The 136,010-nt window shown below is 44.8% G+C and overlaps 1 protein-coding gene across 3 annotated transcripts; it reads left to right on the top strand.

The window, feature by feature from the left end:
* Window positions 1-54,548: 54,548 nt before the first annotated feature.
* Window positions 54,549-113,670, top strand: LOC132809107 (uncharacterized). 3 transcript variants are annotated; one of them, XM_060822513.1, is made up of 16 exons: window positions 54,549-54,654; window positions 65,795-65,844; window positions 71,663-71,807; window positions 73,288-73,364; window positions 73,450-73,626; window positions 80,951-81,095; window positions 83,185-83,261; window positions 83,350-83,511; window positions 89,581-89,676; window positions 93,251-93,352; window positions 94,691-94,786; window positions 97,811-97,912; window positions 101,775-101,870; window positions 109,849-109,917; window positions 111,158-111,261; window positions 111,666-113,670. In XM_060822513.1, the coding sequence occupies exons 2-16, from the start codon at window positions 65,811-65,813 to the stop codon at window positions 111,741-111,743; spliced, it is 1,560 nt and encodes a 519-aa protein (XP_060678496.1). In that variant the 5' UTR covers window positions 54,549-54,654; window positions 65,795-65,810; the 3' UTR covers window positions 111,744-113,670. The 3 variants fall into 3 exon arrangements, with proteins under 3 accessions (XP_060678496.1, XP_060678499.1, XP_060678497.1); XM_060822516.1 differs by lacking the exon at window positions 83,350-83,511; XM_060822514.1 differs by lacking the exon at window positions 97,811-97,912.
* The last annotated feature ends 22,340 nt before the right edge of the window (window positions 113,671-136,010 follow it).

Here is a 136,010-nt window from a genome sequence, read left to right as displayed (position 1 = left end):
CCCCCTCTCTCTCCCCCCCTCTCCCCCCCACCTTTTCCCGGTGAGCAGCTGCAGCTTCCTCAGCAGTTCCCTCTCCCTCCCGGACTCGGAGCTGCCTTCCCCGAGCAGGTCACACCCCGGCTCCGGGCTGGGGTTCAGGCTGGGCCTGGGGCTGGGCCCTGCTCCGGGGGCCGGGGCCGGGGCCGGGGCCGGGGCCACACCCGGGGCTAGCAGCAGCAGGACGGCGGGGAGCAGGAGCGGCCGCAACATGAGGATCCCGGAAGCAGGAAGCGACAGGGACAGGAACCAGAGACACAGACAGGAACCAGAGCGGGGACAGGGGCTGGGGCTGGGACAGGGGCTGGGACTGGGGCTGGGGCTGGGACTGGGACTGGGACAGGGGCTGGGGCTGGGACAGGGGCTGGGACAGGGGCTGGGACTGGGGCTGGGACTGGGACAGGGGCTGGGGCTGGGACAGGGGCTGGGACAGGGGCTGGGACTGGGGCTGGGACTGGGACAGGGGCTGGGGCTGGGACAGGGGCAGGGGCTGGGGCTGGGACTGGGACAGGGGCTGGGGCTGGGGCTGGGACTGGGACAGGGGCTGGGGCTGGGACTGGGACAGGGGCTGGGACTGGGACAGGGGCTGGGGCTGGGGCTGGGGCTGGGACAGGGGCTGGGGCTGGGGCTGGGACAGGGGCTGGGGCTGGGACAGGGGCTGGGGCTGGGGCTGGGACAGGGACAGGGGCAGGGGCTGGGGCTGGGGCTGGGACAGGGGCTGGGGCTGGGACAGGGGCAGGGGCTGGGGCTGGGGCTGGGACAGGGGCAGGGGCTGGGGCTGGGACTGGGACAGGGGCTGGGGCTGGGACTGGGACAGGGGCTGGGGCTGGGGCTGGGACAGGGGCAGGGGCTGGGGCTGGGACTGGGACAGGGGCAGGGGCTGGGGCTGGGACTGGGACAGGGGCTGGGGCTGGGACAGGGGCAGGGGCTGGGGCTGGGGCTGGGACAGGGGCAGGGGCTGGGGCTGGGACTGGGACAGGGGCTGGGGCTGGGACTGGGACAGGGGCTGGGGCTGGGGCTGGGACAGGGGCAGGGGCTGGGGCTGGGACTGGGACAGGGGCAGGGGCTGGGGCTGGGACTGGGACAGGGGCTGGGGCTGGGGCTGGGACAGGGGCAGGGGCTGGGGCTGGGACTGGGACAGGGGCTGGGGCTGGGGCTGGGGCTGGGACAGGGGCTGGGGCTGGGGCTGGGACAGGGGCTGGGGCTGGGACTGGGGCTGGGACAGGGGCTGGGGCTGGGGCTGGGACAGGGGCAGGGGCTGGGGCTGGGACAGGGGCTGGGGCTGGGGCTGGGACAGGGGCAGGGGCTGGGGCTGGGACTGGGACAGGGGCTGGGGCTGGGGCTGGGACTGGGACAGGGGCTGGGGCTGGGACAGGGGCAGGGGCTGGGGCTGGGGCTGGGACAGGGGCTGGGGCTGGGACAGGGGCTGGGACAGGGGCTGGGGCTGGGACAGGGGCTGGGACAGGGGCTGGGACTGGGGCTGGGACTGGGACAGGGGCTGGGGCTGGGACTGGGGCTGGGACAGGGGCTGGGGCTGGGACAGGGGCTGGGGCTGGGACAGGGGCTGGGACAGGGGCTGGGGCTGGGACTGGGGCTGGGACAGGGGCTGGGGCTGGGACAGGGGCTGGGACAGGGGCTGGGACTGGGGCTGGGACTGGGACAGGGGCTGGGGCTGGGACTGGGGCTGGGGCTGGGACAGGGGCTGGGGCTGGGACAGGGGCTGGGGCTGGGACTGGGGCTGGGACAGGGGCTGGGGCTGGGACAGGGGCTGGGGCTGGGACAGGGGCTGGGACAGGGGCTGGGGCTGGGACTGGGGCTGGGACAGGGGCTGGGGCTGGGACAGGGGCTGGGACAGGGGCTGGGACTGGGGCTGGGACTGGGGCTGGGACTGGGACAGGGGCTGGGGCTGGGACAGGGGCAGGGGCTGGGACAGGGACAGGGGCTGGGGCTGGGGCTGGGACTGGGACAGGGGCTGGGGCTGGGACAGGGGCTGGGGCTGGGGCTGGGGCTGGGGCTGGGGCTGGGACTGGGACAGGGGCTGGGGCTGGGACAGGGGCAGGGGCTGGGACAGGGGCTGGGACAGGGGCTGGGACTGGGGCTGGGACTGGGACAGGGGCTGGGGCTGGGACAGGGGCAGGGGCTGGGGCTGGGACTGGGACAGGGGCTGGGGCTGGGGCTGGGACTGGGACAGGGGCTGGGGCTGGGACAGGGGCTGGGGCTGGGACAGGGGCTGGGACAGGGGCTGGGACTGGGGCTGGGACTGGGGCTGGGACTGGGACAGGGGCTGGGGCTGGGACAGGGGCAGGGGCTGGGACAGGGACAGGGGCTGGGGCTGGGGCTGGGACTGGGACAGGGGCTGGGGCTGGGACAGGGGCTGGGGCTGGGGCTGGGGCTGGGGCTGGGGCTGGGACTGGGACAGGGGCTGGGGCTGGGACAGGGGCAGGGGCTGGGGCTGGGGCTGGGGCTGGGGCTGGGACTGGGACAGGGGCTGGGGCTGGGACAGGGGCAGGGGCTGGGGCTGGGACTGGGACAGGGGCTGGGGCTGGGACTGGGACAGGGGCTGGGGCTGGGACTGGGACAGGGGCTGGGGCTGGGACTGGGACAGGGGCAGGGGCTGGGGCTGGGACTGGGACAGGGGCTGGGGCTGGGACTGGGACAGGGGCTGGGGCTGGGACTGGGACAGGGGCTGGGGCTGGGACTGGGACAGGGGCAGGGGCTGGGGCTGGGACAGGGGCAGGGGCTGGGGTTGGGACTGGGACAGGGGCTGGGGCTGGGGCTGGGACTGGGACAGGGGCTGGGGCTGGGACAGGGGCAGGGGCTGGGGCTGGGACTGGGACAGGGGCAGGGGCTGGGGCTGGGGCAGGGGCTGGGGCTGGGGCTGGGGCTGGGGCTGGGGCTGGGACTGGGACAGGGGCTGGGGCTGGGACTGGGGCTGGGGCTGGGACAGGGGCTGGGACAGGGGCTGGGACTGGGGCTGGGACTGGGACAGGGGCTGGGGCTGGGACTGGGGCTGGGACAGGGGCTGGGGCTGGGACAGGGGCTGGGACAGGGGCTGGGACTGGGGCTGGGACTGGGACAGGGGCTGGGGCTGGGACAGGGGCAGGGGCTGGGGCTGGGACTGGGGCTGGGGCTGGGACTGGGACAGGGGCTGGGGCTGGGACTGGGACAGGGGCTGGGGCTGGGGCTGGGACAGGGGCAGGGGCTGGGGCTGGGACTGGGACAGGGGCTGGGGCTGGGACTGGGACAGGGGCTGGGGCTGGGACAGGGGCTGGGACAGGGGCTGGGACAGGGGCAGGGGCTGGGGCTGGGACTGGGACAGGGGCTGGGGCTGGGACAGGGGCAGGGGCTGGGGCTGGGACAGGGGCAGGGGCTGGGGCTGGGACTGGGACAGGGGCTGGGGCTGGGACAGGGGCAGGGGCTGGGGCTGGGGCTGGGGCTGGGACAGGGGCTGGGGCTGGGACAGGGGCTGGGACAGGGGCTGGGACAGGGGCTGGGACTGGGACAGGGGCTGGGACTGGGACAGGGGCTGGGGCTGGGGCTGGGACAGGGGCTGGGGCTGGGACAGGGGCTGGGACAGGGGCTGGGACAGGGGCAGGGGCTGGGACAGGGGCTGGGACTGGGACAGGGGCTGGGGCTGGGACAGGGGCAGGGGCTGGGGCTGGGGCTGGGGCTGGGACAGGGGCTGGGGCTGGGACAGGGGCAGGGGCTGGGGCTGGGGCTGGGGCTGGGACAGGGGCTGGGACTGGGACAGGGGCTGGGGCTGGGGCTGGGACTGGGACAGGGGCTGGGGCTGGGACAGGGGCAGGGGCTGGGGCTGGGACAGGGGCAGGGGCTGGGGCTGGGACTGGGACAGGGGCTGGGGCTGGGACAGGGGCAGGGGCTGGGGCTGGGGCTGGGGCTGGGACAGGGGCTGGGGCTGGGACAGGGGCTGGGACTGGGACAGGGGCTGGGGCTGGGGCTGGGACTGGGACAGGGGCTGGGGCTGGGACTGGGACAGGGGCTGGGGCTGGGGCTGGGGCTGGGACAGGGGCTGGGACAGGGACAGGGACAGGGGCTGGGGCTGGGACAGGGGCACGGGCACAGACACAGACACAGAGAGAGACAGGCTCAGGGACAGGAACCGCAGCAGGAGCAGGGGCTGGGCTCAGTAATTACCGGAACAGGTACAGGATCACAGAGAGAGGGACAGGGAGAGTGTGAATGAGTGTGAGGGGGGAGTGTGTGAGGTAGTGAGTGTGAGGGGAGTGTGTGTGAGGTAGTGAGTGTGACAGCGGGGGGAGTGTGTGTGAGGTAGTGAGTGTGACAGCGGGGGGAGTGTGTGTGAGGTAGTGAGTGTGAGGGGAGTGTGTGTGAGGTAGTGAGTGTGACAGCGGGGGGAGTGTGTGTGAGGTAGTGAGTGTGACAGCGGGGATGTGTGAGGTAGTGAGTGTGACAGCGGGGAGTGTGTGTGAGGTAGTGAGTGTGACGGCGGGGATGTGTGTGTGAGGTAGTGAGTGTGACGGCGGGGATGTGTGTGTGAGATAGTGAGTGTGACGGCGGGGGGAGTGTGTGTGAGGTAGTGAGTGTGACAGCGGGGATGTGTGAGGTAGTGAGTGTGACAGCGGGGAGTGTGTGTGAGGTAGTGAGTGTGACGGCGGGGATGTGTGTGTGAGGTAGTGAGTGTGACGGCGGGGATGTGTGTGTGAGATAGTGAGTGTGACGGCGGGGATGTGTGTGTGAGGTAGTGAGTGTGACGGCGGGGATGTGTGTGTGAGGTAGTGAGTGTGACGGTGGGGGATGTGTGTGTGAGGTAGTGAGTGTGACAGCAGGGGGAGTGTGTGTGAGGTAGTGAGTGTGACGGTGGGGGGAGTGTGTGTGAGGTAGTGAGTGTGACAGCGGGGAGTGTGTGTGAGGTAGTGAGTGTGACGGTGGGGGGAGTGTGTGTGAGGTAGTGAGTGTGACAGCGGGGTGTGTGTGTGAGGTAGTGAGTGTGACAGCGGGGAGTGTGTGTGAGGTAGTGAGTGTGACGGCGGGGATGTGTGTGTGAGGTAGTGAGTGTGACGGTGGGGGGGGTGTGTGTGAGGTAGTGAGTGTGACAGCGGGGAGTGTGTGTGAGGTAGTGAGTGTGACAGCGGGGGGTGTGTGTGAGGTAGTGAGTGTGACAGTGGGGGGAGTGTGTGTGAGGTAGTGAGTGTGACAGTGGGGGGAGTGTGTGTGAGGTAGTGAGTGTGACGGTGGGGGGGGTGTGTGTGAGGTAGTGAGTGTGACAGTGGGGGGAGTGTGTGTGAGGTAGTGAGTGTGACAGTGGGGGGAGTGTGTGTGAGGTAGTGAGTGTGACAGTGGGGGGAGTGTGTGTGAGGTAGTGAGTGTGACGGTGGGGGGGGTGTGTGTGAGGTAGTGAGTGTGACAGCGGGGTGTGTGTGTGAGGTAGTGAGTGTGACAGCGGGGGGTGTGTGTGAGGTAGTGAGTGTGACAGCGGGGTGTGTGTGTGAGGTAGTGAGTGTGACAGCGGGGAGTGTGTGTGAGGTAGTGAGTGTGACGGTGGGGGGAGTGTGTGAGGTAGTGAGTGTGACGGTGGGGGTAGTGTGTGTGAGGTAGTGAGTGTGACAGTGGGGAGTGTGTGTGAGGTAGTGAGTGTGACAGCGGGGAGTGTGTGTGAGGTAGTGAGTGTGACGGCGGGGAGTGTGTGTGAGGTAGTGAGTGTGACGGCGGGGATGTGTGCGTGAGGTAGTGAGTGTGACAGCAGGGGGAGTGTGTGTGAGGTAGTGAGTGTGACGGCAGGGGGAGTGTGTGTGAGGTAGTGAGTGTGACGGTGGGGAGTGTGTGTGAGGTAGTGAGTGTGACAGCGGGGTGTGTGTGTGAGGTAGTGAGTGTGACAGCGGGGAGTGTGTGTGAGGTAGTGAGTGTGACGGTGGGGGGAGTGTGTGAGGTAGTGAGTGTGACGGTGGGGGTAGTGTGTGTGAGGTAGTGAGTGTGACAGTGGGGAGTGTGTGTGAGGTAGTGAGTGTGACAGCGGGGAGTGTGTGTGAGGTAGTGAGTGTGACGGCGGGGAGTGTGTGTGAGGTAGTGAGTGTGACGGCGGGGATGTGTGCGTGAGGTAGTGAGTGTGACGGCAGGGGGAGTGTGTGTGAGGTAGTGAGTGTGACGGCAGGGGGAGTGTGTGTGAGGTAGTGAGTGTGACGGCGGGGAGTGTGTGTGAGGTAGTGAGTGTGACGGCGGGGATGTGTGTGTGAGGTAGTGAGTGTGACGGTGGGGGGAGTGTGTGTGAGGTAGTGAGTGTGACAGCGGGGAGTGTGTGTGAGGTAGTGAGTGTGACGGCGGGGGGAGTGTGTGTGAGGTAGTGAGTGTGACAGCAGGGGGAGTGTGTGTGAGGTAGTGAGTGTGACAGCAGGGGGAGTGTGTGTGAGGTAGTGAGTGTGACGGCAGGGGGAGTGTGTGTGAGGTAGTGAGTGTGACGGCGGGGAGTGTGTGTGAGGTAGTGAGTGTGACGGCGGGGATGTGTGCGTGAGGTAGTGAGTGTGACGGTGGGGGGTGTGTGTGAGGTAGTGAGTGTGACGGCGGGGATGTGTGTGTGAGGTAGTGAGTGTGACGGCGGGGATGTGTGTGTGAGGTAGTGAGTGTGACAGCGGGGTGTGTGTGTGTGAGGTAGTGAGTGTGACGGCGGGGATGTGTGTGTGAGGTAGTGAGTGTGACGGTGGGGGGAGTGTGTGTGAGGTAGTGAGTGTGACAGTGGGGGGTGTGTGTGTGAGGTAGTGAGTGTGACAGTGGGGGGTGTGTGTGAGGTAGTGAGTGTGACAGTGGGGCGAGTGTGTGTGAGGTAGTGAGTGTGACAGCGGGGAGTGTGTGTGAGGTAGTGAGTGTGACAGCGGGGAGTGTGTGTGAGGTAGTGAGTGTGACAGCAGGGGGAGTGTGTGTGAGGTAGTGAGTGTGACAGCGGGGGGAGTGTGTGTGAGGTACTGAGTGTGACAGTGGGGAGTGTGTGTGAGGTAGTGAGTGTGACGGCGGGGATGTGTGTGTGAGGTAGTGAGTGTGACGGTGGGGGATGTGTGTGTGAGGTAGTGAGTGTGACGGCGGGGATGTGTGTGTGAGGTAGTGAGTGTGACAGCAGGGGGAGTGTGTGTGAGGTAGTGAGTGTGACGGTGGTGGGTGTGTGTGTGAGGTAGTGAGTGTGACGGCGGGGATGTGTGTGTGAGGTAGTGAGTGTGACAGTGGGGGGAGTGTGTGTGAGGTAGTGAGTGTGACAGCGGGGGGAGTGTGTGTGAGGTACTGAGTGTGACAGTGGGGAGTGTGTGTGAGGTAGTGAGTGTGACGGCGGGGATGTGTGTGTGAGGTAGTGAGTGTGACGGTGGGGGATGTGTGTGTGAGGTAGTGAGTGTGACGGCGGGGATGTGTGTGTGAGGTAGTGAGTGTGACAGCAGGGGGAGTGTGTGTGAGGTAGTGAGTGTGACGGTGGTGGGTGTGTGTGTGAGGTAGTGAGTGTGACGGCGGGGATGTGTGTGTGAGGTAGTGAGTGTGACAGTGGGGGGAGTGTGTGTGAGGTAGTGAGTGTGACAGCGGGGTGTGTGTGTGAGGTAGTGAGTGTGACAGCGGGGGGTGTGTGTGAGGTAGTGAGTGTGACGGCGGGGGGTGTGTGTGTGAGGTAGTGAGTGTGACAGCAGGGGGAGTGTGTGTGAGGTAGTGAGTGTGACGGTGGGGGGAGTGTGTGTGAGGTAGTGAGTGTGACAGCAGGGGGAGTGTGTGTGAGGTAGTGAGTGTGACGGCGGGGATGTGTGTGTGAGGTAGTGAGTGTGACGGCGGGGATGTGTGTGTGAGGTAGTGAGTGTGACAGTGGGGGGAGTGTGTGTGAGGTAGTGAGTGTGACAGCGGGGGGTGTGTGTGTGAGGTAGTGAGTGTGACAGCAGGGGGAGTGTGTGTGAGGTAGTGAGTGTGACAGCAGGGGGAGTGTGTGTGAGGTAGTGAGTGTGACAGCGGGGATGTGTGTGTGAGGTAGTGAGTGTGACGGTGGGGGGAGTGTGTGTGAGGTAGTGAGTGTGACAGCGGGGATGTGTGAGGTAGTGAGTGTGACAGCGGGGAGTGTGTGTGAGGTAGTGAGTGTGACGGTGGTGGGTGTGTGTGTGAGGTAGTGAGTGTGACGGCGGGGATGTGTGTGTGATGTAGTGAGTGTGACGGTGGGGGGAGTGTGTGTGAGGTAGTGAGTGTGACAGCAGGGGGAGTGTGTGTGAGGTAGTGAGTGTGACAGCGGGGGGAGTGTGTGTGAGGTAGTGAGTGTGACAGTGGGGAGTGTGTGTGAGGTAGTGAGTGTGACGGCGGGGATGTGTGTGTGAGGTAGTGAGTGTGACGGCGGGGATGTGTGTGTGAGGTAGTGAGTGTGACAGCAGGGGGAGTGTGTGTGAGGTAGTGAGTGTGACGGTGGTGGGTGTGTGTGTGAGGTAGTGAGTGTGACGGCGGGGATGTGTGTGTGAGGTAGTGAGTGTGACAGTGGGGGGAGTGTGTGTGAGGTAGTGAGTGTGACAGTGGGGGGAGTGTGTGTGAGGTAGTGAGTGTGACAGCGGGGTGTGTGTGTGAGGTAGTGAGTGTGACAGCGGGGTGTGTGTGTGAGGTAGTGAGTGTGACAGCGGGGTGTGTGTGTGAGGTAGTGAGTGTGACGGTGGGGGGTGTGTGTGTGAGGTAGTGAGTGTGACAGCAGGGGGAGTGTGTGTGAGGTAGTGAGTGTGACGGTGGGGGGAGTGTGTGTGAGGTAGTGAGTGTGACAGCAGGGGGAGTGTGTGTGAGGTAGTGAGTGTGACGGCGGGGATGTGTGTGTGAGGTAGTGAGTGTGACGGCGGGGATGTGTGTGTGAGGTAGTGAATGTGACGGCGGGGATGTGTGTGTGAGGTAGTGAGTGTGACGGTGGGGGGAGTGTGTGTGAGGTAGTGAGTGTGACAGTGGGGGGAGTGTGTGTGAGGTAGTGAGTGTGACAGCAGGGGGAGTGTGTGTGAGGTAGTGAGTGTGACAGCGGGGGGTGTGTGTGTGAGATAGTGAGTGTGACAGCAGGGGGAGTGTGTGTGAGGTAGTGAGTGTGACGGCGGGGATGTGTGTGTGAGGTAGTGAGTGTGACGGCGGGGATGTGTGTGTGAGGTAGTGAATGTGACGGCGGGGATGTGTGTGTGAGGTAGTGAGTGTGACGGTGGGGGGAGTGTGTGTGAGGTAGTGAGTGTGACAGTGGGGGGTGTGTGTGTGAGGTAGTGAGTGTGACAGCAGGGGGAGTGTGTGTGAGGTAGTGAGTGTGACAGCGGGGGGTGTGTGTGTGAGATAGTAAGAATTCCCGCGGTGGAACAGAGAGTGAGACGACAGCAGAATTCACAGATGAGTACGTGTTGGTGCACAACACCAGCTTCCAGCCAGAATCTCAACATGTGAGGGAGAGTAGTTCAGAGAAGGGGAGATCCTACACGGTGAAACTAAGCGTCGCGAGCACTGGTAAGGACCTGCCACAGGATAAGCGGGTGGGAAAGAGGGAAAAGGCCTCAGGTGCTTCCCCTGTGGTCAAGAGGGACATATAGTCACGGTGCCGGTCAGTAAAGAAAGGCGTTGTGGGAAAAGAAGGTAAGCCAGTGGCATTAGCGAAGGTAGCAAAGGAGGAACACAAACATATAACTAGATAAGCAGGAAGTTACAGCACTGCTCTACATGAGGTCCACTGAAGCTGTTAGCTAGGAAGGTGACGAAATGTCTGGAAATGAACCTTCCAGCTCAGTGAGCAAACCTACATCCAGAACCTCAACCTGAGCTACAAATCTTCTCAAAAACTCGCTAACTGGGGAGAAGAACACGAAGTTATCATTTTCAAAGATACGGGATCGGACCAGTTGCACATAGTAAGGGACGGGTGAATATGCACTCTTTCTGATCTGTTACTTGAGAGAGTGTGATAATTGGTGGGATAGAGGGACAGAAATGCCACGTTTCCCTGGGTAAGATCAGATTGCAGTGCCAACTCAAGAGTGGGGAGTGATTGACAGAGTGTCAGTTCCAGGAATCCAGTTTGGTCTTGGGAATGATTGAGCAGGGTCCAAGGTGGGAGAGGCACCCCTTGGTGTGGAGAAGCCCAAGGAAGACCAAGAAACCGAGGAGTTAAAACAGAAATGTCCTGGTATTTTCCCAGACTGTGTGGTACTTCACAGCACCAAGTGAAAAGTAAAGAGGAAGATAAAGGAGTTGAGGATCAGTTAGCAGATACTCTGTTTGAAGTAAATGGTGCAGGAAAAACCTAAACAGGCAGAGGGTCAGACAGAAGTGTTTAGTCCTGAAAGGCTAAGAGACTTGCAACAGCAAGGCAAGATGATTTTATATATATGGATGCGTACTCTGAGGGTTATTATCTGAAAGATAGAATCCTAAGACAGAAATGGAGACCACGGCAGGTTAGTACAGAGGAGAAAAGGGCCGAAGTGCAGCAGATTGTGTTGCTGGTAGCATACAGACAGAGAGGAGATGTTACGTGGAGCACATGAACTACCTGTTGGAGGTCACCTAAGGGTACGAAAGTCTCAGGCTAAGGTACAAAAGCAGTTTTATTGGCCTGGACTGCACGAAGATGTGGTTAACTTTTGCTGAAAGTGTCCTAAATGCCAAATGGAAGGTAAGCCATAGGCTTTGTTGCCAATTCCTGCATTTGAAGAACGTTTCACACAGGTTAGAAGTGATTGTGTAAGTCCCCTTCCAAGAACTAAAAGTGGCAACCACTACTCATTAACCATAATGGATGCGTCCACCAGATTTCCGGAGACAATTCCGTTATGGGGTATCAAGGTTAAAAAAAGCTGGTAGAGGCGTTTGTAGCTTTCCTAACACAGTATGGCCTAAGCAGAGAGTGTCAGTCGGACCAAGGACCACATTTCCCTGCTCGGCTGTTTCAGAAGGTTATGGTTGGTTTAGGTACACAACACTTTAAATCCAGTGCATATTATCCTGAATCCCAGGGAGGTTTGGAAATATGGGAGCAGACCTTGAAGACCACATTGAGAGCAAACTATCAGGATTAGCTGAATGATTGGGATAAAGGTATCCCATTTATATTGATTACCATTCGAGAGGCCCCCAAATGAATCTACTCAGTTCACTCCCTTTGAGTTGATATTCGGTCATGAAGTGAGAGTTAATTAAAGAAAAAGTTGACAGGACCAAAATCAGAGATCTCGCACTCGATGATATATCGGAGGTGAGGGGGAGACGATATCGAGTAGGTGAGTTAGCTAAACAACACCGAAAGAGGGAACAGTATGGAATGAAGCAAGTGGCAGATAAAAGCTCTGAGACTCGGATGATTTCCCGAGGGATGACCAGTTACAGGAGACCCCTTCAAAGCCAGGTTTAGTGGTCCCTATCAAATTGAGAAAAAGTTAATCAGGTGAACAATTTAGTAAAAATGCCAGATGGGAAAAAAAATGGTTTAGGGTATATTATGTGAACATGTTGAAATGGTATTATACTAGAGAGAGAGAGAACTGGAGAAACAGGTGTTAGTTACTGCCCCACAGAGCGAGGAATCAAATCCAGATGATGTGGATTTTGATGTGCCTCAAAGTAGATTAATAAATGAAGATGCCCTTGAGGAGTGGGATAGGTTAGTAAGCTCTCTGTTTCAGGAACATTGAACACAACTGAAAGGTTTGTAACTGCTGTGTAAGGACATATGCAAGAATCAGATGGGGGCAACTTATGCTATTGTACATGAAGTAGACGTAGGGAATACTGCTCCGATAAGACAACACCCCTACTGGCTTCACAGCACCAGGATCTTAGGTTCGATTCCGGTCTGAGGTGACTGTCTGTGTGGAGTTTGCACGTTCTCCCCGCAGCCCAGAGATGTGCGGGTTGGGTGAATTGGCCGTGTTAAATTGCCCATAGCTGTTAGGTGCATTAGCTGGAGGGAAATGGATCTGGGTGGGTTACTCTGCGGAGGGTCGGCACGGACCTGTTGGGCTGAAGGGCCTGTTTCCACACCGTAGGGGACTCTAATCGTAGCCCAACGGGTTTAATTTGACGCACGGGCTTCCGGGGCGCTGCTCCTTCTGGCAACCGCCTGATGAAGGAGCAGCGCCCCCGATAGCTGGTGCGTCGGATTAAACCTGGGGTCGTGTGATTGTCCATCTTTCTATGTCCCTCCAGTTCTGGACTCCCCCTGACTCCAGGGAAAAGACTTTGTCTATTTATCCTATCCATGCCCCCCCTTTCATGATTTTGTAAAACCTCTATAAGGTGACCCCCCCCTGACACTCCAGGGTCAACAGCCCCAGCCTATCCAAGGTGTTTTCTCACTCTCACTGCTAGGGGATGATAAACCCACAAACTCTCTCTCACTCCAGCTCCAGCAGGAGAGAGAGAGAGATACTGCCACTTCCGGGTTTAACCACTGCGCGTGCGCAGTTCCACATTGAACGCGGCGCCGTTCCGGGTTGAACCACTGCGCATGCGCAGTTCCACATTGAAACGCGGCGCCGTTCCGGGTTGAACCACTGCGCATGCGCAGTTCCACATTGAAACGCGGCGCCGTTCCGGGTTGAACCACTGCGCGTGCGCGGTTCTGGCTTTAAACACTGCGCGTTCGCAGTTCCACGTTGAAACCGCGCGGGCGCGGGTTTAAACACTGCGCGTGCGCAGTCCCGGGTTTCCCCATTGCACTGGGGCGTCCAGGTTGAAACTGCGCGTGCGCGGTCCCGGGCTTAAACACTGCGCCTGCGCAGCCCCGCCCACGACGGCTCATTTCGACGGCACGGAAACCCCGACCCCGCCCCGCGCTCCGATTGGTCAAGGAGCCTGTCAAGTCCAGCGCGGCCGACCAATAGGAGGTTCCCTGTCTCTCCCTGATCCCTCCTCCTCCCCCCCACACACACGACGCGGCAACATCCTCCGTTTGAAGCTGCCACCTGCACGTTTACAGTTTGTCCACTCAGACCGAAGCCGTTTTACGACCGTCACTCACCCGGAAGGACTTTGGTGAAATAAATTACCGGTATCGCCGCTGTAACCGAAACCCCAATTAACGGGGGGAGGGGAGAGGAACAGCCAACGGGGGGCGGCGCCTGCGCAGCCCCCAGCCCCGCCCCTCTTCGCACGCGCTGCGTCAGTTCAACGGCATCGGCTCGAGACGCCGCGCGTGCGCAGTCCCCAGCCCCGCCCCCCCTCTCCACCCACGCGCTGCGTCGGTGCAACGGCGGCGGCTCGAGGCGCCGCGCGTGCGCAGTCCCCAGCCCGCCCCCCCATTCCCTCCCACGCGCAGAAGCCGCGGGATCCCTTGATCTCTGTGGCGGGGTGGGCGGTGTGAAGGACGTGGCTCCGGCCCCCTGATTGGACGGCGCCGCCGTCAATCCCCGCGGCACCGGCCAATAGGGGATGGCGGTCCGTATTTCCCCGCTGTCACGTGATGCAGGGGCGTCGCTGTGAAAGCCTGTGCTTTCCCGCCAAAAAAAATACAAACCTGAGTGTTATGTGATTTATTTAATTTAAAACTTTGGTCCCCCCCCCCCCCCCCAGACCAACACCGGCTCCTCCGCAGCATTGCAGAAGGAAAACCCCTCTCACCTTCAACATCAACGAAGGACTATCCCCATGACCATAGATCAAAAACATTTCCAAACTGACCGCCAGGCAACTACAACCATAACACCCCCCAAACCAACGGTCAAACCTCAGGCAACATTTCCAAACTGACCGCCTGGCAACTACAACCATAACACCCCCCCAAACCAACGGTCAAACCTCAGGCAACATTTCCAAACTGACCGCCAGGCAACTACACCCATAACACCCCCCCAAACCAACGGTCAAACCTCAGACAACTACACCCATAACACCCCCCAAACCAACGGTCAAACCTCAGACAACTACACCCATAACACCCCCCAAACCAACGGTCAAACCTCAGGCAACTACACCCATAACACCCCCCCAAACCAACGGTCAAACCTCAGGCAACATTTCCAAACTGACCGCCAGGCAACTACACCCATAACACCCCCCCAAACCAACGGTCAAACCTCAGACAACATTTCCAAACTGACCGCCAGGCAACTACACCCATAACACCCCCCCAAACCAACGGCCAAACCTCAGGCAACATTTCCAAACTGAGCGCCAGACAACTACACCCATAACACCCCCCCAAACCAACGGCCAAACCTCAGGCAACATTTCCAAACTGACCGCCAGGCAACTACACCCATAACACCCCCCCAAACCAACGGTCAAACCTCAGGCAACATTTCCAAACTGACCGCCAGGCAACTACAACCATAACACCCCCCCAAACCAACGGTCAAACCTCAGGCAACATTTCCAAACTGACCGCCAGGCAACTACAACCATAACACCCCCCCAAACCAACGGTCAAACCTCAGGCAACATTTCCAAACTGACCGCCAGGCAACTACAACCATAACACCCCCCAAACCAACGGTCAAACCTCAGGCAACTACAACCATAACACCCCCCCAAACCAACGGTCAAACCTCAGGCAACATTTCCAAACTGACCGCCAGGCAACTACACCCATAACACCCCCCCAAACCAACGGTCAAACCTCAGACAACTACAACCATAACACCCCCCAAACCAACGGTCAAACCTCAGGAAACATTTCCAAACTGACCGCCAGGCAACTACACCCATAACACCCCCCCCAAGCCAACGGTCAAACCTCAGGCAACATTTCCAAACTGACCGCCAGGCAACTGCAACCATAACACCCCCCCCAAACCAACGGTCAAACCTCAGGCAACATTTCCAAACTGACCGCCAGGCAACTGCAACCATAACACCCCCCCAAACCAACGGTCAAATCTCAGGCAACTACAACCATAACACCCCCCCAAACCAACGGTCAAACCTCAGGCAACATTTCCAAACTGACCGCCAGGCAACTACACCCATAACACCCCCCCAAACCAACGGTCAAATCTCAGGCAACATTTCCAAACTGACCGCCAGGCAACTACACCCATAACACCCCCCCAAACCAACGGTCAAACCTCAGGCAACTACAACCATAACACCCCCCCAAACCAACGGTCAAACCTCAGGCAACATTTCCAAACTGACCGCCAGGCAACTACACCCATAACACCCCCCCAAACCAACGGTCAAACCTCAGGCAACTACAACCATAACACCCCCCCAAACCAACGGTCAAACCTCAGGCAACATTTCCAAACTGACCGCCAGGCAACTACAACCATAACACCCCCCCAAACCAACGGCCAAACCTCAGGCAACATTTCCAAACTGACCGCCAGGCAATTACAACCATAACACCCCCCCAAACCAACGGTCAAACCTCAGGCAACATTTCCAAACTGACCGCCAAGCAACTACAACCATAACACCCCCCCAAACCAACGGTCAAACCTCAGGCAACATTTCCAAACTGACCGCCAGGCAACTACAACCATAACACCCCCCCAAACCAACGGTCAAACCTCAGGCAACATTTCCAAACTGACTGCCAGGCAACTACAACCATAACACCCCCCCAAACCAACGGTCAAACCTCAGGCAACATTTCCAAACTGACCGCCAGGCAACTACACCCATAACACCCCCCCAAACCAACGGTCAAACCTCAGGCAACATTTCCAAACTGACCGCCAGGCAACTACAACCATAACACCCCCCCAAACCAACGGTCAAACCTCAGGCAACATTTCCAAACTGACCGCCAGGCAACTACAACCATAACACCCCCCCAAACCAACGGCCAAATCTCAGGCAACATTTCCAAACTGACTGCCAGGCAACTACAACCATAACACCCCCCCAAACCAACGGTCAAACCTCAGGCAACGTTTCCAAACTGACCGCCAGGCAACTACACCCATAACACCCCCCCCAAACCAACGGTCAAACCTCAGGCAACATTTCCAAACTGACCGCCAGGCAACTACACCCATAACACCCCCCAAACCAACGGCCAAACCTCAGGCAACATTTCCAAACTGACCGCCAGGCAACTACAACCTTAACACCCCCCCAAACCAACGGCCAAACCTCAGGCAACATTTCCAAACTGACCGCCAGGCAACTACAACCATAACACCCCCCCAAACCAACGGTCAAACCTCAGGCAACATTTCCAAACTGACCACCAGGCAACTACAACCATAACACCCCCCAAACCAACGGCCAAACCTCAGGCAACATTTCCAAACTGAGCGCCAGACAACTACAACCATAACAGCACACAAACCAACGGTCAAACCTGAGGCAACATTTCCAAACTGACCGCCAGACAACTACAACCATAACACCCCCCCAAACCAATGGTCAAACCTCAGGCAACATTTCCAAAAACATTTCCAAACTGACCACCAGGCAACTACAACCATACCACCCCCCCATACCAACGGTCAAACCTCAGGCAACATTTCCAAACTGACCGCCAGGCAACTGCAACCATAACACCCCCCCAAACGAACGGCCAAACCGCAGGCAACATTTCCAAACTGAGCGCCAGACAACTACAACGATAACAGCACACAAACCAACTGTCAAACCTCAGGCAACGTTTCCAAACTGACCGCCAGGCAACTACACCCATAACACCCCCCCAAACCAACGGTCAAACCTCAGGCAACATTTCCAAACTGACCGCCAGGCAACTACAACCATAACAGTCCCCAAACCAACGGCAAAATCTCAGACAACATTTCCAAAAACATTTCCAAACTGACCGCCGGACAACTACAACCGTAACAGTCCCCAAACCAACGGCCAAATCTCAGGCAACAACTCACTAGGACGAAGGACCCGATACCCAGCATGAGCAAAACCAACGCTGTGTACAAAATCCCACGCTAGGACTGCACAAAACTCTACATCGGACAAACAGGAAGACCGCTAATGGTCCGCATCCATGGACACCAACTAGCCACCAAACGACACGAACATCTATCCTTAGAAGCCACGCACTCAGATGACCAGCAACTTGAGTTCGACTGGGATGACACCGCTATAACAGGACGAGCCAAACAGAGAACGGCCAGGGAATTCCTTAGAGGCATGGCGCACGCCCACGGATTCGATCAACCAGCACATCGACCTGGATCCAATATACCGGCCACTGCAGCGGACAGCTGGGACTGACAACCGGAAGCGGCAGATTCAAACCGCTACAAATGCCGGGGAAAAGATCACAGAAGCGCTTCACAGGAGGCTCTCAAGCACTGAGGATGTCACCTAGGCAGGGGACGAAACGTCTGCAACACAAATTCCCAGCTCGGCGAACAGAACCACAAGAGCAGCCATCATCGCACTGAATTCTGACTGGGTGTGATGGGCTGAATGGCCTATCCCTTTCTTTTCCCTATATTCCTGGGAAGGGCTGGAAAGTTCTGACATTCCTCTGCTTTGTTGATAGGGTTAAGGGGAGATTTAGCAGGTGAGATCAGAATCACATCTAGTGAGTAGACAGGGAGAGAGTGTTCCCATTGATGCATTTAATGATGTGCACGAAGGTATGGTCTGAACTGACGTTAGCAGAAACCGTGTTGAAATGAGGATACTTTGATTAATTCTTAAATTGATTCTTTCGATAATCATCTGAAATCCAGAGGACCGAATGGCCTTCCTTATTATCGATGTTGCTTCTTTGTGAGCATTAATTGATTCTACCTTTATCACCTTCAGATAAAATACCTGCTCAATCTTTTATCCAGTCCAAAGTCAATGTTGGGAACAAGTAAGCCTGTTTGGCACAAGCCTGTCATTCAGATTTCGCTTAATACAATATCCCTTTGCAATGTTTTACTTTGTGTATCCCTTAAACAACGTTGTCTTTTTTCTTAGTGACCAGCTCTTAGTGGGTGGCATGGTGGCACAGTGGTTAGCACTGCTGCCTCACAGCACCTGAGACCTGGGTTCAATTCCCGACTCAGGCGACTGACTGTGTGGAGTTTGCACATTCTCCCCGTGTCTGCGTGGGTTTCCTCCGGGTATTCCGGTTTCCTCCCACAGTCCCAAAGATGTGCGGGTCAGGTGGATTGGCCATGCTAAATTGCCTGTGGTGTTAGGTAAAGGGGTAAATGTAGGGGTATGGGTGGGTTGCGCTTCGGCGGGTCGGTGTGGACTTGTAGGGCCGAAGGGCCTGTTTCCACACTGTAAGTAATCTAATCTAATCTAGTCTAAAGGTCATAGCAGTGTTATCAAACTCCACAAGATCTCAAACGAAAGGCTTTATGGAAGCTTTGGCTACCATAGTAAATGAAAAAAAAAGTATGTTTTCTGACGATCATGAAAATGTTTGACTCAGCAAACCGAGAAACAGCAACAGGGGACTTATTTCCCTGCACAATATTCTATAACGGGGAAAAAGAATAGAATTTATACTTCAGAAAATACACTCAAACGGAAATGGCATTGCTTTTTTTCCAGTGGAGGCGAAGTTAGCTTAAAGAAGAATTTCACCCGACAGTAGTTGCGCTCTATCTCGCTCCCTCACTGGAAACACGACAGATCAAATTTGGTCGAATCCCCTCTCACCTCGGGACATTTCCACCAAAAGTAATGCACCAGCACGTCCACGACGGGAACAAGCACAGCAACTTAAATTGTACTGTGACCTTCTCAGAAATTGTTGAGGTGGGAAGAAACCATGAAATTTTGAAACATGTACTTGGATCTTCATTTCAACTATTGCAAGGTTAATGGCGCAACGCAGGAAATTGGGGGGAGTTTCGGGGTGAGTGTATTTTTGTTGAGATCCTAACTCTTTCAGGAATAAATCACGACATCGTTGCCAAGCGCTTGCCCATACTTTTCATTGTCTATAAACTTCACAGATTCTGCATCTATCTTCACTGCACCAGTCAAGAGCAATATTTCCACTAGTTGTTCCACAGCGTTGAAAAGTGGCAAATGGAATTCAATACAGCTAAACGTGAGGTGGTGCACTTTGGCATGAATAACAGGAAGGCAGAGCACTGGGTCAATGGAAAGATTCTTGGTCGTGTGGATGTGCAGAGGGATCTTGGAGTCCCTGAAAGTTGCCACCCAGGTGGATAGTGCTATACAGGAGGCATACGGTGTGTTAGGTTTCATTGGTAGAGGGATTGAGTTCTGGAGCCTCAATATCATGCTGCAACTATGGAATTCGCTAGTGCGACCACACTTGGAATATTGTGTACAGTTCTGGTCTCCCCATTACAGGAAGGATGTGGAAGCATTGGAAAAGGTGCAGAGGGGATTTACCAGGATGTTGCCTGGTCTGGAGGGAAGGTCTTATGAGGAAAGGCCGAGAGACTTGGGTCTGTTCTCATTGGAAAGAAGGAGGCTAAGAGGGGATTTGGTAGAGACATACAAGACGATCAGAGGATTGGATAGGAGAGTGAAACTCTTTTTCCTAGGATGATGAGGGTTAGCTTGTTGGAGGGGGCATAACTGCAACTTGAGGGGTGATAGATTTAAGACAGATGTCAGAGGCAGGGTCTTTATTCAGAGAGTGGCAAGGGTGTGGAATGTGGTTAACTCAGCCACATTAGGGAGATTTAAACAATCCTTGGATGATTTTGGGATAGTGTTGTGGGATGAGCATAGAATAGTTCACAGGTCGGCGTAACATCGAGAGCTGAAGGGCCTGTTCTGCGCTGTATTGTTCAATGTTCCATGTTGTATAAGTGAAAATGATATTCCCTTGCATGTTTCTGAAACTTATCTGATTAGTTTTGTTTTTCAAAATCCAGTTTTGATTAAGGATATGACCATTGCTTTTGTATTATCACAAGCATGAAACATTTCATTTGCTATGTTGTGGAACACGTTGTGCTTATTGTTCCAAAGCCTGTGGACCGTTCGGAATAGTCGATTCTTTACCGTCCAGACTTCCCATCCACAGACACACACTGAGAGTTTCCTCACTCGCTCGCTCAGACGTAAAACGATAAGGTGTGCCGTAAATTTCCTCATCACCGGGCAGCAGAAGACAGAGTGAGATCAACCGATTTCTCTCACTGAGTGCCCAATACACTGACATCGGCTTTCCCCCTCCAATAACACATGGACGAAGGATGATTCATCTCCTTTCTAACTGATAAGCCAATAGGGATCTGTGTCCCCCCACTCACTAGGAACCTGATGGAGTGACATCTCGCTCTTCCCTTCAAAGCAGCCCGAAATGAAAAAATAATCACTAACGCAACTTTTAACAGGAAAAATTCAAATATCACAGCAAATGTTTCTCCAAGTGTTGAATTTCCAAACAGCTAATCAATTCACTGGAACAATTAATCTGTTCTTCACCGTCTCTTCACCCCTGAAGAATGGGACTGTCGAGATTCAACGAAAAGGGCATTGAATGGAGAAACGTTACAGCAGAACCATCATTGGTGAGCTTATTTTAAGAATGAATTCACACTAGGCTGGTTGCATACGTCTGTGAAGGTGAGTTACAATGCATTAAATGTGCATGCTATTCCTCTTTTGTCCCAGGCACAATTAGATTAGATTCCCTAAAGTACAGAAACAGGCGCTTCATTCCGACAGGTCTGATTCATATACCCATTCGACTGTCTTTCACATTTTGCAATTGCACCAGCCTCCACCACTTCCTCTGGCACCTCATTGCAAATGTGAGGTAATTGGGAAGTCTATTTCTAGAGCGCACTGTACAATGAATGGAAGAGCCTTGGGACAAGTAGATGGGCAGAGAGATCTGGGAGTGCAGGCCCATTGTACCCTGAAGGTTGCTGCACAGGTGGATAGAGTGGTCAAGAAGGCATTGGTATGCTTGCCTTCATTGGACGGGGTATTGAGTATAAGAGCTGGCAAGTCATGTTAAAATTGTACAAGACGTTGGTTCGGCCACATTTGGGGCACTGTGTACAGTTGTGGTCGCCACATTACCGAAAGGATGTGGACAGGGTGTAGGTTTGCTCGCTGAGCTGTAGGTTCGATATCCAGACGTTTCATTACCTGCCTAGGTAACATCATCAGTGGTGACCTCCAAGTCAAGCGAAGCTGTTGTCTCCTGCGTTCTATTTATGTCTTCACAAACTTTGCGAGGATGTGGACACTTTGGAGAGGGTGCAGGGAAGGTTTGCGTGACATAGAAGGTGCTAGCTATGAGGAGAGGTTGAGTAGGTTAGGAGTTTTTTCATTAGAGAAAAACGAGATTAGAGGGGGACCTGATTGAGGTCTGCAAAGTAATGAAGGGCATGGGCAGGGTAAATAGAGATAAACCTTTTCCCCAGGGTGGGGGATTCAATAATGAGAGGTCATGTGTTCAAGGTGAGAGGTGAAAATTTTAAGAGGGATACACATGGTAAGGTCTTTACACACAGAGGGTGGTAGGTGCCTGGAACACAGTGCCAGCAGAGGTAGTGAACGTGGGCAGGGTAGATTCATTTGAGCCGTATGGGCAGATACATGAGTAGGTGGGGAGCAGAGGGATACAGATGCTTAGGAATTGGTCGATAGGTTTAGAGAGTGAATTTGGATTGGCTCAAGGTGGAAGGCCGAAGGGCCTGTTCCTGGGCTGTAAATTTTCTTTGTTCTTTCTACACTGTCTGTGTGAAAAATGTGCACCTTAGATTCCTTTTTAATCTTGCCCCCTCAGCTTAAGCCTATGCCCTCTGGATTTTGACAGTGCCCCTCATCATTTTATAAACCTCTATAATGTCACGCCTCAGCCTCTGACGCTCCAGGGAAAATAGGTCCACATGCACAGCCTCTCCCTACAGCTCAAAACCTCAAAAACTGGCAACACCCTTGTAAATCATTTCTGAATGCTTTCAAGATCCACAGCATTCTTCCTACAGCAAGGAGACTAGAACTGCATGCAATAATGCAAAAATGGCTTAACCAATGTGCTGTATAGCCACAACAACCTCCAAACTCCTCCACCCAAAGTACTGACTGATAAAAGCAAGCATACCGAATGCCTTCTTCACTATCCTATCTACCTGCGACTCCATTGTCTAGGAACTATGACCCTGCACTCCAAGGTTACTTTGTTCAGCAACACTCCCCAGGCCCTCTCTATTGGTGCACTAGTCCTGCCCTGGTCTGCCTTTCCAAAATGTGGCTCCTCAAATTAATCTGAATGAAATTCCACCGGGCACCCCACGGCCCATTGGCCCATCTGATCGAGGTCCGATTCTGGGATTCTGGGGTAGTAGATTAGATTACTTACAGTGTGGAAACAGGCCCTTCGGCCCAACAAGTCCACACCGACCCACCGAAGCGCAACCCACCCATACCCCTACATTTACCCCTTACCTAACACTACGGGCAATTTAGCATGGCCAATTAACCTGACCCGCACATCTTTGGGACTGTGGGAGGAAACCGGAGCACCTGGAGGAAACCCACGCAGACACGGGGAGAACGTGCAAACTCCACACAGTCAGTCGCCTGAGTCGGGAATTGAACCCGGGTCTCAGGCGCTGTGAGACAGCAGTGCTAACCACTGTGCCACCGTGCCACCCACAGTATTCCTCACTGTCCATGACCCCTCCAAGTTTGATGTCGTCTGCAAATTTACTAACCGTACTCCGAAGTTCATAACCAATCATGTATGTAGATGAAGAAAAGCACCAGGTCCAGGACAGGGTCTCAGGCCTCAAGTCTGTAAAGGCAGCCCCCGCCACTGCCCTCTGTCTGCTATCTTCGAGCCCAGTTAGGTACCCAAATATTTAGTTCTTCCTGTATTCCACGTGATCTAAACTTGCTAATCAGTCTCCCATGAGGAACGTTGTGGAATGCCGTACTGCAATTCTCATAAACACGTCCACCCCTCTTTCCCCCATCAATCCTTCTATTTATTTCTTCAAAAACCTCAATCAATTTAGTAAGGTAAGATTCCCCGTGCACAACCCATGTTAGTTTGTTGGAATATTGCACACAATTCTGATCGGAAAGATGTTGTGAAACTTGAAAGGGTTCAGAAAAGATTTGCCAGGATGTCGCCAGGGTCAGAGGGTGAGGCTGAACAGGCTGGGGCTGTTTTCCCTGGAGCGTCGGAGGCTGAGGGGTGACCTTTTAGAAGTTTATAAAATCATGAGGGGCACGGATAGGGTAAATAGACAAAGTCGTTTCCCTGGTTGGGGAGTCCAGAGCTAGAGGGTATAGGTTTAGGGTGAGAGGAGAAACATATAAAAGAGACCTAAGGGGCAACGTTTTCACACAGAGGGTGGTACGTGTATGGAATGAGTTGTCAGAGGAAGTGGTGGAAGCTGGTACAATTGCAACATTTAAAAGCCACCTGGATGGGTATATGAATAGGAAGGGTTTGGAGGGCTATGGCCCGGGTGCTGGCAAGTGAAACTAGATTGGGTTGGGATATCTGGTTGGCATGGATGAGTTGGACTGAAGGGTCTGTTTCAGTGCTGTATGTCTCTATGACTCTATGATTCCATGAACATCCCTAATGTGTGCTTGCCTCTCCAAATACATGCAAGTCCTATGTCTCAGGATTCTGTCCAACAACTCTCTCATTACCAATGTCAGGCTCACCAGTCTATAGTTCCCTAGCTTTTCCTCACCACCTCTGGATAGGTGCACAGGTGGATAGAGTGGTCGAGAAGGCATATGGTATGTTTGCTTTTATCGGACAGGGTATTGAGTAGAAGAGCTGGCAGGTCATGTTAAAATTGTACAAGACATTTAGAATACTGTGTACAGTTCTGGTCGCCACATTACCAAAAGGATGTGGACGCTTTGGAGAGGGTGCGGAGAAAGTTTACGAGGATGTTGCCTGGTATGGAAGGTGCTAGCTATGAAGAGAGGTTGAGTAGATTAGGATTATTTTCATTAGAAAAAGGGAGATTGAGGGGGGACCTGATTGAAGTCTGCAAAATCATGAAGGGTATAGACAGGGTAGATAGTGATAAACTTTTTCCCAGGGTGAAGGATTCAGTAACGAGAGGTCACACTTTCAAGGTGAGAGGTGGAAAGTTTTAGGGGGTTACATGCGGCAAGTACTTTACACAGATGGTGATAGGTGCCTGGGACACATTGCCAGCAGAGGTGGTAGAGGCCGGCGCAGTAGATTCATTTAAGATACGTCTGGACAGATGCATGAGTAGGTGGGGAGCAGAGGGATACAGATGCTTAGGAATTGGGCGACAATAGATTTGGATCAGCTCAGGCTTGGAGGGCCGAAGGGCCTGTTCCTTGTTCTTTGTTCTTTGTAATCTCCTCCCGTTCCAGACATTGCTGATTGAGAGAGAAACATTTCAGGTTGTCAGGTGTATGTTGTTTTTAACGAATAAAGAGGGTCTTTTGAAGAAATAGTTTTAAGCTGAGAAATAACTTTGAGTGTTGGAGCTGACCACAAAAGAATAAAGAGGATGGAGGGGCATTTCGCAATAAGCTCAGAGTTTATAGGTTCGCTTTTTGGACTATCAAGATAGTAAAGGATGATCTCAGAAGTCAGAAGGTTAGATAAGATAACAGAAACTGGACAAAATAACAGGAAAGCTGTAACGAACAAAGAGCAGCCAAATAAGGCAGATGTGAGGAAAAACAAGTGAGGTAATTAATAAGTATGATCAGCTTAGGCTTGGGTGCAGGGAGTTACCAAATGAAGAAATAACGGGTGCAAGTAATAACCAAATAAGGGGATATAACTTCTGATAGGTTTATTGCTTAGTGTAGCGGTGTCGAGAGACCCCTCAGAAAAGTATTTTAAAAACTCTGTATTTTACTGTCGGCTGTGTCTCTCCTAATAGAACCGCCCATCTTTAAAGATGTTTGAGTAAATATACTGTACAATGATTAGATTAGATTACTTACAGTGTGGAAACAGGCCCTTCGGCCCAACATGTCCACACCGACCCGCCGAAGCGCAACCCACCCATACCCCTACATTTTCCCCTTACCGAACGCTACGGACAATTTAGCATGGCCAATTCACCTGACCCGCACATCTTTGGGACTGTGGGAGGAAACCGGAGCACCAGGAGGAAACCCACGCAGACACGGGGAGAACGTGCAAACTCCACACATTCCACACACTGTTTCGGAACTCTTTGACTCCGACTGAAAATGATTGATTAAGTGGGGTTCGTTTCTCACACTGATCTTTATGGTCCCTATTCTCTCCCTGGTTACCCTTTTGCCTTTAATGTATGTGTAGAATTCCTTTGGATTCTCCTTTACCCTATATACTAACGCTCTCAGATGTCCCCTTTTTTGCCCACATGATTTTGCTCTTAACTATATTCCTACTACCTTATAACTTTTCCCAGGATTCACCCGATCTATCCTGTCTGTACCTGACATATGCTTCCTTCGTTTTCTTGACAAAATGCATCAAATTCTCTCGTCATCCAGCACGCCCCACACCTACCAACCTTGTCTTCGCTGTAATAGGGTCATACTTGTCCTTGGAATAAAAAACAGAAGTTGCTGAAAAGCTCAGCAGGTCTGGCAGAATCTATGTCGAGAAATCACAGTGATTTTTCTTTACAGATGCTAGCAGACCTGCTGAGCTTTTCATGCAACTTCTATCTTTGTTTCTGATCTATAGCATTCTCAGTTCCTTCAGCTTTGAGAAGATTTGTAGCTCAGTTTGAGGTTTTGGATGTAGGTTTGCTCGCTGAACTGGAAGGTTCATTTCCAGACGTTTCATCACCATACTAGGCAACAGCTTCAGTGGACCTCATGCAAAGCAATGCTGAAAATTCCTGCTTTCTATTTATATGTTTTGGGTTCCTTTGGTTGGTGATGTAATTTCCTGTGGAGATGTAATTTCCTGTGGTGATGTTATTTCCTGTGGTGAAGTCACTTTCTGTTCCTTTTCTCAGGGAGTGGTAGATGGGGTCTAACTCGATGTGTTCATTGATAGAGTTCCAGGTGGAATGCCATGCTTCTAGGAATTCTCGTGCATGTCTTTGTTTGGCTTGTCCTAGGATGGATGTGTTGTCCCAGTCGAAGTGGTGTCCTTCCTCATCCGTATGTAAGGATACTAGTGAGAGAGGGTCATGTCTTTTTGTGGCTAGTTGATGTTCATGTATCCTGGTGGCTAGTTTTCTGCCTGTTTGTCCAATGTGGTGTTTGTTACAGTTCTTGCATGGTATTTTGTAAATGATATTAGTTTTGCTCATTGTCTATATAGGATCTTTCAAGTTCATGAGCTGCTGTTTTAGTGTGTTGGTGGGTTTGTGGGCTACATGATGCCAAGGGGTCTGAGTAGGCTGGCTGAAATTTCTGAGATGTCTTTGATGTAGGGGAGAGTGGCTCGGGTTTCTGGACGTGTTTTGTCTGCTTTCTTGGGTTTGTGGCTGAGAAATTGGCGGACTGTGTTCATTGGGTATCCATTCTGTTTAAATACACTGCATAGGTGATTTACCTCTGTCTCTACGTAGTTGCTCTGTGCTGCAGTGTGTGTTGGCTCATTGAAATAATGTTCTAATACAGCTTCGTTTGTGGGTGCTGGGATGATTGCTTCTGTAGTTCAGTATTTCTTCCATATTTGTTGCTTTTCCGTAGATGCTTGTTGGAAGTTCCCCATTGGCTGTTCACTCTACTGTGACATCTAGGAATGGCAGTTTGTTGTTGTTATCCTCCTCTTTAGTGAAAGTTATGCCAGTACGGGTATTATTGTTAGCCTTGAAGGTTTCCTCTAATTTGTTTCGTTTAGTGATGTCAAAGGTGTCATCCACGTGGTGGACCCAGAGTTTGGGTTGGATGGATGGCAGAGCTGTTTGCTCAAGTCTCTGCATTACTGTTTCTGCTGTGAACCCTGATATCGGAGATCCCATGGCTGTTCCATTGGTTTGTCTGTAGGTTTTGTTGTTGAAGGTAAAGTGGGTGGTAAGGCATAGGTCCACTAGCTTGATGATATCCTCCTTATTGATGAAGTTAGTGGTATTTGGTGTATGTGCCTTTGGGTCTTCTCATACTGTAGTCAGTGTTTTCTTGGTCAGGTTAATGTTGATTGAAGTAAACAGGGCTGTCACATCAAAGGAGACCATTATTTGATTCTCTTCTGTCTTAGTGTCTTTGATGGTCTTCAGGAATTCTTGGGTGGAGTGAATGGAGTTACGTGAGTCTTCTACAAAGTGTTATAGTCTTTTGTGTATCTCCTTGGCCAGTCTGTAAGTTGGTGTTCCAGGTAGCGAGACTGAGGGGGGCTCCTGGTTTGTGAATTTGGGGTAAGTCCTTTCAGTATTTATACTGGCTATGCATTCCTGTTAGCTCATTTTTGAAGGCTTCCCATCTTCAAGTCGCTCCTTTACCTGGGAACATTTGCCCACAATTAACATTTGAAATATTTTGCCTAATGGTGTCAAAATTGTCCTTACACCAGTTCAGAACTTTACCTTTCACTTTTCCATCACTATTTTAGAAAGAATAGAATTATGGTGGCTGGCCCCAAACTGCTCCCGCAGTGCCACCTCAGTCACATGCGCTGCCTTATTTCCCAAGAGTAGGTCAAGTTTTGCACCTTCTCTCGTAGGTACATCCACAGACTGAATCGGAACATTTTCTTATCTACATTTAAAAAGCTCCTCTCCATCCAAGCCCTGAACCCCGCGGCAGTCTCAGTCTATCCTTGCAACGTTAAACCACCCTATCATAAAAATCTGCCTGTTCTTACAGATAACTCTGATCTCTTTGAAAGTTTGTTTGTCGGTTTTCTGCTGAGGGGTCTAGAGTACAATCCCAATAATATAACCATCCCTTTCTTATTTCTCAGTTCCACCCAAATAACTTCCCTGGACGTACTTCCAGGAATATCTCCCCGTAGTACAGCTGCAATATTATCCCGAATCGAAAATACTATACCCACTACTCTCTTGCACCCCTGCCTGTCCCTTGCATAGTATCTATAACCTGGAATATTAAGCTGCCAGTCCTGTCCATCCCTGAGCTACGCCTATGTAACTGCTATGATACCCCAGTCCCATGTTCCAATCCATGCCTTGAGTTCATCTGACTTACTTGTTAAGCCTCTTGCATTGAAAGAAAGTGCAAGTTATTTCATCAGTCCTTTATCGATCTACTGCCTGTCCTCACTGATTGACTTGCTCATTTTCCAAATTACGCCAGTTCCAGACTTCTTTCCTCACCATCTCTCTGCACATTCACTCCCCACTCCCCACCCACAAACCTCCCAAACCAGAAGAGATTCTACTGGCCTGAAAATGTGAATCCTTATCCCTGCACCAGATCCTCAGCCATGCATTCGCCTGCCTTATTCCCCTATTCACTCCGACTAGTCCGTGACTCCGGCTGTGATCCAAGTATTACTACCCTTGAGCACCTTGTTTTAAACTTCTGCCGAACTGCTTACATTCGCTCCTCAGAGTTTCATCGTTGACACACCCTGTGTCGTGACGTAGGCAAGGGTTAATCCCTTCAGCAAAATCAGTGTCAACATGATGGAAAAGCAAGGAAGCAGTCATAAGAGCAAAGCCAGGGCATACACAAACTCTGCTGAGCACACAAAGGGGGCCCTCCCAAGGTAATTCACAAGCACAAGGGGAAGTGAATGTTCAGGTAAACATTCGCAACGGTCTCTGGCGCTGCCTCACAGTGCCAGAGACCCGGGTTCAATTCCCGCCTCAGGCGACTGACTGTGTGGAGTTTGCACATTCTCCCCGTGTCTGCGTGGGTTTCCTCCGGGTGCTCCGGTTTCCTCCCACAGTCCAAACACCTGCAGGTCAGGGTGAATTGGAAATTATCCCATAGCGCCCAGGGATGTGTAGGTTAGTGTGGGTTGGCCATGGGGAAATTGTCCCATAGTGCTCAGGGATGTGTGGGTTGGCCATGGGAAAATTGTCCCATAATGCCCAGGGATGTGTAGGTTAGGGTGGGTTGGCCGTGGGGACAGTGTCCCATAGTGCCCAGGGATGTGTAGGTTAGGGTGGGTTGACCATGGGGAAATTGTCCCATAGTGCCCAGGGATGTGTAGGTTAGGGTGGGTTGGACGTGGGAGCATTGTCCCATAGTGCCCAGGGATGTGTAGGTTAGGGTAGGCTGGCTGTGGGGACAGTGCCCCATAGTGCCCAGGGATGTGTAGGTTAGGGTGGGTTGACCATGGGGAAATTGTCCCATAGTGCTCAGGGATATGTAGGTTAGGGTGGGTTGGCCATGGGAATTTGTCCCAAATATACCCAGGTAACGTGTTCCAGGCACCTACCACCCTCTGTGTGAAGCACTTACACCTTTCACGTCTCGTCTTGAAGGCGTGACCTCTCGTTATTGAATCCCTCACTAAACGTTTATCTCCATCTACCCTGTCTATACCTTCCATGATTCTGTTTACCTCAATGGGGTCCCCCCTCAGTCTCCACTCCTCTGCTCTGTCAGAGGGGTGCCCTGGTCATAACCCCTCTAGATCATCTTCATGGTCAGCCTGTAATTGCAATCCAGTAAACTTTGTCCCAATCACCACGCTGAACTTCATGTTATTCCACATGATCCATTCCAGACACTTGCCAGCAGTCATGGTCTTATACCCCCTTTAGTCCATTGTTTCACCGAAGGCGTCCTGCTGGGGCTCTCAAATCTCCCTGGTGAAGACCAGGTCTACCAATTGTCTACTGAACAGTGTAGAACCCCCTTCTCCCCCTCAGTTCTTTACGTGCTGCAACTTATGGCTGGTATCGCCCCTCTGGCATTGTTTCTATAACTAATGGGTGGTAATATTCCATATACTCACTCGGTTAGGAACCACACAATGTGTGACAAACCCTACTCGCATTGCCAACTCTTGGGGAGAGGAGCCAAAGACCAGCCGAGAGTTCAGTGCTCATGAATACAATCGACCTTTCCTGTAGCCAGGGGCAAAAGTGAGGACTGCAGATGCTGGAAATCAGAGTCGAGATGAGAGTGGTGCTGGAAAAGCACAGCCGGTCAGGCAGCACCCGAGGAGCAGGAACATAGACGTTTTGGACAAAAGCCCTTCACCAGCACTCCTCTAATCTAGAGCAGGAGAGGCCAGGGACCATGCCAAATCAGACTTTCACATCGAGTCCAGTCTCCCTCTTGACATCCAGCTCAGATAGGGAGAGAAGACAATGATGCCTTGATTTCCCCAGTGTGATGCATCATTTTACATAATTATGTGTAACATTATCATCTTTCCCACCCTCTTAATCTACGCACCCAATTCTGTGAAACATCTGATAAATAATATACACTCTATGGTCAGCCCGAAGGTTAACCATGCCCTCGTGTAGTTTACCAAACCTCATAATCATCAGGCCTTGGGATCTTAAAAAGGATTCCATTAATTCACATTCCAAAGTTAGTAGCTATGCATTATTTTATCGATTGTATTCATTGCCTCCCTATCAAATTTTAGTTCCCCATCTTATATTTCTCAATGTCCTAATCACAGAAGATACAAAAGGAGATGGGTTCACCTAATCGCTAAAAGATTCCTAATGTTAGTTCTAATATAAAGTTAGTTTCATGTGAAGTGTTATCTTCACATCTCCTACTTGCATCCTTTTCCTAATGAGTTGTGCACAGTTTAAAGTTTGTTACAAAGTTCAGGTTGTTATCACACACCTCTTATCGATCTCTCCATGTGTGTCCTAGTTATCCCCGTCTACGTTATAGTCACTATACCCCAGTAACTGTGTGTGTGTGTCCCCTAGTTATCCCCGTCTACGTTATAGTCACTATACCCCAGTAACTGCGTGTGTGTGTGTGTCCTAGTTATCCCCGTCAACGTTATAGTCACTATACCCCAGTAACTCTGTGTGTGTGTGTGTGTGTGTGTGTGTGTGTCCTAGTTATCCCCGTCAACGTTATAGTCACTATACCCCAGTAACTGTGTGTGTGTGTGTGTGTGTGTGTGTATGTGTGTGTGTGTCCTAGTTATCCCCGTCTACGTTATAGTCACTATACCCCAGTAACTGTGTGTGTGTGTGTGTGTGTGTCCCAGTTATCCCCGTCTACGTTATAGTCACTATACCCCAGTAACTGTGTGTGTGGGTGTGTGTGTGTGTGTGTGTCCTAGTTATCCCCGTCTACGTTATAGTCACTATACCCCAGTAACTGTGTGTGTGTGTGTGTGTGTGTGTGCCCTAGTTATCCCCGTCTATGTTATAGTCACTATACCCCAGTAACTGTGTGTGTGTGTGTCCCAGTTATCCCCGTCTACGTTATAGTCACTATACCCCAGTAACTGTGTGTGTGTGTGTGTGTCCTAGTTATCCCCGTCTACGTTATAGTCACTATATCCCAGTAACTGTGTGTGTGTGTGTGTCCCAGTTATCCCCGTCTACGTTATAGTCACTATACCCCAGTAACTGTGTGTGTGTGTGTGTCCCCTAGTTATCCCCGTCTACGTTATAGTCACTATACCCCAGTAACTGTGTGTGTGTGTGTGTGTCCCAGTTATCCCCGTCTACATTATAGTCACTATACCCCAGTAACTATATCTCCGACACTAAGTTGCAGCTGTAGGTTCACGGAACTCCCTGTGTATTTATTTGAAAGATTCGTTGTTCAAAGTTGACCCCGCTGTCTTGCGGTAACCGCTTCTCAAAAGCTGCCGTTGCGTTTGGGTTTGATGTTGGGTCAGTCAAGCTAACTCTTGTTACTGCAGACATATTTATGTCAAAGGGGGACCACGCTATGCCACCTCTGACCAGGGCCGGTTCCAACAATATCTGAGTTCAGACTCGGAATCTCTCTCTCTCTGCATACCTTGGTCTGTCTGTGGTGATCCTTCGCCATCACCAGTGGGTGCAGAGCTCTGCAAAGTCAAGAGGCTTTGAAAGACTCTGTGCAAGATATGAGCCGTATTCTACAGCTTCATTCCCATCACCTTTTCGCTATTACTTGGCATTTCCATCTGCATCGTACCCTTTCCATCCATATTTCTGTCACACCATCATTCTGGGATTGCTGTGTTCTTGAATATTTTTCCCTTGCTTGTCAATTTGATGACATTCTTATGATCTGTCTCACATCCCCCCCCCCTCAGCCCCCATTTCCATTTACGTTCTCCTCTTTTCAAAGAGTCTACATTTCCATCTTAGTCTTGTTTCACTTTATCGATCTCTCCAGGACGTCGGGATGATCCTGATGAAGGGCTCATGCCCGAAACGTCGACTCTCCTGCTCCTTGGATGCTGCCTGACCTGCTGCGCTTTTCCAGCAACACATTTTCAGATCCCACGTGATCGTCAATTTTTTCAAATATTCGGGTTTGTCATGGAAACACTGTCACCGTTTACATTAGATTAGATTCCCTACAATGTGGGAACAGACCCTTCGGCCCAACAAGTCCACACCGACCCTCTGAAGAGCAACCCACCCAGACCCATTCCCCCCCTGACTAATGCACCTAACACCGTGGGCAGTTTAGCATGGCCAATTCACCTGACCTGCACATCTTTGTGTGCTGTGGGAGGAAACCCGGAGCACCCGGAGACAGGGAGGATGTGCAATATCCACACAGAGAGGTCACCCGAGGCTGGAATGGAACCCAAGTTCCTGCTAACCACTGAGCCACCGTGCCACGCCTTACCATCCTATGTACCACCAGTATCCTGAAAGTATTGTGTTAACAATGAGCATGAAGTAACTGTTCACTGTCTGGTTATAAGGAAGAAATCTTCGAGTAAAAAATGAGGTCTGCAGATGCTGGAGATCACAGCTGCAAATGTGTTGCTGGTCAAAGCACAGCAGGCCAGGCAGCATCTCAGGAATAGAGAATTCGACGTTTCGAGCATAAGCCCTTCATCAGGAATAAGAGAGAGAGCCAAGCAGGCTAAGATAAAAGGTAGGGAGGAGGGACTGGGGGGAGGGGCGATGGAGGTGGGATAGGTGGAAGGAGGTCAAGGTGAGGGTGATAGGCCGGAGTGGGGTGGGGGCGGAGAGGTCAGGAAGAGGATTGCAGGTTAGGAGGGTGGTGCTGAGTTGAGGGAACCGACTGAGACAAGGTGGGGGGAGGGGAAATGAGGAAACTGGAGAAATCTGAATTCATCCCTTGTGGTTGGAGGGTTCCCAAAGTATTCAAACATCATCAGTTCATTCACCCTGACAATTAGTTGCAGCTAATTCGCACTTTCAACACAACTGACTACCCTAAAGAAAATATGTATTTACAAATAAAAAAATTAAAGGGGGGACTGTGGAGGCTGAATATCAAATACAGAACGGAATTTGATCAGAAAAACACAGCAGATCAAGTAGCATCTGTGGAGGGTAAGCAGAATTGACACTTGGAGTCATTCTTCAGAACTGGACTCCATTTATGAATGCTTGTTCAATCACAGCACTGACAGTGGTCTGCAAGACCAACGTGTATTTTCTGTCCCCCACTTAAGACTAGAGAAAACGATTTCTGATGCAACTGCTTTGGTCTCGTGTTAGTAGATCAAAAGTATTAGTCCTGCAGCATTTGCAATACCATTAACAATTGATTTTTAAACCACGATTGACTTAATCGAAATAGAATGCTCTGTAGCTTGGAGGCAAACTTACAATTCGCACATTTGGATGTTCATCATTTCCTTACCCCCTTCCCTAGAAGCAATGTATTTGGGACAATTAGAATAGAAGGATTGAGAGGGGGCTGAATTACAGAAAGTTTAGTTCCTGTCAATGGGAGCCTGAAGTAGACGGTGCACTGGTACATATGCTGTTTCTTCTCAATAGGCAATAGACAATAGGTGCAGGAGTAGGCCATTCAGCCCTTCGAGCCTGCACCGCCATTCAATATGATCATGGCTGATCATTCTCAGTCACTTTGTAGCCTATCTATCTCTTTATGTTAATCTCTCCTTTATCACAAGGGCCTGGTTTGTGAATGACTCTCGGAGCTTAATAACTGGGGGATAAAAAATGGAGGAGCAAAACTGAGAAACGGAAAGAAAGAGTTCAATGTTATCACCAGGCAGGAAATATTATATTTGAGATCGAATATCTATAAAGAAGATCGGGAACAGAATTCTGGTCTGTTCTCCAAACATTGGTGTACTGGGCTTTATTGGCAGAGGAATTGAGTTCCAGAGTCCTGAGGTCATGTTGCAGTTGTATAAGACTCTGGTGCGGCCTCATCTGGAGTATTGTGTGCAGTTTTGGTCGCCATACTATAGGAAGGATGTGGAAGCTTTAGAACGAGTGCAGAGGAGGTTTACCAGGATGTTGCCTGGAATGGTAGGAAAATCTTATGAGGAAAGGCTGAGGCACTTGGGGCTGTTCTCATTGGAGAAGAGAAGGTTTAGGGGAGATCTGATAGAAGTGTATAAGATGATTAGGGGTTTAGATAGGGTAGACACTGAGAACCTTTTACCGCGTATGGAGTCAGGTGTTACTAGGGGACACAGCTTTAAATTAAGTGGTGGTAGGTATAGGACAGATGTTAGGGGTAGATTCTTCACACAGCGGGTTGTGAGTTCATGGAATGCCCTGCCCGTATCAGTGGTGAACTCTCCTTCTTTATGGTCATTTAAGCGGGCATTGGATAGGCATTTGGAAGTTATTGGGCTAGTATAGGTTAGGTAGGATTCGGTCGGCGCAACATCGAGGGCCGAAGGGCCTGTACTGCGCTGTATCCTTCTATGTTCTATGTTCCATATTGGTGAAACGACATTTACTAAACGGTATTAGATTAGATTCCCTACAGTGTGGAAACAGGCCCTTCGGCCCAACTAGTCCACACCGACCCTCCGAAGAGTAACCCATATCCCTCTGACTAATCCACCTAACACTATGAGGCAATTTAGCGTGGCCAATTCACCTGGCCTGCGCATATTTGGATTGTGGGAGGAAACTGGGGCTCCCCCGAAGCAAGCCCCACGCAAACATGGGGAGAATGTGCAAACTCCACACGGACAGTCACCCGAGGGCTGGAATTGAACCTGGGACCCTGGTGCTGTGAGGCAGCAGTGCTAACCACTGAGCCACCGTATCCTCAGTAAGGTCTTAAAAAAATGCAAAACCTGAAATTGCACACGTTGTTCTATTTGTCGACTAACCAAACATCTTGAACGCAGAACTGTTAATTGTGCAGACACCAATCAATTAGATTAGATTACATATAGATTAGATTAGATTACTTACAGTGTGGAAACAGGCCCTTCGGCCCAACAAGTCCACACCGACCCACCGAAGCGCAACCCACCCATACCCCCACATTTACCCCTTACCTAACACCACGGGCAATTTAGCTTGGCCAATTCACCTGACCCGCACATCTTTGGACTGTGGGAGGAAACCGGAGCACCCGGAGGAAACCCACGCAGACACGGGGAGAATGTGCAAACTCCACACAGTCAGTCGCCTGAGTCGGGAATTGAACCCGGGTCTACAGGCGCTGTGAGGCAGCAGTGCTAACCACTGTGCCACCGTGCCACCCACCTGCCACCGTTCTAATCAACGTCGCTTTAAATTACTAAATAAACTTAATACGTGAGCTATAGATATATCGCCTGATAATGCAGGCGAAATCAGAAATATACACTATCTAAATTTGTGATCGTCATATGGATGTCAATATCTTATTTCATTTCTGAGACACTGACAAGTTTATTATATGTTGTACACCCATAAGTAGTTTTCACAATTATTAACCGATTTCTCATTATAGTCTTCTTTTTCTGAATAGAGGGAGTCTAAATACAGGAGAGGGAGTCAGTTTCAGTGAATGACTCAACAGGGATTGGTTCAGGGCAAGGCTACAGTTAATTGAGTCACAGGCAGGGCAAAACAAAATTCCCATCGAGACGTGCTGAGTTGCTCGGAAGGCCATCGTTAACGTGTCAGGATGCGATCGGTAGAACTCCTAGTGAATATCCATTTGGAGATTTTCTCATCATCCTGTTCAAAGATGATCTGGTACCCCCCCTGGAGAAGGTCGGACTTGAACTCAGGATTCCGAGTTCACAAATGCAGACTGATCGCTCCAGCAGAACAATGAAGCGATGAAACAATCCACTGCAAATAAAAATGTTGGAGATGACAGAGCGAGTCAGGCAGCATCCATGGAGATTTGACCTTTTCAGCTTAGATCAGAGTTACAGTGAAGTTTACAGGGGACAATAATGAAATGTGTGAGTGCTGTCAGAAAAAAAAAGGATGCTAATCGTCCAGATTAACTGATGGGATGTGAGAATGGTAGAACAATGGTGAGTCTCACCACCAGACTGGGGACCCCAAGCAGTCCAACAGGAGTGGGGTAGGGTCGGGGGGAGGTGGAGAGCAGGAAGGACATTGTGTCTGAGAATGTAAGAAGCACAGCAAAACCAAACCGTACAGGTGGGCTTCACAGTTTGAACTTGCTGAACTCAATATTCAGCCCAGGTGTGGTAAAGCACCGAGTTTGAGGTGCAGTTCACTGGAGAATTCCAGCAGGATGGAGAAATGGTCAAGCGAGCAGGATGCTGGGTTAATGTGAGCGGACACGCGAAGGCAAGGGTCACGGTTGGAAACAGAGCAGAGGTCACGCTTGCAAACAGGGCAGAGGTCACACTTGCAAACAGGGCAGAGGTCACGCTTGCAAACAGAGCAGAGGTCACACTTGCAAACAGAGCAGAGGTCACACTTGCAAACAGGGCAGAGGTGTTCTACGAAGCGGTCACCCAGTCTGTGCTTGGTCCCTGCAATGTGGAGTAGAACATATTGGGTGCAGCGAATACAAGACCCAAGGTCGGGTGAGGTACAGGTGAAATACTGCTTCACCTGCAGGGATTGGTACAACCCTTGGATACTGAGCAGGGAGGAAGTGAGGAGGCAGGAATTGTACCCGAGGTTCTCCTACTGTGAGGTACCAGTGTGAAGTATGCAGCCACCGTCCTGTCAAATGGAAAAACAAACCAAATCAGGAACATGACAATGGGAACTGGGAGGAAAAGAGTAAAAACATTGGCGAGGATTTCCCGTGTGGTTGGAAACTGACCAATTGAATTTGACTGAGAGATTGATCTCCGGAGTGATTGAGAGATAGCAAGAATTCGATATTTCTGAACAGAATTATGATGAAATCATGCCCAATTGGTTCCAGATTGATGACTGAAACACATTTTTCGGAAATGGAGATGGATTCTGCACATTGAGGAGTGTGGGAATGTGATGCAAGAACTGTATTGTTTTGCAGAGAAGAGAGAATTGAACTTCTATTACAATGAAACAGCCCACAGGGTGCTCCACATTCGGGAAGAACCTATAAATATAAAACGCCACATCAGGTTTTTTGACCAGCATGTACCCCAAAGTGTTCCAAGACCCACATCTGCTGTCTTTGTATTATACAGAGGAGAAGGACCGCCCTACTTATAACAAACACTGTATTACCCAAAGGAGAGCCCATGCACTATAAGTTGTGAAAACAAACTGTGAAAAGGGGTATCATCCTGTTTTTCAGCAACTTCCGGTGGTTAAGTGAAAGAAATCCCTGACAACGCTTTATGATACGCAAGTCATAACTTATTTATCTGACTCCAACAGTGAACAAACTAACCAAATTATAATCAACCCAAACCATTCCCCCATAACCACTAATCACGAGAAAAACACAAGACTGAAATGGTGTGCTGTTCCAATAAATACAACTCCCACACATGCAATAAAAGAATACAATTTACTCTCTCCAAATTGCAGCCAGGCGACATGTCTATTTTCAGATTTGCTAAAATTTGACAAACATCCTAAGTATGTGGTCCCTGAATTCGGAGTCCGCATTTTCTCCTGACTTATTTTCAGTGATCCGCACACATCATGATCCAAAGGGAATTGAAATGGACTGAATTTGCTGGGGTCTTTTGCTGCATCCCGAATGGAAAATAAGGTGCACACGGAATTCCTGTATGCTGACCATCTGGATAGTCCTGACCATAAACCCTCACCTTGTCCTAAAAGCCTGGTGCCAGCTTTCTACCGCTCCTTTGCGATTCCGGATGGTCTGCAGTAGATTTGAGTTGTTTTATTGGTAACTATTCCATAACTTGCAGGAATAATGTGGACATAAAATTTGCCCCTTGATCTGATTGTTTCTCTGTAGGTAGTCCTTATCTAAAGAAAGGCTCCCACACCACTTCTGCAGTCTTTTTAGCTGCGATACGACGGAACGGAAAGGCCTTTGGAAATTTCTGTCAACAAATGCTATTTTTAGTCATCAGTCGGTGCGTCCTACACATTGAACGTTTCCTCACCTGCACGAGTGGGTACTTAAGGTGCGGGTTCTATTACTCCCTGAGGTGTATGACATGTCTGGAAAAAGGTCTACCCCATCCTTACGTAGTCCAGGCCATTATAAAGGAGTTTGTATTTTAGTTGGAGTTTTCCTTAATAATGGAATGGGCTTTTATTTGTAACGTGTGTGCTACATGCAACACCGCCTTTCTGCAACCCCGTGGTAAGGAAACTTGATGAATCTCTGCCTATTTCTCATCCACCACATGATGGTCTCTATTTCCTCATCAAGTTATCATTTTAAAGAACGTAACAGGCAGGAATAGACTCAGATTTTTGTCTGTCTATGCTATCTAATACAATTGCTTAAGTTTTTTAACTTCCTGTTGTAACTGAGTTAATTGCTTTGCACGAAAAATATCCGCCTTATCTTCCAGTGATTCTTTTTCTGCTTGAGTCATTGGATCAAACATGGTCTCTGAGAGTTCTACTTAAATTTCCTCATCTGTACTCTGTGATTTCTGCTCCTGATTCAATTGTTGGGTTTGTGACCTTGTGATCACACAGACTGGAGAAATCCCAGTATATACTTCCTGTAGGTGTTCAGTTGCCTGATTCTACACTGACTTTTCTACCACTGGAGGCAACACTCCTACCTTTGATCCAGCGATATCATTAGCAAGGACAAATAGTATGCCTGGAGCCGTGAGTTTCTCCAGTCCTCCTACCGCCTCTTGTTCACCTTACACTGGGCACTCCAACCTTACCCTACACAAAGGAGCACCTCTCGTCTCGCCATGAACTCCATGTACTAGCACTTTAATCTGGCAATAGTCCTCCTTAGTTACATATCGCATCACCCAAGATTGGCACCATTCCGTGTCTCACAATGCTGTCATTTTTCTACCTGCTCCTCCTGGGTAGATTTGAATAATCCTCACCTTCACCAGTAAATGGTTTGAGATTCGCCACTTCCTTCTCAAAGAACCTCTGAGCAGGAAGTACATTCTGTTGCAGCTTTTTCACACCCAGAATGCTTTTCCTTAGCTCTTTAACAGAATTCACTGGCTTATCCTGCTTTCCTATGTCAGTCTTCCCATTGCTTTTTCTAAACCAGTGACAATGTGACTTCGTGTGGCCTACTTTCTGGCAGTGCAGGTACCTGAGCCTTTTCATGTCTCTTTCCCGTCACACTTTCCCCTCTTACCCCATGATAAACAACCCTTATTATCCTCAATGAGATCCACGTTTCACTTAACAAATGAGGATTTCTCTTTTCCCCAGTTTCCACCCTTCACAGTTTGAAATCGATGTTGGAAGCCGCACTTTGTTTTATGAACCAACATATAACCATCAGCCATTTCAGCTGCTGCTCTCGCTGTTTTAACTCTCTGCTCTTCCACATGAGTTCTTCCGACCTCAGAAAGTGAATTTTTGAACTCCTCCAAAACAATAGTTTCTCTAGTAGGGTCATGTGCTTGACCTACTTTTATTGCCCTTGCCCACCGGTCAAAATTTGTGTGTTTGATCCTTTCAAACTCAATGTATATTTGTCCAATGTAGTATTTTGTAATTGACGCTCGTTTTGCTTAATGATGTCTGTATAGGATTTTTGAAGTTCATTATCTACTGTTTTAGTGTGTTCCAATGATGCCAAGAGGTCTGAGTAGTCTGGCAGTCATTTCTGAGATGTCTTCAATAAACAGGAACGTGGTTGGTGTTTCTGGGCATGTTTTCTATGCATGTTTGCGATTGTTGCTGAGAAATCAATGGACTGTGTTCATTAAGTCGTCTACCTTTTTGAGTACGCTGTATATGCGGTCTTCTTCATAGTTCCTCTGTGCTGCAGTGTGTGGCGGCTCGTTGAGGTCATGTTCTAATGCAGATTCGTTTGTGGAAGGAGAGGAAACCGAGGGAGCAAACCACAGCAATGTGCCATTCCCAGATGTCACAGGAGAATGAACAGTCAATGGGCATCTTCAAACCAGCGTCTACGGGAACTCAACACACATGGACCTAATACTGAACTGGAGAAGCAATCATCCCAACACCCACACGAGGCTGCATTAGGACATTTTCTGAGAAAGAGAACAGGAAATGGTGTCACTAGCCCAAGGAAACCTAAGCATATAAATAGACAGCGTGCCATAACACCAGTGCTTCACCGAAGGCTCACTGATGATGTTATTGAGTATGGTGATGAAATGTCTGAAAATGAATGTGCCGTCACAGTGAGCAAACTTCCATCCAGTAATCTCATGGGGATTGTGGCGGTGTTCATGAAGACAATAGTTGACCAGTTCACGCTGTAAAAATAACATAATAATTCTCTGACTGCCAATGGGCACAGCCACCAAATGTTTACTGCAGCGGTTTGAGGGTATAATGCGGATATACTCAGGCCATAAGACTGCAGGAAATATGAACAAGAGTAGACGATGCTGCTTCTGCAGCCGACTCTGACATACATCAGGAACATGATCGACCCAATATTGTTCAACTTCCATTCCTGCCTTTTCCCATCATGAATGATTCCCTTCGTGATCAGAATAGTTCTATCTCAGCCTGAAAGAGAAGCATGGGCTCTGACTCATATCTCTCTGTGGCAAGGGGTCCCGAGACACAATCCTTTGAGAGAATAAATTCGATTCCCTCTGAGTCTTGAATTGAATAGCCTTTATTCTGACCCAGTACCATTTGATTCTAGACTCTCCGATGGGGGAAAACGTATTCTCAGCATTTCCCTCATCAAGTCCCTTCAGAATTCTACACATTTCAATGACATCACCTCTAATAATTCTAAATTTCTAGGACTTCGATTCCCAACCAGTTAAACATCTGCACATACACCAAATTGTCACACCCGGGGGTTGTGTGTCTGAAATTTCGTCAACTGCCTTTAAAGAAATAATACATTTTCTTAAACAAGGCGAGGGAAACTGTTCACAGTACTCCGGGTGTGGTTTCACCAGCACTTTGCAGGAACTATTCCGTACTCTTCTAACCCGAGCCCTTTGAAATTTGGGCAAAAATTTAATTACTTTTCCTGATTACCCCTTGCACCTCCCTGTGCGTTTCTACGTTTCATGCAGAAGTATTCTCAAGCATTTATATGCTGCAGCCTTTTTCCATTATTTTCCTTTAAAGAAGGCAGGGTTGTCTTGCTCACACTTTCAACGTTAAGATCTTATTGTTTTCACTTTTTATTCCGTTGGACTTATTTTTTGCCCACTCACTTAATCCGTCAGTACTGCTCTGTAGATTGGTTGCACCCCTCTTAGAATTTGCCTTGTCACCTGTTGTTGTGTTGTCTGAAAATTTGACAAAAGTGCATTCCCCTTCCTTCCTGCAAATCATTAATAAAGATTCCCAAAACACGTGTAGTACCAGGACTGTCCTCTGTTGATCCCGTATCAATACACATCTCCATTTCTACAGATAACTCCTGAGCAGAAATGACTATTTCCTAAAAAAAATCACATTCTCAGACTATGCTGCGATACCATCTCTAATACCATGGGCCCTTGTGTCTTAGCCTTTTGCATGGTTCGTTCTGAAACGCCTTCTGATAGTTTGAACACTACGCTTTGACTGTTTCTGAATTCTTTCGATCATGGTTCAGGCTTCCTCAAAAAGGTCGAAGGAATTATTTTCCTTTTCTGGAGCCAAGTCCATTTTGCTGGATGGATCTGTGATTTTCCAAGGGGACTGCTATTATTGATGGAACAGTTGAATCTGCTGCATTTTCTTCAACAAGAGATGTTCAGCAGTTTGTCTCACGGTTAACAAGATTGGTCACGTTCCTTTTGTTTTCAAAACGTAGACACGTTGGCAGTTTGAGAATCCTTTAGTACTCTTTCTGAATTCAGTTTCTTTTTGAAAACTTGAAACCAATGTATCTACTACAATTGTAGTTACATCTTTTCGGATTCCAGGGTGCAATGTATCAGGACCAGGAGATTCTATGGCCGAATTAATTTATCTGGTACACTTTCTCTCGTGGTGTGTTGATACTTCCTTCCTCTATATTCGTAAACAGCAGGAGTTTCCTGGAAAATAGTACAAGCTGCTCTGCGTTTTCTGAAAGAAACACTCAGATTCATTCGGTGCTCGGTGTTCATACCAAAGTTATCACATAAACTACAACAGATTTCTAGCTTGAATAGAATATGTTCCTGCCTGGGAGCATGGCATTCTTAAAGGCAAGAGAAAAAATACTGGTATTATTGACTAGGATGTGTAAAACAGTGAATCTCCATGACAGCAATCAACTGATGAGAATTCCCTTGCCCATTAATCGTGACTGAGGATTCAGTTTCAGAAACTGGACAGTGGTTAGACTGTGATGAGCCGCCATATGCATGACTGATGTAACAGTTGGCAATTGGCCAGAAAAGAGAACAGTCGATAACGGGATTAATGACGAAAGGACTGAGATACCAATTCAGGAGGCAAGATTATTTCACGCAAAGGAAAACCGTCTAAATTCAGAAATGAGGTAAAGTGCATGACATTAGAATCCAATGAACACAGAAGGCAATTGGAGTGAAGTTACCGATGCCAGGTTCAAATCATTTTCTATTTAGGATATTATGCAAAAGTAATGTTTGTTTTGGTTACACAGATGAATGTGAGTAGTATCAGTGGTGATTTGAGGTAATTGCATCTCTAGAGGTCTGATGCATGTATAAATGCACATTACCTTTCCATACCTTGGCCACACACCAGTCACAGACCTTCAGCCTCTGCTGAAGACATTCATTCTCAGAAATGGCAAAACCACTGATTTGGCTGTTGAAGGAGTTTTACTATCCACTTCTCGCAGCTGTCAGTCTTCCAGGTAAGCTATCAAACCCGTTTGTATTTAATTGATTTTAATTTTTCCTTGTTAATGCCACATACTGGATGTCTCAGTGTTTCCAGATCAACATCGAGAATCGTGTCAGTCCACTGTTACCTTTTTCCTTTTTATTGGAAGCTTTAGTCGTTTAATAATAATAATTCAAATGAATGCTCTCTGAAAATATGTTTGTTGACCTTCAGACAGTCCGAGAATCCCATGTAGATGAAACTGGAACAGCATGTTAAATGCTTGGGAAAATTTAATATTTTGTAAATCGCTCAGAATGTGTACAAATGCTCTTAATAAGTATTTTCTCCTCTGCTTCAATCATGCATTGCAATATTAACGATCATTTCTGATTCTCTGACAGCGAACATGATGACTATTTTAATTCTAATCCGAGGAAACTGTGGTCTTTCCAAATGCATCTCAGCTTACATGGTGGCCATGGCAACATCGGATCTATTGGTTATTATCAATAACATTATAGTGTATCGTATTTTGAGTTATCACTTTCCATTTTCCTTCTTGTCCCACACATCTGTGTGCAAGCTCATTGCATACTCGACTACAATTGGTCTGGATCTAACTGTTTGGTTTACCGTTTCCTTCACATTTGACAGATTTGTGGCGATCTGCTGTCAGAAGTTTAAAACAAAACATTGCACCGAAAAAACTGCAATCACAATATTAATAATCATCTCAGTTCTGATCTTATTAAAGAACATCCCATTTTTGTTTGCATATGAACCAGAGCAAATCATTAATAAAATTGAATGGGGCTGCCGGTCAAGTGTAACTTTCATTGCTTCATCTCCCGGAATGGTGTTTGTCTGGTTCCATAGCGCCTGGGTTGCTTGGCTTCCATTTCTCCTAATTTTCTTGTTTAATTCTTTAACCATCCGCCGTGTTGTCGTGGCGAATAGAACTCGCATTGGACTCCAGGGTCACAGAACTGAGAAGCAAAGCAATTCAGGGATGGACAAACGGAGCAATACAATTATTTTATTGTTCTCGGTATCAGGCAGTTTCATATTGCTTTGGTTGACATATTCTGTGAGTTTGGTCATGACCAGACTGACACACGGTAATTACTATCGAGGTGACTTTAGCAACCCTGAATACATCGCGACTGAAACAGGAGATATGCTGAAGTTGTTGAGTTGTTTCCTGAACCCATGCATTTATGCAGCAACCCAGAACAAGTTCAGAGAAGAGCTAAAGAACGTGGGGAAATCTCTATGGAAGAAAACTAAATAAAGTAATTGAAAATAAGAACAGCAGACAAGGCAAATGGACTTTCGCCAACTCTCTGTGTAGCTGACCCTGAATTTCACAATGTTACCATCAGAGAATTAGTTTGGTCCCTCAGTCTGTGCAAAAACATGCTTTCAGCAGATATTCCTTCGATGTTTGATCGGACATTTGATCTAGATTTTGCATATTTTTAACGTTATTTTTGGATGAACGTTTTGCATTGCATGGATACACTATCAGCATTTTCAAAGGTAAACGTTTATTTAAAAATAGCATGAGAGGTGACACGTGACGTTTAAATAAATATATTCGTTGCGGATTCTCAGATCCAATGCTCCAGTTTAAAATCCCGGTCACGTTTATTTATGTCTGGAAAAAAATAGTCAATGATATTGCTGCTGCAAACTCGTGAACTGCCCCGGACTATCTGACAAAGTAACTCATTAAAACGTTATGTATGGCTAAAGAAACACAAAGAAAATGTCCTTCCTTGGTATCCTAGTGATTGTAAAACACTGAACATTTTGTTTAAAAAGATTGAACACGCGTAACCCACAATTTCAATAAATATATCTCACAGTACACACAGGTATGATGACTAAACTATTCAGTGATGAGTGCACTTAGGAACCGTAGATTCGTGGTAATATCAAAAATATGAGTGATCTTCTACCTCAATGCTTTTTTTTCCGCATTGTTCCTGTACCCCTTCATCCTTATATCCCTTACAAACACACATGTCTACTTCTTGAGCATATTGATTGATTTGACCTCAGTTATGTTTTGTGCCAGAGAACTGCGCAGATAACCAAACAGTATAGGTGGAAGAACACAGCATGGCAGGCAGTGTCAGCTGGTGGAGAATTTAACGTTTCGGTGTACTACACAGTCTCTGTTTGAAAACTCTCTCATCATCTCAGTGCTGACCGTTCTACCCTGTGTTCTTAGACTGTGACCCATGGCTCCAGCTCGCAGTGACATTGTGGGAAATCTGAGCAACTTGTTTTTTCTCAATCAAATCCTAATTTTTCCATTAGATTCAACGAGGGGAAAGTTGAGTCACGGTCTAAGCCAGTATTTAATGGCCACTCGTTGTTGTCTGATTGAAACTGTCCAGTGCTGTCTTCATATATGTTACCAGAGGACGGGTATTTAGGTTTGTTCACCTACCTTTCCACATACAGGTACAATGTCAGTGCACCTATGCTCTCAGTTAATAAGATGACATAAACATGTAACAGACTCACAGAGTCACACAGCACTGAAGCAGAGTATTCGGTCCAATGAGGTTTTGCTGATCATCATCAGGCAAATGGAAGTCAATCATCAGAAGCGATGGAAGACCCAGGGAAGTGTTGTCAAGAAGACAACCGTTAGACTACAAGAAATAAAAACAGACTGAGGAAATTCGGCTCATCCACCATTTGCTCATGGCTGATATGCTTCTGCCCGCCATTAGCAGATCTTCTCCCAGTCAGTATTTGTTCTATACAAATTATCGAAGCAACCTTGGATTTGACAGTTTCTTTAAGAAATCTCACAGACAATCAAATACTGACACAATTATTCCAACTTTATAGCACAAAGCAAACAAAATAGCACCTCTCAATTCTGTAAGTTCAGTCTGAGATTGGCATTTCACTCTCACCAAGTTAGTGGAGGAATTGAGCTCCGATCTAAAGTAATACTGGCCGCCTTTGCATGTGCCTCCTGTTTGATTGTTAAACGGTATTGTTCTGTGAATGTCTGAGACAGAAGCATCCGGGGATTGAATTCTTATGCACGTTTCTGTCCATCAAGTTTATAGTGTGAACCTGTGGATGGTCTGTTAGACACATTCATTCACTTTATTCATCACTGTGATGTAGCCACCAAGTTTGCAGCTTGCTTTCATATCAGGAGTAGCTCCCCTGTTACACTTTACCTTCAGCATTGAATATCTCTTTGAAGCACAGCCTTTACTGCAGTTAATCCCTTTTTCCCAGGACATTCTTTTTTCCAGACGATCTTATTTAACCCACATGCATGTTCCAGCAGCTAATCAAGTAATTTCATCTCCTGTCTCACAGAAAACCGCGAACATATGTTCCATCCCAGAAACAGCAAAATACTTTCAATTCCTGTATGACCTTTTGTCATGGTCCCTGAACAGGTTACTTTGGAAAAAAGTCCATTCGTGTAAATTACCCCAATCTACATTGAATCTGGCTACTTGTTAAGAAGCCTCACAGCAGAACAAATGCTGAGACAATTACTTCCACTTTATTGCATATTTAAATTTAGCTGAGAATCCTGAAGTGAGCAAGTTAAGCCTCAGAACCTACCTCAGATATAACCCGATTAATGGTGGATTCCGGCTATGATTGTAACCAACACTGTCTGTGGTTTGGTGTCAAGAAATAGACCCATGTGCAGAGTTGTTCTCCCGAATTCAGCTATTGAAGAATTCTACACAATTCCATACTTCAGGTCTGCAGAGACATCTCATTGATGATCATTTCGACTATTTAGTTCAAATGATTAATTATTTCTTCAGCGCCCTCCAGTTTGCAGTTTGCGTCCACATTAAAAGAAAATAAGGCCCCTGCTCCTTAGTGTATATTTTTATTCATTTGTGGAAGATCAGCATTTCTGTCTGGCCAGCATTGATTGAACAGGTCTAGTTGCTCTTGAGAAGGTAGTGCTTTGCTGCTATTTTGTATATTTGCATCTCATCTACAGTGGAGTAATCACAATGTCAATAAGGAGGGAATTCCAGGATTTTCACACCGCGAACGTGAAGGAATGGTGATATATTTCCAAGACAGGATTGAGAGTAGCTTGGAGGGGAAGTTGAAGATGTTGGCTGAGGACTTTTGGTGAATTTCTGCAGTGCCTGTTGTAGATAGTACGTACTGCTGCGACTGTGAGTTGGTGGGGGAGGGAGTGGGTACTTGTGCATGTAGCACCAAATGCGTGGGCTGCTTTGTCCTCGAGAGTGGCCAACTTCTTGGTTGCAATTGGGCCTTCACTTCTGCAGAGAATTGGAGAGTTTTCATTCGGTCTCCTGTCTTTGTCCTTGGAGAAGATGTGTTCCAAGAACCACACCTGCTGTCTTTGTGTTATACAGAGGGGAATGACCACCCCTCTTAGAACAAAAACTGCATCACCCAAAGGGGAGTGCCATGCCATATAATCTGTTAAAAGGACTAGGAAAAGAGGTGCCATCCTGTTTTTCAGCACCTTCCAGTTATTAAGTGAAATAAATCCCTGACATTCATTTTACAATGCACAAATCATAACTTATTTATCTGACACGAACAGTGAACAATTTAACTAAACGATTATCATACCAAACCACTCCCGATAACTAATATTCACGAGAAAATCACAAGACTGAAATTGTGTGCTGTTCCAAGAAATACAACTCCCACTCTTGCAATAAAAGAATACAATTTACTCTCTCCAAATTACAGCCAGGGTAAGTGTCTATATACAGATTTTCTAAAATTTGACAAACGTCCAAGTATGTGGTCCCTGAATTCTGAGTCAGCATTTTCTCCTTCATTATTTTCAGTGATCCTCTCACATCATGCTGGAAAGGGAATTGAAATGGACTGAATTTGCTGGATTGGTTTGTTTCATCTCGAATGGAAAATAAGGTGCACACGGGATTTCTGTATCCTGATCATCTGGATAGTCCTGACCATAAACCCTCACCATGTCTTAAAAGCCTGGTGCCAGCTTTCTACCGCTCCTTTGCGATTCCGGATGGTCTGCAACAGATTGAATTGTTGTATTGGTAACTATTCTATATATTGTCTGAATAATATTGACGTAAAATGTGATCTGATTGTTTCTCTGTGGTTGTCTGTATCTAGTGAAAAGCTTGTGTACCAGTTCGGCAGTCCATTCAGCTGTGATATGGCAGAATGGAAAGGCCTCTGGAAATGTATTGGACACGTGTATTTTTGTCAACGAGTGGTGATTCTTTTTTTTAAAATCCCATGTTTCGTCAAATGCTCGAATGAGTATTAAAGGTGTTGGTTTTATTTCTGCCTGATATTGTCCAGATATCTGACATGCATGACATGTTCGCAAAACGGTCAAGCCCATCCTTATATGGTCCAGGCATAACAGATGGATGAAACAAAACACCACTTCGACTGGGACGACCCATCTATCCTGGGACAGGCTAAGCAACGACATGCCAGAGAATTCCTAGAGTCCTGGCACTTCAACCACAACGCCATAAACAAACACGTAGATCTAGATACCTTCTATCAACCCCTCAGAAAACGAACAGGAATTTACTTCACCACAAACCCCAGGAACCCCATCCAGGAGAAAGATATAAATAGAAAGCAGGAGACAACAGCTTCACTTCACTCGGAGGTCACCACAGATGATGTTACCTAGCCAGGTAACGAAACGTCTGGATATCAAACCTACAGCTCAGCGAGCAAACCTACACCATCAACAAAAAGTATTACAAGTTGTCCGTGTTAGAATCCTCTGCTACTCTTCCCAAATTCATTGTTTTTATTGGAAAATTAAAACCAATGGATCTACTGCATCTGTAGCTACATTTTTCCAGAGTCCAGCGTGCAATTTATAAGGACCAGGACATATATAGCCCAATCAATTCCTCAGTTTCTCTCATGATATGTTGATACTCAATTCCTCTCCTCTATTCTTAAACATTAGTATCTCCTTTGAAAATAGTACAAGCTGCTTTGTGTTTTGTCAGAGAAACAATCAGATTCATTCAGTGCTCGGTGTTCATACCAAGGCTAGTACATGAACTATTTGATTTCCAGCTTGAACAGAATATGTTCCTGGCTCGGCTGGTGGCACTCTTCAAGGTAAGAAGGAAAATTACTGGTTTTATTGAATAGGTGTGTAAATGAGTGAACCTCCAAGAGAGTAATCAATTGTTCAGAATTCGCTTGTCCATTACTCGTGACTGAGTATACGATTTCAGAAACTGGGGAATGGTTAGGCTGTGATGAGCTGTCATGTGCATGTGGCCAGATAAGGGTACAGTCGATAAAGCGATTAATGACAGAAACTTAGATACCAATTCACGAGGCAGGATTATGTCATTCAAAGGAAAACGGTCTAAATTCAAAAATGAGGCAAAGTTCATGACATTAGAATCCAATGAACAGAGAATGCAACTGAAGTGAAGTCAACGATGCCAGGTCGAGATCTTCTTTTATTGAGGGTATTATGCAAAAGAAACGTTTCTTTTCGTTGCCCAGGTGATTGTGAGTAATACCAGTGATGATTTGAGGTAATTGACTCTCTAGAGGTCTGATGTATATATAAATACACATATCCATTCCATACCTTAGCCACACCCCAGTCACTGATCTTCAGCCTCTGTAGAAGGCATTCATTCTCAGAAATGACGAAACCACCGATTTTAGTGTTGAAAGAGATTTTCTATCCACTTCTCGCAGCTGTTAGTCTTCCAGGTAAGCCATTCAACCCGTTTGTATTTAATTGATTTTAGTTTTTCCTTGTTAATGCTACTTACTGAATGTCTCAGTGTTACCAGAACAATATCGAGAATCATGTCAGGACAGCTTTTCCTATTCCCTTTGTCTGTAAGCAGTACTGGTTTAACAATAACAATTCAACATAAGAGTCATCTGAAATATATCTGTTGATCTTTAGACAATGCCACAATACCACATAGATTGATGACTGGAACAGTGTATTAAATGTTTGGGTAAATTTTCTATTTTACAAATCATTCAGAATGTGTTCAAAAGTATCTTTTCCTCTGTTTCAATCATGCATTGCAATATTATTGGTGGCACGGTGGACAGTGGTTAGCACTGCTGCCTCACAGTGCCAGAGACCCGGGTTCAATTCCCGCCTCAGGTGACTGAATGTGTGAAGTTTGCACGTTCTCCCTGTGTCTGCGTGGGTTTCCTCCGGGTGCTACGGTCTCCTCCCACAGTCCAAAGATGTGCGGGTCAGGTGAATTGACCATGCTAAATTGCCCGTAGTGTTAGGTAACGGGTAAATGTAGGGGTATGGGTGGGTTGCGCTTCAGTGGGTCAGTGTGGACTTGTTGGGCCGAAGGGCCTGTTTCCACACTGTAAGTAATCTAATCTAATCTAATCTAATGTAAGTAATCTAATTAACGATCATTTCTGTTTCTCTGACAGCGAACATAATGACTATTTTAATTCTTTTTCGAGGAAACTGTGGTCTTTCCAAATGCATCTCGGTTTACATGGTGGCCATGGCAACATCGGATCTATTGGTTACTATCAATGGTATTATAGTGTATCGTATTTTGAGTTATCACTTCCCATTTTCCTTCTTGTCCCACACACGTGTGTGCACGCTAATTGCATACATAATTGTGAACAGTCTCAATTTAACTGTTTGGTTTACCGTTTCCTTCACATTTGACAGATTTGTGGCGATCTGCTGTCAGAAGTTTAAGGCAAAATATTGCACTGAAAAAACTGCAGTCACAATATTAATAATCATCTCAGTTCTGATCATATTAAAGAACATCCCATTTTTGTTTGCGTATGAACCAGAGAAAATCATTAATAAAATTGAATGGGGCTGCCGTTCAAGTGTAACTTTCTTTGCTTCATCTCCCGGAATGGTGTTTGTCTGGTTCTACAGCACCTGGGTTGCTTGGATTCCATTTCTCCTCATTTTCCTGTTTAATTCTTTAACCATCCACCGTGTTGTCGTGGCGAATAGAACTCGCATTGGACTCCAGGGTCACAGAGCTGAGAAGCAAAGCAATTCAGAGATGGAAAACCGGAGGAAGTCCATTATTTTATTGTTCTCGGTATCAGGCAGTTTCATATTGCTTTGGTTGACACATTCTGTGAGTTTGGTCATGACCAGATTGTCACACGGTAATTACTATCGAGGTGACTTAAGCAACCCTGAATTCATCGCGACTGAAACAGGAGATATGCTGAAGTTGTTGAGTTGTTTCCTGAACCCATGCATTTATGCAGCAACCCAGAACAAATTCAGAGAAGAGCTAAAGAACCTGGGGAAGTCTCTATGGAAGAAAATAAATCACATTATTTGAAAAACCCGTGAACAAGACAAATATGTTTAACAGGAATCTTTTTGTAGCTGAAACTGAATTTCATGTCGATTTTCACCAAAGAATTGTCTTCGTCCATCGGGCTGTGGAAAAAGAAATGCTTTGTTCAGATATTCCTTCAATGTTTGAGTGAACATTTGATCTCGATTTTGCATCCTGCTTTTCCTTATTTTAGTTGAAAAGTTTGCATTTGCATGGATATACTACCTTTAATCTCAAAACTCAGTTTTTTTTAAAAAAAGGCATGAGCGGTGACATTTGATATTTCAGTAACTTAGCCCATTGCAGACACTCAGATCCAATGCTTCAGTTTAAAATCCTGGTCAAGCTTATTTATGTCAGGTAAAAATAATTAAAGATATTGCTGCCTCAAACTTGTGAACTGCATATTTCATGTGAATACTGCAGGAAAGGCACTCGATCATCTGACAAAATAACACATTGAAACGTTATATACGGCTAAATAGACGAAATGTCCTTCCTTGGTATCCTAGTGATTGCATAATGCTGAATAGGAAATAATATTTGAATCGATGTAGCCGACAATTTCTGTAAGTTATCTCACAGTACACATAGGCATATGATTAAAGCATTCATTAACGAGTGCATATATGCACCGTAGTTCCGTGGACGTGTGGAATGTACTTGCGACCTTTCACCACAATGATTTTTTTCCACATTCTTCCTCTATCAGTTCATCCCGATTGCCCTCAGAAGGTCACCAGTCTCCTTCTGGAGCGTATTGACAGTCTTGTCCTCAATTATGTTCTGAACCAGAGAGATCCACAGGTAAACAACAGTCAGGTGAAAGAGCACAGCATCGCACTGAGTATGAGGACGTCGAGAAATCAACGTTTCGGTTGTACCCCACAGTGTCTGTTTGGAAACTCTCTGATCATCTTAATACTGAACGCTCCATGCCCTGTTCTGAGACTGTGTCCCATGGTTCCAGCTCGCAGTGACATTGTGGGAAATCAAATATCTGAAGCATGTTGAAATGTCTGAAACTAATACAGATTCTGAAATTATGAAAAATAGATGCAAAGATCGTTAGATATTAATAACACAGAAAAAAATATTCTTTGGCTGCTATTCTAATCCCGGTTCGAGCTTTTGTTTCAGAGCTCTGCGCCCCTTTGTAACAAAAGCTCATACCTAAATACCTCTCTAAAGTTTTGAAGGTTTCTGTCTCGACCACCCTTACAGACATTGAGTTCCAGATTCCCACCAACCACTTGGTGAAATGATCCTGACAGTACATTAGGTGACAAATTAATACCGTCCCTTAAACTAAGCCATACTCTGAAAAAAACAATCATTAACATGAGTGACGACACTGAAACTAAAGCAACCCCTGAAACCAGCACAGACACAGAAGACAATATATTTATCCAAATTAATGCAGCCTCCTGTAAAGTTAATTGCACTACAGCTGGCGAATTGAATGCTGTTACTGAACCTACATTGTGGAGGGATTTGATCACAGCAGTTAGGGTGCAGAGACAATTTACCGCAATCTTCCCTGGGCTGAATATTCTCACAAATGAAGAGGATTTGAACAGATTAGGTATAGTTTACTCATAGCAGAGGATATTGGGATTAGAAAATACTGTAAATGAATAATGTTATGGCGGATTTAGGCAGAGTAAACAGAGTAATTAAATTGTCATTGGATAGGCATATGGACGAGAATGGAATAGTGCAGCTTAGACGGGCTTCAGATTGTTCTCACAGGTCGGCACATCATCGAGGGCCGAAGGGCCTGTGCTGCGATGTAATGTTCTATGTTCTAAAGAGGAAAAGCAACTTTTGACGTTGATGGAGACATCAAAGTCACGGATGGGAACATAGATTTGAGGTAATCGGTAGAACGTGCGAAGGATGTGTGAGCCAAAATTTCTTACAGAATTGGGGTGGGATTCTGAATCCCTCATATAATTGGAAACAAATATTTAGGTATGCCTTTACGAAGGTAAACAAGATTCTGGGTTATATATTGTAAAAGAGTTTCGAATTATTTGGCTTTTGTTTTTGTCTGGCCGTAAGTTGATCAGTGGAAGGCCCTTTTTTGGTGTTGCAGGTTTTCTATGACTCAGTAACTGCATGGTGTCTGTGTATTAAACAAGATAAACATTGTGGTTGGTCGTTCACTTGGTATGATTGTCGATTTGCAGTGGGGTCCCAACCGAGTGGCTTCACTTCCCACAACAGCATAGAATGCCATGATGGCCCTTCCTTCTCAACCCTTTCCTCCAGCTGAGGTGTGTTGTCCCTCCAGTGAAACTGCCACTAATTGTCTCTTTCATCGCCTCCTGCAGTTGGAAGTGAACCTCCTGTAAACAATACACGATGTGCAAAACACCTACTCTCCCGGAGGAGACGCATAACATTGGATACTACGTTACTTCAACTGTTTTTCCAAGTCTTGTTTAAAGATTGTGACATTTCCCATGTCAACATCCCTCCAAGACTGTGCAATCCAGACTGTTACTATTCATTTCTCTCAAATCTTCTCCAAACGTCCTGTCTCTCACTTTAAAACGATGCTGCACTATTTTTGACCCTTGTTGACTAACAGCCTTCTGCCTTTAGTGGAAGAACATGCCTGTGGTCCTGCATGACTTTGGCGACTTTGCGTGTCTTCAGACAACAAAGCTAGGCATTTCCATTGTATCACAATCTTGGGACTGTCATACAAAAGAAAAAGAAGCGAAGGAAACAAAGGATTGTGGACGCTCGGAATCTGAAACAAAAACTGAAATGTCTGGATAAATTGCAATAGGACTGACAGCATCCATGGAGATTTAACGTTTCAGGTTTTAAATTGTGAAGAAGATTCTCTGGACCAGAAATACTAGCTTTGTTTCTCTTTCCACAGAGGATGCAAGAACTGCTGAATGTTCATTTTGCTTTATAACAGCATGGTTTTCATTTCCATATTGCCATTCTGTCCAATTTGCATTTAAATTGAGATAATGTCACATTTTGTCTCATTATATTCTATGTTTCAAATTTGTATTCTGCAGATAAAACCTGCCCATATCTCTTCTCAGATTATTTCTGTTGCTTATTCTGAAGCTAATCTCAGTTACCATACATCCTTCATCACGGAAGTCTGTTACGAGACTAAAAAACAAACTAATGAGATGCTTCTTTGTTTCGGGTATTTAAATTCTTCCAATGCAAAATCCTGAGTTTGCATTGAACGTACATTAATGTAAATCTTTGGCGTACCATAGATAGCATAATAACCATTGTCATTGCATGTGTAACATAGTGGGTAGCGCTGAATGTGCCATTCGTAATATCAAGACATTCTGCCTGACTGAAGAGGAATGACATGAACATATAACCTGCTGTATCTCAAACCAGCATCACCTTTGGAGATTCTGGTAAGCAGCCCAGTGTGAACTAATGATTGAAGTAAGCCCATCAATGATTGACTTGGTGATTATTCTACCGATGCAATGCTCCTTTCATGGACATTTTGTTTCGAATGTTGACAGCGTTTCAAAACATCAGGATTGGAAATGGAGCTAAAGAAGATAATGCCTGTACCAGGAATGCATAGGTTTTAATGATTGGGTGTTTGGGGATTGTTCATGTGGAAAAATCATTGTTGGGCTCAAAGGTTTACCCATCGAAAATGGCGTTTGTAATTAATGCATAGTATTTTGTTTGTTTGGGTCTCTTTCAAGGAAAGTGTCCGATATGACTCTATCTGGTTCACAGTGAATGAGAAACATAGACGTAACGTCAATTGGGTTGTCATTGACAGAAGGAGTTGAATTGCCCTCTGCCTCTCAATGCACCATTTGAAGTTGGGAGGTCGATGTCAATCTTGTGGGGACGGAATGAGAGAAATTGGTTGATCCCACGCTGCATTTTGTGGCCACAGTCATGACGAATTGTAAAGATCGCGCTGGCATTTTAGGTTGGAATGAGTGAGTGAGGGAAATCTCAATCTGTGTCTGTGGAGAGGAAGTCTGTATGGGGAAAGAATGGCCTATTATTTGTGCTCCACAAACTCTAGAACAATAAGTAGCATGTGTTACATTAAATACCGAAGGAAATGTTGGATGTTTGTGATAATACAAAGGCAGTGATCATGAATATCCCCAATCTACAAATTATTTCGAGAAAAGAAATCAGATCCTTTTCAGAAACCTATCTTTTAAAGTGCTGAGATTTTCTCCGACTTGTTTGTCCAGCAAACCTGACATGTTTGTTTTTTATTCATTTTTGTTTGCTTTCTGGAGCTACCGAGTAATGCATTATTCTCCATTGGAGCAGTTGACTGAAATGTAGACACAGAGAAGGTGATGGACGTTGAAAATAGAATAGTAAATGTTTCACAACGATGTCTGATTTAATCCTGCACAGTTATAACACAACCAAAAACACAGTAATCTCAACACTCGTCCCAATTTCCTGCCCTGGGCCTGCACTCCCCGTGTCTGCATGGGTTTCCTCCGGGTGCTCCGGTTTCCTCCCACAGTAGAGAAAGTGAGGGCTGGAGATCAGTGCTGAAAATGTGTTGCTGGAAAAGCGCAGCAGGTCAGGCAGCCTCCACAGAGCAGGAGAATCGACGTTTCGGGCATAATGCTGCTCTTTGGATGCTGCCTGACCTGCTGCGCGTTTCCAGCAACACATTTTCAGCTCTTTCCTCCCACAGTCCAAAGATGTGCGGGTCGGGCGAATTGGCCATGCTAAATTGCCCGTTGTCTTAGGTAAGATGTAAATGTAGGGGTATGGGTGGGTTCTGCTTCGGCGGGTCGGTGTGGACTATTTGGGCCGAAGGGTCTGTTTCCACACTGTAAGTAATTTAATCTAATCTAAATGTTCTATCAAAAGAGTTAGGACACTCAGCCCATCATGCCTGATCAGAAGTTCAGTGAGATGAAATTAGGAACCAAGATTGAAAGCTTCTCTCATTCACTTATGTTTATGCTGAAGCCGGCTCCCTTCTGTCAATATCTGTGAATATCCTGGTCAATGTCCTCTGCACACTCTGCAGGACAATTATATCCCTCCTGTAATATGCGGTTTCCAGAACAACATACGGCAGTCTGGGTGTGGCACAAAATATGAAACTGAAGGGAGAATTATTCATAAATCACCCATAATTTGATTAACAGGTTTTGCAGGACCAACAGAATTTAATGTTTCACAAACCGTTAATGCTTATCCATAAAGAAAGTAGTAAATGTCAGAAACACATTGTGACCTTTTCACTACAATGAACTTGTGTTCTGTTTTCGCTGATATTCACACTCTGTCTGCGAGAGTGGTTACAGTAGTGTGGCAGCCCAAATGTGTTCCGAGGAAGAGTAAATACCACAACAAGGTGGAGAAGGACATGGGCGGGACAAGTGGGATTAAGAAATCACTGACTTGTGTCTGATACAATAACTGAGTGGAAGGGGCTGTATTGACTGAGTGGAATGAGAAGTATTGACTGAGGTGAATGGGATAGTCTGACTTAAGGGAATTGGATGCAGTGACTGAAGTGAACGGGTTGAATTGAATGAGGATAGTGGGATGCACTGACTGAATGGAATGGCATGTGGTGACTGAGGCTAATAAGATATAGTGACTGAAAGTAGTGGGAGGGAATTACTGAGGTGAGGTTGGATTTATGAGTGAGGGGAAAGGAACATACTGAGTGGGATGCAGTCACTGAGGACAATGGTAATCATTGACTAAGGGGATGGACTGAGGGGGTGAAGGTACAGTAGGGGCGATTGACAGTTATAAGGTAGCCAGGAAGGATCTAAAGAGAGAGCTAAGAGCAACAAGGAGGGGACATGAAAAGTCCTTGGTTGGTAGGATTAGGGAAAACCCAAGGGCTTTCTATAGGTATGTCAGGAATAAAAGAATGACTAGGGTAGGAATAGGTCCAGTCAGGGATAGTAGTGGGAAGTTGTGCGTGGAGGCTGAAGAGATTGGAGAGACACTGAATAAATACTTTTCGTCAGTATTCACTCAGGAACAGGACATTGTTGCCGATGTGAATACTGAGTCACAATTAAGTAGAATGGATGGCTTTGAGATATGTAGGGAAGAGGTATTGGAAATTCTGGAAAGGGTGAAAATAGATATGTCCCCTGGGCCTGATGGCATTTACCCTGGGATTCTCTGGGAAACAAGGGAGGAGATTGTAGAGCCATTGGCCTTGATTTTTATGTCCTCTTTGTCTACAGGAATAGTGCCAGAAGACTGGGGGATAGCAAATGTGGTTCCCTTGTTCAAGACGGGGAGTAGGGATAACTCTAGTAACTATAGGCTGGTGAGTCTCAAATCTGTTGTGGGCAAAGTCTTAGAGAGAATTGTAAGGGATAGGATTGATGAACATCTGGATAGGAATAATGTGATCAAGGGTAGTCAGAATGGTTTTGTGAAGGGCAGGTCGTGCCTCACAAACCTTATTGAATTCTTTGAGAAGGTGACTAAGGAGATAGACGAGGGTAAAGCGGTAGGTGTGGTGTATATGGATTTTAGCAAGGCGTTTGATAAGGTACCCCATGGTAGGCTACTGCAAAAAATACGTAGGTATGGCATTGAGGGTGAATTGGAGATTTGGATTAGGAATTGGCTGGCTGGAAGAAGACAGAGGGTAGTAGTTGATGGTAAAGGTTCATCTTGGAGTGCAGTTACTAGCGGTGTTCCGCAAGGATCTGTTTTGGGACTATTGCTGTTTGTCATTTTTATAAATGACCTGGAGGAGGGGCTAGAAGGTTGGGTGAGCAAGTTTGCGAATAATACGAAAGTCGTTGGAGTTGTTGACAGTGAGGAAGGATGTGGCAGGTTACAGCGGGATATAGATAAGCTGCAGAGCTGGGCAGAAAGGTGGCAAATGGAGTTCAATGTAGGTAAGTGTGAAGTGATTCACTTTGGTAAGAGTAACAAGAAGATGGAGTACTGGGCTAATGGTCGGATACTTGGTAGTGTGGATGAGCAGAAGGATCTTGGTGTCTGAAAGATCTCTGAAAGTTGCCACCCAGGTAAATAGTGCTGTGAAGAAGGCATATGGCGTACTGGCTTTTATTGCTAGAGGAATTGAGTTCCGGAGTCCTGAGGTCATGTTGCAGTTGTATAAGACTCTGGTGCGGCCGCATCTGGAGTATTGTGTGCAGTTTTGGCGCCATACTATAGGAAGGATGTGGAGGCACTGGAACGGGTGCAGAGGAGGTTTACCAGGATGTTGCCTGGTATGGTAGGAAGATCGTATGAGGAAAGGCTAAGGCACTTGGGGCTGTTTTCATTGGAGAAAAGAAGGTTTAGTGGTGACTTGATAGAGGTGTACAAGATGATTAGGGGTTTAGATAAGGTTGACCATGAGAACCTTTTTCCACGTATGGAGTCTGCTATGACGAGGGGGCATAGCTTTAAATTAAGGGGAGGTAGGTATAGGACAGATGTTAGGGGTAGATTCTTTACTCAGCGAGTCGTGAGTTCATGGAATGCCCTGCCAGTAGCAGTGGTGGACTCTCCCTCTTTATGGGCATTTAAACGGGCATTAGATAGGCATATGGAGGAAAGTGGGCAAGTGTAGATTAGGTGGGCTTGGGTAGGCGCAACATCGAGGACCAGAGGCCTGTACTGCGCTGTATTTTTCTATGTTTTATGTTCTATGAAGAAAGCTTGAACAGTCTGTGATGTTTATCCTAGGAGCATAGCACGTGACACGGGTGGCTGTGGGCATTGGGTTAAGCTGGGGAATGTCGAAGCGTGGGCCCGATGCAGATGTAACAAAACTAAGAAAGGTATGGACAAAGCAGACAACAAAGAACGTTTCTGGATTTAAGTTTGTTCACAGAAGTGGAAGGTACATTTTCAGATGTTTCATCACCATACGAGGTAACATTGTCAGCGACACATCTGGATAGCAGTAAATTGATAGGTCAGAGTCAGCATGGATTTATGAAGGAAAAATCATGCTTGACTAATGTTCTGGAATTTTTTGAGGATGTAACTCTGAAGATGGAGAACCAGTGGATGCAGTGTACCTGGACTTTCAGAAAGCATTTGATAAAGTCCACATAGGAGGTTAGTGAGCAAAATTATGGCGCATGGCATTGGGGGCAAACTACTGACTTGGATTGAAAGTAGGTTGGCTGACAGGAAACAAAGAGTAGTGATAAACGGCTCCATTTTGAAATAGCAGACAGTGACCAGTGGGGTACCGCAAGGATCAGTGCTGGGACCACAGCTTTTTACAATATATATTAATGATATAGAAGATGGTATTAATAGTGACATTCGCAAATTTGCTGATGATACAAAGCTGGGTGGCAGGGTGAAATGTGAGGAGGATGTTAGGAGATTACATGGTGACCTGGACAGGCCAGGTGAGTGGACGGATGCATGGCAGATGCAGTTTAATGTGCATAAATGTGTGGTTATCCACTTTGGTGGCAAGAACAGGAAGGCAAATTACTACTAAATGGAGCCAAATTAGGTAAAGGGGCAATACAAAGAGATCTGGCTGTTCTTGTACACCAGTCAATGAAGGCAAGCATGCAGGTACAGCAGGTAGTGAATAAACCTAATAACATGCTGGCCTTCATAACGAGAGGGATTGAGTATAGAAGCAAAGAGGTTCTTCTGCAGTTGTACTGGGCCCTGGTGAGACCGCACCTGGAATATTGTGTGCATTTCTGGTCTCCAAATTTGAGGAAAGACATTCTAGATATTGAGGGAGTGCAGTGCAGGTTCATGAGGTCAATTCCTGGAATGGCGGGACTATCTGATGTTGAAAGATTGGAGCGACTGGGCTTGTACTGAAAGGGGATCTGATTGAGACGTTTAAGATTATTAAAGGATTGGATAGTCTGGAGGCAGGAAACATGTTTCCGCTGATGTGTGAGTCCCGAACCAGAGGACACAGCTTAAAAATAAGGGGTCGGCATTTAGGACAGAGATGAGGAGAAACTTCTGCACCCAGAGTGTGATGGCTGTGTGGAATTCTCTACCCCAGAAGGCAGTGGAGGCCCAGTCTCTGGATTCGTTTAAGAAAGAGTTGGATAGAGCTATCAAGGACAGTGGAATCAAGGGTTATGGAGATAAGGCAGGAACAGGATACTGATTGAGGATGATCAGCCATGATCATAATGAATGTTGGTGCAGGCTCGAGGGGCAGAATGGCCTCCTCCTGCACCTATTGTCTATTGCCTATTGAGCCTCCGAACGAAGCACTGGTGGTGTAGCCTGCTCTCCATTTATATGTGTGAGATTCCTAGAGCTGATAATGTTATTTCCTGTGGTGTCATGCCTTCCTGTGGTGCTGTCGTTTCATGTTCTTTTCCTCAGGGAGTGGTAGATGGATCCAAGTCAATGTTTTTATTGGTATATTTCCGGTTAGAATGCCATGCTTGTAGGATTGCTCGTGCATGTCTCTGTATGGCTTGTCCGAGGATGGATGTGTTGCCCCAGTCGAAGTGGTGTCCATCCTCATCCATATATAGAACATAGAACATAGAACAACACAGCGCAGAACAGGCCCTTCAGCCCTCGATGTTGCACCGACCTGTGAACTATTCTCAGCCCTTCACCTACTCTCTCCCAAAATCATCCATATGCTTATCTAAGGATTGGTTAAATCTCCCTGATGTGGCTGAGTTGACTGCATGAGCAGGAAGGGCATTCCACGCCCTTACCACTCTCTGTGTAAAGGACCTGCCTCTGACATCTGTCTTAAATCTATCACCCCTCATATTGTAGTTATGTCCCCTCGTACAAGCTGACATAATTAACATAGGAGAAAGATTTTCACGGTCTGCCCTATCTGATCCTCTGATCATGCTGTGTGTCTCTATCCAATCCCCTCTGAGCCTTCTTCTTTCCAATGAGAAGAGAGTCAAGTCTTTCAGCCTTTCCGCATAAGACCTTCACTCCAGACCAGGCAACAACCTGGCAAGTCTCCTCTGCACCTATTTCAATGTTTTCACGTCCCACCCAAAATTTTCAGGGGACCAGAGCTGTACACAATATTCCAAGTGTGGCCACACCTGCGTTTTGTACAGTCGCAACATGATATTGCAGCTCCAGAACTCAATCCCTCTACCAATGAAATCTAACACACTGTATGCCTTCTTAACGGCACTATCCACCTCGGTGGCAACTTTCAGGGATCTATGTAGATGGACTCCAAGATCCCTCTGCACATCCACGCTACCAAGAATCTTTCCCCATTGACCCAGTACTCTGCCATCCTGTTATTCTTCCCAAAGTGCATCACCTCACATTTAACTGCATTGAACTCCATTTGTCACCTCTCAGCCCAATTCTGCACCTTATCCAAAGTCCCTCTGCAACCTGTAACATTCTACGAAACTGTCCACTGCTCCACCGACTTTAGTGTCGTCTGCAAACTTACTAATCCATCCACCTACGCCTGCGTCTAAGTCATTTCTAAAAATGACAAACAGCAGTGGTCCCAAAACAGATCCTTGCGGCACACCACTAGTAACTGGACACCAGGCTGAATATTTGTCAAAAACCACCGCTCGCTCCCTTCTTGCAGAAAGCTAATTTCTAATCCAAACTGCAAAATCACCCTCAATTCCATGCCTCTGTCAGGATACTAGTGAGAGGGTAACGTAATTTTGTGGTGAGATGATGTTCATGTATCCAGGTGACTAGTGTTCTTCCTGTTGTCCAATGCAGTGTTTGTTGCAGTTCTTGCAAGGTATATTGTAAATAACATTAGTTTTGCTTAGTGTTCGGAAAGGGTCTTTCAAGTTGACGAGAAACTGTTTTAGTGTGTTCATGGGTTTGTTGGCTATCATGATGCCAAGAGTTTTGAGTCGTCTGTCAGTCGTTTCTGAGATGTCTTTGATGCAGGAGGGAGTGGCTAGGGTTTCTGGACATGTTTTGTCTGCTTGTTTGGGTTTGTTGCTCAGTAATCGGCGGACAGTGTTCATTGGGTACCTGTTCTTTTTAAACACACTGTTTCAGTGATCTTCCTCCATTCTGCGTATATCCTCTGTGCTGCAGTGTGTGACGGACCATTGAAATAGTGTTCTAATGCAGCTTCATTTGTAGACGTTGGGATGATTTCTTCTGTCGTTCAAAATTTGTGTTGTTTTCCTGTCAATGCCAGTATGAATTTCCCCAAGGACAAGCCAAACAGAGAAATGCACGAGAATACCTCGAAGCATGGCATTCTGACCAGAACTCTATCAACAAACACATTGACTTGGACCCCATCTAACATTCGCCTGAGAAAGAAAACAGGAAATGCCATCACCATAGGAAATGATGTCACCACAGGAAATGACATCACCGACCCGAGGAAACTCAAACATATAAATAGAAGGCTACACAACCAAAGCTTCATTCTGGACTTCACTGAAGATGTTACCTCGTACAGTGATGAAACATCTGAAAATGAATGTTCCAGCTCAAAGAGCAAACCTATATCCAGAACCTAAACCTGAGCTACAAATCTCCTCAAAACTCGCCAAAGAACTTTTCAGCATCATGTGGAGGGGTCGTTGAAATGGCTAGAACATAGATGTAAAATCAGGGCAGGAGATCTCAAGGTTGTGTGAGGTTATTGCTTCCCGCAGAACTTGTACTGGGAAGCCAAAACTCTCATTACGTTGGAAACATATTGCGAAGAAGTATTTAGATGCACCTCAGCGATGTCAAGTGATGTCAGTGTAGGTGTCACATTCTGTGAAAGTATTGGAATTGTTAGTGTTGGATTCTGTGTGGCGGGGGGCTTTGTGATGTTGATAGTTACATCTCAATGTCTGTGGTGTACCTTTGACTTCCATGTGATATTCAAACCAAGTGGACTTTGGCAGCTCAACTGGTAGATCAGCTGATTTGTGACGCAGAATGATCCAAACAGAGGAACTTTCTTTCCCACAACGGCTGGCCTGGCCATGGAGGACTCTTCTTTTCAATCCTTCAATCCACCCGTGGTTTGTTGACTCTCAGGGTAATCCACCAATTGTCTACTTCACAGAATCCTCTAATATATGAGAGCCACGTTCACCCTCTTGACTCTGAACCATTAAAATACACTGGCCATGTCAAATTCACGTCCTTAACCCATACCCTTGAATAGTAAGGCACAAGTGTTCATCCAAGTATTCTGTAAATGATTCGACGTTCGCCACCTCCACTTGCTTGTTGTCAGTGCAATCCCGACCACCACTACAACTTGCACGGATTTTCTTTTAACTTCGCCATCCCCCTCCCGCCTCCCAAATGCACATAAATGTCTGCCTCTCATCGTAAAATCCTGTCATCTTGATATTCCACCTGATGGAGCAAAACGAACAGATACTTCCTTTCTGGAAAGTGAGACCAGCCCAACTGCAAATGTTGGCAATCTGAAAACTATACAAAACGTTGTGACGAACTCAGCAGGTCTGGCGTGACCTGAGGAGAGAGAAACAGATTTAACATTTCTGGTTTTACATGAAGGGTTTTGAGAACTCAAACATAAACTGGTTATTCCTCCACAGATGCTTACATCACCTGTAGAGCTACAACAATCTCTGATTTTGGTTTAAACTGTCATCACAGTCCATTTCATAAAGTATTTTCTTCCACTTCCTCTCCAAAAGTCGATAATGTCGCATATTGCCTCACTATACCGCATCTTTAACCTTATAGCCTTCACATAAAACTTTCCTGATGAAGGGCTTATGCCCGAAACGTCGAATTTCCAGTTCCTTGGATGCTGCCTAACCTGCTGCGCTTTTCCAGCAACACATTTTCAATTCACATAACACCTGCCAAGATCTATGCCTAACTTCATGTCATCCCAGCTGTTTACAGAGGCATGGATAAAAGGTCAGTATGTCGGCCAATGTTAATTACACAGCACTCTTCATGACAGACTAATCATTCTAGGATATGTTAAACAATGCCATCAAAACAATGCAGTTTGCAACAAAAACATGAAAAAAATGCAGAAGTAAATATTTCTTAATTTGGTTCTGTGGATTTTTCAATTAAAATGACACAGTTTACCATAATCATTATATGTGTCATATCGTAGGCAGTCCTACGTACGTTACTGTAGACATTTCAAGTTTAAAACAAGTATAAACAATTAAATTGTAGTTCGTTTGTTGGGCCCATTTGAAGAATGAAACACAGAGTTGATGTTAATCTGTCTGGACCCCAGATTGGGGGATGAACATGAACGTTAAATATCCATTAGTTTATCAGTGAGAAAAGCAGACGTAGCTCCTTCTGTCTTTCAATGTCTTTTTGAAAGTGGATACGAAATTTCAAGTCAACCGAGAGATAGTGGGATACAGCAATCAATATTTCACAGCTCCAATAATGGAGAGAGATTTCTTCGGGTCTGGGTGAGTGAGTGAGCAAGGGAGAATTTGATCTGTCTCTCTGAAGAGGTAAAATTGTTGGCAAAGTAATGGAGTATTAGCTGCGGCTGGCAGCTTCTTGAGCAATAAGCTCATTGCGGCTGGTGATATATGAAGCAAATTTGAGGATGCTTGGGATAATACAAAAGAAGTGGTCATGGAGATCTTTAATCTATACATGATTTTGAAAACAAAAATAGAGAATGGTTTTAATAGCCTGTGTGAAGAGTTCATGGGAAAATCTTGCCTTATTTTCTTAGACCAACCTGTCATGAAAACATGAATCTCCATTGTACAACTTCCTTTTTGCCTTATGGACCCACCAGGGAAAATGTCGTTCTCTCCAGAGCAGTGGAGGTCATGAGTGATGAAAAAGATGAGCAAATGTCTGACATCGTTTTCATTGACTACAGCACAGTAGCAATTATACAGAACAGAAAACGAAGCTAATGGCTACACTCAACCCAATTGATGCTCATAGCCTTCAATGTTATGAAACGCAATCCAAACACTTTTCAGTGTTTCCAGCCTCAACATTTACAAATATTGCAGCGCAGGGGACAGATAAAGTTCCATCCGCTCGGTTCCCAGTGAGGAAATTGTGTAGATTACACTCCATAGGTGAATTCTTGAGTGAAAGGGGCGAAGTTAAATTTGTGTGTAAGGGTCCAAGTGATGGGGCGAGATCATAGAAATAGAGAAAGCCAACAATGTAAAAAAGTCTATTCGGCCCATTGAGTCCATAGAGACCGTCCAAAGAGCATCTCACCCACACCCTCCCCCCGACCATATTCCTCTAAGCCCGCATTACCCATGACTAACCCACCTACCGTGCAAATCCATATATAGTATGTGCAATTTCGCATAAGTAATTCACCTAATTTGCACATCTTTAAACTGTAGGAGAAAACCAGAGCACTCAGAATAAACGACGCAGGCAAGGGGAAAATGTATGAAATCCACACAGGAATTTGTCCAACAGTAGAATCGACGTGAGCACTGTGAGGCAGCAGTGCTAACGATTGTGTCTCTGTGTCACACTGACAGAGCACAAAACCAGTAAAATTAAATTCTCTGCAGTTAATTCCCGGCCCCCCGCCGCCCCCAAACACGACACATTTTCTCCTATTCTCGCTTGAATTCCCCTTCTCTAACATAAATTATCTGTTTCACTTTCTAGAATATCACATAGTGAGATGAGGACACTGCTGCTGATTCTCGGGTTGCTGAGTAAGTCATTTGCATAATAGTCAAACTTCATTGTGGTTTATTTAAATTTAGACTAAATGGGAACAACAGCTCACCTGGTACCATACATTCGTGACTTTATGAATATTCCTGCGATTTGCATGTTGCAAAGAACAATGCCTTTTTTGCAGTGTACACAGAACATAAATGGAAATTTGAAAACTAAGTTGAATGGTAGGAGTTTGTTAAATCGACTTCCTCGTTCCCAATGGTGAGCTCATTCATATTGAACTGATAAAGGATTAACCAGCCTTTTTTTCCAAATGGGGAATATCTGGAATCAGTAGAAGCTGAAGTGACTAATTTTCTACCCACAGTTCTTACCCAATTACAGTGGCAACAACAGTTAGAAATGCCACTAAAGCCATCTGCTGATTATTGAATGGACCAAGTCACCAAATTCAGTTTGGAATCTTTTCATCACTATTTTAATTGATACTGTACCGAGTCGGATTCATGTTGCTCCAGTGTACACACGATGCAGCATTCATATGATTCTTAATTCGTCTGTGAAATCTGCTATTAACCCTGCCAATAGCATGGGAAAGAAATGAACCAGACCTCTCCAGTCTTTCATTGCAACATTCAGGCCCTCAAGCCCGTTTGAGCATTCAATGAGATTGTGGCTGATCTGTGATCATAGAAATCAAGTTATCTTTCCTTTTAATTATTTGTTTCATTTCTACATAGGCCAAGGGTGGCTATCCCCACAGCATTGCTTATTATACAGGCACAGAGCTGTTTACTAATCACATACAGTGTGATTCTCTGCATCATGCATTCTGAACAGATTTGCGATTGTGAGAATTAACCCTCAAATTTGTAAGTGAAGAAGGCGATTAAAGCAGATGCATAATATTAACCGTTCAAGCTGAGAAATAAGTGAATGGCGCTTTCAGCTTTTCCTCTCACTCACACGTTCTGTGAAAGAGATTGCAGGAGTGGGAGAGCTCAACAGTGAGACTGGTAAGAGGACAGACCATGCCAAGGGGGTGGAGGGCTTGGGCAGGGTGTGTAGGAGTGAGGCTTGTGGGAAGTAATCACTGAGGTGAGTGTGATATTGTAACTGAGTTGATTAGAATATTATAGCAGGGGTGTCAGATTTAGCGACTATGTGGAATGCATTGAAGTGAATGACCAAAGTGGAATGTAATAACTGAGTGGATTATGATATGAAGCCTGAGGTGAGTGGGATGTGTTAACTGAGGTTAGTCGGTTTGAATGAGTGAGATGGCCTGGGATTTAGCCATTGTGCGGTTTGGGATACAGTAACTCAGGTAAGTGGGAAACAATGAATGAGAACTGTGGGTATCAGTAACTCAGGGTGGTGAGGTTTAGTGACTGAGGGAAATGGGATACAGAAACTGAGAGACGTGGAATATAGAGACTGCTGTCAGCATGGTATGGTGACTGAGGGGAGTTGAGCGGAGTGATCGAGTGTCTGAGTGGAACACGATGGAGTGATTCATTGGAGTGAGATGCAGATAGAGAGGGAAGTAAGAAGTGGTGACGGTGGGAAGTGAATATAGTCACTGAGGGGAGTGGGTTGCAGTAATTCTGAAGAGGGGAATGCAATTCCTGAGGATAGTGTCGTGCTGTCACTGAGGGGAGTGGAATGCAGTCAATAACTGAATTCGGAGATCGTAATTGAGGCGTGAGAAATGCAGAGATTGTGATGAGTTGTGTTCTGTCAAAAATGGGACCATGATGTTGTGACTTTTCTGAGTGTAGTTTCGTGAACGGGGAAACAGGACACAGCGAGTGAGAATGTGACACAGTGACTGAGGGGAATATGTTGAGGTACTGAAATAATTGAGATGTAGTGACTTTGGGGAGTGGGATGTGTTGACTGAAGGTAACAACTGGGAGAAATGCGATACAATGACTGAGGATAATTCCATGTTGCAACACAGAATAATATCACACAGTGACCAAAAGGTGTGGAATGAAGTGTCCGATGGGAATGGATTGTATTAGGTCAGAGGGTCGGTGTGGACTTGTCGGGCTGAAGGCCCTGGTTCTGTACTGTAAGGAATCTAATCTAATCGAAGAACTGGAGAAATAAAAATGCCAGTTTTGGAGAATTAAAGTTTCTGAGCAACAATATTCCAACCCAGAATACAACACACTGCACTTTCTGCACGCACTGGACCCTGATTACAGACCACACTGGGCTTCATCTCGAGTTCCAGGAGGCTGGGAGATCGCTTTGGAATTGCCTCGAGGCCAAGAAACCACGCTGAGATCTTTTCAGGCCGAGGGACTACCACGTACCACAAGAAGACCACGTGCAGAAATTGAGGGGTTTGGAGTGTACTGAGTTAGAGCATGGAGGGTGCAGTGACTGAGGGGAGTGGAATGATATGCCTGAGGTATGCTGTCTTCCCTGAATAAGGAGAGGGAGATGGTGTGACTGAGCCGGCTGGGTGCTGTGTCAGAGTGGATAATGAATTCATTGACTGAGGAAAGTGCCTCAAAGTGACGGAGGGGAATATGATGCAGCTTGGCATTCGGGTGTAATGACAGAGGTGACTGAGATTCCATAACTGAGGGGAGGAGATGTGGTTATTGAGATGTGTGAGATGCAATGAATGAGGATGCGGTCCCGAATGCAGTGACTGAGGTGAATAGAAGGCAGTGACTGAGGGGAGTGAGATACAGTGACTGAGGGGAGTGAGATGGGGTGTGTGAGGGCGTGACGTGTGGCTGATGGCAGTGTCTTCCAATTACACATCAAAGTGAGAGAAGGTGAGTACCAGAGGTCAGGTAAATTAACTGAATGGTGTGGCTGTTCATGGCAGTTATATATTATTGGGCTTTTTTCCTTTTGAAATGTCGATCACATCATATCCTAACTAACTTAATCATAGAGTTGGACAGCATAGAAACAGACTCTTTGATCCAATTCCACATGCTGACCAGATATCCTAATCGAGTCTAATTTGCCATCACTCGTCCAATATCCCTCTTAAAGTTTCCTAATAATATTCCCATCCAGATGCCTTATAAAAGTTACAATTGCATTAGCCTCCACCATTTCCTCTGGCAAATGAATCCATGCACCCACCATTCTCTGCATGAAAATATTACCCTTTAGACCCCTTGTAGATTTTTCGCCTCCAGACTCCGCCATCCCAGGGAAAATATCTTGTCTATTTACCCTAACCGTGAATCACATCAATTTTTAATCTCTACACAGTCACCCCTCAGTTGCGGATGAATCAGGGAGAACAGCATCAGCTTATTCAGCCTTTCCCTTTAGCTCAAATCCTCCAACCCTGGCAACATGCTTGCAAATCTTTTCTGAATCGTTCAAAGTTTCCAAATATCCTTCTGCTAGAATGCAGACCAGAATTGCATAAAATATTCCAAAAGTGTCCTAACTAACGTCATGACCTCCCAACTGCAGTACTCAATGCTCTGTCCAATAACGGAAAGCATACCAAATCCCAAGTTCACCATCCTATCTACCTGCGACTCCACTTTCAAGGAACTATGAACTGCATTCTACGGTCTCTTCGGTCAGCTACACTCCCTAGAACGTGACCATTAAGTGTATAAGTCCTGCTCTGATTCGCCTTTCAGAAATGCAGCACCTCGCATTTATCTAAATTAATCTCCATCTGACACTCCTCAGCCCATTGGCCCATCTGACTAAGATCCAGTTGTGCTCTGAGGTAACCTCCTTTGTGCACCACGACAGCTCCAATTTTGGTGTCATCTACAAATGTATTCAGCATACCTCCTATGCTCACATCCAAATCATTTATATCAGTGATCAAAAACAGTGGAAAGATCACCCCTCCTTGTGGTACACCACTGTTCACAGGCCTCCAGTTTGAAAAGCAACCTTCCACTAACACCGTCTGTCTTCTATCTTCAAGCCAGTTCGGTATCCAAATGGCTAGTTCTCCCTGCATTCCATGAGATTTATCCTTGCTAACCAGTCGACCATGAGGACACATTTCAAATGCCTTACTGCAGTCCATGTAAAGCATATCCACTGCTGGGCCTTCATCAATGTTGTTTGTTACTACTGATCAATTAAACTGCATATATTTCAATGCAAGAGGCCCAATGTTGAAGGTAGATGTAGTGAGAACATGGTTTGGGACACGGGACTGGGATATGATAGCAATTTCAGAGACATGGCTGAGGGATGGATAGGACTGGCACTTTAATTTTCGAGGATTCAAATGCTATAGGAAGCATAAAAAGGGGGCAAGAAACGAAAAGGAGCAGCGTTTTTGATAAGGGATAGCATAATGGCTGAACTTTAGAAGGGAATTCTTATGTATGCATCCAGGGAAGTTATTTTGTTGGTACTGCGAAATAGAACAAGGATGAACACCTTACTGAGATTGTATTCTAGATCCCGCCTTACAGGCAACGTGAAATTGTGATGCAAATTTGTAAGGAGATCTCAGTTATCTGCAAGAATAATAGGGTGGTATTGGTAGAGGGCTTTAATTTGACTGAGAATGCCAGAGTGTTCAGGTTTTAGATGGAGTCGAAGAATGTGGTGCTGGAAAAACACAGCCAGTCAGGCAGCATTGGAGGAGCAGGAGAATCGACGCTTCAGGCATCCGTCCTTCATCAGGGCTTATGCCTGAAACGTCGATTCTCCTGCTCTTCAGTTGCTGCCTGACTGGCCGTGCTTTTCCAGCGCCACATTTTCGACTCTAATCTCCAACATCTGCGGTCCTCAATTTATCACTTTAACTCCCCCTCTCACTCCGCCAATGACATGCAGGTCCTTGGCCTCCTCCATCTCCAGACCCTGGCCACACGGCGCCTGGAGGAAGAGAGCCTCATCTTCCGCCGAGGAACCCTCCAACCACACGGGATGAATGTAGATTCCTCCTGCTTCCTCATTTCCCCTCCCCCCACTTTATCTCAGTCCCAACCCTCGGATTCACCACCGCCCTCTTGACCTTCAATCTTCTTCCTGACCTCTCCACCCCCACCCCTCTCCGGCCTAACACCCTCACCCTCACTTCCTTCCACCTATCGTACTCCCAGCGCCCCTCCCCCAAATTCCCTCCCCCCTACCTTTTATCTCAGCCCGCTTGGCACAACAGCCTGTTTCCTGAAGAAGGTCTTATGCCCAAACGTCGATTCCCCTGCTCCTCGGATGCTGCCTAGCCTGCTGTATTTTCCCAGCACCACACTTTTCAACTCTGAGGACAAAAAAGTAACCAGGGAGACAATACGGCCCCTCAAAGATCAGCAAGGCACACTATGTGTGGAGCCACATGAGATGGGGATATTAGAATCGAGTATTTTGCATCCGTGTTTTCTGTGGAGAAGGACATGTAAGTTACAGAATGTGTCGAAAACATGGTGATATTTTGAAAAATATCCATATTACAGAAGAGGAGATGCTGGATCTTTTAAGTTTGGATGAATCTGTTTCGGTACTTTCTGGCAGTGCTGTTTTGAATTCAAACAACTGTTGTGTCAAACTAAATTTGTTCTTGGTTGTTAATTTCTTCTTTCACCATCCATCTTTCCACCTTGACCTCTCGTTCTCTGTTCTCCCTTCTCTGAGAACAGTTCATTCAGTCCTATACTTTCCAGATGCATTGGAATATCGCTTTCTATGATCAAATCTCTATACCTTCATTTTGTTCCTTTACTCGGGAACTGGTTTTCCAGAGGATGCAGTGATGTTTCTTCTTTCCGGGTCGCTATGGTAACTCAAGATTGCAGTTATGGATGTGTGAATGTATTTGCAGCTCGCTTTGTGATATTGGTGATAATTTGCACAATCATGTTAAAACATCTTTCTATCATATAGAACTCTCGACAGCAGAGACTGACCCGTGTGTAAATCACAAAGTACTAAATGATGCTTGGAGGAGCATAGATTGCAATAGTACTCAATGTTCCAATGAGGTGAAGAGCGATAATGAACTCGAGAGTGGATGGTACAGGTTTAACAGGTAACAGGGAAAGCGTAATCTATGTTCCATAATCTATCAATACAGTATTAGGAGTGTGTAACAGCAGAGTAAAAATGTGTAATATCGTGTGCTTTGGATTTGGACAAGGATGTGGAAACGCATGGGAGAGTAAACTAGAGCAGCCAGAGGGAACCAATGCCAATGCGGGAAGTATAAGCAAATTTCATACCGACGTTCCTCCGAGACTGAAACTGAACGTGGAATCCTGGCGATTTGAGACAGCAATGCTAACCACTGAACTCCCGTGTCACTAATGCTGCTGATTCGCATATGGTGGTAGAGTGAGGAGGTGGGGGGAGATAGGGAAGGATTTTGTCACTTTGACAAATCAGTGGCAGATGGGAGATAATTCTAGTCAGTGAAAGGTGATTCCAACTGGAAAAAGGAACATGTCAAACGAATGCTAAATGTCAAGAGCTTGGAGAAACATAAAGGGACTTGTGATGATCCTGCACATATCGCTGCAAGTGGCAAGAGAGTGCAATGGGATAGTTCAGGAGGTGTGCATAATTCTTGACTTTTTCAGTCCAGGCATAAATTATAAGAGCAAGTAGAACAAGTTGGAGGAGTGCAGAACTTTGGTTATTCACAGCGGCTGTATTGTGTGATACTCTGGGAGCATTGCATTGGATAGGGTGCAAAGGAGGTTCACCAGGTTGTTGCCTATAATGCAGCATTTCAGCAATGAAACAAAAAGCTGCATATGTGTGGCTATTTCTTTGAAGCAGAGAACTTTGAAAGAAGACTTGATGGAAGTCTACAATAGTATGAGGAAAACTGTCAAGAGTTTCTAGAAATTTTTTGCACTGATAAGCACGGGGAACCTTCCCCCTCCAAACCCCGTCCCCACCAGGTCGAAATAAGAACAAGGTGGCATAATTTTTAAGTGGTTTTGATTGAAATCGAGAAAGAACCATTTCACAAAACATTACAGTGCAGCACAGGCCCTTCGGCCCTCGATGTTGCACAACCTTTTGAAACCAATCTGAATCTCATCTAACCCATCCTATTCCGTTCTTGTCTGTACGCCTATCTAAAGACCATTTAGATGCCCTTAAATTTGGAGAGTCTACTACTGTTGCAGCCAGTGCGTTCCACCTCTGAATATACTCTGAGTAAAGAAACAATCTCTGACATCTATCCTATATCTGCCAACACCTGAGTTTATAACCAAGTCACCTTATGCTTGTCATCACCATGAATGGCAATACGTGGAGGCTTATGCAAAATGCAACTGTCAGTTTATTACTGCTGCATGAATATCTAGTATATGTTGATAATGTGGTTTGGAAGTCCATGTCATGATATGGAATGGAGACAGAAGTTAAAGTGTCACCTCTTGAAAGAGAAGAGTAAATTGAAGGTGACCACTATGAGAAACCGTTGAACACAGTGTCCATTCCTCTCGAAAGGGGCAGTCAATTAACTGTGATGAGTTCGCTCTTTCTCCTTTGTTCAGTTCCGGTGGATGGAAAATGCCAGAGACTGCTGTTCCATCACATCATTGCTCCACAGAAGCTCCAGGCTGGTTAAAAGGTACGTTCACTCTTTCCACAGAACATGTATTCGCATTCGTTGCCCCTAAAAGCAAGATAATCAAATTGTGAACTGGTTATTGCAGGTACTCATCCCACCGAGTCCCAGGGAAAAACGGATGGCACAGTATGTTTCAACTGGAAAGGCAACATCTGCCGTTGGACCGAACAGATAACGATTCAAAACTGTTCCAATTACTTTGTGTATTATTTGAAGAAAACAAGAAAACAAACAAAGAAAGCAAAACGCGCTTACTGCACAGGTACACTTCTGTTATGTTATAGAATGACTGAAAATGAAGTGTCGCTTTAACATCAAGTCACACCAATGAATTTACACGCATTCTGCTTCGTAAATAAACAATGCAAAGGGTTACAGCAAAGCAAACTGAGCATTCCTTTTACAGTTCTTCTTCAGTTTGCTGTCTGAAGTCACACCATATCTCCAGCTGCTTGATAGCTAGGTGCAGGAATGAACCACAGAACGACGGCATTTGAAGGAGGGATCGCACTCATGTTGCTCATCCCTAACCTATAAGCTTTTGGACTTCAAACATTCTGCAGGAATCTGAACACATATTCACAGCCGTCGGAGTAGATGAGAGGGAGATGATGGAATGCAGTGAATGGGATGGGGGCTTGGAGCCAAGTGGAAAATAGTGCTGCAGAATGTTGATGAATGTTACCCATATATGCTTCCATGAGAGATTGAATAAAGCCCCATTTTTGAATTTTTAACTAAATTATAATCCCGCAGAATTGAGAGCGAGTTGCTGACATAGCTGGAAAATTTGAGTACAAAGCAACAAAATATGGGGACTATCCACAGTGCTCCGATTGGCAACATGTGACTAGTGGTGTCCCACAAACACCTGCAATAGGTCTTAATTATTCACATCATTTCTTAACAACTTGGATGACAGGATCGCATCCGAGTTTTCTCATGACATTAGGTTACACAGAATAATATACAAATTGGAAGATTGCATAGAGTTGCAAAGGAATTTAAAAGACTAAATAAATGGGGGTAACTGTGGCAGATTGGCTTCAGTACAAGAAAGCGTGTGTTAATCTATTTTGGATCTGAAATGATCAGTCAGGGTACTTTCTGACCAATATAAAGATAAATATAGTGGATGTACAGAGTGGCTCAAGGGATCAGTTACTAGGCCCTTTAAAATATCATAAATGAGTTCAGAAAATAACTAAGAAAGATAATGCAATACTACCTTTATATCTATAGGATTAGAGTATAAATATTCTTGCAGCTATACAAAACCCTAGTTAGACCACTCTGACAGTAATGTGAGAAGATCTGGGATTCATGTCTTTGAAAAGGTATACTGTCCTTGGATGGATAATGATGTAGGGTTAATGGAGTGACACATAGACTTCAGTGATTACATTTCCGGACTGAATCGACAAATGAGGTCTATTTCTCTGATCGGAGTCCTCAAGATGTGAACAGAAGAAAAAAAGATATAAACTATTCCCATTGGAAATTCTAGAAATAACGAGCGCATTCTCAGAATTTGGATTGACGGTTCTGGAGAAAAGTTAGGAAGCACTTCCAGTCACTAACCAGGTGGTAAATGTTTTGAAATATTTTCCGTAAATGGCATTATATGCTGGATCAGTGTTTCTCATTAAATTTGAGACAATGTTTCTTCCGTGCATGCGTGAAGTAAAGGATGAAGGAGTTTGGGCTAATGGCTGGTCGATGAGTTTCATGAGGCTGGGAGATCACTCTGCAATTGTCTCGAGCACAGGAAAGGCTGAGGCCTTTTTATTCTGAGGGATTATCATGTACCACAAGAAGGCCACCACGCTGATGCAGAAATTGAGGGATGTCGAGTGCACTGAGTTAGGGCAGTGAGGATGAAATGACTGAGGGGAGTGAAATGACAAACCTGAGGTATGTCGTCTCTATTGGATAAGGAGAGGGAGATGCTGTGACTGAGCCGAGTGGGTGCTGTGTCAGTGTGGATTATGGATACACTGACTGAGAAGAGTGTCTTGACGTGATGTAGGGATTGGGATGCGGCATGGCATTTAGGTGTAGTGACTGAGGTGACTGTGATTCTGAAACTGAAGAGAGGGGTATGTATCTATTAAGATGTGTGTGATGGAATGAATGATGACACGGTCACTAACGCAGTAACTGAAGTGAGTAGAATGCAGTGACTTAGGTGAGTGTGACATATTAACTGAAGTGAGTGAGATGTGATGATTGAGGGATTTGAGATATAATGATTCAGGTGAGTGTGACATAGTGACTGAGGGGAGGGAGATGTGGTGTGTGATGCCATGAGGTATTGTGACTAATGGTAATGTCTTCCGATTACAAAGTAAAGCGAGAGAAGGTGAGTACCAGAGGTGAGATGAAGTCACTGAATGGTGTGACTCACAGTGACAGTTTATTTTATTGAGCTTTTCTCCTTTGCAAATATCTATCACATTATATCCAAAATAATGGATGGCATGGATCAGCACTGACTCCTTGATTGTTTATTTTTTTTTAAATAATCGAATCCCTACAGTTTGGAAGCATGCCATTCGAGTCCACACTGACACTCCAAAGAGTATCACTCCCATACCCTATTCCTGTAAACTGGCATTTCCCATTGCTAACCCAACACTCCTGTATACTCTGGAGCAAGTTAACAAGGCCAATCCACCTAAAAGGTACATTATTAGACCGTGGGAGGAAACCAGAGCATCCAGAGGAAACCCACGTAGTTATGGGAAGAATGAGCAGACTTCACCAGACAGGCCGCCGAGGCTGAAACTGAACGCGAGTCCCTGGTGCTTTGAGGCAGCAGTGCTAGCCACTGAGCTACCGTGCCACTGATGTTGTTGTGGTAGGTTGGGGGTGGGGGGGGGGGGGTAATGGTTGGATTTGGACACGGAGACACGTCAGTGGCATATTGGAGATAACTCTGAGAAGCGCAAGAATATTCAAATTGGAAAAACAAGGACAATGTCAAACGAATACTCAATCTCAAGAAAAGAGAGAACTCGGAGAAATAGGGGGACTTGTGGTGCTCTAAGCAGGTCGCTAAAAGTGGAAAGAGAACGCATTGGGATAGTTAAGGAGGAATACATAATTCTTGCTTTTTTAAATTTTGCCATAGATTATAAGAGCAAGGGCTGCACATTGGCGAAGTGCAGGACTTTGGTTATTCACAGCAGGGATATTGCAAGGCGTTCTGGCTACGACACTTAAAATGCGATGTGATTGTGTTGGATACCCTATCCAAAGGAGATTCACCTGCTTGTTGCCTATGGTGCAGCATCTTCGCAATGAATAAAAGCTGCATATTTTTGGCTACTTCTGTGAAGCAGAGAAATTTGAAAGAAGACCTGATAGAGGTCCAAAAGATCATGAGGAAAATTGTCAAGAGTTTCGAGAAAGTATTTGTGCTGATATACATGAGAAACCTTCCCCCTCCCACCTCCGTCTCCACCAGTCGAAGTAATAATGAGATGTCATAATTTTAAAGTGGCTTTGATTGGATTCGAGGAAGAACCGTTTCACCAAGATGGTGGATGGTGGTGCTTGCATGAACACTTACAATGGTATAACATTCACGGCTATGAGCCAATTGTTGGATAGGACGAGTGTACTCATTGTATTGTGGCAATACAGACTCAATGGCCCGAAGGACTCTTCTGGGCTGCTTTATTCCCTGATTATATGGTTCTACCTTATAATCATAAGATTAGCAAAAACAAATCCAGCCTGGAATTTAGCAGAAAGATCTTTGCTCTGACAGTGGGAACACGGTTTACAAATGGATTCGAAGGTGTGAAAATGTAAAGTTGCACATTTTAGAAGGAAGGCTAACAGAACAGAGCACTAGAACCTTGTGCAACTTTGAAAATTCTTGCTCAAAGAATTACCGGGTGCTTGTGTTTATTTAAAGCTGAGATGACAGATTCCTAATCATGAGAGAAGACAAGGATCATGGGGAAAAGCAATTAAGTGGAAATATCTGATTAGCCAAAATTGTAGTGAATGGAAGAGATAGCAAAGGGTCCAAATGGCTGATTGCTGTTCTACATTTTTTATGGCCTTAACATTTTAATGCCTCACTAAATAAGATACAGCTCAGGAAAAAAATTCATTCCAACAAAAGGAGGGAAGCTGGGTTTAAGCATGTAGCAGAAATAAAGAGGAGTTGTGGACTGTTCGAAGAGATAGAATATAGAACTTAGGACATAGAAGATTGCAGTGCACTATAGGCCCTTCAGCCCTTGATGTGGCGCAGACCTGTGAAACCAGTCTGAAGCCCATATAACCTACACTAGGTTATCTCTTGTGCATGCCTATCCAACGATCACTGAAATTCCCTTAAAGTTGGCGAATCTGCTACTTTTGCAGGCAGTGCGTTTCACGCTCCAACTACTTTATGAATAAAGAATCACACACTGACAGTAATGTGAGGAGATCTGGGATTCACATCTTTGTAAAGGTGTACTGTCCTTGGAGGGATAATGATGTAGGTTATAGGTTGTAGGAATAACACATAGACTTCGGGAGTGAATGGACAAATTAGGCCTGTTTCTCTGATCAGAGTCTTCAAATGTGAACAGAAGAAAGAAAATAAAGAAATATCAGTATTTCCACTGGAGATTCTAGAAATAGAGAGGATAGTCTCAGGATTGGGACTAAATGGTTCTGGTGAAAAGTTAGGAAGCAGTTCCAGACAGAAGGGCTGGTAGATTTTTTGAAATCTTTTCCATAAACAGCAGTATATGCTGGATCAATGTTTCTTTTTAAATCAGAGACAGCTTTTCTTCCGTGTCTGAATGACGTAAAGGATGAAGGAATGTGGAATAAAGGAATGAAGCAAGTGGCTGGTCGATGGATTTATTCCTCAGATCAGCCATGAGTTTATTGTGGTAAATTGACAAGAAAATACCTTTTATTCGGTTACTTATTACGAAATCTCGCAGACAATCAAATACTGAAACAACAGTTCAGAATTTATTCCACGTAGTACCAAATATCAGACCTCACAAGTAAGTAAGCACAATCCTGCGACCCAACTTCTCTGCTAACTGATTAATGTTAGGACAGGACCTCAACCAACTGACATTTCCAGGATTCGGCGCTTCTTCGGAGCTGTTCTATTGTTTGCTCTTTTTCAGCGTTTCATATTTTGATCTCAGAAGTGACAAACTGGTGACTTTTTGTTTTAACGTCCTTTCATTGAAATTACTGCAAATCTGCAAAGTGCCTTCGTATAAAAAGTATTTTCGTTGTTTCTTGTTACATTTGGCCTTAACTACCTCTTAGCAGGCACAGTTCTCCGGTAATTAACTCCTTAAAGTAGGATTTATGAAATGTTATACGGATTGACTGTCTGCGTTGACTGCCTGCAGGTCGTGTGCTTTTTCAGCAAAACCACAATGTATTTGCAGGCACATTGCAATTTTGCTGAAAAATCACACGACCTGCAGGCAAGAGAAAGTGGGCACTGCAGATGCTGGAGATCAGAGTCGAGAGTGAGGTGCTGGAAATGCACAGCAGGTCAGACAGCATCAGAGGAGCAAGAGAATCAATGTTTCGGGCATAAGGCTTCCCCAGGAATGTAGTTCGGGGTGGGAGTATGAGGGATAAACAGGGGGGAGTGTCGGCCTCGGGAGAGATAGCTGGGATTGTGACTGGTGGGTGAACGTGGGAGTGTGAGTGAGAGGTCAGGGAGGAAGCGGGGGCAGATAGGTAGGAAGGAAGATGGACAGATCAAGAGGGCGGTGCTGGGTTGGAGGTTTGGGACTTGATTAAGGTGAGGAGAGGGGAAATGAGGAAAATGGTGATATCTACATTGATCCCGTGCAGTGTCACAAAGTGGAAGAGGAATCGTTCTTCTTTCAGGTGTCAGATGGTTAGGGTTTGGTGGTGGAGAAATCTGAGGACCTGCAGTCCTTGGCGGATTGGGAGGGGAAGTTGAAGTATTCAACCACGGTGAAGTGGAGTTGCTTCGTGTGGGTGTCATAGAGATGTGGGTGCAGGATTTGCATTTCGCAAGGTCACCACCCCCCTCACTTCCATCCAAAGCCTTAAAGGGTCCTTACACATCTGTCAGAAATGTATGTGTACTTCCACACACGTCATCTACTGTATCCATTACAGACAATTTTGTTGACATTCCACTGAGGAGACAGGAGGCCAATTTGTGGATCATTTCAGGGAACATCTCTATGTCACTCGCACCAACCAACCTCACCAACCCGTCGCTGAACACCTTAACTCTCCCTCCCACTCCACTACAGACACGTAAGTGCTGGGCCTCCTCCATCACTAAAAACCCTCACCACTCGACGTCTCATCTCCCCCCTTGAGACACAGCAACCACACTGGATCAATGTGAACATCATCAGTTTCCTTGTTTTCCCTCCCCCCACCTTATCCCAGTCCCAAGCTTCCAACACAGCACTGCCACCTTGACCTGTCCACCTTCCTTCCCACCGGTATTCTTTACCCTCCTCTCCGACTAACACTTTCACTCACAACTTCATCTACCTGACACTTTCTCATCTACCTTCCTCCCAGCCCCATTTCCCTGCTATTTACCTCTCAGCACTCCCGGCCCACAAGCCTCATTCATGATGAAGAGCTTATGCTCGAAATGGCGATTCTCCTGCTCCTTGGATGCTGCCTGACTTGCTGCACTTTTCCAGCACCACACTCACAGCTTGCAGGCAGTCAATCCATGTAACAGCTTATAAATTTCTACTTTGAAAATAGAACGCCTGACTCAAGAGTGTGACAGCGACATACTCTAACCTCAGACCTTTAATATATTCTCTGAGCTGAGATGTCACATTTTCTTTCGATAAAACAATAGATTATTTCGAGAATATGACTTAATAGAAGTTCTGGGACTTACATATTAACGAACAGAACCAATCAAAGATGAAAATTGTACCAGCAATCTAGGTTTGCTCAATATATCGTTTTAATTGAATGACACTGCGATCTTTTGCTGTAAATTCTGTGTCTTATGATCCTGCCTCACTAGTTTCCTGTCAAAGGAGTAGCGCTTTGAAAGCTGGTGCTTTGAAGTAAACCTTTTGGACTATGATTCTGGTACGATGTGATTTTTAACTTTGTCCACCCCTGACCAACACTGGCATCACCACATCATCTGATGCAACTGTACACAATTATGAGGGGCAATTCCAGTGTGGAATGTAAATCAGCTGTACTCTTGGTTGGACGGCTCAAAAGCAAAGGGGCAGATTTTTTAATGCTGAAGTGCATGAGGTTTGAAAGGAACTTCACCCATCGTCTCGTGTAGATGGTGTCTGAAATGGACTGTCTGGGAAAGTATTGCAAATGGGTAACCTCACGACTTTCATAAGTTCCTACGATGAGCATTCGTGGCGTCATTGAACTCAATGCTTTGGCCTATTCATGGGAAATGGGATCAGTGTTTTTTTCTTTGCCATGCAATTTCACAGACTGAGGGGCCTGTTTGATGCTGAACTACTTTATGATTCTGTGATTCAGAGAATAACACGTCTCTCTTGTTTTGTAACAGTGCTGAATATCACTATCAAACATTTTTTGTCACACAGTTTCAGAATCTGGAAACACTGACCCGTGTGTGTCTCACAAAGTGTTGGTAGATCCCTGGAGAAGTTTGAATTGCACTGAGACTGAATGTACTGGTAAAGCAGAATGTGATGTGCAACTTAAACACGGATGGTATCGATTCAAAAGGTAATACAGATTTCTACCTGGCAATAATCCATTCAAGATGGATAATGTGCTTTTCATCATGAGACTACCTTTGTTTGACTGCATGGACGGGAACTGGGTGAAGTCAGAACCATCAGGTGGAAAAATAACTGATTAAACATTGTGACAGGATGGCCTCTAAGAAGGATTTGTTCCATCTTGTTTCTCGAGGAAACAAGTGTTGTGAACATTACCACGATAATCTACTCCATATAAAGATGAATCAATAGTTTTGGTTCTTTCATAAAAGTGGACAAAAGAAGCATGAGCGTGAGAGTCTGGCTCACACAGTAATAGTGTTTTAGTTTTTGCTGTCAGTTGTTGGAGTTGGGTTTTTCGGAATTGGAACTGAAGACACAACCCTCTCTCTGCTGTAAAAACGAAATAGATGAGGTCTCATTCTGCTGCTATAGTTGTGCTTTGTCCTGCACTGGAGAAAATCACAAACATGGGAAGTCCACTTCCTGACTTTGCTTTTTTGTCAAGGATGTGTTTCTGAAATGGTACTCTGATGGAACAGTTGATGAGTCATCGTTAATATATAATTACTTCATCAAGTATTTAGATAGAATTAAAGTCATGCCAATTTTTTTGTATTTTAACTCTAGACTGAGGAAAAAATGCATTTTGCTAAAACCATTAGTTTGACCAAATATAATCACATCTGGAAAGCCACGCTTTGTGCTTCCTTTTTAATAAGATAAAGGATATGTCAAGGTTATCAGGTATGACAGGTATTGATGGATTTGGTCTGATGTGCAACAATGTAAATAGGCACCGATGAAGAGGGCTCAGAGAGACACAGGAGAAACGATATCAGTTTCTCTATGACGAACAAAATAGCGCCATAGTAAGGCCAAGGGTGATAAATCTAGACAGATGGAGACATTTTAAACAGGAGGAGAAGAACATATTGAGCCTCACAGGTTGTGAAGGGGATGCAACGAGTTTACGGAATTATATTGATAAGCTAATGGGTGGCAAAGTAGTTAGCAACTGCTGCTTCACAGCGCCAGAGACCTGGGTTCGATTCCTGCCTTCAGGCGATAGCCTGTGTGGAGTTTGCACATTCTCCCCGTGTCTGCGTGGGTTTGCTCCGGTTTCCTCCCACTGTCCAAATATGTGCAGGTTAGATGAATTGGCCATGGTAAATTGTCCATAGTGTGAGGTACACGGGCAAATATGGGGGAATGGGTCTAGGTGCGTTGCTGTTTGGAGGGTCAGTGTGGACTTGTTGGGCCGAAGTGCCTGTTTTCACACTGCAAGTAATTTATCTAATCGTCAGGTTAAAGAAGTGGACAATATGCATAAATTAGGCGTCATGAGAAGTTGAGAACTTTGGAAGTTAGACCATATAATAATGTAAATGGGGGCCGGTATAGGTGCAGTAAGCTGCAACACAAACGGCCCTGCGTTTTCTTATGAACGAGACAAAGAAAGCAAGCAAACAGAGACAGAAAGTAATCAGAAAGGCTAATCAGAAAATCTGTCATTATATCAAGGATTTGCCGCATAAATGAGTGGATGACTTGAAGTAGAGGTAGATCGACTGAGGTCTCGATGCTCCTCCCGATGTTGGTTTCCATAAGCATCAGTGGCTGAGGGGTAAACTGATAGAATTTATAAAGTCACGAGGGGAATGCAGACCTTCAATTGTCAAGGTCTTTTTTGTAATTTCTGGGGAGGGGAGTCCAAACCTAGATGGCATAGCTTTAAATGATTTTGTCCAGAGGTAATGGTAATCTGTGCTTACTGTCCATGAGAAGACTAAGTGGAAACCTCTCACATTATGAAAGAGATGTTTAGATAGATACTTACAATGTTAAAGCAAAGTAGGTTGATGGACAAGCACTTGGAAATTTGGTTTTCAAACTGTTTTTGACTGGTGCAACACAATGAGATAAAGGACTTTTTTTTGGATATTTTCCCAACCTCTATGGGTCCATGATGAGCCTCTGAGGAAGGTTATCCTGCTTTGGGATGGGAAGTATGGTGACGTCAATGAACTTTAATTGGGTATGCTGTTATGGAAGATTGTCATCATTAGCTTTCTCTGTGATTGCTGTTTCAGCTCCGGTGGATGGAAGATGCCAGAGGTGGCTGTCCCACCACGTCACTGCTCGACACATGGAACAGCGTGGTTACAGGGTAATTTCATAACTTATTAGACAGATGTTCACTGTCCAGCACTGTTCACATTGATTACATTCTTCAATACTGATAAACCTTATTACAGGTTCTCATCCCACCGTGGCCGATGGGGAAGTGACCAGGAGAGTGTGTATAAACTGGGATAAAAATCAATGTTACTGGGTCCATGAGATAAAGATCAAAAACTGCAGCAGTTACTTTGTTTATGAACTGAAGGCGTTGCCTCACTGTGCTGCCTACTGCACAGGTACAGTTCTCTTTTTACATTACTCACAAGGGCAACTTTGGGGTGTCTCACTCCACAAAGAAAATATCATTCCAATGACTTTGGAAGTAGTTTGAACTTTCAATCACTGAGTCGTTGAAAACTTTTGAAATACAATATACGAAAGTGAGCCGAGTTAATTGAAAAGAGGAAGAGAACATAATGTAGTTGGGAAGTCACTGCGCTCAGACAAGACGTGAATAGAATGTAACAATCCGCCACTGCAGCACAGAATGATTGGCAATGTGAAAGCTCCTCCCTGTCTTAATTATGAAAGGAAACAATCCACAGAAACAGGATGCTGGTTTCCAAGGCATAACATCCAACTTCTTTCGGTCGAAGCACTCCTCTCCCTTAAGCCATGAAATTCAATTCGCTTTAGTTCCTACATTCTACCACATCTTAATTCAATGCCTCACACTCCCCCGGTGAACATTTCTAACTTCCCTCAACAACAGTATCATGCTCATTATAATAACTACATCACTCTGCAATCTGTTATGATGTCCCTCTCATGTCAGAAAACACATCCCAGTACCTCAATCACTACATCCCACTGTCCTGAGATATTATATTACATTTTCCACTGTCACGACATTGCACTCACTTGAGTCACCATGTTCTACTCCCATCCTCACTGCATCCATTTCATAAACGCAAGTTGGACCTGCTGGGCTGAGCTGTCTGTTTATGTGGTGTAAAATTCACTTTCCCAGTTACAGTGCACTGTCAAAGTTTCGGTCTCTCATTTCTTGGTCTTAACACAGTACTGCCATCTACTCAAAGGACACATCGAATCCTCGTCTCATTCCCACATTAATTTGAGAACATTTCACAAATGCGACAGAGAATGTAGGATATGAAAATAAAATGAACACCTCACAAGCAGGGATTTAAATGAATTTGTCCCCACTCACTTAGTACAATTACTGCGGAGACAAAAGATCTGATGGTGAAGTGTTTTCTTTCAGTTATAGGGAGCAGCAGCAATCACTGCTGTCAATGTTTATTCAGGAAAATCACAAAGGGCATAGATCCGTATCTGTTATTAAATCTGGGAAAGGCACTGTACCTCGGCATTATATTTGTATCAGTTATTCGTGGGAAGTTGGGTGGCTGACTGAGCCAGCATTTACTGGCCGTACATAATTGTCCTTAAGAAAGTGGAGATGCAACAGCTTCTTGATTAGTTCCAGTGTGTATGTTGGTGGATGACCCACAATGTCCATAGTGAGGGAGTTCCAGCATTTTGACAGTAAAGGGGCAGCGATACATTTCGAAGTAATGATGGTGATTGTCTCGGACATATTCTTGCAAGTTGTCTTGTCCCCATGTGTTTGCTCCCCATGATCGTGTAGATGGAAGCAGTCGTGGGTTTGAAAGGTGCTGTCTGAAGATCTTGAGTGAATTCTGTAGTGCATTTTTAAAGTAGTACAAAACATGCTCCTGAATGTTGGTGGTGGAAAAACAGATGTTTGTGGATGTAATGCAAATCAAGAGGAATACTTCAGCGTTGTTGATGCTGCTTCCATCCTGAGTACTGCCTTGGAAGTGTTGAGCAGTCTTCTGGGAGTCAGAAGGCATGTTCCTGCCGCAGAATTCCTAACCTGGATTTATTGTCGCCATCTTTTAGTGGCAAATCTATATGAGTCACCCCAAGGATGCTAATAATGGCTAATGTTTCCAACTGTGTTCCGCTTTTCCATCATCGAGGATGGGGGCATTTGTAGCTTCTCCTGCAATGATTTGTTCCGTAAACACACCATTCACTGCATGTGGTACTTCTGATCCATTGTTTACAGATCGCTTATATCTGTCTACCATTTGCTGATTATGTTGTTTGGCATAAGACCATAAAACCAACTGACATACAAGCAGAGCTAGACCATTCAGCCCATCGAGTCTACTCCGCCATTCAATCATGACTGATAATTTTCTCAAGCCGTAAACCTTGATCGACTTGAAAAACCCATCTCTCTCAGTCTGAAATACACTCAATGTTCTCGTCTCCACAGCCTTCTGTGGCAATCAAGTTCAAAGACTCAACACACTCGAGTTAACCTCCGTTCTAAAAGATGTCCCTTTACTATAAGGCTGTGGTGTCATGACCTAGGCTCTCCTGCCCATCGAAACACCTTTCCAAACTTTACTCTGACTAGGCTCTGTATGTTTCAAATATGACCCTTCTCCTTCTCAACTCCATCGAGTGTAGACCCAGAGTCCGCAAACGTTCTTCATATGTTATGTTTTTCATTTCTGGGATCATTCTCATGAATGGTTTCTGTGCATTAGCCAGGGCCAATATATCCATTCTGAGATATAGGGTCTCAAAACAGTGCACAATACAAATGTGGCCTGACTAGAGTTTCATAGATCCTCAGAAGTAAATCCCTGCTTTAATATTCCAGTCCATTCAAAACAATTGCCTCCATTGCGTATGCCTGCCTAACGATTGACTCAACCTGCAAGTGTACCTTGATGGGCTCATGAGCTAGAAGCCCCTTTGCACTTCAGAATTCTACTTTTTTTCCAATTTAGAAAATACTCCATGCCTCTATTCTTCCGACCAAAGTGCATGATCTCACATTTTTCCACGTTTTACTCTATATGTTACTTCTTTGCCCACTCTACTAAGCTGTCCAAATCCTTCTGCAGCATCCCCACAATGTTACCAGTGCATATACCTTTCTTTGTTTTCACTGTAGTCTTAGCCAGAATAACCTCAGTTTCTTCATCTGGATCATTAATGTATGAAATGAAAAGTTGTAGCACCAAAACTGAGCTTTGCAGAACACCACTTGTCACCTGCTTCTATCCTGAGAAGTACCTGTTAATCTCCACTCTCAGATTTCTGCCAGACAGCTGTAATGGCATAGCGGTGAACCCCTCGGTTAATTAAAACAAACACCCAAAAATAAAACTCACCATCAATCGTAATCGATTAGTATGAGTAAAACAGAACTCCTAAATCCAACCTTTTTTTTTATAAAAGGCATCTATTTATTTTTTAATGCTAAGAGTGCACATTGAAGAACAGCTACCCACACCTCTAATACACTCGCATCTCTTAACTGCTTATTATCAGCCTCCAACTCTATAACAATATACTGTTCCAATAAAACACTAATTAAAATTACATTAAAGTTCTCCCTGGGTGGTCTTCCTTCTCTTATTGCGGATGTACCTTTGACAGAGACTGTTTTAAATGACAGTTGACACGTCGATACTCTGCCTGACGTTTAAACTGCCTGCTTTTTAATATCCAAACATCAGATCGTTTCATTGGTTCGAGGTTAACAGAGCAATAAGTTCAAACACGATTGTTTTTTAGTATCCTGGTGCATAATTTAAGCTGATTGATTACATTCGGATTGTTGTCAAAACAGCAATGATCTCAGGTATCTATGTCACAGCCAAATGTTACATATTTTCAATGTTCCACTCCACTCAGCCAGTTAGTTATACGACAGATGCTTGTCAGCTCTCAGTGCAAAACAACATTTACTCTCTCTTCGAGGTAACGTACACACCTTCAACTTCATAAGACATCCAAGCTACTATCTATACTGGCACCTTATCTCTGATACCATGGACCCTCATCTTAGTCAGTAGTCTCCTGTGAGGCATTTTGTCAAAGACTTTCTTGAACTCCAGTTAGATAGCAGCCTCTCCTCGGTCTAACCTGATCATTACTTCCTCAAATAATTTCAGCAGATTTGTCAGGTATGACTTCCCTTTGATGGAACCATGTTGTCTTTCTGTTATTTTCCCGTGTGCTTCCAAATACTCAGAAATCTCATCCTTCACAATAGATTCCAGTAGGTTATTCAGGCCCAAAGATGGGCTAATTGGTCAGCAAGTGTTCCTCTTTTGAGTTACTCCCTTTTTAAACAGGGGTGTCATGTTAGTGATTTTCCGGTCTTCTGGGAACCTTCCTGTTTATAGCGATTCCTGAATTATCACCACTGACACCTCCACCATCTCTGCAGATATCTCCCTTCGAACTATTGGGTGTAATACATCTGGTTCAGGTGTGTTTACACCTTCAGGCCACTCTGTTTTTCTCGCACCTTCTCGTTGGTGGTGGTCACCATCCAAAGCTCTGCTCCCTCACTCTCTTGAAATTTTGAGATATTTGCCTGTATTCCACTGTGAAGCATGACGCGAAATAAGTATTTCCATTCTCATCCATTTCCTGGTTGTCCAATGCTATCTCTCCAGCGTCAGTTCCCAGCCGCCCAGCGTCCACGTTGCCCTCTCTTTTGCCCTTGAATTATCTAAAGAAACTCTTGCAGTCTTCCTTTATATTACTGGATAGATTAACTTCATATTTAAGCTTTGCATTCCTTATTTCTTTTCTGTTGCCCTCTGTTCATCTTTGTGAGCTTTCCAATCTTTTGGTATCCCACGGCCCTTCGCCACATTGTATGTTCTCTGTTTTGCTCTTACGCTATCCCTGACTTCCCTCGTCACTGTGGTTGCCTGAACCTACCTATATCATTGTTCGTTTTCCTCAGTTTGAATCTCTGCTGTGTCTCCTGAATTACTCCCAGAAGCTCCCGCCATTTCTGTTTCACTGCCTTTCATGCTAGGCTCATCTACCAGTCAATTCTACCTGCTCATCCCTGCCTCAATGATGCTGCGTTTTGTAGCTTCATTGGGTTGACGTGGCATTTTTGTGTATGCTTGGTGCTAATTCCGCTGTACCCTCCTGCACATTCCACTAAACAAGGTTAATTCCATCATTTTATTTTAAGGTTTGAGTGGGGAGTATGCTGAACAATATGTTGCCGATTTTGATGGAAGACAATTTTGTTACTGTTGATGTCTGACCGGGCTTTATCGAACCTGAAATTGCTAGATCTGCTTGAAGTCTGTCCCATTTAGCCTGGTGACAGTGCCACATAACACACTGGATGGTTTTTAAATTCGTCTCGACAAGGACTGTGCGGTAGTCACTCTTGACAATATTTTCCTGTGCAAATGCATCTGCAGTCGGCATAGCAATAAAGATGAAAGCAAATGTATTTTACCCCCTCACCACCTGCTACAGCCCCATTCGAGCAGCTTTATCTTTAGGACCCGAACCGTTCGATCAACAGTGCTACTGCTAATACACTGTCGGTGTTGAATATTGCAACTCCCCACACATCCATTGTCCATTTTGCGTATTTGCCAGACTCGATGTTTATCCCATACATTATGCAGCATGTAGCAGTACTGATTCCTCAGATGTGGTAATCAGCATAAGTTTTGTTAACCATGTTTAATCTGAAGTCACAAGATGGCAAGGGACTAGTGTCCATGCAGATGATTTCTAGGTGAACTTCATTCCGATTTGAGGCCACTGTGCAGCCACCTCTGCTAGGACTGTCCTGCAAGTGGGACAGGACATATCTATGATGGCGATGGTGACATCTGGTTAATTGTCTCCACGATTGACGATGTAAGCAAAATTAGGCTGATGACGGAATAATCTGTGAAAAGAATTTGGTAAATTTATCACTATTGTCAGATGTTGCAAGGAGCACTTTACAGGGTGACAGGGCTTATTGGACCTTAATCTCTCCCAGGGCTTTGTTCAATGCCAGGTGATCAATCTGGATTTGTTTCGTTGTTGAAACGTCGAAGCGATTGGTGCAACAGGATAGCTTGCTAGGCCATTTCAGAGGGTATGAACGTCAAGAAAGTTGCTGTCGATCCGTCCTCACTTGCAGTTCAGAGCAGATGAGGTTTCCTTCCCTGAAAGAGATTAATTAGCCAGTGGTGTCATTTTTTTCCAGTAAATGCACTTGGATTCATGGCCATCAGTAGATTCTTCATGTCAGATATGTTAATTTGCATCGAATTAAAATTTCATCATTTGCAGTTTGAAGATTTGAAAACAGGTCCCCATAGCGTTCGCTAAGTCTCTGGATTACTAACTCAGTGAAAATATTACTGGACTCTTGCCTCCATGAAATACGTGGCACGCCAGCACTTTTTGAGAAATAACTGAATTAAAGAGTTCCATCTTTGATTCATTCTTATACTGTATCTCCATTCCTTCAGATCCAAACACTGCTGAAAATGGGAACGACACGACATATTCAACTCAGAAACCGACAGAAAGTTCTTCATCAAACAGAGCAGTGACGGCAGAAACAGGTAACAGCCAGAGCTGAATCGCTGAAAAGTAATCTTTACACAATAGCAATGAACACAAGCAGAGTAATGTGCCAGGTGGTTTAGGTGGGACAGATATGGTGGATAAAATTTAGTGGGATTTGCATTTTTGTAAAAGGCGAGTATCAAGGCAGTAATCAGAGTTGCAATAAATAAAGGATCACCCAGTGAGGCTTTGTGGGTGTAGTAGAGAAATAAGACGGGGATGGTGACATTACTGGGGTTGTATTTAAGGCCCCCAAATAATCAATGGGAATTAGAGGAATAAATAAACGGAGATCTTGGGGGTACTTGCAGGAGCAATTGGATTGTTGTAGTAGAAGATTTTGATTATTCTGACATAGACTGGGACTCCCATATTGTTTAGTGTTAGATGGGGTGGAATTTGTTAAGTGCGTTCAGAAAACATTTCAAAATCTGTATACAGAGGTCCGACTCGGGAAGGGACAAATCTTGACTGAATCTTGGAAAATAAGGCAGGACAGCATAACTAAAGTGACAGAGGTGGAACCCTTTGGGACAAGTAACCATCGTTCTATTGACCTTAAAACTGTTTATTAAGAAGGACGAAACACGTCCCCAGAATCAAGTTATAAATTGGGGCAAGGCGAATTTTGATGGAATTACACAGGATTTGCATGAGTTGATTCGAGTAGTTTGTTTGCAGGGAAAGGCATGCGGAATGCCCTTAAAGTGGGATAGTTAGAGGACAAGATCTATATGTTTCTTTGAAGGGGAATAGCAAGATTTGCAGGAATAAGGAACCCTGGAAGCCAATATATATTGAGGCTTTGACCAGAAAAAAAGGAGACATGGCTCAGTTGCATGCAGCTGGAATCAAGGGAATTCCTAGAAGGATATAGGAGGAACAGGAGTTGACTGAGGAGAGAAATCATGAAGGGAAAGTGGGCTCGAAATAGCCGTGGGTGAGTCGGTTATGGAGAATCCAATGAGGTTCCTTAGGTATATTAAAGGAAAAAGAATAACTGGAGAGAGAATAGGACACCTCGAGGAGTATAGTGGACATGTATATTTGGAAGTCCCAGAGATGGGCAATGTCCTCAACGAATATATCTTCTTTATGTTTACGGTGGAGAAAGAGTTTGGAACTGGGCGAAATTAGTGGTCATGTCTTGGGGACATTCATTCTCAGCACAGAGGTGATATTGTACGCACGACAATGTGCGAAGGCGGATCAAACTTCTGGTCCCGACAAAATACATGCAAGAAGCATTCAAGATTCCAGAGAAGAAATTTCGGAGGACCCAGCTGGCAGTCCCATTCTATGTCAGTCATGAGTGTGGTCACGGATGACTCGAGGGTAACAAATGTCGTATTAAGTTTCAACAAGGACAACAAATAAAAATCTTGGAACCATTGACCAACAATCCTAACATCTGGAGTACATACGTTACTTGAGAAAATTCTGGGGTGTAATGTATACATGAATTTGGAAAGGCAAGGTTTGATAAGGAGTAGTCAGCATTGTTTTCTATGTGGGAGATCGTACCTCACAAATTTCTTTGACGAATTGACCAGCAGGATTGACGATGACAAGGCTATTGAGCTCGTCTATGTTGATTTCAGTCAGGTCTTTCATAATGTCCCACGCGGTAGACTGCTCTGGAAAGTTAGATTGCATGGAATCCAGAGGAAGATGGCAATTTGATGCACAATTGTCTTGATGATAGAAAGCAGACCATAATAGTAAAAGGATGCTCTTTTGACTGGAGGCCTTTGAATTGTAGAAGGCCTCAGGGGTCGGTGCTGGGCCCATTCCTGATTGTTATCGCTATTAATGATTTGGATGAGAATGTACAAATCATGATTAGTAAGTTTCCAGATGACATTAAAAGAGTCAGTGAGGATATTAGGCAGCAGAACCTGAAATATCTGCGAAAGTGGGCTCAGAAATGGAAAATGGAGTTAGATATAGAGGAGTGTATGGGGTTGCATTTTGGAAACTCAAATCAATGTTGGATTTTCGTGGTGAATGGTAGGGCCTTAAGGAGTACAGTGAAACAGAGAGACCTTGGGGTTCAAGTGCACGATTCTCTGAAGGTGTAATCATAGGTAGACAGGGCATTGAACAATGCTTTGGGCACATTGGTGTTCATCAGTCAGGGTATTGAGCATAGATTTTGGAAGTTATGTTGCAGTTGCACAGGACGTTTACGAGACTGCACTTTTGGGATTGTGTTCAGTATTGAGCCAAAGTCCACTGTGAGATTCTATTCCAAATCTGCTGCATCTTATGCACCAGGTTGGGGCAGCTCTCTGACTTATATCTCTCTGAAAATGCCTCAAATGCCCATGATTCATTCCCTCTCAGTCGAAGTTAATTCTGCGATTGACACTGCCATGAAGGTCAAAGCAATCACACTTTCAGTTAGATCCAAAAGTAGATTCAGGATTGAATTCAGGGCACTGAGTGTAAGATGCACGCCTGAAAGGGAGTGTGATTTGTTTAAATGAAAGTTTGTGGTAAAGTAACGTTGAAAGGTACAAAGAATTCACTGAAATGAATATATTGCATCGACTGCTGAGAATATGTTCCAATGATTATTGGGAATAGAATTTCTTGTTGGTGTGACTTGTGCAGTTAGACTGTTTGAAGTGGAATGCAATTACAGATGTCGCTAATTAGAGTGACTTGAACAGAATCCTATTCCTTTGATATTCTTATCATGCTGTATGAATGGGTGATGCTTGCATTGTGTTAGACTGTGATCTATTGACAGGGAAAAGACCACTTGTTCAGGATTGGTCTTTACATTGGGATAGGTAGCTGTGATATCTTGACCGTTTATTTGTTGTGTTCCTCTCTCATGTGACACCTAGATGTATCAGCATTTCTTTCAGTGACAAAACTTTCATCTGCTCTGGAACCTGTAGGTATAAGAACTCCAAAGTCCACTGAGAAATCGTCTTCCAAATACATTCCATATTTATGACATATAGTCCGCATTCTGACCACATCTCCCAGATTATACTTCAAACTTAATTATTAAATTCCCTCTTAGTCGGAATTACACTTCCCATCTCCGATTGATTCATTCATGACGTTTAAAATGCAAACACTACTTCAGATTCATTCCACAAAGATCCGTAACATTACGTCAAGGATTGTCTCTCGACTTCAGTAAGGTTTCAGTACCGAGTAAGTGCGGGGTCATGTGACTTTTTTCAATTAATTCTGTGAAATGGTTGCTGGGAGATTCGTAAGTAAAGCACCACAGCAAACGGAATGCAAGGATTCAGTGGAATGATTGGCAATGATTATTGGGCGGAGAAATTTTCATGGTGATTGCTGTGACTTGTACGTGTAGATTGTTTCTCATGTCAAGTCCGTTGGAATTTGATCCTATTTTTGTATGATGTCATCATGCAGACATGATGCTTTCATTTCGTCATTGTCATTTTGAGGTAGTGACTGTGATTAGACCAGGTATTCAGGATTCTTCTCTATATTGAGACTGGTAGATGTCATGCCCTCAATTGAGTGGTTCTCCTCTGTTCTGTATGTCCGAGACACACTTGCATTCTTTTATTGCAGTTCCAAAACTTCTAACAAGTCATGGAGCTGTCGGTAAAACAACTCGAACGTCCTCTGAAATATCATCTTCCAAACCCATTTCATCTTCTGTACCATATTCAGGTAATGCTTCAATTTTGATATTTAAATTCTCTCTTAGACGGGCTGGATGTTTTCTGATAGATATTTTCTTGACATTGAAAAGAATAACAAATTCTGATAGGTTTGACTGTTGCTTACAAGATTCAGTCAAAGACTTTGTCCTTCAGTAAGTTGCTGTGCAGCGTGGACACTGTGCAAAAGGCATGATATCCTCTGAAAACGTTTACTGGAACTCTAGCTCTGAATTGTGAAACGCAGCACATACCACTCAGAGCAACAGGTCAAACTTCGAGTTCGTGGACTGCAATCGTGTGACGGATGTGACGGTGTGACTGAGGGAAGAGTGATGTATTGACTGAGCGAAGTGAAATGTGTTGACTGTGCAGAGGGGATTGAGTGTCTTGATTGAGGGGAGAGTGACGTATTGACTAAGAAAAGAGGTATGTATTGATCAGGTTCGTGGTGGTCAGTGGTGTGGTGCTTTGTCTGAGTGTATTTGGAAACAATGAATGAGGGCAGTGAGATTAAGTGACTGCGGAGTGTGAACTTCAGTAACCGATGGTGGGGAAATGTAGTGACTGAGAGCAGTGGAAAATTGTGAGAGAGGCTGCTGTCTTGTCATTTGAAGTAGAGAGTGGGATGTAGTGATTGAGGTAAATCGGATTAGTGGCTAATCTGTGTCGAATATCATGTCAGAAATAGGTTTTACGATGTTATTGAGCATAATGCCATTTAGAGATTGAGGGAAGCGATATGCAGTGACTGAATGAATTGCGTGTTCGTGAGTGAAGGTAGTGTGATAGAATAACTGAAGTGAACGGAAGGTGATGCGTCAAGTGAATCGATTAAATGACTGCAGTGAATCTGTTGCTACCGAGAGGAGTGGAATTTCGTGAGTTAATGCAGTGGGATATAATAACTAAGCAGACTGAGATACAGTGACTGAGACGAGTGGACCTTGTGACTGAGAAAAGTGTGATAGAGTGACTGAGTGAAGTGGGATGTCAAGAACTATGCTATAGAACTGAACGCATTTGCAGTTCAGAGCAGATGAGGTTTCCTTCCCTGAAAGAGATTAATTAGCCAATGGCGTCATTTTTCCAGCAAATGATCATGGTTTCATGGCCATCAATAGATTCTTCATGCCAAATATGTTATTTTGCATCGAATTAAAATTGCACCATCTGCAATTTGAAGGTTTGAAACCAGGTATACAGAATATCTGAATTAATAATAGTGAAAATACTGCTGGGCTCTTGCCTCCATGAAATACATGGCACGCTGGGAATTATTGAGAAATGTCTGAATTAAAGAGTTCCATCTTTGATTCATTCTTATACTGTATCTCCATTCCTTCAGATCCAAACACCGCTGAAAATGGGAACGACACGACATATTCAACTCAGAAACCGACAGAAAGTTCTTCATCAAACAGAGCAGTGACGGCAGAAACAGGTAACAGCCAGCGCTGAATCGCTGAAAAGTACTTTTTACACAATAGCAATGACTAAAAGCAGAGTAATGTGCCAGAGCGCAGGTGGTTTAGGCGGGACAGAAGTGGTGGAAAGAAGGGAGCAGGGTCTGCATTTTTGTATAAGGCGTGTATCGAGGCAGTAATCAGAGATGAAATAACTAAAGGATAACCCAGTGAGGCTTGTAGATGGAGTCGAGAAATAAGAAGGGGATGGTGACATTACTGGGGATGTATTTTAGGCCCCCAAATAGTCAATGGGAATATGAGTAATAAATATGCCGGGATATTGGGGAGACCTGCAGGAGCAATTGGATTGTTATAGGAGACATGGCTCAGTTGCAGGCAGCTGGAATCAAGGGAATTCCTACAAGCATTTAGGGGAAACAGGACTTTACTGAGAGAGGAAATCATGAAATCGAAAAGAGACACGAAATAGCTGAGGGTGAGAGGATTATGGAGAATCCAAAAGGATTCCGCAGTTGTATTAAAGAAAAATGAATAACTAGAGAAGGAATAGAACTGGGCGAAATTAGTGGTTGTATCTTGGGGACATTCCTTCTCAGCATAGCGGTGATATTGTATGCACTATAATGTGTGAAGGTGCATCAAACCTCTGGTCCTGACAAAATATATGTAAGAATATTTATAGAGACCGGAAAAGAAATTGTGAGGGACCCAGCTGATACCTTTTGCATCATCATTCGCCACGGGTGAAGTCCCGGAGAACTCGACGGTAAAGAATGTCGTACTCTGTTTCCATAAGGACTGCAAAGAAAAATCTGGGAACTGTAGACCAATAATGCTAACATCTGGAATCGATAAGTTCCTTCAGAAAATTCTGGGATATAATATATACGTGAATTTGGAAAGGCAGGGTTTGATTAGGAGTAGTCAGCATTGTTTTGAGTTTGGGAGATCATGCCTCACAAATTTGTTAGAATTCTTTGATGAATTGACCAGGAGGATTGACGATGGCAAAGCAGTTGAACTCGTCTATGTTGATTTCAGTCAGGTCTTTCATAATGTCCCACGTGGCAGACTGCTCTGGAAAGTTAGAGTGCATGGAATCTAGTGGAAGATGGCAATTTGATGTACAATTGCCTTGATGATAGGAAGCAGACCGTAAGGAAGGATGCTCTTCTGACTGGAGGCCTGTGATTCGCGGAAGGCCTCAGCGGTCGAAGCTGGGCCCATTCCTGATTGTTATCTATATTAATGATTTGGACGAGAATGTAGAAATCATGATTAGTAAGTTTCCAGATGACATTAAAAGAGTGAGTGAGGATATTTGGCAGCAGAACCTGAAACATCTGCGAAAGTGGGCTCAGAAATGGAAAATGGAGTTAGATATAGAGAAGTGTGTAGGGTTGCATTTTGGAAACTCAATTCAATGTTCGATTTTCTTGGTGAATGGTAGGGCCTTAAGGAGTACAGTGAAACAGAGAGACCTTGGGGTTCAAATGCACGATTCTCTGAAGGCGTAATAATAGGTAGACAGGGCATTGAACAATGCTTTGGGCACATTGGTGTTCATCTGTCAGGGTATTGAGGATAGACGTTGGAAGCTATGTTGCAGTTGCACAGGACGTTTTTGAGACTGCACTTTTGGGATTGTGTTCAATATTGAGTCAAAGTCCACTGTGAGATTCTATTCCAAATCTGCTGCATCTTATGTACCAGGTTGTGGCAGCTCTATGATTTATATCTCTCTGAAAATGCCTCAAATGTCCTTGATACATTCCCTTTCAGTCGAAGTACACGTTAATTCTGCGATTGACACTGCCATGAAGGTCAAAGCAAACACACTTTCAGTTAGATCCAAAAGTAGATTCAGGATTGAATTCAGGGCACTGAGTGTAAGATGCACGCCCGAAAGAGAGGGTGATTTTTTTTTGAATGAAAGTTTGAGGAAAAGTTACGTTGAAAGGTACAATGAATTCACTGAAATGAATATATTGCATCGACTGCTGAGAATATGTTCCAATGATTATTGGGAATAGAATTTCTTGTTGGTGTGACTTGTGCAGTTAGACTGTTTGAAGTGGAATGCAATTGGACATGTCGCTAATTAGAATAACTTGAACAGAATCCTATTCCTTTGATATTCTTATCATGCAGTATGAGTGGGTGATGCTTGCATTTTGTTAGCCTGTGATCTATTGACAGGGAAATGATCAATTGTTCAGAATTTTACATTGGGATAGACAGCTGTGATGTCTTGACCGCTAATTTGTTGTGTTCCTCTCTCATGTGACTCCTAGATGTATCAGCATTTCTTTCATGCAGTGATAAGACTTTCATCAGCTCTGGAACCTGTAGGTATAAGGACTCCAAAGTCCACCGAGAAATCGTCTTCCAAATACATTCCATATTTTTGACATATAGTTCACCATTCTGATCACATCTCTCAGATTATACTTCAAACTTAATTGCTAAATTCCCTCGTAGTCGGAATTACACTTCCCATCTTCGACTGATGACGTTCAAAATGCAAACACTACTTCAGATTCATTCCACAACGATTGGTAACATTACGCCAAGGATTGTCTCTGTACCTCAGTAAGGTTTCAGTACCGAATAAGTGCGGGGTAATGTGACTTTTTTCAATTAATTCTGTGGAATGATTTCTGGGAGATTCGTAATTAAGGCACCACAGCAAATGGAATGCAAGGATTCGGTGGAATGATTGGCAATGTTTATTGGGCGGAGGGGTTTGCATGTTCATTGCTGTGATTTGTTCGTGTAGATTGTTTCAAATATAAGTTAATGGCACATGTCTAACGTTACGCCCCCTGGAATTTGATCCTATTTTTGTATGATGTCATCATGCAGAAAGGACTGGGTGATGCTTACATTTTGTCATTGTCATTTTGAGGTAGTGACTGGGATGAGGCCAGGTATTCAGGATTCCTCTCTATATTGAGACTGGTAGATGTCAAGCCCTTAATTGTGTAGTTCTCCTCTGTTCTGTATGTCCGAGACACACTTGCATTATTTTATTGCAGTTACAAAACTTCAAACAAGTCATGGAACTGTCGGTAAAACAACTCCAACGTCCTCTGAAATATCGTCTTCCAAACCCATGTCATCTTCTGCGCCATATTCAGGTTATGCCTCAATTTTGATATTTAAATTCTTTCTAAGTCGGGCTGGATGTTTTCTGATAGATATTTTCGTCACATTGAAAGCAATAACAAATTCTGATAGTCCTTTACTTAATCTTATAAGCAGCAGTCAAATCTATGTCCTTCAGTCAGTTGCTGTGCAGTGTGGACACTGTGCAAAAGGCGTGATATACTCTGAAACCGTTTACTGGAACTCTAGCTCTGAATTGTGAACTGCAGCATATACCACTCAGAACAACAGGCCAAGCTTAGAGTTCGTAGACTTCAATCGTGTGACGGGATGTGACAGAGTGACTGAGGGAAGTGCGATGTATGGACTGAGCGAAGTGAAATGTATTGACTGAGGAGAGAGTGATGTATTGTTTGAGGGCAGAGTGACATATTGACTAAGAAAAGAGGAATGCATTGACCAGGTTAGTGGTGTGATGCTGTAACTGAGTGTAATTGGAAACATTGAATGAGGGGAGTGAGATTAAGTGACTGAGGAGCATGAACGTGATTAAACGATGGTGGTGAAATGTAGTGACTGAGAGCAGAGGAAAATTGTGACAGAGGCAGCTGTCATGTCATTTCAGACAAAATGGTCCCGACAAAATATATGCAAGAAGACTTCAAGAGACCAGGGAAGAAATTGCGATGGATCCAACTGACACCTTTTGTATCATCATTAGCCACGGGCGAGGACCCGGAAGGCTCGACGGTAAAAAATGTCGCACTCTGTTTCCATAGGACTGCTAAGAAAAATCTGTGAACCATAGACCAATAATGCTAACATCTGGAGTCGATAAGTTCCTTCAGAAAATTCTGGGATATAATATATACGTGAATTTGGAAAGGCAGGGTTTGATTAGGAGTAGTCAGCATTGTTTTGTGTGTGGGAGATCATGTCTCACAAATTTGTTAGAATTCTTTGATGAATTGACCAGGAGGATTGACGATGACAAAGCGGTTGAACTCGTCTATGTTGATTTCAGTCAGGTCTTTCATAATGTCCCACGTGGTAGACTGCTCTGGAAAGTTAGATTGCATGGAATCCAGAGGAAGATGGCAATTTGATGCACAATTGTCTTGATGATGGAAAGCAGACCGTAATAGTAAAAGGATGCTCTTCCGACTGGAGGCCTTTAAATCGCAGAAGGCCTCAGCGTTCGGAGCTGGGCCCATTCCTGATTGTTATCGATATTAATGATTTGGATGAGAATGTACAAATCATGATTAGTAAGTTTCCAGATGACACTAAAAGAGTCAGTGAGGATGTTTGTCAGCAGAACCTGAAACGTCTGCGGAAGTGGGCTCAGAAATGGAAAATGGAGTTTAAAAAATACAAGTGTGTGGTGTTGCATTTTGGAAAATCAAATCAATATTTGATTTTCGTGGTGAATAGTCGGGCCTTAAGGAGTACAGTGAAACAGAGAGACCTTGGGTTTCAAGTGCACGATTCTCTGAAAGTGTAGTCACAGGTAGACAGGGCGTTGAACAATGCTTTGGGCACATTGGTGTTCATCAGTCAGGGTTTTGAGGATAGACGTTGGAAGCTATGTTGCAGTTGCACAGGACGTTTTCAAGGTTGCACTTTTGGGATTGTGTTCAGTATTGAGTGAAAGACTCTGTGAGATTCTATTCCAAACCTGCTGCATCTTGTGAGCTAGGTTGGGGCAGCTCTATGACTTATATGTCTCTGAAAATGCCTCAAATTTCCTTGGTACATTCCCTCTCACTGGAAGTACACGTTAACTCTGCGATTGATACTGCCGTGAAGGTTAAAGCAATCACACTTTCAATTAGATCCACAAGTAGCTGCAGGATTGAATTCAAGGCACTGAGTGTAAGATGCACGCCTGAAAGGGAGTGTGATTTTTTTGAATGAAAGTTTGAGGTCAAGTAACGTTGAAAGGTACAATGAATTCACTGAAATGAATATAGATTAGATTACTTACAGTGTGGAAACAGGCCCTTCGGCCCAACAAGTCCACACCGACCCGCCGAAGCGCAACCCACCCATACATATACCCCTTACCTAACACTACGGGCAATTTAGCATGGCCAATTCACCTAACGCGCACATCTTTGGACTGTGGGAGGAAACCGGAGCACCCAGAGGAAACCCACGCAGACACGGGGAGAACGTGCAAACTCCACACAGTCAGCCGCCTGAGGCGGGAATTGAACCCAGGTTCCTGGCGCTGTGAGGCAGCAGTGCTAACCACTGTGCCACCGTGCCGCCCATATTGCATCGACTGTTGAAAATATGTTCCAATGATAACTGGGAATAGAATTTCTGTTTGGTGTGACATGTGCAGTTTGACTGTTTGAAGTGGAATGCAATTGGACATGTCGCAAATTAGAGTGACTTGAACAGAATCCTATTCCTTTGATTTTCTTATCATGCTGTATGAAAGGGTGATGCTTGCAATTTGTTAGCCTGTGATTATATTTACAGAGAAATGACCAATTCTTCAGGATTGGTCTTTACATTGGGTCAGACAGCTGCGATGCCTTGACAGCTAATTTGTTGTGTTCCTCTCTCATGTGACTCCTAGATATATCAGCATTTCTTTCTTGCAGTGACAAGACTTTCATCTGCTCTGGAACCTGTAGGTATAAGAACTCCAAAGTCCACTAAGAAATCGTCTTCCAAGTCCATTCCATATTTGTAACATATAGTCCACCATTCTGATCACATCTCTCCAATTACACAGCATCCAGTGACCAAGTTAGTGGTGTACAGAAGTCTGATGTTGTGACTGAGCACAGGTGGAAACAATGAATGAGGGGAGGGTGATTGAGTGATTGAGGAGACAGAGGTGGATTAACTGATGCTGTTGAAATGTAGTGATGGAGAGCAGTGGAATATTTTGACAGTGGAAGCTGTCATGTCCTTTGAGGAGGAGAGTGTGAGCCGTGATTGAGGTGTATTAGATTAGTTGTTCCCGTGTCTGGAATGTCATGTCTGAAATTAGTTTTACAATGTAATTGAAGGTAGTGTCATTTAGACATTGCGGGATGCGTTATGCAGTGACTGAGCGATGGAAAATGCTGTGACTGAGGGAATTGCATGTTTGTGAGTGATGGTAGTGTGATTGAATAACTGAGGCGAGAGGAAGGTGGTGCGTCAATTGAATGGATCAAAAGATTGCAGCGAATTTTAAGTTTTACGACATTGACTTGGACTGCCATAGCGTTTAGTGCTTAGATGAGGCGGAATATGTTAGGTGCTGCATCAGATGGAGAAACTGTATGATTTATATCTGTCAGATAATGCCTCAAATTTCCTTGATATATTCCCTCTCAGTCAAAAGTACACATTAACTTTCCAACTGACTCTCATGAAGTTAAAAGGTACAGAGGGGGAATAGAATTTCATGAGCTAATGCAGTGGGAAGTCACGACTAAGCAGACCGCGATTCAGTGACTGTCATGTGTGGGACGTTGTGACTGAGGTAAGTGTGATAGAGTGACTGAGCAAAGTGGGATGTCAGTAACTTTCCTGTAGATCTGATCTCACTTGTAGGCGAGAGCAGATGAGGGTTTCTTCCCAGAAGAGATTACTTAGCCAGTAGTGTAATCCTTTTTCCAGCAAATGAACATGGTCTCATGGCCATCAGTTGATTCTTCATTACAGATATATTATTTTTCATCGATTTAAAATTCCACCATCTGCAGTGTGAAGATTGAAAACAAATCTCCAAAGCATTCGCAGATTCTCTGGATTAGTAACTCAGTGAAAACACTATTGCATTCTTGCCTCCATGAAATACATGACACGCTGGGAATCATTGCACCATGTCTGAATTAAAGAGATCCATCTTTGAATCATTCTTATAATGTATCTCCATTCCTTCAGATCCAAACACTGCTGAACATGGGGACGACACGACATATTCAACTCAGAAGCCGATGGAAAGTTTATCATCAAACAGAGCAGTGACCGCAGAAACAGGTAACAGCCAGAGCTGAATCGCTGAGAAGTATTCTTTATGCAATAGCAATTAATACAAGCAGCGTACTGTGACAGGGTACAGGTGGTTTGGGCGGAACAGAAGTGGTGGAAAGAAGGGAATGGGATTTGCATTTTTGTTAAGGCAAGTATCACAGCAGTAATCAGAGATGTGACAACTGAAGGATCACCCAGTGAGGCTTTGTGGGTGAAGCTAAGAAGAAGGAGATAGTGACATTATTGGAGTTGAAATGTGGGCCCCCAAGTAGCCAACGGGCAAGAGAGGAAGAAATATGCACTGGGGAGACTTGCAGAAGCAATTGGATTGTTATAGTAGGAGATTTTAAGTTTTACGACATTGACTTGGACTGCCATAGCATTTAGTGCTTAGATGAGGCGGAATATGTTAAGTGCTGCATCAGATGGAGAAACTGTATGATTTATATCTGTCAGATAATGCCTCAAATATCCTTGATATATTCCCTCTCAGTCTAAAGTACACATTAACTCTCCAACTGACACTCTCATGAAGTTAAAAGCAATCTTACCTTCAGTTAGATCCACAAATAGCTGCAGGATTGAATTCAGGGCACTGACTGCAAGATGCACGCCCGAAAGGGAGTGTGATTTTTTTTTGAATGAATGATTGAGGTAAAGTTACTAGAAAGGGTGCAATGAAGTCACTGAAATGAATATGTTGCCCCACTGCCGGAAATATGATCCAATGACTATTGTGAGTAGGATTTCATTTTGGTGCGACTTGTGAAATTTGTCTCTTTGGAGTGGGCTGCAATTGCAGATGTCGTGAATTAGAGTGCCTTAAAGCAGACTCCTCTTCCTTTTGATGTTCTTATAATGCAGTAAGGACTGGGTGATGCTTGCATTTTGTTGTTCTAATTTTGATTAAGTGCCTGGAATTAGAACAGGTATCCAGGACTCTTCTCTATATTCAGACTGATGTTGCCAGGGTTGGAGGATTTGGTCTATAGGGAGAGGCTGTACAGGCTGGGGCTGTATTCCCTGGAGCGTTGGAGGCTGAGGGGTGTCTTTATAGAGGTTTGAAAAATTATGAGGGACATGGATAGGATTAATAGGCAAAGTCTTTTCCCTGGTGTCGGGGAGTCCAGAACTAGAGGGCATAGGTTTAGGGTGAAAGGGGAAAAGATAGAAAAGAGATCTACGGGGCAATGTTTTCTGCCGAGGTTGGTGCATGAATGGAATGAGCTGCCAGTGGAAGCGGTGGAGGCTGGTACAATTGTAACATTCAAGAGACATTTGGATGGGTATATGAAATAGGAAGGTTTTGGAGGGATATGGGCTGTGTGCTGTCAGGTGGGACGAGATTGGGTTGGGATATCGGGTCGGCATGGACGGGTTGGACCGAAGGGTCTGTTTCCATGCTGTACATTTCTATGATTCTATGGTAGATATGATATCATGCCCGCCATTATGTGGTGTTCCTCTTTTCTGTAACTCCCAGAGATTCTTGCATTCTTTTATTGTAGTTCCAAATTTCCAACAAATCATGGAACTGCAGGTAAAACAATTCCACCATCTTCTGAAAGATACTTATTCAAACCGTTGCATCTTCTGCACCAGGATGTACTCACATTCGGATTATAACCCAAATTTGATTTTTAAATCCTCTCTTAGTCGGATTGGTTTTTTTCCAATGGGTATTTTTGAGACATTGAAAGCAATATCACCAATAGGTCTGACAGTTGGCTGTAGGTTCTGCCTGTCCTTCAATAAGTTGGTATGCAGTGTGGAAACGGTGTGATGTACTCTGACACAATTTTACTAGAACAAGAGCTCTGAATTGTGAACCACGGCACATACCACTCAGAAGAACAGCTCAGACTGCAAACATGTGACTTCTGTGACGGAAGTGAAACGTATTGACTGAGAGGAGAGTGACATATTAACTAAGAAGAAACGTGTGCAGTGACTAAGGGTGTGATGTTCAGTAATGTGAATGAGCGTAGTTGAAAACAACGAATGAGGGGAGGGTGATTGAATGATTGAGGAGAGGGAGAGATGAATTAACTGATGGCGGTGAAATGTTGTGACTGAGAGCACTGGAATATTGTGACAGAGGAAGCAGTCATGCCATTTGAGGTGAATATTGGAATGGAATGACTGAGGTGTGTAGGATTAGTGGCTCCTGTGTGTAAAATGTCATGTCTGAAATTAGTTTTGTGGCGTGATTGAGGGTAGTGCCATTTAGAAATTGAGGGAAGTGATTGCAGTGACTGAGGGATGAAGGATGCAGCGACAGAGGGAATTGCGTGTTCAAGAATGATGGTAGTGCGATTGAATAACTGAGATGAATGATTAGATTACTTACAGTGTGGAAACAGGCCCTTCGGCCCAACAAGTCCACACCGACCCGCCGAAGCGCAACCCACCCATACCCCTAACATAACACTACGGTCAATTTAGCATGGCCAATTCACCTGACCCGCACATCTTTGGACTGTGGGAGGAAACCGGAGCACCCGGAGGAAACCCACGCAGACATGGGGAGAACGTGCAAACTCCACACAGTCAGTCGCCTGAGTCGGGAATTGAACCCGGGTCTCAGGCGCAGTGAGGCAGCAGTGCTAACCATTGTGCCACCGTGCTGCCCACAAATGGGAGATGTGTCAAGCAAATTGATTAAATGACTGTGGTGAATCGATAGGTACTGAGGGGAATACAATTCGTGAGTTATGACAGTGGGATATACTAACTGAGCAGACTGCGATACAGTGTCTGAGACGTGTGGGACATTTTTACTGAGATGTGTAATAGAGTGACTGAGTGAAGTGGGATATAGTGACGGACGTGAATGTGAATAAGTAGCTGGGACAATGTGATTTAGTGACTGAGGCGGTATGGATGTAGAGACTGAGGTGTGTAAAACGTAGGGCTGAGGTGCAGTGGATCGGAGTGACTCAGTGTGAATTGGGACATTGTGCCTGAAGCATGTAGTGGCTGCAGGCAGTGGGAACATATTAAATGACATCCCCATGATGCATTGACTGAGTGAAGGTGATCGCTATGGTGAGCCTTGTAGTTCCATGGGAAACTGTGATCCTGTTCTTTCGGAAGGCCATATTTGTAATTAATGCAGCGTGAGTTTTTCACTTTGTCAATCTTGTCTGTGACATAGTGACTGTGATCAGGCCGAGAATTCACAATTGTTCATGTTGAGAACGCCCTTCGTGATTTCCCACACTCCTTTATGTTGTGTTTCTCCTTGGTATTGCTTCTAGCCATGTGTTTTCGCTCCTTCATTGCACTTTCAAATGTTTCAACAACTCGGGGATCTAAAGCTCTAAAAATTCCAAAGGCCACTCAGAAATTTTCTTACAAATATTCTTTTTCAACACATATTACGACTCCATTGTTATCTCTCAGATTATTCCCCAACATTGATTCTTAAGAAAGGAAAGAGAAGTACGGCACAGGAAAAGGCCGTTCAGCCCTCCAATCCTTTTCCAATCATCATGCCCTATCTGAAGTAAAAACAAATCATCATTCCTTATTTGGTCTGTATTTCTGTATTTTCCTCCAGTTCTGATAACCATCCAAATGCCTCTGAAATGTCGCCCATGTGACTGCTTCTGTAACCTTTTCTGGCAATGCATATCCATCTCCAACTCCTCTCTGCAACAAAAACTCCATCTCACCATCTCACATTGAGTCTGTGACCCCCTTGCAATTGAAACAAAGATCAAAGATAATTTACAGCCCAGGAACAGGCCCTTCGGCCTTCCAAGCCTGAGCCTATCCAAATGTACTGTCTAAACTGTCGGTCAATTCCTAAGCATCTGTATCCCTCTGTTCCCCACTTACTCATGCATCTGTCCAGATGCATCTTAAATGAATCTACCGTGCCTGCCTCTACCACCTCTGCTGGCAACGCATTTCAAACGCCCACCACCTTCTGTGTGAAGAACATGCCACGTGTATCCCCCTTAAACATTCCACCTCTCACCTTGAAAGTGTGACCTCTCGTTATGGAATCCTTCATCCTGGGAAACAGCTTGTCCCTATCCACCCGGTCGATACCCTTCATGATTTTATAAACCTCAATCAGGTCCCCCATAATCTCCTTTTCTCTCATGAAAACCTACTCAACCTCTCTTCATAGCTAGCTCCTTCCATACCAGGCAACATCCTCGTAAACCTACTTTGCACCCTCTCCAAAGCGTCCACATCCTTTTGGTAATGTGGCGACCAGAACTGTAACACAGTATTCCAAATGTTGTCCAATTTTAAAATGACTTGCGAGCTCTTATACTCAACACCCCGTCCTATGAAGGAAAGCATACCATATGCCTTCTTGACCACTCTATCCACCTGTGCAGCAACATTCAGTGTACAATGAACCTGCACTCCCAGATCTCCCTGCCCATCAACGTTTCCCAAGGCCCTTCTATTCATCATATTATTCGCTCTAGAATTAGTCTTGTCTAAATGCACCACCTCACATTTTTCTGGATTGAAATTCATCTGCCATTTTTAGGAACAAATCTTCAGTCTATCTATATCCTCCTGTATTTTTTTCACTGTCCCTTATGCTTTCTGCTACTCTATCAGTCTTTCTGTCATCTGCAAACTTGCTGATCATACCAACAGTGCCCTCTTCCGGATCATCTATGTATAGTACAAAACACAGTGGCTCCAACACTGACCCCTGCGGAACAACACTGAACACCTTTCTCCATCTAGCTAATACACTTTGTCTCCTGTTGCTCAATCAGTTCTTTACCCTCCTAGCTGGAACACCCTGCACACCATGTGACTTCACTTTCTCCATTAGTCTACCATTGGGAATCTTATCAAACGCCATACTAAAATCCATGTATATGACATCAACAGCTCTTCCTTCCTCGAAGAACTCTATTAAGTTGGTAAGGCACGACCTCCCCCGCACAAAACCTTGTTGCCTATCACTGACAAGCCCGTTCTTTTCTAAATGTAAACAGATCCAATCCCCCAGTCCTTTCTCCAGCAACTTTCCCACCACCGAAATCAGGCTCACTGGTCTGTGGTTATATACTCCCACTACCCTTCTTGTACAGGGGGATAACCTTCCAGTCCTCAGGCACCTCACCTGTATTTAAGGATGCCACAAATATATCTGTCAGGGCTCCAGTTATTTCCTCTCTCGCCTCCCTCAGCAACCTTGGATAGATGCCATCCGGTCCTGAGGATTTGTCCACCTTAATAACCTCTAGCCTACCCAACATCTCTTTCCTGCTTATGTCAACGTGATCCAGACTAAGCAAACTTCTATCTCTAATCTCAAGATTCATGTTCCTCTCCTTAGTGAACACTGATTCAAAGCAATCATTCAGAATCTCACCCATTCTGTCAGGTTCGACACACAGCCTTCTTTTTCATTATTCTTCAGTGGACCAATCCTTTCTCTAGTAACCCACTTGCTTCTTATATAAGAATAAAATGCTTGGGATTCTCCTTAATTCTGTATTTCATGACCGCTTTTAGTCTGCTTGATTGCTCGTTTAAGACTAGTCTTATTCTTCCTATATTTCTCCAGCGCCTGTTCTGTTCTTAGCTGACCAGATCTTATGGACGCTTCCTTTTTCGTTTCAGCTCGTCGTACAATTCTACAGTTCACGAATGTTGCCCTTCCTACCCTTCAACGGGATTTGCCAAACCGACACTATCTTTTACTATCTTTGAAAGCCTACCACATATCAAATGTGGACTTCGCTTCAAATAGCTGTATTCAAACCACATTTCAGAGATCCGGCCTAATTTTGATATATTTGGCCTTGGCCCAGTTTTGTACTCTTCCCTTAGGACCACTCTCATCTTTATCTACGAGTATTCTAAAACTGACAGAATTGTGGTCACTGTTCCCAAAGTAATCACCCACTGAGACGTCTACCACCTGTCCTGGCTCGTTCCGCAGTACCAGATCCAATATGGCTCCTTCCCTCATCGGACTGTTGATATACTGCTCTAGAAAACTCTCCTACACACTTCTTATAAATTCTACCCCACCCAGACCTCTGACGCTAAGTGTATCCTGTCAATGTTCAGAAAATTAAAATCTCCCATCACCACTAAACTGATGCCTCCACATCTTCCCATAATCTTTTTAGTATTTGTTCTTCTATCTCACGCTCACTGTTGGGAGGCCTGTAATACAGGCCCAACAATGTAACTGCACCCTTCTTATTTCTCAGTTCCACCCATAATGCCTCACTGCTTACTATCTCCATAGTGTACTCCTTTAGCACAGCCGTGAGATGATCCCTGACGAGCAAAGAAACTCCACCGCCCCTCTTTTATTTCCCCCTCTCCTTTATGAAGCGTCTATAACCTGGAACATTCAGTTGCTAATCATTATGCCCTTCCTTCAACCAAGTCTCTGTGACTGCAATAACATCATACTCCCAGGCACCAATCCAAGCCCTAAGTACATCTGTCTTATACGCTATACTCCTTGCATGAAAGTAGATGCATTTCAGGCCACCAGTTCTTTTGACTTTATCCATTCCCTGCCTACTCTTCCCTTTATTAATGCTATCTTCATGATGCTTACAGTCTCGAGTTGCCACCTCGTTACCTACTTGTTTTCTCTTCTGGTTCCCAGTCCCCTGGCACATTAGTTTTAAAACTTTCCAATAGCAGTATCAAAAACTCCCCCAAGACATTGGTGCCGGCCTGGTTCAGATGTCCATCCATTTTATAATAGTCCTGCCTTCCCCAGAAGAGGTCCCAGTGTCCAACAAATCTGAAGCCCTTCAAAGTGGAGGAAAAATACCCTGACTAGTAAATACTCTAGGAATCGAAATTACCTGTTCTTAGTACTGTATAGTACTGTACTATACTTATACTATCTCGGATAATCACCAGAATTCCATTTAAACTTTTCCTCTGATTTAAGTTTTCATGTGATTAAGAGATGAGAAGTGTCACGAGAAATCCTCAAAAATTGTGTGATTGAGACTATGACTGAGTGCAGATTTTACTAAGAGTTCAAAGAGGGTTAGACACTAACAACGTTTACTTGATCTGATTTTGTGATTCGTATATCATAGGAACAGACCAGTCAGTTGAAATTTAAAACCTGCATGTGCTTCCTGTTATTCTTCTTCTTCTAGCCCTGACCTTCTCCTCTTTCTCACTCAGGTCTTTAATCAGATTAGGCATTGTACCAATTATTTCAGATAATTCATAGCTTTAAAGGAGCTTCCAGGCTCTGTGTAATGTTTTTATTTTATATTTGTTGTCAAAATTATGTTGATAACGTCAGTCAACATTCTCTCTCGCCTCTTCTTCACCCACTCCATACTGTTATAGTCCTACCTTTGCTCCATCACACTGACACCTGTTCCTAATTACAAGATCGTCTAACGACCTGTTGAATGCTTCAACTGAGCCGAAAGTCTTCACTCTTCTCGATGATTCATTCCAAGTCCTAACTCCTCCTTTTATATTTTCTATAAGTTTTGGAACCATGTTTAAAACAGCGTCCGCTAGTTTTACAGCTAGTTATCACGAGTAAGAGATTCACTCCATTCACTTCAACAAAATTGTGATTGTAAAAATCTTTACTCATCCTCTTCTGCAGCTTGTCCTGTTCAAGGAAGTATACGGAAGGCTCCAGTTTGACAGTCGCTGCCAGTTGTTTGATTTGAAGTCACATCCACAGTGATTTAATCTTGTTGTCTCGCGTCATAACCATCTCGTTTGGTATGGTGTTGATCTCGTTCCTGTATGCATTTAGGAAACATGATAAACATAACCTCTGTGTAAAGCTCTAACCCTGTGTTCCATCATATCAAATTCTCCAACACCCTGTTCCAACATGTCATTTTCTTACTCTGTCGGTATTTCTTTTCTCTGCCCATATTCAAATCTTTACACCCACCATAATCTCGACAGCTCTCTTTACATCTCTGTATCACTAGTTATTTCCTCAATCCACGTCTCACGTTTTTGTCTTTCATTCCAGAATCAACAAGCCCTGCAACAGAACCACCTACTGAGTGCAAACGAGCAGATGATGAACATTTAACACCAGGTATCCAAAAGCTGCTGAGAGGAGAAATTCAACTTAATTGTTTCAGGCATTAACTTTAGAAATACTCCGTCTCTCACATAATCATTTGTGGTTCGTAATTGCAACTCTCCATGAGCCTGCTATACACATGTCCACTCCAAGGAGGTACACTTAAGTCTCACAATATAAGATGTAGTTGAAGAATTTCTGAAGCACGGGATGAGCATTTCGTCCTCAATTGTCAGCACAATTTCTTTGAAAAAACAAATCAATCAAGATTCCTCGTAAATGATCTACCCGCCACGCCAGCAGTAACCAGCAGTGCAAGAAAGTTGCTCTTGAATCGCTATGTTATCCAATGCCGTCACTCCCCAACCTATCCTCTTGATTTGCTTTCCGTTCTTTCCCAGTAACTCCACGTTTTCAGTTTGAGACTGTTGTTGCATGAGATGGAAAAGAACTCCTGTCCATTCCCTGGATCAATACTGTCTACGTCCAAAATGATTTTGGAAGTGTCTTGATCTTCACCTGTCCAAAAAGAACAGTCCTAAATTAACAAAGTTATCTATGTTATTTAAGTCCAATGGGAGCAGATCCATTCTTGCAAATCTTTCCCTGTTCCTATCTAATGTCACGGTTTCACTCTGAATGTCCGTCACACACAATTGGATGCAATCATTCACTGAAGGCTGAAAGCACGTCTTAAACAGCTTCATCACAACTTCTTTGATCTTCGCTCTATGCGACTATAAATGAAGTCAAGATAGAATCATAGAACCCCTACAGTGCAGAACCAGGCCAGTTGGGCACAACAATTCCACACCAACCCTCTGATGAATATCACACCCATTATCTATTATTCACATTTCCCCTGAATAATGCAACTCACCTACACATTCTTGAACAAAATGGGTAACTACCAAGGCCAGATCACTTAACCGGCACATCTTAGGACTGTGGGAGGAAAAGTGACATATACAGAGGAAACCCACACAGAGAGGGGGTGATGATGCAAATCACACACAGACAGTCGCCTGAAGCTGGAATTGAATCTGGCAGTCTGGCAATATACAGGTGCAGTGCTAACCACTGAACCATTGTGTCATGCAATTAAGCACCTGTGCCAACCAAAGTGTTTTAATAGCTCCTAGCATACTTTAGATTTGTGAGATTGCACACATTATTCTCTGTACTTCTGAAACTAATCATATTCGGGGCTTTGATGTGTTGAAGCTTAGTCCATATCCTCTCAACATTTTAGTGATGCTGGACTTGTCAGAGGAAGATTGTGAACATATCAATGGCCATGCTCAAGTGATGTACGTTGGCAGGAACAAGCTGGACACTTCTGACTATCTTGAAAAGGTAAGAGGTTTGTTCTGCAGTTATACTCAGTTACTTCAACCCCTGATTAAATGATCATAGTCAGCATTAACTGATCATCCGTAGTTGTTAATTTTAGCATATCATGGGCTGCATCATCAACATATCCCGTGATGGTTATGGCAAAATGGCACTGACGAGTCTTCACTTTCTGATTCAGTGATGAACGGTCATTGATGGATTGGGAGACAGTTCCTCATAACGTAACATCCATATGAAGGGATTCGTCAGTCATTGATGGGACAGGAGCTCTCATTCTTTTAGACAAAATGGATATCAATGGTGAAAGGGGTTTGGTGATGTCTCCTGAGTTCATTCTGTCAGTATAACTGCAATTCCTCATTTTCATACTGGATTCCTCACCGAAAAATTGCATCTCTCCCCAGGTACAGATGATGCTGAAAGATCATCTCCCATGCAAGAATCTGCTGCCAAAACTCGGAGAAAAGGAAAAAAAGCACTAATGACCACTAAAGTGAAGAATATTCAGTGGTTACGTAACAACTGAGAACTGGACCAATGAGTAGGATGTAGTCGGGGTAGGGCATTGGTGGACTGGAATTGTTGGGTGAAGGTGTTTGTGATATTGTGTGGCGTATGTGTAATTGTGTTGGTGGAGGGGATTTTATGCACTGTGAGAGGTGCATTATTGTGTCCGTGAAGACACTTTTCATACACTGTGGAGGGTGGATTATTGTGTTTGCAAACATGCTTTTAATATTGTGAGAGGTATGGCTTATTGTGTTGGTGAAGGGATATATGATATGTCGTGTTTGTTGGAGTATTTTGCATATCAGACTTTTACAGGGGAAGAAGGAAGACGTGAACAATGTGAAAACTCGGGATCTGCAGAGAAAAGCAAAGTCAATTTCGATTCTTTTCTTTTACTTTACAGACAACAGGGCAATCACAAGGGGACCCCATCCAATAAAAAAAAGACGAATTCTTAATTCATGCTGCCTTTCAATAAGACACAGAAATAGACACATGTCATTTCTCTCAAAGGACTGTAGAAACAAATTGAAGAGTGGGGTTAATGGTAGATTATTTTTAAAAGGAACAGTTGTGATTGCACTTAATGCCGTTCTCCGGAGAACGAATTTTTTGTCCCTTCTTCTAACTCAAACAGCAAGAAACTTTATTTCATTAACAGATTTGAGGGTGTGAATTTAATTCAAGCATTCCGAGAGTTTTTGTTCTGTATGGGCTCACTGAGACTATTAGTAAGGGAAGCTGCAAAGGAGCAAAATTGACATGTCTGCATTAGCACGTTGCCAGTATATTGGAGGAAGTTCAGTCGGGACAAGGGCTTGCCTCATGAAGAATGCAGCATGGCAGTACACAGCTGGAAGGAACAGCTCTGAATGGAGGCTGCATAAGCCCGTGTTGATTACTGTGAGCAACCATGTCGAGCAATATGTATGATTGAGAGAGGCATGGTCGTGGTGATGAGGAAACAGGTGTCTCCCTTCGAATAAGGAATACCAAAAAATGGGCACATTGTTTAACCGTGAAATACAGGATGGTCACAGGGGGCAAAAAAGAAAACCCAGAAGTGGTGATATTCTGAAACGCTTTGCCTTGGAGAGTAGTCAACTTTTAGCCAATACTTGCATGAACACTAGTGTCTTAATTTTCAAGGCTATTGGCCGAGTGTGCAAGTGGGACCCCTTTTGATATGGTACAGCTAAGTTAGCAGAGATTCGATGGATCAAGGTGCCTCTTCTGCATTGTGTTATTCTAAGATTCTATGAAAGAGGTTGGGAGACATGCACGAGTAAGGACTCACATAAGATCACCAGAGATTGCAACATATTTGAAGAATGTCTGGTCGCTGCCGTTTGATATTTGAATAGAAAATAAAACAGATTTGAGAGTGACTTAAAAATCAATATGTTTATAACAGAGAAACGAACATCAACACTTGGGATCATAGACATTAAAATATTATCACAAAAATGTTGCACACAACAGTCACTTGCGAATTTCTCTTCCATTTATTTCAATGTTTCATTTGTTAAAAGCTGGTCTCTGGAAATATAAGGAAACTTGTAAAAAAAACTATTTTTAAAAAAGTTGCTGAGACAATACACGGCAAAAAAGTCTGACAAGTCATTCAGAGGAGCAAGCATAATTAATCAGATATTGTATCGATTTCTAAAATTCTTTCCTCAGCATTATCCTTATCAAAACTGTTCATCCATTTGACAACTTCCTGCTGTACATTTGAAGATGTCACCTGGATTTGATAAATTAGCTAAATATCTGGAACATTACTCTGCAAATTAAATGAACACTGATTGAACCATATTGAAGCATCAATTCAAATTTCATAGTTTTAAGAATTTTGGTTTGTTTGTGTATTTCGTTAAGTTTGCTTAATAAATGAATGAAGTCTCAACTTCACTTCAGCAACTCACTGTGTTTTGGAACTGCATTATTTGGATCTCGTGTATATTGATTTTGGTCATGCATTTCATAAGTTTTCCCATGGCAGGCTCATTCAGGAAGAAAGAAGAAGAGATGCAGGGAAGCCTGTCTGTGTGGATGCTGAATTCACTGGCCCATAGAACCCAAATGGTGGTGGTAGACAGAAAATATTCAGACTGGAGCCCAATAATCGGTGGTGTTACACAGGAATCGGTTCCATGTGCATCGGTCCTCAAAGTTGCAACCCAAGATGATAGAGTCTGTTAGAAGGCATATGTTGTACTTGCTTTCATTTGCAGGGAGACTAATGTTAAGAGCTGCGAAGCCATGCTGCAGTTCGAAAGGTTTCTGGTTAGACTACATTTGTAATATTGTGTTCAGTCCTGGTGCCTCATTATAGGAACGATGTGGAAGGTTTAGAGATGGTCCTGGGGAGATTTACCAAGAAGCTGTCTGCCTGGAGCGGATGTCTGATGAAGGAAGGCTGATGGCTTTTCTCACAGGAGTGAAGACGGATGAGAAGTGACTTGATCGAGTTGGACAAGATGTCTAGAGGCTTGGATACAGTGGATGGACAGAGACTTCTTCCAAGGCCAGAAAATTCTATCATGATAGGGCATAATTTTAGAGTTATTGGGAGAAGCTTTATGGAGATTGAGAGGTAGGTTCTTTACTCGAAGAGTGGTGGGTTTTTGGGATGCACACCCAGCAGTTGTAGTACAGTCAGATACATCAGGGAGATTTAAGCGACTCACGGATAGACACATGGAAGTTAATACAATGAAGGTATGTAGGTTAGTCTGATCATAGAAGAAGATAAAATGTCGGCACAACATCAACGGCTGATGAACCTGTACAGTGATATACTATTCTGTGTTCTACGTTTTATGCTTAAACAAAGACTTTCATTCTCCTGAAATATTTTATGACTCGTGACTCCAACCCCTCGCTGTTTGGTGTTGGGCTACACATGAACTCAAATCCGCAAATCTGCCTTAGAAAGACACCAGCTGATGTATTTTGCTGCTAGATCATAACTCTTTGCTCCTTCTCTATCCAAGAGACGCATCCCACACTGAGCGTCTTGCTTTTTCAAGAGTGTAGTTTACAAATTCAATGACACCCATCTGTCAAATAGACAAAGCAGTGAACATGGATGTTACAGCCGTGTGTATGAGTACAATAGTGGCTATCAAGGATGGGACATGGAAATGGAAGTTATCTTTCAATGACACTCCACTCCACAACTAAGGCAGAGCAAACCATATCTTTAAGCAATACAGAGGAGGACCGTTGCCCCAGAATGCCTGAACTGGTAAAGATACAAAAACTGTGAACGTGACCAACTTTCCAGAAATGGGCCTCAGCCTTGAATGTTACGAAAATGTAAATGCAGATTTGTAAGGCTTGTGAGGGCGCCGATCTCAACATTCCTCTCAGACAGTGCCAGTCAGACACCCAGGACCTCATGTCAAAGTTTTGTTTTCTTCGAATCTTCTCTGAAGCCGCTAACTTTCTTTTTAAAATTAAACCTCTCATTAGTTAACCTTCCCCTTTAGAGGAATCGCATCATTCTGTTCACCCTTTCAATTTTCCGCCAAACCTCATCTTTCAAGATGAAATTACAGGAGACTATGTTCCTACATATCTAGTGCTCTTTCCTTGCAGATAATGATGGTACTCGCTTTGGATGGAGCTGAGATTTTCTTCATTGCATCTGCTGCAGGTTGTGCATTGCTGCAACTGATGTTCGGGGTTGGAGCAAGTGTCTGATTATAGATGCAGGCCCATTCAGGCAGGATGCTTTGCCTTGGATTGTCTGAGAGTTTTCCGATCATTGCTGAAGTTTCATCCGTTTAGACAAATGAGGATTATGTGATCACCCTGCTGATTTGTGCCTAGTCGATGATGGGAATGTTTGGGAATCAGCAGATAAGTTAATCAATATAATATCCCTACCCTCACAATCCATCTTGGACAACATGCAAGGAACGTAATTAATGGGTAACCTGTGGTTGTAAAACGTCTGCTCTTCCAGAAGGTTGTTGAAGAAGTGCTGCAAAAAATGATAACATGCAATGTTAAATTATTTGGGTTTTGACTAATTTCTAAACCTGGTCGAGGATTGATTCATCATTTAAAAACAAAAAATAGGAAATAACAATAAATCATTCACTATTCCTCGGTGGCAAAATGCAGATATTGGCATACGACAGGTTCAGGTCTCAGGGGCCAACTATTTTCAATCAATATTGCTGAATTGAATGAGGAGATAGAAAAAAAACAGAGAGAGGGAAAAAGAAAAATGCTGATGACGCAAAAACAGTGGAGAATCGAGCCGCATTAAATAAACAAGACATTTATAGATGAGTTTGGATTGCTGTAGTGATTGGCCTAAAAATTGGCTGATGGATTATACCGCAGATATATTTGAAGTTATGTCTTTAAAAAGTCAACGTACTATTTAAATCTGCAAAGAAACAATTAAAGATTCCTGTCATGCAGACAAATGAGAGGGATACTAATCCTTTCTGACTTGAGACTTGTGGATTCTGGAAAGCCATTGAGAATCCGGCGCCGATCTGTGTATCGTCGTGTATATGTGAGAAGGTATAGCAGTACATATGTAAGCTAAATATAATTCTGGCATTTGACGCTGAGTTACTTAACCTCGACGATTCTTTAGTGTGGCTGCATTAGAAGAATTAAGTGCAGTCGTGGGAACAGAGAAAGTGTGCAAGGTTATTGGAGGCAAATCAGGGAATGTTCATGAAATTGGTTCCAGAGATGTGTGGGTTTGTCTTACGAAGAGAGATTTAACAGTTTAGCCATCTACTCTCTGGATGAACAAGGTATGCGTAGAGGTATACTTCATGTACAAAGAGAGGCCATAGATTTTTGATGGGAGCGGTGAAGTTAAAATAAAACCATGAGCAGACGTGACTTCTCTCAAAGCAACATGAACATGTGGAATTATGTACAATGTTCATACCTGTGCAAATGAAAGGCGAGAATTGTAAGCCGCAGAAACGCAAACATCCAATAATTATGTTCAATCGCGATTACTGTGATCAATTTGGAGGTTGGTCCAAGTCTTTTTATTTTCGATTTTATCTTTCAATTTTGAAATGCCTTACAAATGCTGCAAAAGGATACTTCAGGGCGCTTTTCAACTGTTCTCTGAATTTTGACTGTGTTACAGCTTAATAAGCTATGTTTGTGCAGCAACTCATGATTGGTAACATCAAGCCCATTCCTAACACAAAGAAAGGTAATTTTATCGAATAATATTGCTTTCATTTCCAGATATTATAAAATATAATCTCTGACCATAACAGAATGAAATTTCACGAATAACAAATAGCAAAATGATCAATTCTTTAGGTTCTTCATTTCTGAGTCATTTCTATTCGCCCCACTTTACTGGTCAACAAGATGTGTTCCAACAGAATCAGGATAAATGGAGCACACTGTGTTAGAATATGATGTATGAATTCAGTTGTTCTTCAGATCACAGATACCTAAATAAGAAATTACATTTTATAAAACCAAGGGTTGTTCGTCAAATAATACATATCTGGTTTCAAGAAATACCAGAAATTATTCTTCAACAGATTCAGAACAGTTACTGCCCCCAGAATCAAAATCGTCAACAGGTAACTTTGAGCAAGTGAAACAAAGAGAAAAGTTATGTATGAATGATTGTGGCATTTTCTGTTTAATTCCGAATATCAACATTCACAGCTCTTTACTAACAATATCAAAATTGAAACATTTATTAATTGTTGTGGTTCTGTTCGCCGAGCTGGAAGTTTTTGCTGCAAACGTTTCGTTCCCTGGCTAGGGAACATCATCAGTGCTATTGGAGCCTCCTGTGAAGCGCTGCTTTGATGTTTCTTCCGGTATTTATAGTGGTTTGTTCTTGCCGCTTCCGGGTGTCAGTTTCAGCTGTAGTAGTTTGTATGTGGGGTCCAGGTCGATGTGTCTGTTGATGGATGTTCTTGCCGCTTCCGGGTGTCAGTTTCAGCTGTAGTGGTTTGTATATGGGGTTCAGGTCCATGTGTCTGTTAATGGAGTTTGTGGATGAATGCCATGCCTCTAGGAATTCCCTGGCTGTTCTCTGTCTGGCTTGTCCTATGATGGTAGTGTTTTCCCAGTCAAATTCATGTTCCTGGTTGTCTGAGTGTATGGCTACTAGGGATAGCTGGTCGTGTCGTTTTGTGGCTAGCTGATGTTCATGGATGAGGATTGTTAGCTGTCTTCCTGTTTGTCCTATATAGTGTTTTGTGCAAACCATGCAAGGACTGCACAAAACACTATATAGGACAAACAGGAAGACAGCTAACAATCCGCATACATGAACATCAGCTAGCCACAAAACCACACGACCAGCTATCCCTAGTAGCCATACACTCGGACAACCAGGAACATGAATTTGACTGGGAAAACACTACCATCATAGGACAAGCCAGACAGAGAACAGCCAGGGAATTCCCAGAGGCATGGCATTCATCCACAAACTCCATTAACAGACACATGGACCTGAACCCCATATACAAACCACTACAGCTGAAACTGACACCCGGAAGCGGCAAGAACAAACCACTATAAATACCGGAAGAAACATCAAAGCAGCGCTTCACAGGAGGCTCCAAAAGCACTGATGATGTTCCCTAGCCAGGGAACGAAACGTTTGCAGCAAAAACTTCCAGCTCGGCGAACAGAACCACAACAACGGACACCCGAGCTACAAATCTTCAACCAGACTTTAAACATTTATTAATATTTTATTACAGTAAAGTACTAATGGAATTTTTTTTTGGTCATGCGATGTATACTCATGAAAACATATTAGAAATTGCAAATGTGTTTCAAGTGGAACAACCGAAGAATAAAATCGTTTTAATGGATCAGAAAACAAAACACTTTTAAGATATCACTGTAGAACACGACTTAGAAAATGACATTAATTCAGTTGGACAACTCACAATAAGGAGCAGAAATAAGACAGACCTGCTGATTGTGGAAGTATGAAAGACAAACAGAAGTGGCTGGAGAAACTCAGCTGGTCTAGCGGTATCTGTGGAGAAAAAACGCTGTCAAGTTTCGAGTATAGTGTCATGTTTTCAAATCAAAGTTGAATAATTAAATTTCAATTAAAACCGTAAGGACGATGAAGAGTAGTACAGTATTTGATTCCACCAGCTTGCACTGTCAATCATGAAGGTCATGACTGGTCAGACAATCCTCACGTACACATTACATCCAGTTTCTCATCAGTGTTTATTCCTCTACTGACTAATAATCTATCTATCTCAGCCAGAGATATACAAATTTACCTTCTGGACAATGCTTTGTCACAGTAAGGAGCTCCAAATAGACAGGAGCTATGAGAGAAGAAATTCCTCCTCATTCCACCGTTAAGTTGGTTGAGTGAAGACCAAAGTCTGGATGCCCATATAAGAATGGACCCTTCACACTCTTTCAGCAATATTAGAGTCATAGAAATTACAGCAAGGAAACAGATCTTTCGGTCCAACCCGTCCATGCCAACAAGATATCCCAACCCAATCTAGTTCCACCTGCCAGCAACCGGCCCATATCCCTCCAAACCCTTCTTATTCATATACCCATCCAAATGTCTCTTAAATGTTGCAATTGTACCAGCCTCCACCACTTCTGCAGGCAGCCCATTCCATACACGTACCACCCTCTGCGTGAAAACGTTGCCCCTTAGGTCTCTTTTATATCTATCCCCTCTCACCCTAAACCTATGCCCTATGGTTCTGGACTCCCTGATCCAAGGGAAATGAATTTACCTATTTATTCTATCCATGCCCTTCATTGTGTAAACCTCTATAAGGTCACCCCTCAGCCTCCAATGCTCCAGGGAAAATAGCCCCAGTCTGTTCAGCCTCTCCCGAAAGTACAAACCCTCCGACGCTGGCAACTTCTTTTCTGAACCCTTTCAAGTTTCACAACATCTTTCCGATAGGAAGGAGACCAGAATTGCACGCAATATTCCAACAGTGGCCTAACCAATGTCCTGTACGGCTGCAACATGACCTCCCAACTCCTGTACTCAATTCTCTGACCACGGTGGCACAGTGCTTATCACTGCTGCCTCACAGTTCCAGAGACCCGGGTTCAAATCCCACCTCAGGCTGTGAGGTGGGAATTGAGTGGGTGGAGTTTGCACATTCTCCCTGTGTCTGCGTGGGTTTGCTCCGGTTTCCTCCCACAGTCCAAAAATGTGCAGGTTAGGTGAATTGGCCAAGCCAAACTGCCCATAGGGTTAGATAAAGGGGTAAATGTAGGGGAATGAGTCTGGGCGGGTTGCACTTCGGCCGGGCAGTGTGGACTTGTTGGGCCGAAGGGCCTGTTTCCACACTGTAAGCAATCTAATCTAATCATAAAGGAAAGCATACCAAACTCCTTCTTCACTATCGTATCTATCAGCGACACCACATTCAAAGAGCTATGAACCTGCACTCCGAGGTGTCTTTGTTCAGCAACACTCCCTAGGACCTTACCATTAAGTGTATAAGTCCTACTAAGATTTGCTTTCCCAAAATGCAGCACCTCACATTTATCTGAATTAAACTCCATCTGCCACTTCTCAGCCCATGGTCCAGATCCTGTTGTAATCTGAGGTAACCCTCTTCGTTGTCCTCTACAACTCGAATTTTGGTATCATCTGCAAACTTACTAACTGTACCTCTTATGCTCGCATCCAAATCATTTATGTAAATGACACAATGTAGAGGACCCAGCACTGATCCTTGTGGCACTCCACTGGTCACAGGCCTCCAGTCTGAAAAACAAACCTCCACTAGCACCCTCTGTCTTTCACCTTTGAGCCAGTTCTGTATTCAAATGGCTAGATCTCCCTGTATTCCATGAGATTTAACCTTGCTAATCATTCTCCCATGGGGAACCTTGTCGAACACCTCGCTGAAGCCCATATCAGTCACATCTACCACTGCCCACATCAATCTTCTTTTTTGCTCTCTTCTATAAACTCAATCAAGTGTGTGAGATATGATTCCCACGCACAAAGCCATGTTGACTATCCCTAATCAGTCCTAGCCTTTCCAAAAATGTGCATCCTGTCTCTCAGGATTCCCTCCAATAACTTGCCCACCACCAAAGTCAGGCTCACTGGACTATAATTCCCTGCCTTGTCTTTACCGCCCTTCTTCAACAGTGGCACCACGTTTGCCAACCTCCAATCTTCCAGCACCTCACCTGTGACTATCGATGATACAAATATCTCAGCAAAAGGCCCAGCAATCACTTGTCTGGCTTACCACAGAGTTCTCGGGTACACCTGATCAGGTCCTGGGGATTTATCCACCTTTACCCGTTTCAGCACTTCCTTCTTTGTAATCTGGGCATTTTGCAAGATGTCACCATTTATTTCCTTACAGTCGATATCTTCCATATCCTTTTCCACAGTAAATACTGTTGCAAAATATTCATTTAGTATCTCCCCCATTTTCTGTGGCTCCACACAAAGGCCGCCTTGCTGATCTTTGAGGGGGCCTATTCCCTCCCTAGTTACCCTTTTGTCCTCAATATATTTGGCAAAACCACTTCGGTTCTCCTTAATTCTATTTGCCAAAGCTACCTGAAGTCCCCCTTTGGCTCTCTAATTTCCCTCTTAAGTATACTCCTACTTCCTTTATACTCTTCTAAGGATTCACTCGAGCTGTCCTGTTTATACCCAACATATGCTTTCTTCCTTTTCTCAACCAAACCCTCAATTTCTTTAGTCATCCAGCATTCCCTATACCTACCAGCCTTCCCTTTCACCCTGACAGGAATATACTTTCTCTGGATTCTTGTTATCGCATTTCTGAAGGCTTCCCATTTTCCAGCCGTCCCTTCACCTGTGAACATCTGCCTCCAATCAGCTTTCAAAAGTTCTTGTCTCATACCGTCAAAATCGGCCTTTCTCCAATTTAGAATTTGAACTTTTAGATCTGGTCTATCCTTTTCCATCACTATTTCAAAATGAATAGAATTATGGTCGCTGGCCCCAAAGTGCCACCCCCCTCCCCCCCCCCCCCCCCCCCCCCCCCCCCCCCCCCCCCCCGGCCGACAACTCAGTCACCTGCCCTGCCTTATTTCCCAAGAGTGGGTCAGGTTTTGCACCTTCTCTAGTAGGTACATCCACATACTGAATTCAGAAAACTGTCTTGTACACACTTAAGAAATTCCTCTCCGTATAAACCTGTAGCACTATGGCAGTCCCAGACAATGTTTGGAAAGTTAATATCACCGGTCATAACTATTGTTCTTACAGATAGCTGAGATCTCCTTACAAGTTGGTTTCTCAGTTTCCCTCTGACTATTAGGGGGTCTATAATACAATCACAATCAGGTGATCATCCCTTTCTTATCTCTCAGTTCCACCTAAATAACTTCCCTGGATGTATTTCTGGGAATATCCTCCCTCAGCACAGCTGTAATGCTATCCCTTATCAAAAACGCCACTTTCCCTCCTCTCTTGCCTCCTTTTCTATCCTTCCTGTAACATTTGTATCCTGGAACATTAAGCTGACAGTGTTGTTCGATTTCATATGTACTGACTTAATTGTGCGGTTAAAATTTGGGCACTTGTGAAGGCATTGGACTGGGTACAGAAGGAAAGCAGTGCAGTATTGGACCATGGACGATGGGAATAGGGAGAGATATCAGCTGAACACGTGGCTGCAGGGTCGGTGCAGGAGGGAGGTTTGAAGGTACTTGGATAATTGAGATTCTTCTGGAGAAGGTGGGATTTCTACAAACAGGATGGTCTTCATTTTTACAAGAGGGGTACTAATATCTTGGTGGGAAATTTGTCAGTGCTATTCTGGTGTGTTTAAACTAGCTCAGCAGGGGCTGGAAACCTGAGCTGTAGTTCCAGTGCACAGGAGGGTGAGTATAGGGAGGCATGGGTGGGATGTAACTGTCACTGTTCACTGTCATTCGGAGGGAAGGTCTTATGAGGAAAGGCTTGAGACTTGAACCTGTTCTCATTGGCAAGAAGAAAGCTAAGACAGGATTCGATGGAGACATACAAGATGATCAGATGATTACATAGGGTCGACAGTGAAACTCTTTTTTCTAGGATGATGACGTCAGCGTGTACGAGGGGGCATAACTCCAAATTTAGGGGTGATAGATTTAAGACAGATTTCAGAGGTAGGTTCTTTACACCGAGAATGGTAAGTGCGTGGAAAGCCCTACTTACTAATTCAGCCACATTAGGGAGATTCAAACAATCCCTAGATAAACACATGGAAGATTTTGGGATAGTGAAGGGGGACAAGCTGAAAATAGTTCACAGATCGGTGCAGCATCAAGGGCCGAAGGGCCTGTTCTGCGCTGTTTTATTCAATGTTCTATGTCACAGGAATATGCTGGGAGACAGCAAGCTGGTTTGCAATGTGTCTACTTCAACACCAGACGTATCCGAAGTAAGGTAGGTGAACTTGCAGCTTGGGACTTTGCCGTTGTGGCCATTTCAGAGACATGGTTAGATCACGGTCCTGAATGAATGATGCAGGTTCCAGGGTTTACATATTTCATTAAAAACATGCAAGGTGGTAAAAAGGGGGAGGTGTGGCCTTGTTAGTCAAAGATAGTATAACGGTGGCTGAAAGATAGTCAACATGGTTTTGTCATGTCTCACAAACCTCATTGAGTTTTTTGAGAAGGTGACCACACATATGGATGAGGATAGGACAGTCAATGTGGTGTACATGGACTTCAGTAAAGCCTTTGATTAGGTTCCACATGGTAGGCTGTTGGAAAAAATGCAGAGGCAGTAGTCCGTGGTCCAATACTGCACTGCCTTCCTTCTGTACCCAGTCCAATACCTTCACATGTGCCCAAATTTTAACCACACAATTAAGTCAGTACATATGTCCAGTAACACTAAAGCATAAACGAAAAAATGGCATAATCCTCAGAAGTGGCATGGATCAGTGGAGACAACAAATACTGGAGATCACTGTAGGTCAACCATCATTTACGGAGGGAGAGTAAGATAACGTTTCAAATTTAGTTGATCTTCATCAGAAGAATCATCGAGATTCGAAATGTAAGCTTATTCTTTCTTCAAGTGTTATATTTGACTCGTTGTGATCTCTAGCATCATTTGTTTTCAGTACAGATCCCACCATCTGCAGTCATGTGCTCCATAAGATTAATGGGATTCTGGTGTGCAGTTACATTGGCCATTTAAGCTATCGGGATGGATTAATAAATTGGTAAAGAAGATGCATTGGAGAAGAGAGAGAAAAAAAAATTTCTCCTTGATGCAGTGATAAATGACCATTGAGAATAAGTTGAAGGTGAAAGATCTAAGTATGACAGAGACCTAAGGGAAAATCTTTTCAACCAAAGAATTGTAGAAATCTAGAACTCACTGGTTATGCTGAAACTGTGCTGCAGTGTGTGGTGGCTCATTGGAATAGTGTTCTGATACAGCTTCGATTGTGTGTGTTGGGATGGTTGCTGGTGTAGTTAAGTATTTGGTCAGTGTTTGTCGGTTTTCTGTATACGCAGGTTTGTAGTCCTACCTCGTCCTTTCTTTCGACTGTGACGTCCAAGAATGCGAGTGTGTTGTCGGTTTCTTCCTCCTTGGTGAACTTTATGCCTGTGAGGGTGTTGTTGATGATGTTAAATGTCTCTTCTATCTTGCTTCGTTTTGTGATGACAAAGGTGTCATCTACGTAACGGACCCAGATTTTTGGTTTGATGGTTGGTAGGGCTGTTTGTTCTAGTTTTTTCATTACCGCTTCTGCTATGAATCCTGATAGCGGAGATCCCATGGGTGTGCCGTTGGTTTGTTTATAGATTATGTTGTTGAAAGTGAAGTGGGTGGTGAGGCACAGGTCCACTAGCTTCATGATGTGTTCGTTGGTAATGTGATTGATGGTGGTTGGTGCGTGTGTGATGGTCTCTTCTAAAAGTGTGGTAAGTGTTTCCTTTGCTCGGTCAATGTTGATGGAGGTGAACGGTGCTGTTATGTCGAATGAGATCATTGTTTCGTCTTTCTCTATTTTGGTGTTTTTGATGATTTTTATGAATTCCTGCGTGGAGAGGATTGAGTGCTGTGACTCTTCTACTTGCTATTTCAGTCTTGCGTGTCGTTCTTTGGCCAGTCTGTAAGTTGGTGTTCCGGGTAGTGAGACTATGGGTCTTACGGGGGCTCCTGGTAAATGGATTTTTGATAATCCGTAGAATCGTGGGGTGTTGGTCCCGTCTGGTTTCATTTCTTTTGGATTTGAGCCAGAGTTCTTTGTTTTCCCTTTTTTCTCTGAAAATCAAAAATGGTCATCCTTAGGCTCGAAGTTTCAAATATTCCATTGCATTCAAATTCCACAATCTGTGGTATTCGAAGCCAGCTGCACAGAGTGTTAATTTGCTCTTGAAGTATCATTCTAGCGTTAACACGATCAGTTAATCGGATCCACAAACATATCTCCTCTGCTGAAATCACACACACACAAAAGAAAATGGCGTCTGTTTTGGGCAAAGAGACAGAGCCAATGTAACAGTTTTCCTTCCTTCAAAATCAGAAACTTGTGCCTTTAGTCTGTTGTAAATTATATTTTATGTTTTGGTTTTCATGCCTCTTTGCAAAACAAGCACAAAATTGCAATTTCTGCCTAATTCTGGTGGTTTCTCGGACACTGGGGTAAAATTTACCGTGAGTAGTGTTGACAAACACATCTATGGCATTTTAAAAAAAATCGAACAACACTGTCATCTTAATGTTCCAGGATACAAATGTTACAGGAAGGATAGAAAGGGAGGCAAGAGAGGGGGGGGGGGGGGGGGTGGGGGTGTGTGTGGCATTTTTGATAAGGGATCTCATTACAGCTGCGCTGAGGGAGGATATTCCCAGAAATATATCCAGGGAAGTTATTTCGATGGAACTGAGAAATAAGAAAGGGATGATCACCAGATTGTGATTGTATTATCGACCCCCTAATAGTCAGAGGGAAATTGAGAAACGAACTTTTAAGGAGATCTCAGCCAGCTATCTGTAAAAAAAATAGGATAGTTATGATAGGGGTTTTTAACTTTCCAAACATCGACTGGGACTGTCATAGTGCTACAGGTTTATATGGAGAGGAATTTCTTAAGTGTGTACAAGACAGTTTTCTGATTCAACCTACTAGAGAAGGTGCAAAACTTGACCTACTCTTGGGAAATAAGGCAGGGCTGGTGACTGAGGTGTCGGGGGTGGGGAGCACTTTGGGGCCAGCGACCATAATTCTATTCGTTTTGAAATAGTGATAGAAAAGGATAGACCAGATCTAAAACTTCAAATTTTAAATTGGAGAAAGGCCAATTTTGACGGTATTATGGAAGAACTTTCGAAAGCTGATTGGAGGCAGATGTTCACAGGTAACGGGACGGTTGGAAACTGGGAAGCCTTCAGAAATTAGGTAAGAAGAATCCAGAGAAGTATATTCCTTTCAGGGTGAAAGAGAAGGCTGACAGGTATAGGGAATGCTGGATGACTAAAGAAATTGAGGGTTTGCTTCAGAAAAAGAAGAAAGCATATGTCAGGTACAGACAGGATAGATGGAGTGAATCCTTAGAAGAGTATGAAGGAAGTAGGTGTATACTTAAGAGGGAAATCAGGAGGGCAAAAATGGGACATGAGATAGCTTTGGCAAATAGAATTAAGGAGAATGGAAGGGGATTTTACAAATAGATTAAGGACAAAAGAGTAACTAGGGAGAGAATAGGCCCCCTCAAAGATCAGCAAGGCGGCCTTTGTGTGGAGCCACAGAAAATGGGGGATATACTAAATGAATATTTTGCATTAGTGTTTACTGTGGAAAAGGATATGGAAGATATAGACTGCAGGGAAATAGATGGTGACATCTTGCAAAATGCCAAGATTACAAAGGAGGAAATGCTGAAACGGGTAAAGGTGGATAAATCCCCAGGACCTGATCAGGTGTATCCAAGAACTCTGTGGGAAGCTAGGGAAGTGATTGCTGGGCCTCTTGCTGAGATATTTGTATCATGAATAGTGACAGGTGTGGTGCCAGAAGACTGGAGGTTGGCAAACGTCGTGCCACTGTTTAAGAAGGGCAGTAAAGATCAGCCAGGGAACTATACACCAGTGAGCCTGACGTCGGTGGTGGGCAAGTTACTGGAGGGAATCCTGAGAGACAGGATGTACATGCATTTGGAAAGGACTGATTAGGGATAGTCAACATGGCTTTGTGCGAGGGAAATCACATCTTACAAACTTGATTGAATTTATAGAAGAGAGCAAAAAAGAAGATTGATGTGGCCAGAGTGGTAGATGTGACTTATATGGACTTCAGCAAGGTTCCCCATGGGAAACTGGTTAGCAAGGTTAGATCTCATGGAATACAGGGAGATCTAGCCATTTGGATACTGAACTGGCTCAAAGGTGAAAGACAGAGGGTGCTAGTGGAGGTTTGTTTTTCAGACTGGAGGCCTGTGACCAGTGAAGTGCCACAAGGATCACTGCAGTGTCCTCTACATTTTGTCATTTACATTAATGATTTGGATACATGCATAAGAGGTACAGTTAGTAATGTTGCAGATGATAGCAAAATTGGAGGTGTAGTCGACAACGAAGAGGGTTACCTCAGATTACAACAGGATCTGGACCAAATGGGCTGAGAAGTGGCAGATGGAGTTTAATTCAGATGAATGCGAGGTGCTTCATTTTGGGAAAGCAAATCTTAGTAGGACTTATACACTTAATGATAAGGTCCTAGGGAGTGTTGCTGAAAAAAGAGATCTTGGAGTCCATGTTCATGGCTCTTTGAAAGTGGCGTCGCAGATAGATACGATAGTGAAGAAGGAGTTTGGTATGCTTTCCTTTATGATTAGATTAGATTGCTTACAGTGTGGAAACAGGCCCTTCGGCCCAACAAGTCCACACCGATCGGCCGAAATGCAACCCGTCCAGACCCATTCCCCTACATTTACCCCTTCATCTAACCCTATGGGCAGTTTAGCTTGGCCAATTCATCTAACCTGCACATTTTTGGACTGTGGGAGGAAACTGAAGCAAACCCACGCAGACACAGGGAGAATGTGTAAACTCCACACAGTCAATTCCCACCTCACAGACTGAGGTGGGAATTGAACCCCGGTCTCTGGCGCTGTGAGGCAGCAGTGATAAGCATTGTGCCACCGTGGTCAGAGTATTGAGTACAAGAGTTGGGAGGTCATGTTGCGGCTGTACAGGACATTGGTTAGGCCGCTGTTGGAATATTGTGTGCAATTCTGGTCTCCTTCCTGTCGGAAATATGTTGTGAATCTTGAAAGGGTTCAGAAAATATGTTGCCAGCGTTGGAGGATTTGAGCTATAGGGAGAGGCTGAACAGACTGGGGCTATTTTCCCTGGAGCATTGGAGGCTGAGGGGTGACCTTATAAAGGTTTACACAATTATGAGGGGCATGAATAGGATAAATAGGTAAATTCTTTTCCCTGGGGTCGGGGAGTCCAGAACCATAGGGCATAGGTTTAGGGTGAGAGGAGAAAGATATAAAAGAGGCCTAAGGGGCAATGTTTTCATGTAGAAGGTGGTGCGTGCATGGAATGGGCTGCCTGCAGAAGTGGTGGAGGCTGGTACAATTGCAACATTTAAGAGACATTTGGATGGGTATATGAATAAGAAGGGTTTGGAGGGATATGGACTGGGTGCTGGCAGGTGGGACTAGATTGGGTTGGGATATCTTGTTGGCATGGACGGGTTGGTCCGAAGGGTCTGTTTCCATGCTGTACATTTCTATGACTCTAATATTGCTGAAAGAGTGTGAAGGGTCCATTCTTAAATGGGCATCCAGACTTTGGTCTTCACTCAACCAACTTAACGGTGGAATGAGGAGGAATTTCTTCTCTCATAGTTCCTGTCTATTTGGAGCTCCTTACTGTGACAAAGCATTGTCCAGAAGGTAAATTTGTATATCTCTGGCTGAGATAGATAGATTATTAGTCAGTAGGGGAATAAACACTGATGAGAAACTGGATGTAATGTGTACGTGAGGATTGTCTGACCAGTCATGACCTTCATGATTGACAGTGCAAGCTGGTGGAATCAAATACCGTGCTACTGTTCATCATCCTTACGGTTTTAATTGAAGTTTAATTATTCAACATTGATTTGAAAACATGACACTATACTCGAAACTTGACAGCGTTTTTTCTCCACAGATACTGCTAGACCAGCTGAGTTTCTCCAGCCACTTCTGTTTGTCTTTCATACTTCCACAATCAGCAGGTCTGTCTTATTTCTGCTCCTTACTGTGAGTTGTCCAACTGAATTAATGTCATTTTCTTAGTCGTGTACTACAGTGATACCTTAAAAGTGTTTTGTTTTCTGATCAATTAAAACGTTTTTAATCTTACGTTATTCCACTTGAAACACATCTGCAATTTCTAATATGTTTTCATGAGTTTACATTGTCTGACGGAAAAAAAATCCATCAGTACCTTACTGTATAAAATATTAATAAATGTTTCAATTTTGATATTGTTAGTAAAGAGCTGTTGATATTCAGAATTAAACAGAAAATGCCACAATCATTCATACATAACTTTTCTCTTTGTTTCACTTGCTCAAAGTTACCTGTTGACGATTTTGATTCTGGGGGCAGTAACAGTTCTAAATCTTTTGAAGAATAATTTCTGGTTTCTTTCCAGATTTAAATAGTACGTCGTCTTCCTAAAGACATAACTGTACATTTATCTGCAGGAAAATCCATCAGCCAGTTTGTAGGCCAATCACTACAGCAATCCAAACTCATGTATAAATGTCTTGTTTATTTAATGCGGCTGAATTCCCCACTGTTTTTGAGTCATCAGCATTTTTCTTTTTCTCTCTCTTTGTTTTTTTTTTCTATCTCCTCATCCAATTCAGCAATATTGATTGAAAATAGTTGGCCCCTGAGACCTGAACCTGTCGTATGCCAATATCTGCATCTTGCCAACGAGGAATAGTGAATGATTTACTGTGATTTCCTATTTTCTGTTTTTAAATGGTGAATCAATCCTCTACCCAAACTTAGAAATTAGTCAAAACCCCAAATAATTTAACATTGCATGTTATCATTTTTTGCAACACTTCTTCAACAACCTTCTGGAAGAGCAGACGTTTTACAACCACAGGTTACCCATTAATTACCCTGCCGTTCAAGATGGATTGTGAGGCTCGGGATATTATATTGATTAACTTATCTGCTGATTCCCAAACATTCCCATCATCGACTAGGCACAAATCTGCAGGGTGATCACATAATCCTCATTTGTCTAAACGGATGAAACTTCAGCAATGATCAGAAAACTCTCAGACAATCCAAGGCAAAGCGTCCTGACTGAATGGCCCTGCATCTGTAATCAGACACCCGGTCCACCCCCGAACATCAGTTGCAGCAATGCACAACCTGCAGCAGGTGCAATGAAGAAAATCTTGGCTCTATCCAAAGCCAGTACCACCATTATCTGCAAGGAAAGAGCACTAGATATGTAGGAACATAGTCTCCTGTAATTTCATCTTTAATGATGAGGTTTGGCGGAAAATGAAAAGGGTGAACAAAATGATGCGATTCCTCTAAAGGGAAAGGTTTAATTTTAATTTTAATTTAATTCCTCTAATGAGAGGTTTAATTTTAAAAAGAAAGTTAGCGGCTTCAGAGAAGATTCGAAGAGAACAAAACTTTGACATGAGGTCCTGGGTGTCTGACTTGCACTGCCTGAGAGGAATGTTGAGACTGGCGTCCTCACAAGCCTTACAAATCTGCATTTACATTTTCATAACATTCAAGGCTGAGTCCCATTTCTGGAAAGTGGGTCACGTTCACAGTTTTTGTATCTTTACCAGTTCAGGCATTCTGGGCAACGGTCCTCCTCTGTATTGCATAAATGTATGGTTTGCTCTGCCTTCGTTGTGGAGTGGAGTGTCATTGAAAGATAACTTCCATTTCCATGTCCCATCCTTGATAGCCACTATTGTACTCATACACACGGCTGTAACATCCATGTTAACTGCTGTGTCTGTTTGACAGATGGGTGTCATTGAATTTGTAAACTACACTCTTGAAAAAGCAAGACTCTCAGTGTGGGATGCGTCTCTTGGATAGAGAAGGAGGAGAGAGTTATGATCTAGCAGCAAAATACATCAGCTGGTGTCTTTCTAAGGCAGATTTGCGGATTTGAGTTCATGTGTAGCCCAACACCAAACAGCGAAGGGCTGGAGTCACGAGTCATAAAATATTTCAGGAGAATGAAAGTCTTTGTTTATACAAGCATAAAACATAGAATACAGAAGAGTATATCACTGTACAGGTCCGTCAGCCGTTGATGTTGTGCCGACATTTTATCTTCTTCTATGATCAGACTAACCTACATACCTTCATTGTATTAACTTCCATGTGTCTATCCGTGAGTCGCTTAAATCTCCCTGATGTATCTGACTGTACTACAACTGCTGGTTGTGCGTCCCACACACCCACCACTCTTCGAGTAAAGAACCTATCTCTGACATCTCCATAAAGCTTCTCCCAATAACTCTAAAATTATGGCCTATCATGATAGAATTTTCTGGCCTTGGAAGAAGTCTCTGATCATCCACTGTATCCAAGCCTCTAAACATCTTGTCCAACTCGATCAAGTCACCTCTCATCAGTCTTCACTCCAGTGAGAAAAGCCATCAACCTTCCTTCATAAGACATCCGCTCCAGGCAGACAGCTTCTTGGTAAATCTCCCCAGGGCTACGCAGCTCTTAAAGACAATCTCCCTGCAAATGAAAGCAAGCATGCCATATGCCTTCTTACGAACTCTAACATCTTGGGTGGCAACTTTGAGGACCTATGCACATGGATCCCCAGATCCCTCTGTTCCTCCACACTGCGAAGCATCCTCCTTTAACCCTATATTCTGCATTCACATTCAACCTTCCAAAGTGAAGGACTTCATACTTTTCTAGTTCAAACTCCATCTGCCATTTATCAACCATTTCTGCATCATGTCAATGTCCCGTAGCAACCTACAACAGCCCTCCACACTGGTCACAAATTCACCAACATTCGTGTCATGGACAAACTCACCCAACCTTCCACCTCCTCGTCCAAGTCATTTCTAAAACATCATCCAAAGCAGAGGTCCCAGAACCGATCCCTGTATGACACCACCGATTACTGACCTCCAGCCTGAATATTTCCTGTCTACCACCACCATTTGTGTTCTATGGGCCAGTGAATTCAGCATCCACACAGACAGGCTTCCCTGCATCTCTTCTTCACTCTTCCTGAATGAGCCTGCCATGGGAAAACTTATGAAATGCATGACCAAAATCAATATACACGAGATCCAAGTAATGCAGTTCCAAAACACAGTGAGTTGCGGAAGTGAAGTTGAGACTTCATTCATTTATTAAGCAAACTTAACGAAATACACAAACAAACCAAAATTCTTAAAACTATGAAATTTGAATTGATGCTTCAATATGTTTCGATCAGTGTTCATTTAATTTGCAGAGTAATGTTCCAGATATTTAGCTAATTTATCAAATCCCCGTGACATCTTCAAATGTACAGCAGGAAGTTGTCAAATGGATGAACAGTTTTGGTAAGGATAATGCTGAGGAAAGAATTTTAGAAATCGATACAATATCTGATTAATTATGCTTGCTCCTCTGAATGACTTGTCAGACTTTTTTGCCGTGTATTGTCTCAGCAAAGTTTAATAAAATAGTTTTTTTTGATAAGTTTCCTTATATTTCCAGAGACCAGCTTTTAACAAATGAAACATTGAAATGAATGGAAGAGAAATTCGCAAGTGACTGTTGTGTGCAACATTTTTGTGATAATATTTTAATGTCTATGATCCCAAGTGTTGATGTTCGTTTCTCTGTTATAAACATATTGATTTTTAAGTCACTCTCAAATCTGTTTTATTTTCTATTCAAATATCATTTACGTTACGGCTGCGACCAGACATTCTTCAAATATGTTGCAATCTCTGGTGATCTTATATGAGTCCTTACTCGTGCAAAGTCCCATGTCTCCCAACCTCTTTCATAGAATCTTAGAATAACACAATGCGGAAGAGGCACTTTGATCCATCGAATCTCTGCTAACTTAGCTATACCATATCAAAAGGGGTCCCATTTGCACACTCGGCCAATAGCCTTGACAATTCCCCTGTGACCATCCTGTATTTCATGGTTAAACAATGTGCCCATTTTTTGGTATCCCTTAGTCGAAGGGAGACACCTGTTTCCTCATCACCACGACCATGCCTCTCTCAATTATACATATTGCTCGACCTGGTTGCTCACAGTAAGCAACACGGGCTTATGCAGCCTCCACTCAGAGCTGTTCCTTCCAGCTGTGTACTGCCATGCTGCATTCTTCATGAGGCAAGCCCTTGTCCCGACTGAACTTCCTCCAATATACTGGCAGCGTGCTAATGCAGACATGTCAATTTTGCTCCTTTGCAGCCTCCCTTACTAATAGTCTCAGTGAGCCCATACAGAACAACAACTCTCGGAATGCTTGAATTAAATTCACACCTTCAAACCTGTTAATGAAATAAAGTTTCTTCCTGTTTGAGTTGGAAGAAGGGACAAGAAAATCGTCCTCTGGAGAACGGCATTAAGTGCAATCACAACTGTTCCTTTTAAAAATAATCTACCATTAACCCCACTCTTCAAATTGTTTCTACAGTCTTTTGAGAGGAATGACATGTGTCTATTTCTGTGTATTATCCAAAGGCAGCATAAATTAAGAATTCACCATTTTTTTATTGGAAGGGTCCCCTTGCGATTGCCCTGTTGTCTGTAAAGTAAAAGAAAAGAATCGAGATTGACTTTGTTTTTCTCTGCAGGTCCCGAGTTCTCACACTGTTCACACTTTTCTTCCCCTGTATAAGTCTAACATGCGAAATACTCCAACAAACACGAAAGATGCATATATATCCCTTCACCAACACAATAAGCCATACCTCTCACAATATTAAAAGCATGTTTACAAACACAATACTCCACCCTGCACAGTGTATGAAAAGTGTCTTCACGGACACAATAATGCACATTTCACAGTACATAAAAACCCCATCACCAACGCAATCACACACACGCCACACAATATCACAAACACCTTCACCCAACAATTCCAGTCCACCAATGCCCTACCCCGACTACATCCTACTCATTGATCCAGTTCTCAGTTGTTACGCAACCACTGAATATTCTTCACTTTAGTGGTCATTAGTGCTTTTTTCCCGTGTTTTTCGAGTTTGGCAGCAGATTCTTGCATGGGAGATGATCTTTCAGCATCATCTGTACCTGGGGAGAGATGCAATTTTTCGGTGAGGAATCGGGTATGAAAATGAGGAATTGCAGTTATACTGCAACTGACAGAATGAACTCAGGAGACATCACCAAACCCCTTTCACCATTGATATCAATTTTGTCTATAAGAATGAGAACTCCTGTCCCATCAATGACTGACGAATCCCGTCATATGGATGTTACGTTATGAGGAACTGTCTCCCAATCCATCAATGACCGTTCATCACTGAATCAGAAAGTGAAGACTCGTCAGTGCCAGTTTACCATAACCATCATGGGATATGTTGATGATGCAGCCCATGATATGCTAAAATTTACAACTACGGATAATCAGTTAATGCTGACTATGATCATTTAATCAGGGGTTGAAGTAACTGAGTATAACTGCAGAACAAACCTCTTACCTTTTCAAGATAGTCAGAAGTGTCCAGCTTGTTCCTGCCAACGTACATCACTTGAGCATGGCCATTGATATGTTCACAATCTTCCTCTGACAAGTCCAGTCTCACTAAAATGTTGAGAGGATATGGACTCAGCTTCAACACATCAAAGCCCCGAATATGATTAATAGCTGAGAAATATTCTCAACGTAAGGCTCCACAAACATTTTTTAAAAGTATCAGAAGTATGCTAGGAGTGATTCTCACACTTTGGTTGGCACAGGTGCTTAATTCCATGGCACAATGGTTCAGTGGTTAGCACTGCACCTGTATAATGCCAGCCTGCCAGGTTCAATTCCAGCTTCAGGCGACTGTCTGTGTGTGATTTGCATAATCACCCCCTGTCTGTGTGGGTTTCCTTATATGTCACTTTTCCTCCCACAGTCCAAAGATGTGCCGGTTAAGTGAACTGGCCTTGGTAATTACCCATTTTGTTGAAGAATGTGTAGGTTGGTGCATTATTCAGGGGAAATGTGAATAATAGATTATGGTTGTGATACTCATCAGAGGGTTGATGTGGAATTGGTGTGCCAACTGGCCTGTTTCTGCACTGTAAGGGTTCTATGATTCTATCTTGACTTGATTAATTTTCGCATAGAGCGAAGATCAAAGATGTTGTGATGAAGCTGTGTAAGCTGAAAATGTGTTGCTGGAAAGCGCAGCACGTCAGGCAGCAGCCAAAGAGCAGGAGAAGCGACGTTTCTGGCATGAGCCCTTCTTCAGGAATCATTCCTGAAGCAGGGCTTATGCCCGAAACATCAATTCTCATGCTCTTTGGATGTTGCATGACTTGCTGCGCTTTTCCAGCAACACATTTTCAGTTCTGATCTCCAGCATCTGCAATCCTCACTTTCTCCATGAAACTGTGTAAGACATGCTTTCAGCTTTCAGTGGATGATTACATCCAATTATGGGTGACGGACATTCAGAGTAAGACCGTGACATTAGACAGGAACAGGAAAGATTTGCAAGAATGGATCTGCTGCCATGCACTTCAATAACATCAATAACTTTGTTAATTTAGGACTGTTCTTTTTGGAGAGGTGAAGATCAAGACATTTTCAAAATCATTTTGGACGTAGACAGTATTGATCCGGGGAATGGACAGGAGCACTTTTCCATCTCATGCAACAACAGTCTCAAACTGAAAACGTGGAGTTACTGGAAAAGAACGGAAAGCAAATCAAGAGGATAGGTTGGGGAGCGACGGCATTGGATAATGTAGCGATTCAAGAGCAACTTTCTTGCACATGCTGGTTACTGCTGGCGTGGCGGGTAGGTCATTTACAAGGAACTTGATTGATTTGTTTTTTCAAAGAAATTGTGCTGACAATAGAGGACGAAATGCTCTCATGTGCTCAGAAAATTCTTCAAATCAACTAGTCTTATATTGTGAGACTTGAGTGTACCTCCTTGGAGTGGACATGTGTATAGCAGGCACTCATGGAGAGTTTCAATTACGAACCACCAATGATTATGTGAGAGACGGAGTATTTCTAAGGTTAA

This window comes from Hemiscyllium ocellatum, unplaced genomic scaffold, assembly GCF_020745735.1.
Source record: "Hemiscyllium ocellatum isolate sHemOce1 unplaced genomic scaffold, sHemOce1.pat.X.cur. R10, whole genome shotgun sequence".
In the NCBI taxonomy this organism is placed as follows: Eukaryota; Metazoa; Chordata; class Chondrichthyes; order Orectolobiformes; family Hemiscylliidae; genus Hemiscyllium; species Hemiscyllium ocellatum.
Note: the sequence above shows the minus strand (reverse complement) of the source record. Positions and strands in the feature narration are given on the sequence as shown.

What these genes read in the sequence shown, in the direction of transcription:
- LOC132809107 (XM_060822513.1), top strand. Translation starts at nt 65,811, where the DNA reads ATGAGGACACTGCTGCTGATTCTCGGGTTGCTGA. An exon ending in GCTGATTCTCGGGTTGCTGA is followed by an intron (nt 65,845 to 71,662) that starts GTAAGTCATTTG and finishes TCTATCATATAG; the next exon opens with AACTCTCGACAGCAGAGACT. An exon ending in CTGTGCTGCCTACTGCACAG is followed by an intron (nt 83,512 to 89,580) that starts GTACAGTTCTCT and finishes CCATTCCTTCAG; the next exon opens with ATCCAAACACTGCTGAAAAT.